Here is a 144,179-nt window from a genome sequence, read left to right as displayed (position 1 = left end):
CTTTCTGTCCGTCTGACAACACAATAACTCAAAAAAGAAAAGAGATATCAAGCTGATATTTTTATATAGTGCTGAGGATGTTTAAAGTGAGGTCGAGTTCGTAAATGAGCAACTTAGGTCAATTGGGTCTTGGATTCGTAAGAGCCATGTTTTGAATTGATGGAAATAGAAGGAAAGTTTGTATGTAAAAAATATAAAAAATATAAAAAAATAAACAATTTTTGTATTATAAGGGAATATCAGTTTTATGTGTGTGATATCTATGTATGTGTTGCTACCTTTATTTACTAACATGACGTACAAAAACAAACGATTGGGTAATTAACACTGTCTATACATGGTGTTTCAACAATTAACTCAGTCAATTGCTTGTTTACTTTTTTTGCGTTCTTGTGATAAATATCTTCCTTTTGTTTGTAATAAATTTTTCTCTTTTCGATCCATAAAATTCACTAAATTTTCGACACACAAAAATGAAATAGTGTGGTCTTATTTCAAGGCGTTTTAAACGCTTTATGAGTGTGAGATTTTAAATGTTTTAAAACACTTTGAGAAAATTAGAATGTACCTTGAAATCGTCTGTTGCCATCATGTAAAATGTGAATACAAAGCTAACATAACATTTTTTATTGCAATTTTTGAGAAGAATAAAATTACTTTCTACCAGAAAGTATTAAACAAAGAGATATATTACACATCAAACTAATTGAATGTAGTTTGTATACAGATTACAGATGCAAAACAATAGAAAAATAAATAAATAAAAATGTACTTACATTTTAAAATATTTTAATAAATAGAAATTACAATGAAATAAAATGTTATGGTAAATGTTATGTTAGGTTGTTAAATAATTAAAATTGTTTCTCAAATGAGCAGTTTGATAATAATTAAAAATTAACACATTGCTTTTTTTTACATCTGTTTGATGCGATAGATTGAATTAAAAATGAAATTAGATACTATTTTGTAATTAAATATGTAATTATTTTGTGTTTAAAATTTATTTTCTATCCGACAAACGGAGAGTAGGGTAAAGAGGAGAAATGTAACATTAGATCACTGTTTATTTTACTGAACGATATATTACTATGTATAAAATATATAGAAAGAAAATATTACTTTTTTAAATGTTGGTTTTAATGTTTTAGTCATTTTACAGTTCTTTGATTGTGTTTCCTAGAGTGAACTGTAAATATAAATATAACATGTAGAAGCTAACTCTCCCCGGTATAATCGGTTGAAGGGATTTAAGGTACACTACGGAAAAATTCTTGATAAATTATGTTCGTATAATATGAATTGGATGTTATCAAAAATAAATTTAGTTTTTACCGAAAGCTGTACTGGAGTGACAATTTCTATATCTCCAAGAAAATTATATCAGTTAAGGTTGTATAGGTTCAGAGATGTTCAAAAGGAACTTATTGATTACTAGCTTGATATACGCCTGCTTCACTGAGCTTAAAAGTAAAAACCATCGCTTTATAGCCCCCACCTCTATTGATCTCACTTATCTCCCTTCCATAACACTTGAAGAGATTGTTTTACGCAGCTAAAAGGTATGCACAGTTTTCATTTTTTTTAATTGTAAAATAGTCACAATTCATTGAGTATACATTTTTTATTTTAAATTTTTTCAGAAATATTTAATTCATGGTTCAAAATCATCATACATCTGTTCCATCTATAATCACCATTTTGAACCATAAATTAAAGATTTCTGTAAAAATTTAAAAAAGTAAATGTCAGATTAAAATTAATTTTTTAATTTTTTTTTAAATATAGCTTTATAAACTATAGCTCAAGTGTTATTCTGATGTATGAGCTATATTACAGTACAGTTTTATTAAAAAACATTCGCTAGTTTTAGTGTGAAAGCGTAACAAACAAACAAACAAACATGTTTACTTTCACATTTATAATATATAGAGATAGAGATAGGGATTTTATTAATGTCGATTTCTTCTTATTTTTTGTATGTTTTAATATAAGGTCGTTTGTTAATGATACAAAGATATATTAAATATTATAACTAATTCAGCTAATTAATATGTTTTCAATGCTTCAATAATATATTAACAATGACTTTATTAACGTGTATCTAATACACAATCTAATATGAAACGTGTTTTTAACCGACGACAAAATAGAAGGTTTTAACAAAAGAAATGTTGTTGAAGGATTGTTATGCGATGTCTTCGCTGATAATATATGAATTCATTTTTGATTATATTTCTATTGCATAGATGATTATATTTCTATTGCACATTAAACATAAACTTCTATTCCTAAGGAGGAGAGAGAGACGTTTCAATAATTTTGTGACGATAATTTTAAGACGTTAGTGCTTCTTGAATTCCCTTGTTTAAATTTGAAGCAAAAATTCAAGTGATAAATTAGTATGAAACACCACCATCAATATTTTGAAGCAGTTACATATTAAAATCGAAGACAAATATTTCCAAAATTTTAGTGCATTTTTTGAAGTCGATTCCTTTTTTTGTGAAAAGTTTTTTTTAAAATTTAAAATAGTACATAATATGATGCATGTGATGTTATGTATTATCTAGAGAAATTTTCATGTTTTTCCTTTAATTCCAGAACTTCGACAAAGCCCGAAATCAAAAACCAAAATCAATAAATAATGAGCGTTATACTTTTTAACGCAACGATCGCATTATTTGTTTATTTAATCCGATTTAAAGCGTGTTTGAAGAAAAATATAAATTTTTAAACTTTACTTCAATTTGTGGTTTATTTCAATAAAAAATGAGAAAAACGAATTGGTATTCGATGTGTGGATTTGAAAATAAACTTACCAACTTTTATTGTTATAATATATCTAGGGAAAGTCTAATATAGAATTCTAAAATCAACTAAAGAAAACGATACATAGGTGATCGGTTTTTTCGATTGTCAACCGCAAACGATATTCTTTCAAGGTCGAATTTGTACGCTTTTAATAAAATAGTTTTTCTTTTGTGTTTTTAGTACGTGTATAGTTTTGTATTATTGCTTGCGCTCGCAATAATAAAAATGTGATTGTATACGAGTGAATTGTCAAAGGGGTCCCAATTCGCTTATAGTGAAAACAGGAAGATTGTAGGATATTACATTTAAACGAAATATCATTCACATGATTAACTTAACGATTTAAAGTAATTGTGCTACTCTCGAAACTCGAAATAATAAAAACAAGTGAAAACAAACAATTGACTGAGTTAATTGTTGAAATACCATGTATAGACAGTTGTTGATGTCACACATATATAACTGATATTCCCATATAATAGATACTATAGAATTTGCGCATAATTTGCGCTTTCAACGGTGAACAGTGATGTTTACGAAAATATGTTTCAAACAATAGTTGTTTATTAATTTATAAGGAACATTTTTTATAATTAAACTTTTGTTCTATCTATAACGGTTTAAAAGATGGGACCAATGGACCGAAGAACCAATTGACCTATGTTGCTCATTTACGAACAAGGCACCTCTCACCCTTTTTTTATGATAAGCATGACCTAATTTTGCCAACTTTTTCAACATATTTCATATACATACGTTTTAAAGGCTAAAATTACCACATAAAATTACTATATTTGCAAAAACTTGTGATGCTCGGAAAAGCAAGCACGGTGGTTCGCAAGACCTCTATCTTACAAATTGCATGAGTGACTTAAGAGACCAAAAATATTTTCTAATATTTAGTACAATTAAAGCTTGGGGCCTAAAAGTATTTTTTATGAAATACTTGTTTATACATCTATAAAGCAATTGGTAAAGCTCCAAAGGTCTTACTTCCGTTTCGACAGGAAATTCAATGTATAAAAAATTAACAATAAAGGTATGTACAACGTACTTTCTCGATCTTAGCAGACAGCATTTGATAGCATGTTCATTTCTGTTTATTTTAAAATGAATAATAATAAAATAAAGTCGAATTTTCGGATGTATAATGTACGTATTATAGTTCATATGAGGATAAGTTCATACATACAAATTATATAATTAAAGACCAAAGCACAATTATTGTGTTACTGTGTTACATTGTGTTGTTAGACTCGAGGCAGTCCTTGGCATTGCATCTTTTCAAACTTTACCTTATCAATATTTTATGTTTAAAACTCAAATAGGATATGGATAAAAATGTTCACCAATAAGCAATACGCCTAGTATGCGTAATTTAGATAGAATGTGATTTCAAAAACAAAACACAATAGCCAACTTTTAAATGAACAATTAGAACATAATTTTTGATTTTGAATCCCTACAAAACTGTTTGCTATCATACTTGAAAACATAGCATCTTCTCATTCTCTCTCATATTTCTTGTCTCGTAGAAAGCTATTTCTGGTGAGAAACTATAAAGTGATTCATCCGGAATACTACTGCTTACTTTTTTAAGATCGTCAAGATCGTCACTCTTTTGACTTCGGTTTATAACTATCACCAGAAGTCAAGTTTTGATTCAAGCTCATTATTCCACAGACAATATAGTATTTTGCTAAGTATCGCAAATTTATTGGTTAAGGAAATGAAAGAGAGTTTTTAGGGACATGTTTTTGGAAATATACATATTTTGAAATATACAACAAGTAGGTCTTCCATTCTTGAATATCTTTTTCGATTTTTTCCAACACTCTAATATCAAATGAATTGTTTTTTATTTCCAAGTCTGTCAGTGGTCATCTATTATTAGATGAAAATATAAAATCTATAGTTTACCAACTGAATTTTCCTAGAATTGGTTAGTGTTTAATTCATTCATATATCTCATTATATTGAATTCGTTGAGATAATTCTCTGAAAGTATCGTGCCTTAAGCTGTTTCTCTTTTATTATACGCACGAGAATGTTTCACATTTCCTTTTAGTTGTTTCACTAGCAGTGGAAAGTCTTTTAGTCTGTTTAATATCGAAAGTAGGCACTTTAATTTAAGTTATTGACTGTATTACTCCGACTACACGGCCTATTGAACAATGTAGTCGGTTTTTTAAAAAGTTATTTATAATTTTTAACGAAGTCTTATAGTTTATAGTTTTTAATAGTTAAAAATAATAAAACTTATACTATCTAAGTTTCTTGCAGTTCATTGGTTTTAAGTAAAGTGAAATTAAAACTTATAGTTAGTAATACAAATTTATATTTCTCAGATGAACATTAAGTTAAGTAGGAGTATGAAAGGAATCATTTAAATTTGTTCACAGAAAATTTATTTTTATTTTTTGTTTTTTTATTTCATAGAATGTCTAACGAAAATTGCGTAATTTCATTTAGGAAAAAAGTATGACTGCGTGGGAATCAAAGCAAAAAAGTAAAAGCGTATTTTTGTGACCAAACTAATGACGTCAATTTTTTTTAACATTTCTCTATCTGTGTTGTATTATATTCATGGTCACCTGTAAGGAAGTTTCACTTCATAATTGGACTCCTTTTTGCTATGAAGACGCCCCCTTATTAAAAGAAATTGAATACTGTTATTCACCCTAAGAATGAACCAATTAGTGCTTTTTCGTTTTATGATTTTTATTTTGTTTCAGAAATATAATGCAATTTTTTGAAAATCATTCTGTATATTATAAAAAGCGAAACACTTAGCTATTCGTTTCGTAAAAATTAGTTCCATTGTTATTTACCAACTTATAATAAATATTATTTTGATTTGATAATTGTTATAATGGTTTGTGAATAATTTTCAATGAAATACTATCGGAGCTTGTAACATTATGAGCGAATTATATATGAATTATATGATGTGAAAATTGTTTCCACAACCATGCACATCTGTCTGTTAAATGTATAAAATATAAATACATAGAGAAAATTAAAGTTCCTTCGGAGCCATATTAGTTCATCAAGGGTTCTGTTATACAGGGTGTCTGTTTAAACTTGACATACAAAAAATCAGATACAAAAAATTGTTTCAAACAAAAGTTTGATCATTTGAAAGCCTCCATCAATTCCAAATGTATGTTAATTTTAGGTGAATAGAGTTAAATGATGGTTCATTTTTCCTAAAGGAATCCTATGTTTTTTGTAGGTGATTTATATTTTATAAGGGAAAAAGATAACTCTTATCTGAAAAAAAACCTTTTTTTAATTGGTATTTTTGTGATCTTTTTGAGTAAAAAATAACAGATATTTTCATTGGTTACTTATGAGAGAAGTGTTGTTTTTTATGAAAAGGGAAAGAGAATATGAAGAAGGGTTTTGAATTTTAACACGAAATCATTGAGAATTTTTTCAAATTTCTTGCATACATTTTTTGCGCCAAGTTAGTCAAAAATGTATATGACAAAAAAAAGAAAATTTTATTAAAAATAATTTTCTAGTAACAAGCTTTTACAGTGTTGTATTATAAAAGTGAAAAATAATTTTTCTAACGAGGCATATATATCTGGCTATTTGCAACAGCTGGAGGTGCTGAATTAAAAGTTCAAGGATTAGTTGTTAACAAGTGAAAACAAACAATTGACTGAGTTAATTGTTGAAATACCATGTTTAGACAGTGTTGATGCGCAATCGTTTGTTTTTTTGACCTCACGTAAATAACAAAAGATATTCACTTTTAAATAGACACACACACAACTGATATTCCTATATTAATACATACTATAAAATTTGCACCTCATTAATGCCCTCGTGGGTAAACAGTGATGTTTACAAAAAAATGTTTAAAACAAAAGTTTTTTATTTTTTTATAAAGAACATTTTTTATATTTAAACTTTTGTTCTATCTCTAACGGTTTACAAGATGGGTCCTACGGACCCAAGACCCAATTGACCTATGATGCTCATTTACGAACTCGACCTCACTTTTTACGTCCTGAGTACGCTGTAAAAATTTCAGCTCGATATCTTTTTTCGTTTTTGAGTTATCGTGTCCACAGACGGACGGACGGACGGACGGACAACCGGAAATGGATTAATTAGGTGATTCTATGAACAACTATACCAAAATTTTTTTCGTAGCATCAATATTTTTAAGCGTTACAAACTTGGGACGAAGCTTAATATACTATGTATATTTCATATATACATGGTATAAAAACAGTAAAGTATGATTGGCTCATAAGAAAAATTTTGTATCATACTCTTATTAAGTATAATACAAGCACATAATATTAGCTTACTTTTGTACAATAAAAGCTTGTTCCCTAAGAAGTATTTATTATTCAAATTGTCAATTTAAAACTAAATAAGTAAGAGTTTAAAGAAACCACGCTTTTGTAACTAACTGAACTAAAAGTAGAAAATAATTTCAATAAATTAAAAGAAAAAAATGGAGGGATACGGCTCTATTTTTTAACCTCCGAACTAAAAAACTAAAAGAAGAAAGTAATTTCAATAAATAAAAAGAAAAAAATGGAGGGATACGGCTCTATTTTTTAACCTCCGAACTAAAACAAAGGGTGTTGTAAGTTCGACAGCTATGTGTGCGTGTCGGTGTGTTTGTCTGTCTGTGTCATCGTAGCGCCTAAACGGATGAACCGATTTTAATTTTATGGTTTGATTTGAAAGGTAATTTAACAGAGAGTGTTCTTAGTGTTCAAGTGCGAGATTAGTACCCAAAAAACTAAAATATTGGCGATGATCTTCAACATCGATTCAGTTTTTAAAAGGCATGACATATAATTTTAACATATAAGTAATTACTAAGGAAATGAATGGTCAAGAAACCTGGCTCAATTTATTTCGAAAAGTGAAATGGTAAAATAATTAAGTAATTCAAAACAATAATTTAAAAGAAGAAATTCAACTAAAATATTTCAATTTCAATTAAAATATTTCCAAAAATTTGTTCCAAAAAAGATAGCTCTCTAAGAATCCTTTTCATCTCATCTGATGTCCTTCACCGTTACTTTGATATTGATTTAAGAAGGAATGTTATAAGTTTAAAGTGTTTATCTATGCGTCTGTGTTTCTCAGTGGCATCGTATCCTCTAAACGGTCAAACCGACTCGATCGAGAACATTTTATAACAAAGTTTCCAAAAATCGGTTTACAAGGAATAAATCGCAATTTGTGGGGATTTTTTAAATTTTGTAAATTTCACTTGTATTTATTCAAACTTCTTTTCACTCTTTAAGAGTATTTAAAAAACATTACAAAAGAAAATTCCATTTTCTTTTAAACATTATGTAATAATAATGATGGATACTTTGATTGATGTTATTTCTATTTTATGCATGTTTTGTTGTGGATATATTGATATTCTGATGTATGGAATACAAAGCTGTATTATTTCTTAGAATTTCTATACGATAAGTTTGATGTGTACCGTGATTGGTTTTCTAAATTGATAGGGAACATCTTTGTATATTAAATATGTTACAAATATATATTTTTTTTAATAGATACGAAATTATAAATTAATGGTTGTCAAAACAAATTTCCACAAAAAATAGAAAAAAGGTATGCTCTTTGTCGAATTATCGTACTTTTTCAAAAATAATATAAGGACTTTTAAAAGAGAGAATTTATATTTATCTCCTATTTTCCTCCCAAATCGAAATTTTCAACATATACTTACGTTTTATATTCTTGACAAGTCGTGACAATAATAAGTGTACGTTACTTCGTTGCCATTTTTCCGTTCACGATTTCTTATGAATGAAAAGTGATACCGATTTGAGGCAATCGTGGCGTAATAACTTTGGGAAGGAGAAAAATAAAACTAAAACTCTTGAAAAAAATCTTTTTACATGATTAGTTTTACATTCTAATTGATGATCATTTACAAATTGTTTTGATTTCGAATGAACAATTTTTATAAAATGGATGTTTATGCCAGATAGGAATGATGCTTTTCGTCCATCATTTCGGCGAGTTTCACTATTTTGATTCTACTTTAATTTGAATTTGTATTTCTCTTTTTCATGGTTTTTACCTTTACTTTCACCAATGCTACAAAATACGGATGCATTCACTGCGCTTAATAGTGTGTATTCCCGAAAAAAGCTACGAAAATTGCTAATTTTAAAATAATTTCTAGACAATATAAATTATGATCGTCAGACAGTTTTACCATTGCTAAAACCGTGTGAGATTAAAAATCCTTTTTAATTAACTTTATTTTGGCTGAAATTTTAATATGATTTATGATTTAGGTATAATTAAAGAATAAAATGTTAATTTTCTAGATCGAAATTTGATTTCTTTACTAGCGTACATAAAATCTTAGTTCAATTCAATCGATATTAGGGACGATACGTAGTTCATTCATATGTAAATTTAGTAAAAAGAAAGAATTATCAGAAATTCAGCCGTTTTGAAAAAAACTCTCGAAAATGTTGCCAGCTCTTTTATCATCAGTTTCGAACCACTGATTATATTGTCTATGCTTATATAATATATTTTTATACCCTGTATATATTAAATATATATCAATGTACACTAATTTTAGTCTCAAGTTTGTAACGCTTAGCAATATAGATAATACGAAAATGTTGATATAGATGTTATTAAAATCGCTTCAATGGTTCATTTTCGTTTATCTGTCCGCCTGTCTGCATGTCTGCCTGCCAATATATAACTCATATACTAAAAGAGATATCGAGCTGAAATTTATTTATGAATGTAAAAAGTGAGGTTGAGCTCGTAAATGAAGAATATAGCTAGTGGGTCTTGGGCCCGTAAGACCAATCTTGTAAACCGTAACAGATAAAACAAAAGTTTAAACATAAGAATTTTTTCTTATAAGAAATAAACTACTTTTGAATAAACAAAATTGACAAAAAAATTTTCTAGAAAATACTTCAAAACTAGAACAAATGGAGGCCGGATGGCTGCCATATATGTGTTTGTTTTACAAATTTCTCTAGTTTATTAAAAATAATTCAAGCACTGATATTCGACATGGCCCAAGCACTGACATTTAACATTTTTTATACAGGGTCTTTTAACAATTAACTCAGTTAATTGTTTATTTTCACATTTTATTGAATAACAAGCATGATAAAACCGGTATATTATCAATCAAATAATCGTTAACATATCAATGCACGGTATAATATAGGTAATATAACGTTCACTTGTATATTACATAATCTCAAATGCAAATTTATAATCACGATTTTCTGTTATTGATTTCGTTACGTATGTAAATTATAACGATTTTTCTATTTATCCAACCTGTTCAGTATAAATTTAAAAACATTCATTCATCTACGAACTTCAATTTGGATAAATCTCATATGCTCACAAACTCATGCATATTTGTACACGGACAAAAAGAAAAGATAGTGACATTTTTCTTTGGATAAATTTTGGATAACTAAAACAATCATTAAGGGTCTACAGCAAAAATTTTCCAGCATAACAAATAGTTAATAAGAAGGAGAAATATCTATAAAAAAAAAACTCTATCGACTCGACCGAATGTTATGAAATTATTTTCGAATTCAATATTGCCGTTAATACGCTTCGTTCGACATCTCAACGAAGACGATATCGAAAACGAAACGACTCCACTGAATGTTATGGAAATATTTTCGGATCATATTGCCGTTAATTCGCTTCGATTGACATCTCAACAAAGTCTATATCAATTTTTGTTCGCGCGATATTGACGACGTGACTGAAAAAGGAGGCGGGGATATTGAGTTTCAAACCTCTATTTTTGTTACTAACTCATTTCGTCGAGCCCATTATTGCTAGTGTATGTTCATCTTTATATTTATAGAGTTATCTACTGTAGTAGAATGTATTTATTAACTTCCAGAAATTAGAAATATAGACGATAAATATACTATATTATATATTCGTTCATCTTTACTGAATAATAGGGTAAAATGTACTTAATAAGGGTATTTTATCAGAATGCAAGTAGGCTGGTTGATAGTGTGCAAGTTCGGATAAACTAAAAAAATCTATTTACAACCTGATCATTTCATATTGTTTTATAAATAAAGGACCACACTTAACGTAAATCGTTATGGTTATTGGTGAGTAAACTGTTATGCCATCCATATTTCAGTTGTTAAACCGAGTGCTACTTTAAGTAAGTGAAGTGTAATTGGGGAAAATAAGTAGAATTCGACCGGAATTATTAAAATTGAGGAGGGGATGCCTGTAAGAGAAACATGTACGGGTTCCAACTGCCACTACTACATGTTGAAGAGGATCACGATTACATCTTCAGATATAATCCGTGGGGGTGATATTAGGTATATTGGAATGTAAGCCATGGTAGACAATGAAATTGTAACATGGTTGACACATTTTTATCGATAGTTGCTTGATGTTTAAATTTTCAAAAAATATATAGTTTTGACGGAAAAAATTGCTTTAAGCAGTGATATGATATTTTAATATATTGCTTTAAAGACCCGTGGGGGGTGATTTTAGGTACATTGGAGTGTGAACCATGGTAGACAATGAAATTGTACCATGGTTCACATATTTTATCGATTGTTTGATGTTAAAATTTTCAAAAAATATATAGTGTTGAGGGAAAAAATTGCTTTAAACAGAGGCAGGATATTTTAATATATTGCTTTAAAGATCTCCTAAATGTAAATTTTCATTAGAGGCACTACATCTTCCCCTACCATTAATAGTTTAAACTTTGTGAAATATCTTAATAATAACTTCAGTTATAGTTACTTTTAAGGTAAAGAACCATGGAATTTTGACATAATTACTTTCAAAACTAAATTAGTTCATTATTCATTGCCTTTCAACATATTACCTACATGAAATATTTTAATATTTTACATTTTCAATAAAGATATCATTTTCTGAAGCTCTATGCTAATATTTGAAGTAAGTATCTTAGAAATTAATTACATTTTAATAATTATGGTAATTATATAGAACCATTACTTTATCTATTTTCAAGTAGAAAATATAGAATAATTTCCAGAATATTATTTGTCTGAGCACTGGTAGCTTTCATTCTGCGAGTGTCTCAAAAGTCATAAGTTAGTAGAAAACGTACAAAAAGTAGCAGAAAGTCATATATCTTTAAAAATATGAGTATTTAAGAGTATAAATCTTAGAGAATATAATTATTTGGGAGTAGAAAAATATTAGAGCAGGGTTTTCGTTAAGAAGAATGCTTAGTCAATTTTTGTGAATGTTACAGACGAAATGTAATTCCCAAAGGTTCTTCATATTTGTCATTCCCCCGAAGGGAAAAAATAATACAACAGTTCATTGTTATTCAATTTAGCGTACTAAATTACGTATCACGAGAGAAAGCAATATCAAATATTTACTTGAATCGAAATATGCATATTACTCCAAGCAATAAGACAGTTGATTACTATTTAAACGAGTAATTTCTCTACATAAAGTTGTAGGTTTTTATGATTAACTGATGATTGTAATTAAACGAGTAATTTCTCTACATATAATTGTAGGTTATTTAATTTTAAAGGATTTTCGGAACCCGTATTTTTGTATAAAAAATTGATTCATTCGTGTAGAACATGTCTGTTATGATATTGACTGTTGTTTTGTGTTTAAAATATAATACTTAAATATTTCGATTCCAAAAAAATTGAAAATAATCCAAAAATTTGAAATTTTATTTATCAAATAATCATCCTTTTATACGTCTTTAAATTCATATCGATTCTCTGAACGATTTAGGAGAAGTTAACTATCAAAGTCAGTTTTTTCACCAAAAAAGGGCACATTTCTCATAAACCGTATAGAGAATCGATATGCATTTTTCACAAAAAACCTATATAAAGATTTTTAATTGACAAATGAAATTTAAAATTTTTGCTATCATTTATATTTCACCTCTTGAAGGTGTTTCGATAGCGTAAATTGAAAATGATACCAAAGATTTCGAGTATTATTTATCAACTAATCCTTTTATACGTCTTTTGTGAAAAATTCATATCGATTCTCTGTACGGTTTAAGAGAAATTAACGTATTGACTAAAAACCAAAATTTTTACGATTTCTTCTACGTAAAAGAGCAAAAGCCGTACAGAGAATCGACTTGAAATTTAAATAGCAGGAGTGTTAAATACTCAATAATTGACACACAAAATTTCATTTTTTTGATAACCCTTTCGTTTTGGTATCGAAACACCTTAAACAACATATTTGCATCATTTTCTTTCTATAATTTTATTTTCTTTCCATATTTCCATTTTTAAAATATATATTGCTTCTGCTAATTAATTTTATTTAAATTGTATTCCTGAAATGTATATGAATAGAAGGCTAAACAAGAAATTCGGAAAAACGAGAAACAAAATTGTTGCGATTGCTGTTATATTGAGTAATTTTAATCCTATCGATTTTGAAGGTAAAGCAAGGGACATTCTTAATAACCTTAGCTAGTAATCATAAAACTTAAAAACATTACTAATTAATTTATTCTTATTCTGAATATAGAGTGTCGACTGCCTGAAAAATTATTTATTATTAAAATACAATATCCAACTCTCTCGAAATTTCAAAATGCAGCCGTTGTTATGATACTTTTCTTAAGAAAAAAATTGTTGCTTTCCCATAACTTCTCAAATTAGATTAATAAATTAACTAGACGACGAATATTCTTTTGGCGGAACTGCTACAACTTTGCGTACAAATGTGAAAAATGAATTTGACAAGAAGTATTAAATATGAAGTATAAAAAAAAATTCATCTAACTTATTAAATTTGTAATCGCCTTACAATTATTACAATATATTTATAATAAACGAGAAATGCGAATATACACGACCTTTCATATGAGAGACCATGAGTTAATACACACACGCACACACACACACACACACACACACACACACAAACATATTTCGCTTCTGCTAATTAATTTATGTTTAAATTGTATTCATAAAATGTACATATATAAAATTTAATTCGAAAAAATTCGTGTGAATAGCTAACACATATCGTAATACACTGGTAATATAAAATTTTTAAAAAACTTTTTTATGTGTACCTTGGGTTTTCAAGGCAGTATAAAATTTAAAAAAAAAACATTTTTTATGAATACCTTGGGTTTTCAACTTTCGCATTTTCATAGCGAGGTAAACTTTTGGAGTCATGTAGAGTTTGATCCAGTTAAAAAGTTGTGTTTGTGTGCAAATAAAAACTTAATAATAAGAACATAGTTTAAAAAACTAAAAAACACGCTTGTTGCTTGTTCTAAGAATATATGTATAGTATGGTTATCGGTAATATAATAAATATATATAACTGATGATGTCATGCATGGGTATGATATTGCAGAGTTACATACAAACATACAAACATACATACATACATACATACATGCATACATACAGGTAAAGATAAGAGTGTTAAAAATCATGTTTAATTTTATCAGTAGCAATTAATATTTAGTTATTTGCAAATATTTAAAAATGCAAGTAATTACGTTTTAATCGAAGGGATATGTTTGGAATTAACTTCAAAAATTTATTTACTCACAAGGAAATAAGAATTTTTTTCAAATAAATTATATTTAATTTTATACCTTTTTAGTGATTTAAGAACTTTCCTACGCCTTAACGAGGCTCCAAAAATTTAAATCTTTAAACAAAAATTTCATATCATAATTTTTTTTATAGATGAAATTTGTTGTTTAAATTGATATGGGACAACCTCGAAAAAATACTTTATCCCATAGAAAAAGGAAAAAACCATTAAAATTGATTCATAATTAGCAAAGATATCGTACCTCCTTGTTGGTCGTCGGTTTATAACAGTATGATAAATAAGAATAGAACTCTGTTTTTGAATTTGCTTTATCATTATTATCAATTTTGTTATTCTATTTAATTTCATTTACTGTTAGCTGTCTTGTGTTCAAAAGATTTGATATAAAAAGTTCTTAAACAACATTCACTAACACACAAAAATTAATTTAGAAACGTGATACCACAATCTCATTACGAAACAATAATCCACAAAAGAAAGAAAAACAAAATACTAATAACAGGCGTAGGTACCAATTTAAATTTAATAAAAGGATTATTAACAATATGCGTTTGAGTCGTGTGCAAGATTTGAAAATGTTAAATTAGAACCGAAAGGGGTAAAATTTTATAAATGAAAGAACAGAAGCAGTCAAGAAAATACATAATTTTGTTATTCCTTAATAAATGAACTATTTTATAATCAGTATAGATACGCAACATCGTTACATGAATATTCATTCTTGTAACAACTAGAAAACAATACCCGTTAAATGCTCAAAGTTGTTGTTCAGTTAGGCCTTAAATCATGAGAAACACAATGAGGAAAATTAAGATTTGAACTCGAATCCAAATGTTTAGTAAATGAAAATTAAAATGGATATTACTTGTTTCAATTATAATATTTATCAACGAATTTATTTTGTCCATTCGTTGTGTGCGTAGTCATGGTAGGGACAATAAAAACGATGCCAGCATTTCCAGTGGAAAATTTTGGCAATTCTTTACATGTTAATGTTATAGGAAATGTCAAGTTAAAATTATTGAAAAACACTAATTAATTAAAATTAATGCATTAAAAATTGTGAAAATAAGAAATCAAATTGCACAAATATTATTTTAAAAAATATAAATTATCATAATTATTTATTTAAATTTGTGAGACAATAATATTAAATTTCCAATGTAAGTCATAAATGCAATCCATACAATTATATATGCATCCATACAATTCTATAATTAAAGTAGTGTATCGTTACCATGGAAACACCTCCAATAAAAAACGCACGGTGCGAATAGTGTTTAAAGGATTGATAAATAAGTGTTTAAAGGATTGAAAAATAAAATGTATCTACTTGCTATTTTAAATAAACAATGACGCAATTTTTTAATTTTCGACACTTAAAAAGAAACATTGAGACTCGATTTCTATAAACATTGCGTATGGCTCACAAAAAAGGAATTTATTTCCTTAATTACCAAAAAAACTTTTATCATTCCTACAGAAGGCTAGACTATATTTGGTATATTTAAGGTCATCGGATATTCATTAAATTATACGCGTTAGAAAAACAGTAAATTAATTAATACATTATACCTACCTGTAATTTAATTAATGTAAGAAAATTACATTAAATTATTAAATACATTTAGTGAGTTATAATGAAAATAACGTTGTGTGTACTGAGATTGAAATGTATACAATGTCTTATTTTTATTAAGCATCATCAGAATTTTGTCAAATATGACCTAAATGAAAGTTTTTCGGTTTTTTACACGTTAAAAACACCCCATATAGGAAATAACAATCGATTCAAGCTTAGCTGAAGATTGTTGAACATCGGACCAAGAGGGGAAACTCATGGTGACCTAATATTGAATGATTCTCTTTTAAACTTTGGGTGACATATAATATGTTGTATTATGTTCTCTCAAGCCAAAATTAATAATAATTTTGCACTTTTTATGGCATTATCAAGCCAGTAGTTTTGTTGGTTTGCAAAAAAAGCCTTGACTTATTTGCCTTGGTGGAGACTCGATCAAGATTTGGAAGACCAACGATAAATAAATAAGCCTTATTTATTTATCTTTGGCAAAGCAATTGGTTTACGAAACCGATGCAAGCTCAGCGTCGATCCCATCTTAAATTTTACTTTGATTTTTTAGGGCACTAAAGAGTTTATGCCATTTCATAGCTGATCAGATATAGAAGTACTCATTAAATTAGAAAGTTATATTGACATTTTTTCGAAAACTTAACAATCTGTTTTGCCCTATTTGAATATATCAGTCCCAATATTTCAAAAGGGAAGCCTTAATACTAAAAAGAGGAACATGTTTAAGTCACCTTGAATTTAATTTAGACCTCTTTCAAGTTATTTCCAAAGCCATTTGAAATTCACAACTGTAATAGTCTACAAGTACATGCTAAAATTTTTCGGGTGAAATGACCCACCAGGAATCATGTTGAAAAAGATGCTCCTATATTTAAAAGTAATTTTAAGTACCAGGCGTCAGTTTTGCGCGATACAAATGAGTACATTTAACAAGGTGTCTCAGTACTGCACCAGCAAATATGTAGGGTGTTGCCGGATACTAATAACTACATAAATGCCGTAAAAAAAGTCGCCTTTGCATCAATTGATTGGACTTGAGAACTATTCCTTGCATTTAAAATTACTAGCGCACTGTATTTTCCATCAGATCACTACACTACTATACGGAAATATGATCAGTTGTTTTTAAAGAATGAATGAACTGTCGCTTCATATGAATAGGTGACGAGACAGACAGAACATATATAATAAGTCAATGTCGACAAATAAAAAATTCGTTGAGTGGAAAAATTACACGTTATCCCTAGAGCACATATGCCCCAATTGGTTAAGGATATCGGCTACTGATATGTGTTTTCCATTTCTGTTTAATTGTGCAGTGTCAAGTTACTAATTATGTTATCTCATTCGCTGACTCTGTTCTGCTCTCACAGAATATTAAATATCTCTCAAAGAATATTAAAAGTCTATACTCGATAATCTTCGGGTATTTGCATTTTTGTTCGAACAATCAAAGCCAAAGGTATAAAAGCATCCTAACAATAAACATATGTATCTTGTTAAAACGATAAAAAAGTAATAAGATTTTTACAGTTCATAGTCCTATGAGAATGGAAAACCCATGTTGTTACGTTTATTATTTATTTATCTACATATAAAAAAAATCATTCGAAATATACCGTAAGTATAAAAAAATCCGAATAATACGTGATCAAATAAATTTCAAACATCAAAATGATCATTACATTGTTTATAAAAAAATAAATATCTCTAGAGATATTTTTTTCAATTTTTTTACTGTTGTTTTTGGTTTTATTTTTAAGGTAATTTGTAGTCGGTTAGCAATATCTCTTTGAGTATACTGGGTGCTTTTTAATCTGAAATATGCAAATAAATCATAAGTATTAAATTTAACTACCTTCAGGGTCATTTGACTTGACAACACATGCGTAAAAATAGCAAAAGACAGAGGGAAACTTGAATTAAGATATTTGTCGCTGATTAAAAATTTCAGTCAAATTATGCCGAAACTTCGGCATAATTTGACTAAAAGCCAATCATTTTTGAACTCAATTGTTTTTGTTTCCAATATTTTATCAAAATAATACTTATTTTGAACAATGAAAATAAAGCAAGAACAAAACAAGAGTGTAATAGAAATCTTACTACTCGATATTAAATGGGACACCCAGTAGGAACTATATTCCTTCCGTACCTTGGTACATTATAAATATAGCGCTTACTGTTTTTATTTATAAGATATTTTTCTGAAAATTTTAAGTATTAATTTTAGAAGTCAAATAATTTGATTGTTTGATTCTTTAAATAATTTAATTTTATAGCCACTTTAAGTTTTTACGGTATGAAATAATTGTAGTATTAGTTTATAAATGACATACTTCTGATTTGGTAGTCAACCAAATATGCCAATTCATAAAATACATAAAAGTTTTTAAATGATAAAACATAAAATTTTGACAAAAAATACAAATTGACAGCCATAAAAATATTTTTCATTTAATCAAAAATCCTGAATCGATTGATTTTGATAAATTTTTAGCTTCCTAGGTAACCTAGATGTCGGTTTTTGGTGTCTGTTGCAGTTTTTTGGCTTTAACTTCCAACCAGCAAATAAATATCGTGCGACAAGGATAGTTTCAAAAAACATTTTTCGGTTTGAAAATTTAAATTCTTCCTGAAGTTATGAGACTGAGCCTGAAGTTTGCTACTTTTTACTTATTTTCAAACTTTGTATTTATTTTAGAATATTTTGAAAATATTTTTTGTCTTTTGTCTCGAATTTTCTCGATTTTGGATTGCTTTCATACTTTTAAGGCTTTTTGTCAAAATAAAATAAAATTTAATTTGTTTCTGAAAATGAAAAATGTTTGAGTCCCTTATTAGATTGTTTTTTGTTTTATAAAATCATAATTCACTTTAAATTTAGTCAGGTGTAGGTATTGCTACAGTTTCGGTGATGTTATATAGCGGTGTATATTCAAATTATATTGCATTTGTATTTTTCTGTCGGTATAAAATAGCGGCACTCACGTAGGAAACCAAAGCTTTCACCAGCTTTTAGTAAGTTCAAACTGTGTATATGAACCCCAGGCGGTAAATATATGTAATTAAATTTTTTTTATTTTTGTTGCAAATGATATAAAGCAAGCCTATTTCTGTATAAATTGATAAAATCTTTTCCAAAATTTTCAATATAATTCTTTTAAGCAATCTACTGTTTTCAACAGCATTAAATTGTTTTATTTCGTGCTTTTGTGGTGAATGAAATAACAATGTTATCGACTCTCGTGGCTTAGTTGGTTACAGCGTAACCAACTCCGTTCGAGATATGCCTAGGGTAGCGGGCTCGATTCCCACCGTCACAATAAAAAATAATTTAATTCAAAGTAGTGATGGGCTGGTGTATTACATGGTGTATGCATGAAGGAGGTGTACTTAGCCTTTGAAAACAATTAAGGGACTGTTAAACGAAATTATAAGCAGAAATGTAATAAAACACATAATGGTATCACAATGGGCCCTATAGTCTATGTATGGCCTTCGTGGACACTCAATATAACCTAACCTAACAATTTTATGATGTGCAAGGGTATACATTTATTTTTCATCTAAAATTGTTACGATAAGTAAAATCGTCATTACATAGAGGGGACGTCTTTTCCGCCTTTGGAATACTGTTTAATCTTAGAGGTCTCCCGACTCATACTTTTAAGACAGCGATTCTTAAGCGGTTGAAGTTTTAGTTTTTGGACTTAAGTTTATTAATGATACAGATTCATATGGCATAAAACGTAGCAAAAATATAAAAAGCGCACTTTACGCAACAGCTTTGAATATGGGTAACAACAGCTCTAATTGTTCTTACCATATGTTCTTGCTTATTTCTGTTAAATTTCCATTCGGCTGATGCTCTGAGTAAATAAAAAGAAATAGAAAGGATTTATTGCTTCATTTTTTTCGGCTTTATTACATCTTTTCTCAAACATCTTATGTCAGTTTATTTGTTTTTAAATTAAATAAAATACACAAAAAATACTTGAAGAGCCATTTATTTTGGTGTAGAAAAAAAAAAAAAAAAAAACACATTCTAAAGAAAGTAAGTTTGCTCATCTCTAATTACATCACATTAATTGTATTTCGAAGAATTCTTACAAATCTTTAATAAAAAATAAGTCAGAAAAAATATTTTTATCTCACATTTCAAATATTTTGATTTGTATATTCTTAACAAAAACAATATGTGGTAATATAACATTTTAAATCCATACTCATCACTTTCTGATTAAGTAAATTATAACATTCATAATGGTAAAATATTGTGATGCCAAGAGGGACAAGACAAACGATACCATACGGGAATATTTCTACAAGGAATAAGACAATTAATAGAATCCTCTTTTCGATAAATATTCAAGGAAACTAGTCAACATTTTCTTCTGTCCTGTTTTGCCTTCAATCTTCATAGATTTTTAATTTGTAAAGGTGTATGTTTTAAAGAAAACTATTATGTAGGTTGCTTATCCTCTGGTGCGTATATAATGCATAGAGTTGCTGTCTTAGAGACTGGAATATTAAAAAAAAAAAGTTATTAAAACTTATTATTAATCAAGCAAATTACAAAGGACCCACCCTAAAATGTTCTTTGGATCATTCTGATCAACAGCTCTCACAGCCACAAAAACTTTTAGTACGAGTAGTTATCAAACTACTGCGGACGATTAAAGCTTCTGTGAAACTTTTTCAAACTGCACCCAAAAATGATTTTTCGATCGTTCAAAACCCTTACGGCCACAAAGCTACACATAAATTATAGTTCGAAAGCCATATGCTACAACTATATATTCTTAGCTATGAACGCCCCTAGTTCGAAAACTATTCGTTAAAAATTTTTGTGGGCCTAAGAGCTTTTGATCAGAATGATCCAAAGAACATTTTAGAGAGATCCTTTATGTTTTTTCGATACCTCCCAACTCTTCTTCGCTGCAACTTGACTGTGAATCGATATACAGTGTTGTCATACAAGCTCATCTGGCAATTCAAATTTCAAATTTACTGCAAAATTCATTTTGAATCTGTAACGCACGTGAAAAGTTTGAACAAAGACACAAATACATATAAAGGATATACAAAACGCAAGGCATAAATATATTGAACACAAATTTTTTTCGGGGTGAATGCAAATGGTTCTAAATCAGAAAATTTTTAATTACAATTTATCAAAAATATGGTGAAAAAAGCACAAAAAAACGTCTTTTCAATATCAGTAACAAAATAACAATTTTTTGTTTCTATTTTTTTTTTTTTTTATTAAATACACTCTTAATGGTTTTTATTTCCCTAAAGTTGTTCTTATATGTCAATTTCTTGTTTAATATTTTTGATATTATTTTTTTCTCTACTTTAGTGATTTGAACTTCTACTATACTTGGTCTGCGTAAACCAATATTTTTTCATCTTTACGGATTAACGAAATGAGTACAAGCCTTTACTTATGGACTGTTGTTGAATAAAATAAATACATATCTGGGTACTGTTTTAGAATTTTGTTTCGTTTACAAATTCAAGCTCTCTGAACAGAAACATTATTAAATCTCGATTTATTTCAAGTAACCGAGACGAGTTTACTTTTTTCGCCAGAAATTTAAAAAGGGCAGTTTATTGAATATGAAGATGATAAAAAAAAATTGTAAACCACGGGCTTCAATGTTAAAAATTATGAGATAATTTTCAATGTTTTTGATTATTTTTGGCTTTTAAAGGAAAACTGTGTGCCGTACGAAAAAAGTTAAGAGCCAAAAAAATTTAGATTTTAACAAAATACGTCGTTTAGAACCTTTTATCTTTCACCGTTCAAATTGTTATAAACAAAATTAAGGGAAAAAAATACTAAAATATTGAGCATAATGCTCTCAAAATGTCAAATTTAAGAATGAAAAATGGCATGTGTCGTCATATGTACAGTTTTTTGTTCAAATATCTGAAGTATTGGAATTCATTCATATTTATCAATATGAAAAGTAACGAATAAGGAGGTGGGTGAATTTAAATGTCAACAAGCTGTTGTATGTGGGAGGAAAGGGTAAAAGGGGCCTTACGGATGACCCTAAATAAAATGTATTAAAAAAATAAAAAAACACGGAGCTCTTCATGGATTATGATAAACCTCCCTTAATATAATATATTTTTTATCTTCGAAAACCATATCATTCTATTTATACCAATATATGTGTCTATTTATACCAATCGTTATTAACAAAAATGTTTTTATATCTAATATTTTTTGTTGATCATAATATTTGGTTTAAATAATGATATTATTAAAGTACGTCATTTTTCTATCTGACACAACGCACGTTAACGATGACGTTCCTTGTATATTTATCATAAATTTTTATTGCAAGGTTATTGGAAATAAATTTTGCTATAATTTGTTTCAGATCCATTTAATACTTACTGCGAAATATACGTTCGAAGTTTGCCAATATGACGTTTGAAATTTTTATCATAGATAGAAATCTATATTTTGCTCATAGCCAGAGCATAAAAACCAAGATTATTGGAATACTAATGAAGATTATCGGCCATCCATATTCTCGCGGAGTATCCTCACTGAATATACTCGGCTAAGTTAGCCGAAGTGAAGCACTCACTACCAATATTTATTTCATTGCTTCGGCTGACATCGAAGAGGCAACCTACGGTATGGTTAGTACAATTATTATTAAATTAAAAAAATTCGCAGCTAGAGCTGCGTTAACTAGGAGAATTTCCTCGAATATTGAATTTTTAATTTTTCAAGAATTTTTATTTCGAAAACTTAATGCCTAGAGAAAAAATCAGAGCATTTTTTTGCTTAAAACTGATCAAAAAATACAAAAATATTTTTTATTTTGAAAAAATTCAAAATTTTGTACTTTGCGCCCTCCCCTACCCTTGTTTATCTGTCGATTTTTATCATTAACACCTTTTCCACCCTCGTTAAAAAATGTTTTTTGTATCCGATTCATAGACTACACGAAGCAGGCAGTCGAGTTCTCTTGTGTTTCATATTCACTCTCGTGATTACTTGTATAGTTCAGTAGCTTATTATGAATTACCGAAGGTGGAAAATACGAGGCGAAGACAGGCGAGATACCACAGGTATATCTCATCCACACTTACGTGCCTTGCCCGACTTTGTGCTACATCGCGAGAGTGTGGAGTTGGTGTAATAATTACAAAATTTCCCTCTTAGTGGTGAAAACCTTCGTGTGAAAGTTTCTGAGGCTCAGGATGAAGCGAAAGTCAAGAACATGGCCTCAACTTTTATGATGTTTCCTATACGAAGGTTTGTCTACTTTATGAGTCAAGCTTGAGTTGGTGTTGATTTATTATTTTCAATCAGAGGAGAATTGGAGTAGCTGAAGTGGAAAAGTGAAGAAAACTAGTATAAAACTAGTAAAATAAATTTTTATTTCTTTTACAATCATTAACATGTTACACAAAGATAATAAATTACACTAATAAAACATTGGTAATTTTTAAATAATATGTCAATAACAAAGTGATTGATTAGTTAATGCCGTTCGTTATTATTATGTACCGAAATAATATAACAAATAAACAGAAATAAAAATAGATTGGTAAACACTATTAAGTCTGAGGTCAGGTGTAGTAATTGACAATCATTTCAGAACGACTAGAAATAAAAGATATTGTTGCCAAGGTGGAACCTAAGAATTTTTTCCTCTACTCTTTCTCAACCACGTCGTCGGAAAATTTTTAAATGCATGGCAAGCGGTTAAAATTAATATTTGATTAAGGTATTTCTATCGGAGTGAAAGAGAACGCAATATATCCAATTACTTGTAAACCGATTTTTGAAAACTTAGCTATAAAATGTTCTCAATCGAGTCTGTTCGACCATTTGGGGGCTACGATGCCACTGAGAAACACCCAGACGCACAGATAAACACTTCAAACTTATAACACTCCTTCTTAAATCAATATCAAAGTGATGGTCAAGGACACCAGATGAGATGAAAAGGATTCTTAGAGAGCTATCATTTTTTGGGACAAATTTTTGGAAATATTTTTAATTATTTTACCATTTCACTTTTCAAAATGAATGGAGTCAGGTTTATTAGACCATTCATTTTCATAGTAATTATTTATAAGTTAAAATTATATGTTATACCTTTTTCAAACTGAATCGATTTTGAAGATCATCGTCAATTTTTTAGTTTTTGAAACACTAATCTCACACATAGCTAAGAACACTCTCCGTTAAATTACCTTTCAAATGAAACCAACACAATTAAAATCGGTTCATCCGTTTTGACGCTACGATGCCACAGACAATCAAACACACAGACACACACACACACACACAAAGCGGTCAAACTAACAACACCTCTTTTTTTAGTTCGGAAGTTAAAAAAAAGCATTCCGGATGAGGAACAGGCACCAAAACCAGAAGACGAGGGACATTGTAAAATTAATTTCAAAAATTTACGAACATTATATTCAGTATTTCCAAACACGATCGCAAAAAAAAATTCTCCATTCAAATATTTGAACATCCTCATAATTGAGCCTACGGACAGGCTCTAGACATGGAAAAAAAACTTGTTTAAGTGATAAAAATAATTTTCACATTGTTACTAACGAAATAATCTTTCCCGTATGGGTAAAACAGCACTGGTGTTATTCTTTTCTGTATTATTAAATTGGTTACACTATGTGAGATAGACCTTCTGTCTAGATAAAATATTATGCTTAAATACTTCCATAGAAGTAAAAAACTTCATAAATTTTATAGCGTTGGAATTTACACAAATTATATGAATTAAACTATTTAGAATATTTGTTGTATTATAATACTTTCAATACTATCTATTTAATGTTGGCTATTTATGTTGTAAGTAAAATAATAATTAGGATATTTAAAATATTTGTCGATGGTTTTCATAGTCAAAATATACAGGGTGGTCCAAGTTAGATAACGTTAAAATAATGCCAATTTCTCTATATAGCTACTTATAGACGGGAAATTCGGTCGTTTTCCAGATAAAGAGGATTGAAATGTTGGAAGAAAAACAATATATTTGATTTTTTGATGACAAAAAGCTTAAAGAAAAATTGGCTAAGTATTGATTTAAGGCTTTTGGTGTATATGCATGAGTCTGCCATCACCCTGTTCAAAGTAAAGTCTCCAGCCCCACTGGCTTTTGGCTTTTTTGCAAGAGAATACGATGTTCACAATAATAATTTTACTTTTCTTAGAAAAAGACACTTTTCCTGTATATCGGATAATTGCCACAAATTTTTTTTAAATATTTTAGGAAGAATATTCATTTATTAAAAATTATATCGAAAATATTAAATAACTTATGAATCATATAAAAATTAATAAACACTCCGGAATATCTTTTAATTATTTTTTGTTTTTATAATTTTATACTAAAATATAATATAATTTAACTATTACAATATTATAATATTATAATATAATAATATAATTAATTATATTTACAAAAAAAGGAATTGGAATTGTTGTTTATTCTCATAATCTCATTCAAAAGATAATATCATTTTAGTATTGAGATTTTATGATTAAAAGAGACAGAAACAATAAGACAGAAAGAGGGAGTTTAATCTAGAAACTACAGTCGTATACACGACTGTGCTTGATACTTTTATTTTGTTTGGCCAAGTTTCAATTTTGTTTTCATTCTAGGATTCAAAATAATTTACAGAATAAGCAAATTATATTCCGTGTTTTTAAGACATTTATTTTTGGACTATATTATTTTTTTTACCATATTATGTACATTCACATAAACTAAGTCAAAAATGGTAAAAATTTTACCCCGGCCGAGTCGAGGCTAGTCAACAATCTACCTCGACCGAGGCCGAGGGAAGATGAGTTTGTTAACATTCTTCCTCGGCCGATGCCGAGGCGAGTCGAAAGTCATTATAAAAAAATCCAGGCGAGGTGAGGTGATACCAAAACCTCGCCTCGCCTCGTACCTCGTGAAACACTACTCAGATCTCGAACTCGAATTGGGTAATTTTTTTTAACCAATCAAATGATATTTTTTTCAGTGGGAAGGTCTCTGAAAATTGCAGTTTCTTCTTATTATATCCATTATCGAAATAAAATAAATTTTTCGTCAACCACAAAACCAACAAAAGACATTAAATTTAAATGTGTATAAAGAATCAAATGGTCTGTTTAATTCGATGGAGGCATAAGTTTACTTTTTATTGTGGAAGTAATAGTTTTGGATAAAAACACACACACAAAACTACACGCGTCTTCTTTAAGAATAAAATTTATTGCTAAACAGGATGATAAATCACCTAAATTTCATTTACTTGATTAAGAAAAACAATCTCTTTTGAAGGATAATAAGAGTATTTTACAGTAACAAAAGCGACATTTCACTCAAATAAAATTATCTATACTATGTCTCATGAATACAAATAGTCAAATATCGGGTGTGACAAAACGAAGCGGCTCAAAAAAACTTTCTCAGCAAGTATTTTTTTTATATTTCAAACAAAAGGATCAAGTTTCAAGGACCAAACTGTTTATTTAGGGAGCAAACTTTCATGACTCTGAATTAATCATACAAGGCCCTGTGAAGTTCAACTTCAAAAATTCAAATGGGCACATTTTTCTTGCTGATTCGAATAGAAAAAAATACCTTTTTTTGTTCAAAACTTTATTGTAAACAGAAATCGAAAGCAAAACTATTCCTGTAAAGCAATTTTGTTTGGTAAGGGATTTTTTTAGAACAAAGTTCATTTCTGAAGTAATCTTCATCGAGGTATCTTATAACCTATGACCTTAATTTTGACCTGGAAGTCAAAAATTGCTGTTTTTGAAACATAGCTCGCTTCTAAATTGAATGTATTTCCATTTCTTCTACAACACGAAAAAACAGGAGATTCCATTTAAAATTTTACAGTTGTCCTTCGTAAGGCTTTCTATTAATATTTGAAAGTCACGCAAGGATGTTTTCTAAATATATTTTTTTAACTTTTGAAACTTTTGTTTGAAAGTTTACAAAAAAACAACTTATCTTGCGTTTTTGAGCCATCCTGTTACGTATGTGACACCGTGTACATGCATTTGTACCATAATGCAAATTTAAAAGGTTTATAACGAAAAATGGTAATTTTATTATTTTTTATAGCATAAGATCTCTCTCATTTGGTGAAATAATTAGTATTTATTTTCAAATTTAGTTAGTTACACACGTTCGATGATGATAGATGAAAAATAGAACTCATTAGCCATTGCGTTTTTAAAGTAGACATTAATTCAAATTTTACTCACGCAGGCGTAGGTTGGATTAATTCAAGTTATTCAAAGACGTTTTGTCTAAAGAGAACGTCGATATCTATCACCTGCACATTACTCTTAAGGATGTTCATATACCACCAGGTTTTGCTATGCTTTTTCAACGGGACAGTATTTAAATTTTAAATAAGTAGAAAGTTGCAAAATCTGAAAATTAGGATAATAATTATTAACTTCTAAAAGTTTCAAGTATAATTGTTGAAGTTACTTTTGAGAAATATGAAATTATATTGTCCGCTTAGACCCAACTGTAGCTTTGCCTTTTGTCATTTTTTAAACTTAAAATTCAATGAAATTGATTCGTCAAGAGGATATGTTTTCTTTCTTAAATCATTCATAATTATCTAAACTTTTGTAATAAAACAATTTTTCAATTCTCTACTAATATTGTTGACGCCTGAACGTCCTTGAAGTAAAGAAGTGTAGTAAAATTTTTTGATAGCTAAACACCCTAAATTCCCTATTTATATGGATTTGTCATAAATAAAAAACAATTATTGTTCAATATTCCGAAAGGCGAAAAATAGGACAAAAAAATCAATTCAAGATTATAATCACAGACACGAAATTGTAACATCTACCAAAGAAAGTCACACGCATATGAATTAAACATGCCTGTCAACTGACTTATCGAAAGTACTAAATTAATTTTTAATGTATATTTTTTCGAGAAAAAAATAGAATTATTTTCTAATTATTCGAACAAAATTTTTTGTATATTTAAAAACCATTTCTGATCACATGTTAAACCTTCAAAAATTTAAATAGAAAAATTCATTAATTTTCTTTTTTTTTTATTTTAATTGCAGATTTTCCTTTTTTAATTATGAAGAAAAAGCATCAAGTAGAAAGTGTCAGAAACATAATGGAGAAATAAGAAAAAACAAAATTAAGGGCATGGTATAGTAGATAAAAAGAAAAAAATTAAATAAATAGTAAAAAAAATCGTATTTAAAACAAAAGATTTATTAATGTATAAAAAAGCTTAAAAATATAAAATTATGTTAACATAAAAAATATAAAATAATTATTTTTAATAAAAAATTAAACAAAATTTAGAAAGCTTTCAATCAAAAAGAAATAAGAAATTTAATTTGAAACATTCAAAGCAATTAAAGATAAAAAAAAGCATGTAAAAATTAAAACTAAAAATTAAAAAAAATGTTAAATATAATAAAAAAAAAGCTTAACAATAAATAAAGGGGCAAAAAATTTGTTTCTAAACTTAAGAAAATAAACAAATTCATCCATTTTAACTAATAAAGAAAACTATATATATTACAAAATGGAAGACTTAATTAATATGGATTATAATAGTAATTTTACATTATTGACATATAATGATAGTGATTTAATACAAAATGGTGATCCAACAATGCATTTTAATCTTACTCTAACTGAATATTTAATAGATCAAATTGGACCAAAACAATTACCATTCAATATAATTATACCATTTACAATTGTATATTTGTTAATATTTGTAACGGGTGTTGTGGGTAATTTTGTGGTGTGTGTTGTGATTGTTAGACATTCAACAATGCATAGCGCTACAAATTATTATCTATTTTCATTGGCTATATCTGATTTAACATTGTTGTTATTAGGTAAGTGCATGTTATTATATATTTTCATAATAGATTTAAAACAGTTATAATGAGGCAATGTATTGTGAGCTATTGGGAAAATCATTTTCTCAACTATGCGACAACCACTGGCCTTAAATAGAACTTCGATAACAGGCTTAAACTGGCGTTAAAATGAAACATGTATATTAAGAAACCATAATAATTTACTATAACACTTTCTATATGTACCTATGAATGAACTATCTAATAAAAAAGAAATTCGTAGCACAGGAGCTATGTTAGCTAAGCCAATTATCTCAGAGATTGAAAAAATAACACAGTATTTTCTTAAAATCGACTATTGCATTTTTAATTTTTCAAGAATTTTTATTTCGACTTGAGTACTTTTTTGCATAAAACTTATAAAAACATACAAAACTACTTTTATTATGCAAAACTTTAAAATTTTATTTTCGCCAATTTTTTTAGTTTTTTCGGGTACGGAAACCTAAACTCGCACTTGAATAGCTAAGAACACTTTCCTTTAAATTACCTTTCAAATGAAACCAAAAAAATTAAAATCGGTTCATCCGTTCAAGCGTTACGATGCCACAGACAAACATACACACATAGCGGTCAAATTTATAACACCCCTTTTTTTAGTTCGGGGTTAAAAAATAACCTTATTCTAGAATTTAAATCCAAATTCAACAGAAAAAATTTTGATAGCTCATAACGTTTTGCTTTTATTTCAAATTAAAAGTATCCAATCCAATTTGTTCACTCTACGGTAGAAAACTAACTGTATCCCATATTTGATAAAAACTGATAGTAGTGTTGTAATAATTTGATTGGTTTACGGAATTATAATTCAATAACGTTTACTCGATAATCATATTTAGTATATCAGGAACATTCCATAGATAAAGTTATGTATTTATAAATAGCCAAAGTTCATTAAATAAACCGATCAGATTATTAATATGCTATCATAGTTTTATGTTACTAACAATTTAGTTTATTACGTTTGTCGATAAATTGTCATTAATTTATCGTAGTAATAACTTACTTAACCCGTCAGCACTAGCGTTATGAGCGTTCTGCCCACGATCGATTTAAAATATAAATGACTTTTATTTTTCAAATGGTAAATGTAGATCAACTTTCTATCTTCGTATGATTTTATCTATCGAATTATAAATTTTTCACATTTATTGAACCTATCAATAGTTTTAAAAATATTTATGATATGAAAACTTCTTTTGGCACGTTAAGCACTTTTTGGGTGGACTAAAATCATGAAAATTGCGTCATTGTCGTTTATAATTGAACTTCTCCTAAACGGATGGACCGATTTTGATGAAATTTGTGTGTTTGTGTGTTGAAGTGTATTGGAGGATGGTTTATAATCACAATTTGGTCCATCACAATATGTTTTTGAGGGTTCGCATCAAAAAATTAAAACCCATGAAATAAAAGGTGGTAAGGCATATAAATAGTATTTTACATTACATCTTACTATTCAAGTGTATTTATTTGAGCTCTCACCATATTTATCTTGAATTGTGAACAGCTATTTTAATAGTATTGAGGTATTATTCAATATCACTTAGGTATTGTGAATAGGTATGTAATTATTAGGGCTCTATGCGAACGCAACGAGCTCCACTGCCGAAGGCCAGATTATTCTCAAGCATTAATTTTTCGCTTTCGTCGGCAGTTCCATGACTGACTATCTTTTTTCTTCGGTTTTCTTATCTTTTTTCTTCAATTTTTTTAGATATTTTATAAATACTTTACTTTAACCAATATCTGTCAATAAAATATTTACAATACTTAAAGTGTATCACCCCACTCTTTTTTACGATAAAATGATTTTTTTCTTAACCACTAAATTTTTTTTTCTGAAATTATAAAAATTGAATATTTGATGATATTTTTCTTTAACTCACTTTTACTGTAACGCATGCAAATGGCTACAATGAAAGCATTTTACAGTAGGATTAATTTTATTTCGTACTTAATTCGCCAACGATGGTAGGTACAACTTTCACAGGGAAAAATTATTTTGTGTATAAATTTGTTATCAAACGAGTATTTACCCTTTTATCTGACTTTTCAAGTTCATTGAGCAACAGTGTATTAAATATTCAATTTTTAAAGTAATATTCTATTAGAATATGTAACTTATTGAGTAGTAAGAATATTAAAGCTTTACTTCAAATACGAAGTTAATTAAGAAGTAAATTAAATGCAAATAGGTACACTTTGAAGTACATTAAGTAATTATTCATAACTTGTAAGGTAAATTGAAGTTTAATCATTTTACATTACTTGTGCAAATATTGATGTACCCATGATGTAATTTTGTATATTTTGAAAGTTTGTTGGTCAGTTCATCGAGGTATGGATACTTCAATGTTATAGTCTAGGCAAATTAGACATTTATTATACCCTGTATATAGGTAGGTAATATATATCAATGTATATGTGTATACTAAATTTAGTCCCAAGTTTGTAACGATTAAAAATATTGATGCTGCGGGCAAAATTTTGGTAAAGGTGTTCATAAAATCAGCAAGTTAGTCCATTTTTGATTGTCTGCCCGTCTGTCTGTGGACACGATAAGTCAAAAACGAAAAAAGATATTAAGTTGAAACTAAAGGAAATCAGGAGGTAAAAAGTGATCATTCTTCCCACCTTTAAAACCATTCCCATACTCCCGTCGTTTAAACCGTTAGAGATAGAACAAAAATTTAATGTTAATGTTCCTTATAAAAAATTAATCAACTTTTGTTTGAAACATTTTTTCGTAAACATCACAATTTACCTTTGAGGGCGCAAATTTGGCGCAAATTGTATAGCATGTATTATATGGGAATACCAGTTATGTATGTCTGACATGTATGTATGTGTAATGTGACAGTGTAATCAACAATGTCTTTACATGGTATTTCAACAATTAACTCAGTCAATCGTTTGTTTACACTTGTTTTTGTATATTACCAATATATTGAGCATAGTTTTTCATTTAGATTGTGTGATAAACTATTTTATTCATAGCAAGGCTATGCCAAGCGTTAAACATTCTCAGTACACAATTTTGTACATTATAAATTAAAACACTGTATAAAAGGGACAGTGCCGTACCTTGATTCACAATTTCAAACTGTACGTTTTTAAAGACATTTCTTCGAATACAATGGAGAGTCGATAATAATGGGGGCTTCGTACGTTTTCAAAAGCATTTCTTTGAATACAATGTAGCGTCGATAATCGGGACTCAAAAAACCAATAGTGTTTCGATTAATGGATCTGTTCCGAATACTGGGATTGTATAGAAACATTCATTATAAAAAAATCATTTCAAAAAAAGCATTGAAAGATATGTACTGAAGTGAGACTGTATACACAGATTGAAAAGGTGCTATTATGATTCTATTCTATTTTTAGAATCATAACAATGAATCATATTAGATATATATATATACAAACAAACAATATCATTTTTGAGTGATTGGTAGAAGGAGGTGTGGAACTGGAGGAATCAGAAAAGTATTCCGATTATGGGACGTTTTCAATCATCGAATGTTAACGATTATCGAGAATCTACCGTATATGTATCTATTGAGATAGTCCCTTCATCATCTAGGGTTTGCGAAAGGTAACAATGGAATCAAGAATGGGTCTGCATTGGTTTACCAAGCCTTTGTTTGCCAGCCTTGACAAATAGTTGGTTTTCCTGCTCTTGCCCAAGCCTTAGTTCAACCTCACTAAACCTTAGATGAAGCCTTTGGAAATATGATAGTTTAGACATATGTCGTATGAGCGAAGGCGCTTGACTTACAGCAAGCCCATACATTGAATCAAATCCCGTTTGTGACAAAACCTTTTTAATATACCTACATTGTTTGTGTAAATCTTAGAACACACGTAAAATCCAGTTAAAAAGCACCCAGGATACCGTTTTTATGGTATCATGATACCATAAAATTGGGACATAAAACTTTTTTGGAATTGTTTTCCTTATGTTACATTTGGCGGATGGTACTTGACAAAAAAAAAATGTCCGACACTTTTATAGTTTATTACTTTGAGATATTAATAGTTTTCTTAATGAGGCTGTGGTCTTGCAGAAACGGTGTTCATTCTGCATGCGGAAGGTTGTCAATCCATTCACGTCCATAGGTTTTGTAATTTTTGATTTAAAATATATTTTTATTTAAAAAAAATTAAAAAATACATTAATTATATATAAAAGAGCATAGTTCCTACCGGATCTCACACATTTTTTTATTTTTTCTCAGTTTTACAGTGGAATGTGGGCAATTGAATATCAAAAATTCCAAAGTAAATTGTCATTAAGGTACAAGTCTTTACCTAATATAGATTTTACTGTGAACTATAGATTATGTTTATTTTGGTATACAATTTATTTAAAGGACATGAGTATGTGTGACTGAAATGCACACTTTCATGCGTTTGAAAGAGTGAAGTCAAGCTATATAAATTCAACCAAAATCAGAGCAGACAAGAGTAGTTTGGTACATGAGACGGCACTCTGAGCGTAGACCATGAGCCAATAATGAACTGAAATTTTTATTATTATTTTTCTCTTACTTAGAAGCTCGAGTATCGATTAAATAAAAATTCAGTTTTTCGATTTATGTGTTTCTATTTTTTCATTTGAATGATTTGTCTTGTCTGCATTCTTTATATTAAAAAAAATACCATTTTAACATACGAAGTAAAACAAATCGAAAGAATTGCAAAATTCGAAGATAGCGCATTCTCCTTCACTTAATTAGGGCCTCACGATCTTTGTTACATGCTACACTTTTGTACATAAAAATCATGGGCCAGTCGCGCCTCTCTCTTCAGTTAATTATGGGCTCACGATCTTTGTAACATGATACACATTTGTGCATAACAAACATGGATTTTGGAAGTCAATGTTAATGGAATATTAATGATACATTTTATAAAAATAGACAGTGCTTTAAGAATGCGTGTTACAGGCTAGAATTAAGGTTATTCTAGCTATAAGCTTACTTTATATTATTGCGATTTTATTCGTTTTATGTATTATATTCGTATTTAAATATTGCCCTGAAAAGACAATTGAAAAAATAATAATTTTTCTTATTCTTTTAGCAATATAAATTATAATTTCCCGGTAGTTTTGCCGTTGCTAACACCGAACCAGATTTTATTCTAATAATTTAAAAAAATCTTTTCAAATGATGTTTGTGTTGCTGTATTTGCAATATGATTTTATTGTAGTATTTAATGTTATTTTAATTTACTAGTTAAAATTTCGGAATTACTATCCTGTAGCTTTTTGTTTGTAAATGGAACTATTTTCAAGTGTAAGATGAATTGCATGCCTAATTAGTTCAATACACAGAAATATACAATAAATACAGTTCTCGAACCATATCAACATATTTTCACTCAAAATATTAAACGTAAAATAACTTAATTTTAAAATAAAACAAAATTGTTTAGCAAAATCCACTTATACCATAAGTGGATTTTGCTAAACAATTTTGTTTTATTTTAAAATTAAAAATGTACTTCCACAAATTAACGCTCTCAACAATCAATTAGTAAAATAACTTATTTATAATTTAATAAATTATGATATTATATAAACAACTACTAGAAATAAGTTTACATTTTCTGCGTATATACTTCATTTTTAACCGGCGAAAAAAAGGAGGATCTCAAGTTAAATTTGTTTAGTACTTCCAAGATGGAACTATATTAATTTGAAATAATAGAGAATGAGCCCCCGAGGGTTTCGGAATTTTCAGCTGTGCACCGACTATTATGTATGTTCAACAAATTATCAGCCAATTGTGGCCCGATTTTATTGAAAGTGTTTACTCTCCATGTGGTTTCAAATCGATACAGTAGTTTTTCAGATGGGGACTAATATGTGTACCCGATTTTGTTTATAACGTACGAAGGCAGATTGGAACTCACTAAAAAGTACAAAATAAAAATTTTTGCTAAATCCGACGAAAAAAAGTAAAAATTTCATTACACATTACATTAAAATTTGGTTAGTCTTGACTTCAAAGCGTAACTATGCACAAAGAAATTATTGATTAGTGTGGATGCATCAAAATTATTTTTTACTTTTTTGTGCATTTTTTGTCGGTTTTATTTTTTACAAATAATTTTATATACATAGGTACTCTTGTATATTTATTATATTTTACTACATTTTATTTTTAATTAATTAAAATGAAGTAATTAGTAGAATAAGAAATGTAAGTTGCTACCTACAGTAGGTGCAATATACCTTAGTATAAATATTGTTAATTACCCGACTGTCAGAGAGTGGTTATATTCGCGCTTATATAGTATGCATGTATGTATATTTAATTGTAAATTTCTTTATTACCTCCTATATTAAAAACTAGATCAATAGGTTTCGACAATTATGGTATTGTAATCTCAAAAACCCAAGCGTTTGTAAGGGGTTTTCCCACCTGGCTTCTAAACTACTTATCATAATTTGACAAATGAGATATCGAAATAAGCGTCTTGATTCATCTCTTGAAAAAAGGTGGTTATAGGCTATGTGACGTCACATTAAATATAATAAGGCATCCACTAGGGGACATAAAGTTATTATCAAAAAATAAATTTCGATTTAATGTATGTTAGGTATCAAATAAAAAGTCGTAGCACGTTATTATTATACTTAACCAAGAAATTATAGCCCCAAAGTATTTCAAAAACTAAAACCCCGACGACTACGGAATCACGCTCTTAAATGTATGAAAACAAGAAAATATTTTCATTTTAAATTGCTATGATAAGTAGTTCCCCGACTGTAATGACAATTTTACTTATACAATTTAAAATGAAAATATTTTCATGTTTTCATACTTTTAAGAGCCTGATTCTGTAGTCGTCGGAGTTTTAGTTTTTCAACTTTATTTTATATATTCTTAATTAATATTTTCTCTATCAATTTAGCTTTAAAGTATATATACTTCATGTTACTCATTTTTTTTTACTACAATTATTACCTATATAAATCGTATCCTCTACCATAAGTGCATAACGATAAAAACAGACAATTGATTGACTCAAGATTCATCAATCAATTAAGCATGCATTTCTTCGCCGTCAGTATTATTATGTCAACACACCGAGAAGAACTAGTGAGCTACTATTACAAAACATTCAATGCAAATGTATTAAAATTCAATATATAAGAGAAAATTGTTTTATTTTTAACTCCGTTGACATACCATGTCAACTAGACATATCAATTACGCTGGTAAGAATAAAGTGAAATTAATTTATAAAGCGTGATTTGTCAAAAGTCTCCTTCTTAATACTTCAAAAACGAAAAACAGAAAAATAGGCATCAACACATTTTAAGGGGAAATGAAAATAAAGTATTTACGATTTTTATACGAGGAATATACGGTCAAACAGGCGCTATGTTGTACATATTATAACGTGAAACTCAAAATTTTTATATTTAAACTTTTTTTCTATCTATAACGGTTAACGAGACTCATTAGGCCTATGTTACTTATTTACGAACTTAAACTCACTTTTTACGTATTGAGCACTATGAAAGTTTCAGCTTGATATCTCTTTTCGTTTTTGAGCTATCATGAGCATAGATGGACGGACGGACAAACGTAAATGTTGCGGGGCTTTAGAATTAAAAAATCTGTAATTACTCTTCTGAACTTCATAAAGGATGTTCAAACATTATTTTAGAATTTTGATACGTTCAAAAATCAAATTTTAAGCCCCATTTTTGAGCTTTTAAAATGGCATTTTTGAAGTTTTCCAAACATTAAACTGTTGACATTTCGAAAACATAGAACTTTACGAAAAAAAACATAAAGAGCCTTTTTGACGTTAAATGACCCGAAGAACCTATAGTAACTTTTACTTGGTTAAAAAAATGTCATTTAACTGTTTCTGTGGAAGGGGAAGAGGAGAAGCAAAAATTGGACCAATAAGGTTTCTGGCAAGATCCAGAATATTAATCTGTAAGCTTTTATAAACAAGAATCAATTGACAAAATGCGGTACCCATATTTGCACAATCATCGTCATCCAGCGCCCGCACTAAATTGGGCGAGCCGTAGTTTGTATTTACGTAATAAACCATAGATTTTTGTAACATGTGATGCTCCACATTTTAATATACTTTAACCCATTCAACACGTTTGAAGAATATATTATAATAACTAGATTCTCCATAATAAATGTATGCATGACCGTCATGTTTTATAATAAATTTAAGTAATAAATATTAATTTTGGTATTTCAACTTGCTCTTTTGTTTAAATCATCGAATTTGTACTGAAGATGTGAAGCCATATAGATTAAAGTATTGCACCTCGGGGATAATGTGACTTGGATCACCCTGCATAAAAGATATGACTGTTTACAAAAGAAAGCAACTATATGAAGACATAATATTCTCACCGGAACGTATGTAAACTTTAGAATTGTTGTACATGTGCTATTTTTTCAAATAAAATATAAATTAAATGTTTTTCAGCGTAAAAAGTCAAGTATTCTTTACTATTCATTTATAAACAAGTTGACTATATTCTGTTTGAAATCAAATTCTAATAACTACTATGGGTGGGTATTCTGGTATATAGAATTTCGGTTCTACATGGCATAAAATGTGCATTATGAAAATACGTACCGTCATATACCACAAATCCAAATAAGGTATTGTATGATTGTTCAATTGTTTTAGGTAAGATCTTAATTTCTCCCTATTCCTATTTAATATAAGTTAATATAAATTTCGTTGAAGCTCAGAAAACAGAATACCTATAAGAGAAACTTAGAATATTCTTAGAAGTGGAAGGATTACATAAACAATCATTGATCCAAAGTACATCATTGTTAATCTAAATTTTACCGATATAGAATTAATATTAAAATTCTGAAAAAATACATAATTCCGGCTAAAAATTTTGTTGTGTATCCACATGGGACTTCTTTGAGTTGGGCTGGATTCCCAACAAGAAAATCCATATAGGTTCTCGATAAGTATAACACAATCAGCTCCTAAACAAAATTAAAACGAAATTTTATATTAAAAATTGTTTAATTACTTACTCAGGAATATCCCAAAATGTTTCCGACCAAATCCTAGGTGAGAACAACGGAAATCAGTTCTTTTTTTATGAAGTGCATACAAAAATCAATTTCCGACTAGATCTCTATAAAAACTATAATATCTATATATATATAGGAGACTTTCTATAGATCTATATAGATAGTCACTCATCACGATATCTCTGGAACTATAAGACCTAGAGACTTGAAATTTGGCAGGAATATTCCTTTTGCCAAGTAGAGGTCAGCTAAGAATGGATTTTACGAAATTCCACCCACAAGGGGGGTTGCGGGGGTGTTCATGAATAAAAAATTCATATTTTTAAATTATGGCTTTTAATAGTTCAAAACTTGGTCAGAATGTTTTAAATTACATTTAGAAATTTTTTTAACCTTCGGAGGGTAGAAAGGTGTAGCGAGAAAGTGGGAAGGAACATACATATATCATATCAAACATTTTTGCATTGTACCAATTTCTCAAGTTAATTCATCCTTAGAAAAACTAGTGACAGATTACAGTTTTTCCATTGAGACAGTCTCAAAAAGTTTCCAACCAGGTATCATATGAGAAATTTATCAGCTCCTCAATTTCAGAAGCTGAGTGCACCTCCTTCATGCATATACCATGCATTACACCAGCCCATCACAACTATTAATTAAATTAATTTTGTTTACCAACTGAGCTAATAGGACGAATGCAAATGTAAATTTTGATCAAAGGTACAACACTCTCCCATATAGTACTAATATTATAATACTATTTACAATTCAAGAAAACTGTAAAACCGCGAAACATGAAGGAAATAAACAAACCATTTACCACTATACATTATATGTTTTAATGCCATTCATAACAAAAAAAAAGGGCATTAATATTTTACACGCAACATTTTCTTACAATATTCAGCATTATTATCTTTCACTTTTAATTATTTTTTTTAACATTTAACCTCAAGCAAATATTTTTAAGTCTATACAAAAACGGAGTAATATAAAGGTAAAGGTTTCCAACGGAAAATTTTCTTTGATGCGGATTATAATGTTTTAAAGAATTCTAATTCTTGAAATATCCTTTTCGTCATTAGTCTGCATGAAAAGGTATGTGTTGAGTGCTTGTCGTCAAGTTATTCCGAAGGAAAAGGTTCTGATCCCAAAGTAAAGAATATACCTTTGTGTATATCTTTGAATATACCTTTGTGTATATATAGAGAATGCTAGGATCCTTTAATAAAATTGCAAAAATCGAAAAATTTTTTTTATCTCCAATTTCGATAAAACTTAGTATATAAGGAAATTTTCACCCAAAAAGTACCAAAATCAGGTGCATTTGATGACTGGTCAAATAGTTTTTGAGAAACGGACTAAAATCGAACCAAATATCTCCTAACCTGATTTTTATACTTTTTGGAACAAAATTACTCCACCCACCGAGTTTCATCAAATTCCAAAGCAAAATTCTTTTTGCGAAAAACCTGCAAATAGAAAATTTTGCAGTTTTTCACGAATTACACAAGTAGCACTACTGTGTTTTTCTTACTAAACGTAGTTTCACACTCCACTAGGGAGTCCAAATTACACCGCGTTCTATTTTTATGTAGGATTTGACTGGCGTATAAATGCATACGAACAAAGTATTCTAAATCGAATTTTTCCAATGCATAGATATGGCATTTAATATACAAATTTCGATGTATGTACAAACATTGAATTCCACACTTCATGGCGTTCTACACTTGAATAAAAATATTTCACTTTACAATGATATAAAAGAAAATAAAAATCTACTTAATCTTTTCTACATGAAAACCCTTTCAATTTCTTTTATCGTAACGCTTTGTCAGTTTTTTATTTTTACATTCTCATGATATAATAATAATGGTAAATTGATTTCTATGTTTAAAAAAAATTTAAGGTCAAAAAAATCGTTTTTATTGATATAATGCGTAGAATTATACTTTATCGTATGTAATTTATTAAATGGAACTTTAGAACTGCGTTGCACTAGAAAATTACATGACATTAAGCAGAATGTAGGTATGTTATACCTATATACCAACAAATATTATACTATATCGGGTTTTTTATGAAAATATCAACCATTAATAGCAGTCTTATCAATAATAGAAGTAGGCATAATAGAAAAGGGATGCTTCATCAAAACATGCTCATGTATACGTACATTATTTGTGACAACAGACGTGTAGTTTAGACAGTACTTTTACTAAGACATAGTATGTATACAGAGTGTTCTATTATTGGCTGCAGATCGTTGACCTACAGAATAAGCTCATAAAGTCGAAGAGAAAATTTATTTACCAATTTTCGATCTGAGGCCTACTTTGAGAGATAATTAACCAAGTAAATTAATTTTAATACAAAATAAATAGTTTTATCGAATCACAGTTCACTTAGATATTAAAGGCTGGTATTGTGTTATTACATAAACTAAGAGGGCTGTCTTATATTCTACAAGCACGATAAAGTAAATAATACAAATATTATTGTTTTTGTTATGTCAATCAGAAAACTGATTCAGACATGTTATTGTATGTATTGCTAATTACCCAATATTCATTCTCCCAGTTTCGTTCATTCATTATGATCTGACTAAAATTGTGGTCTTTTAGAAAAAAAAAACTAATGAATTTTTGACCAGGATACAATACTTCGAAATTTGAAAATTAATGTTTTTTGTGATCCCACGGTATAGTTTACTAAGTCTCAAATCCCATCTTCCAGTGAACACCATTTACTTAAATGGAATCCTATTCGTACTCGTATAAAGATACATGACCACGAAGAATTGACATAGATATTGCCTCTTTATTAAATTAATTTGTTTTGATATTTTATAAGAGAAACGATGTCATCGCTAAATCGATATATATTAAAATTCTATACAGAAAAATTCACGAGTATATGAGTTCGAATAAAAAAGTTTTGTATTAAAATGAAAAAACATTTTGAATGTATATAAGACTAGACTGATACCCGCCCGTTTCACTGGGCTTAAAGGTAAAAAAAACCGCTTTATTGGCTCCACCTCTCTTGATGTACACAGTTTTCAATTTTGTTAAATGTAAAATAGTCACAATTCATTAAGTATATTAGGTAAGTTGGCCATTAATAGTTTGACATATATATATATATATATATATATATATATATATATATATATAATTTATGGTTCAAAATTATGATTATAGATCTGCTCCTTCTATAAACATCAATTTTAACCATAAATTACAGATTTCTGTAAAAATTTAAAATAGTAAATGTCAGATTAAAATTTTTTGAATATATCTTTATAAATTATAGCTCATGTGTTATTCTGAAGTTTGAGCTATATTGCCGTACAGTTTCATCAAAAACCATTCGCTTGTTTTACCGTGAAAGCGTAATGAACAAACAAACAAACATCCTTACTTTCGCATTTATAATATATAGAGAATGAGTAGAGATGAAAAAATATTATCCACGTACTATGTTACCACCGTTGCGTCGTCACCGTTTACGAATAGGTAATATCTTTTTACTTCATTATTTAAAGACAGGGAAGTATTGTAATCTCGAAATAACTGTCAAAACAGAGCGATGTCAAAACAAAATTATCCATTAGAGCATTACTGAAAGTATTTATTTATTGTAAGAAGATTATGTACGTAAGTATTTGTATAGCAAATTGTGGCCCTAGCAATTTTACAATTGATTTTAAAATTTAAGAGGATGTTGTTAAAGTCGTACGAAAAAAGTTTTCCGTCTTGATAAATTCCAGAGCCATAAACTTCTTCTTTTAATTGTCCAGAAAATTTGATATTTGTATGCGTAGCGCAGTTCCTCTCTTGTACCTCTATATGTTATATGATATTCAACATTTTCGATGCACCGAGTGATCCAAGAACTTTATATGTGGAAATATAAGGTCAATGACTCTACTAGTTATTTGCCTCCTATTTTATGCTTTCTGTACATTTCTGTCATTTCGAAAATTTTCGTTTTACTGGTTTTAAAAGAATCCTGCAATTCATTAAGTGTGCCAGAATTTTCGTGGTGTTCACATCAGGCTATCCATACTAAAAATAAAATATGAGTATAGAAATTATTTTCTGCTTTTGTTTACTATTAGTAATTTTCAACTTTTGTTCAGCGCTTCCACCAACAAATATATTTTAGTTAATCGTTAATCCTGAAGACTCTGATCAAGATAATCAGACAAACTTATTAAATTAATATATGTCGTCGGTTTTTGATAAATATGCGAAGTTTCAATTCCATCCGACTTTTCGAAGTGGATGAAAATCCCGTTTAATAATTCCGTTACATAGAAATAAGGATACAATATATCAAAATATATAATATAATAAAAACGTGTTTAAAAGAGACAAGATATGGTCTATTCACTTAATAATCTGACTCGCCCTAAAATATATAAAAATCTGAACGTCATTTATTAGTGTAATATAATTAATGTAATATTCGAGTCCCAACTCATTTTTCGGACTAAATACCAGCCTGTTACGTTCGTGTGTACAAGACTCATCACTCTTATATAATATGTAGTCAACATTAATCAATCATTTTAACCGAAAACAAAATTAATATATGAGTAATTTTTTTTTTCATTTTACTATTTTGAAAACACCGATAATAAAAAATTAAAATTAAAAAAGTTAATATGTGCTTACAAAACATGTCAAATTAGAAACTTTTTACTTTACAGACATAACGAAAATTCAATTTTCAATATGAATTTATATTCTGTAGTTCTAAAGTCCTTATATATTGTTTATCCACTTTTTTCTGATCATACCTTATTTTCCTTATTCCATTATCAAATTCCATGATTTATCTCTCATTCTCAAGCTTATCATGTGGCTTCTGACGAAAAATAGACTCACGGTCAAAAAAATTTACCGTTTGGGAAAAAACAGACAAATAATAAAGTTTAAAGAATAAGGTTATTATTATTAAGGTTTTAACAGATATTCTCCTAGTACTGATGACATCAAACTATCTTGCTTAACCTACAGGGTAGCTACGGGTGTGTTGATTTTGCTAATAAAAAGCCACCAAAAATTTATTTCCGAAAAATACACATGCTTTCTTGCCAAAAACTTAAATTAAATTTTAAACCTTTTTAAACTGCCAAAAACGCGGACATCCAATTTGATGACGTAATATGGGTATCACTATACAAAATAACACAAATAAGTTTGACAGATATATCCATAGACATCTGATTATAATATATATAAATACTTACTACACTGAACTAACTGATGGTCTATGACTCATACCGCTATGACATCACTGCAGGGCTTACCCGCGTTTTAGGTCACGTGATACACAGTTTAAGAATTACGTTTTTCAATTTTAATATTTTAAAAGAAAAATGTGCATTTATAACTCGAAATCAGAATATTTCAGTATATTTTTACATAAATTTTAACTTTTTTCAAATTTCATGATTTATTTTTTATTAACGATAGTACCCTATTCCTCACGGGTCGAATTAGTAGGTATAATTTCAATTCAAAATTGTACCAACAAAAGAGAATAAAATTTGCAACAAAACTTTTAATTTTGATAGAATAATAGAAAAAACATCATTATTTTGTGATTATTAACCTATTAAAAGGTAAATCAATATTATATTTCTATTGGTGCTATGACAGATACGATTACATTTTCGTATGTCGTGTCAACAAATAAAAAAGTTCAGTTATATATTTAATCTTAAAGTTTATCAAAGTTTACCGTCGAAAAGAATTATTTGAAAAGTGGTAGTATGATTATTTTATTTAAATAAAAAGTTTATTACGATTCTCAAACGAAAAATATTATCTTTGGTATTCTAAAGAATTATATTTACACGTATAAATAGTTGCCTTTGGGCTTATTTTAATGTTTTTTCTTATTATCCATTTACAGTACTTACGCTGATTTAAAAATGGCACTTGTAAAAGTTTTAAATAACATAAAAGTTTCGAAATTTTATAGATTTTATTATTTCACAGAATACTTAGAAGAAACAATAAAAACTTAAATAAAAGAATTTGAACCATCGTTATTAGAAGAGCTTTAATTTTTTTGACACAAAATGCTCAAAATTAAGATAATTCAACAATAAGCCTGTTGAATTCAGTCTTTGAACTATCTCACATGTTCAAAGGTCTTTGTTGTGGGACATATATAAAAAGAGTAGTCCGATTTTGTACAGCAAATTGGCGCACTACCAAGAGGATACGAGATATTTGAGCAACATGGGTAGGGATGGAAGACATGTTATCGCCAATGGTTTTAAATGGAACAGCCGCAGGATGAATGATGAACGTGTGTGTTTTATGTGGCAGGCTGGAAAGTGACATTTTTTGGAGGATTGCGAAGGTTACAGCTGGATGTTTAAGAGATAAAGTCAACAAATTCAGCATTAAGGGTCATGAATGAGTATAATAAAAAAATTTTACCGTGTATTTTAACCAGATGGCAAGCTTGTCTATAAATTAATCACAGTCGTTATTATTTCTTGTTTGTTTGTTTTATTTTATTTTTTTTTTACTAAAGAATTATTTATTTATGTATTTTTAAGATGAATGGATTCATCAGAAGAATTATTTTTAATTAATTTTTATGTAATTATTTGGTCTTATATTGATAATTTGGCTTGGATAATGTCAACCAAGTATATAAAATTAATTATAATGTCAAATAAATGAAAATGAAATAAGTGAGATCTTTGTATTTTGTCCAATGGGTCTCAAGAAAATAAGAGATTTCATCTTTTTTTCGAGGAAAATTTAAATTTAAAAAATAACCACAATATCTAATATTAACAAATTATATACTTACTAGCCATACGCATACTACCGCAAAACCATAATAATTATAATATGTATTATGTCAAAAATATTTTCTTCTAATTTTTTTATAGAGCATCTTGACGAGTGAAGACATGGTTTCATGTCTTCAATATTCAACCCATTGCATACGCTTTTACTATTTACCTCAGAAACATTGTGTCCAATCTTCATGAGAACACGATTTCTATGTATGCCAATCCAAAATTAATCTAGGCAACGACTTATACCTACATCGGGGACAAAAACAATTTCCCGAATTCTTAAAATTTTCATGAGGTTCAAGGTTCTTTGAAAAATTTGATATGGGTTTGAATCAAACTTTGTACATAGAGATTTGATCCAAAAAAAAAAAAAAAAAAAAAAATATATATATATATATATATATATATATATATATATATATATAAATCGCGTTCATTTTCGTTTGGGTGAGTTTTCTAGATATCGCCCAAAATCCTCTACGTAAATCGTTATTTATATTTCTTGAAATCGACAAAAGAAACCGATTTTTGCATTAATTTGATAAAAATTTACTTTTTCTAATATAAAAAGTCGCCCTATTAGCTCAGTTGGTCGCAACAAAATTAATTTAATTAATAGTTGTGATGGGCTGGTGTAGCTAATGGTATATGCATGAAGGAGGTGTACTCAGTCTCTGAAATTAAGGAGCTGATAAATGAAATTATTAGCGGAAAGGTGGTAAAACACATATATGGTATCACAATTGGCTCTATCGCCTAAGTGTGTCCTTCGTGGACAGCCAATATAACCTAACCCATATAACCTTAAAATTTTTGAACATCAAAAATTTTTTAGATGTATGTATTATTACCTACTAGGGCATAATTAAAAAGCTGAAACGTTATGTAACTTTTGATATATTTTTCGCGGTTACAGAAACAAAATAAATAAAATAATGGATGTATACAGAAGTACCTACATAACTGAATATCTTCATGTATTTTGTTTTAGCTTTAAGAGGAGTCACGTATAGAACGTAACCAACCTGAATTTTGTTTATTATATCTATGTTGTAGGTACTTAACCAAAAACTTTTCTGACAGCATTCAACAGAAGTTAAAACCCTAAAAATATATACAAATCAATAAACATAGATCATGAAGACATAAAAATATATCAAAAACAACTTCGTTAGCTATGAGAATACATAATGATTTTTGGTATATGTACGTACTTTTCGCTGACTTCCATGTTCTAATAGCTAGTTTATCTTCGTCATGATTGTCGAAAAAGATGTAGCATTGTTTATACCAATAATCATTTGACGAACTGAAACCGCAACTGTATCTCTGAATTTGTACAAGCGGCATCTCAAATGAGCAAGCCTTTAAACTAGGTAAGAGATTCCAGTTCATTTCCTGTTGTAACGAATCAGAGATCACTTGAAAGTTAAACTTACGATTAATTCCTGCAAAAATGGTAACTGAAACCATACCTTAAAATTCATTTAAGAAAAATTAAGGAATAATTAAAAAATACATTACTTACGCCAACCGACTAAAAATTTGAAAACATAAAAAATATAAATAAAAGATATTCAGATGCTTGGGATGAATACAAAAGACCCGGGTTCGAGCCCTGGTGCGAGTTTACTTTTTCAGTTCTCTATTCATTCCCCAGAAGATTTGGTTACTGTTAGTTTCTGTGGTCAGTTTCTGAACTATATTAAGAAAATGACTATGGGAGTAATGTGAGTAAATTGAATACATTTTTGTTTTTAAATATTATAGGTACTACTTGAACGGAATCCATGTGGAATAAATACCACGTAGATTGCATGAAATTACGAATCATAAAACATAGACAATTCATTATTAATGAAAACTTTAAAATTCTGAAGGTGTTGTTTCTAACCAAAAAAATTTGATGTGTATCGCTAGCTACATAATAAATTAACACATCTGTGTGGCTACTCTCCTTTACTTTATTTAAACATGCTTTTATTAGCTTCACCTGTATGTATGTAGAGAGGACCGATGAAAATACAATCATTTTTATTTAATCTTATTCTTAAGTACTGGCAAGAATCAGCAGGATAAACGATCGATAATGTTACTTTAAGTATAATAATCTTGAAATATGATTAATAATCTCAATTATGGGATGCTTAAGATTTATTGCATTAAAAAGTGGATAAAATTCTTGATTTTATTGTAAAATTTTTAAGCCAGGAGTGCTTGATATCTGTCAAATCAGCTATTTTAAAGGTTGAATGTAGGAACACCCCAAACTTTGGATTTTATATTACCGGCAAAATTATTATCAATTTTTAGATGCAATAAAGCGTGTTTTTTTAAAACTATATTTTATTTTACAACAAACTGCATTAGATCAAACAAAGTAAAAATTATCGAAATAAAATTTATTTTAAATAATGATAATTTAAAAATAGAAATAATTTAAAAATATATATACTTGGAGATACTGATACTAAATTACAAGTGTTAATAAATCATTATTTAATTATTGAAATAAAAATGATGGTCACAGCGTTCATCGGGGAATAATCGGGGAATAACCATCATGCCCTACCTTTCTGACGGTTCCAAATAGTCACTTAAGTGAAAAACTTATCTTTGAGCTGGTATGTCAGTTATAATCCAAAAAATTGTCTGAATGATTCTTGTTATCGATATCGATTCTTGATATCGAAATTTGAATGATAAAGAACAACAAACTGTAGCAAGCTCATTAAATGTTCTTGCGATTACACACCTACCATCAATTGAAATTCAATAATCAAGTAATTCGATCAATTAAAGATCGCCCTACTTATAACAAATATGATTTGGAAATTTTGTGTCAGTATCTCCCGATCTAATAGTACTTATTTAAAAATTTCCAATAAATCATTCAATTATGAAAATTAACATGCAAATAAAACTATATTATTTGAAGAGTGATTAAATTAATATTGGAAATTAATTTTTGGTGGTTAATGGAAAAATGATGAATGAAAAAAAAATATCTATTAGAATTTATTCAATGTACCGTTATATTTTAGAATTCATTTTAAAAACACATGTCTATAATCTCTCACACCAATCTCACAATAAAAAAGGGAATATATCATTATTTTCACAACATTTGATTTATTCAATTGAACTATTTGACGAGCTTCCGTTTTGGTTGGTTGATTTCTAAAAAGAAAAAAAAAATTATTGTCATGAGGACTGTGAGCAGAAGTAAAAACTTAAAACTTTGGAATAACTGTTAAATTTCTTGAATTTTTAAATTAATTATTGTAAATTATTCACGTGGATATATACTTGTATAATTGAAATTATAAACGGGATCTTTCAAAAGCACGTGATATTTCAAAAGCAGCATAGCAGTGATACACCAGTCAGCTTGAATTCAATTTGAAATTTTATGGTTAAGCTTCAACCGTTTAGCGTGACGATTACGCAAGTTCAGTTCTTTTACCGCATCCCAAAAGTGACACTCCTTGACATTCCAAAAGTGTCACGGTCATGTGAATTTATTACTTTTTTCTTATCTCCAAAGTACCCAAGCTAAAGAATTTTTATTTCAGAAATTTATTTTTGTCTTTTTTAAATATTTTTTGTATTCAACATGTTTTGAAAATAACTTTTACATAATATATGCATTTGTATTTTGTATTTATTGAGATTAACTTTAAATATTATTGGTACAAAAAAGATCCGAAGGAAAAATCTAATAAAAGCTTAAGTCCATAACTGCGGTTTTTGAGGAATCATTTTATAATTTTGATAAAAGTAAGTCTTTTTTACGCTAATAATAATAGATTACGACTAAAGCGTCCGGCATATTCAAGTAACGTAATTTTTTTTAATTGAGGATAAATCTATAAAAATATTCATAAAATTTAGGTTTAAAATTTATTTTGTTAATTTCCAATTTTAAAATATGATTTTATGAAAAATATAAAATATATAATGAAGCCATTGTTACATCAAAATAAATTATCAATTGAAATATCACAATTTATTTTAATAAAACAAGCCTATAAATATCAAATCAAATAGTACCTACCCATAAATAATGGCGTTATTACAATTCTAGTTTAGTAGTTTGTATTTTAATTAAATGTTTTATAACTAGTATTAAAAAAATTCATTGTTTTCTGTGATTATTTATTTTACTTCATTTTTCTACTGACAATTTTCAGAAGTGTTTACCTCTTCGCCTTTAGTAAAATATGTTAGAATATTAAGTAATTTTTGAAATTATTAAAAAAATTTTTTAGAACCCGGAGATAAAGATCCTGTACAGCATACCCCAATTTTTTTAATATAGAAATTATAGTTATATATATACCTTTTATTCTATTTCCAGAACAAATATTTTTTTCTGATGTCGTAAATTTTGTGTAAGAAAAATTATTCACGATGAAACATGCCTTCAAAGTTAGGGGAAAAACAAGTTTTTCCCATATTATGGAGCAAATTTCTCGAAAACTTGACGCACAAAACAATTTTGCGCTAAGATTCGTATCCAACACGTCAAAAACATTTCAAAAAGGAAACTCATGCTTTGATGACAAAATTGGTGTTGACATGTGTTATTAATGTATTTCAACAGACAATGTCGTATATGTATACAGTGCAAAACCGAGCTAATTATTAAACGCAAATAATTCAATCTCACTAATTTCATATGAATTGTGTATACTGAATAGCTGGAGTAAAGAGCTAGAGGGTTTATCTAGTGTACTCCGTCCAATTTGGATCTTCGTCGACGCCAGTAGGAGCTTAAAATCATTTTAATAATCAATATTTATGATAGACAATATTGACCACCGTGTCATACTTTTTTTATTAACTAAAAAACGAAATGTGCCATTAATAATCACCTTTTGTAATCTCGACTTTTAAAAAGCATGAATAGGAATGTAAGAAATTAGTTTGGTTTCATATAAAAGTATAACTCTTTTATTCTTATTTTCAATTTTCATTTGTTGTTTCTAGTTTAAATAGCTGATGATAGAATTTATGTGGATGTATCTTTTTCTTACCTATATAAAATATTTACATACTATTTTATAGTAAAATTATTGTTTAACAAATTAAATTAAATTTTATATTATTTAGATTAAAATTATTATCATAAATATACAGTACAGTGAAAAATGTTACAAAAATCGGCTAATAAAGGAAAATGAAAGAAACCACTCGCATTTTGCTTAAACCTTATGGTATCAAATATCATTAGTAAGGCATGAGTTAGTGGTGTAAATGTTTCTATTTGTCAATAACAGTTACATATAGTTACAGTTACTTAAAAAATTAGTAAATAGGTAGCTTTGTATGATGTAAATGTTAAGTGTTTGTTAAATAATCGAAAACTATTATACATGTATAACGTATACGTAATTCAAGTCGCCTATTTATTAATTTTGTTAGTCAACCAACTTTAACATTGATCGTTTCATTGAATTAACAATATATTGCTTATGAACATAAATTAATAAACATTTGCACCACTAACTCATGCCTAACTAATGATATTTGACACCTAAGAAACACATTCCATGCTTGAGGCTTCAGCAAACTGCAGCAGTTTCCTTTATTTTCCTTTATTAGTAACATATTTCACTGTACTAATACTATTTTTGTTTACGATTTGAAACGGTATAATATAATATAATATTTACACCGACATATTGTACATATTACTTACTCGTAAATACAATATGTTTAAAAATATTATGATAATAATTTGGTAAAATATAGTCAGTAAACAAAAGATCCAAACTTAACCTATTAAAGCAATATAATATTAAGCAATATTACATATATTGGGTGTTTCAAGGCTCATGATTCGATCTATCGAGACATATTGATTCATTCATTTTGGTTCTTAGTTTTCATATACAAAAATTGGTTACGTTATACCAAATTCTTGCATATGCATGCCGAGCAAATAGAACGCTATTTTACTGCTAGCCTAGTTGACGTAAACGAAACATGCCATTTGCAGAGCTTCGTATTACTTACACTTCGTATATCAGATGATAAAGAATATTTTAAACGCTTTAATTTTATTAAATTAAATTTTTGAATACAAACAGTAAACTTATATAGAAATATGGAAACTCATATAGAAATGAGGCTGACAATGACACGAAAGTCTTCAGAATGATAGATGGCATATTTGAAGATAGTATTGATTTCAGGTATAAGTAATTTTATTATACCATGTATATTTAAAATAAATCAAGGTATACTAAGTTTAGTCCTAAGTTTGTAACTATTAAAAATATTGATGCTACGAACAAAATTTTGATATATATGTTAATTTTCCGTTGTCTGCCCGTCCGTCTGTGATCACGATAACCTAAAAACGAAAAGAGATATCAAGCTAAAATTTTTATAACGTGCTTAGGACGCGACGAGAAGTGAGATTGAATTTGTAAATGAACAATATAGGACAATTGAGTGTTGGGTACGTAGGACCGATCTTGTAAACTGTTATAGATAGGACAAAAGTTTGAATGTAAAAAATAAACAACTTTTATTTGAAACTTTTTTTCGTGAACATTACTGAATCAAGAATCTTTTTAAAGGTCCAGCGATCGAACCTTATTTCTGTGTCAAAAATCTTCTAAGTACATTAAACCACTGACTTTATGCTTAGCGAACGTATCGGGACTTAATTTCAACCCATACTTCAACGATTCGATTAATAAGTAAGAGAAGGTACGTTTTTTACCAATTATGCTGTTGACTGTCAGGTAGTTTTAAAGTTCTCGTCACCAATTTACTATACTTTCATTATTTTAATAATATTTTTAAGCGTACGGTTTTAAATACATGTGATCGTAAAAATAACATAATAATTTTATTTTGTACAATTTTACAAAGAGTAAAATATGATGGTATTTGTTTATTTAAAAAAAAAAAAAAAAAAAACTATTATATTTTAATAAAATGAAAAAAAAATCAATAGAACAAAGAATCGAAGTAACTACAAAATATCCAATATAGTAAATTTCAAATTTACGTATTATATTATTTTTTTTTTTTTAGATCAAAGTAAAAGGTGGTTTTATTAACTTCGCTTTTAATTTTAGCTGGCAGGTTTTCTTGCACAATATCAATAAATAAAAACAGTTTAGATAGATATTAAGCTCGAAAAAGGGTCGGTTAATTTATGTTTATAAAAAATTGATCCTTATTTTGTAAATGGCAATGAAATTCGAAAATTATTTTATATTGTGAAATTTTATCTAGATTTGGTTGCGTTCATAAAATTTAAAGATATGCATATACCAAGCCAAACCAAACAAAACACATTCAAATGGTATAAATGTAAAAAGATTGTATAAGATCGAACTTCACTCGTCTGATAGCCCGATGATACACTTTTATAATTTTTGATTGATTTATAAACAAGCCAACACGTCTATGAAAGCTTATCTATCGAAAATTGTGGCTATTTTAAAATAAATTAATTAATAAAGGTATAGAATTGCTTGCAAAAACCGTTCATAAAAAATTTGATTAAAATCTGAAGAAAAAAATTTAAATAAAAATAGTCATGAACACTTTTCGTCCGTCTCTTAGACTAAGAAATGTTAAAAACGTAATATAATTATTTGTCTTCTACAAAAACAATTAAAAAATCTTCGCGTTTTCATTAATTATACGTAGCCGCATGGGATAATAATTTGTAATAACATCTGAGTAAAAGATGTTATTTCCTAAAACTCATTCTTACTATCTTATTTTGGAATCAGTAAGAACGTAGTTAATGAATGTTTTAACAAAATAAATATAATAAATTTGAAAATTCATTCAGTTTTACAAAATTACTGTTTATTCCTTTAAAAGGAAATGAGAAGTTTTATCACAAATAGAAACATTTCTATTAAATATATAAGTTAGATTAGAATTTAGTAAATTCTTATATTTCATTTATACACAGTATATCCCTAGAAGTGATTAAACATGCTTTAATGAGATCGTTCTTTTAAAGTAAATCAAATGTAAAAAACGCATGTAGCTTAGTATTGGACCTTGATCTACAAATGTTGGATATAGTGTTTATTATCGTTTAGTACTCATCACTATATCTATACAGAAAAGCTATTTTATATATCAAGCCCCGCATTGCGAAGTTTTGATTGCGTGCTATATTTTCTTCGTTGTGTTTTGAAGATATGCGAATATAATTTTATGTGTTGAAAACATCCATTTTTAAGTTCATTCGACTAAAGCTTTTGAAATTATATATTCAAGCGCACACCATCGAAAAATTTGAAGGCAATGATTTAATATACTTTGAGAGCTCAAAAAAAGTCACTAAAGATTTTATTTCATTTTTAAAGACGATTTCAATTTCAAACTAATATCATCAAACCAATTTTAAACTTCGAATGGCGTTAAACTATCTCGGCTTTTTGAATCATAGCGTATTGTATTTTATCGTAGTATTATTTTATCAACAATCTAAAATATTAGACATTTTAAAAATATTACATTCTCAAAATATGCCATATATGTATTTAGATGCAAATTAGTTTAACCTTTCCATAGAAAGTTGTTTCGAGAGAAAAGTTAATATAATTTTATATAGATTATAACTTGAATAGGCCCTAAAATCTACTTTAATTACCATATAAATAATATTTTAAATATAAACATACATTTCCTATGTTAAAATATTAGGGGAGACTGTTTCACCACGGATCATTACTTTTTAAAACTCGTAAATAATTTTTTGCACAAAATACTTTTTTTTATTTTACTTTAAAACAAATTAAACTTTAGCATCATATAGTTTATGCCTCATAGATAGTAATATCTTTCAGGAAATCGAAGGGTGATGCAGTTACATTCTCACTTAGGTCCAACTATTTACCCCATGCCAAATTTGTAAAGGTTTAAGTATATATACTTTTATTTATTACCGTATTTTATCATTTTAAATAATTAAATATAAAGTTGTTCTACCAACAACAATATACTAAACAACTATAAACCAATAAAAGTTGTGATAATTACCTACCATAAAAATTTCTTTTTAAGTTTTATTCCTTGTCATTCATTTTAATAAGAATATAGTTTAAAATACTAAAAAACACGCTTGTTGCTTGTTCTTAGTATATTTGTATAGTATGGTTATCGGTATAGTATGGTTATAATAACTGTATATAACTAATGATGGGGATGATATTAGAGCAGGCATGGGCAAATGTGAATCAGAGAAGTCCCTAACACTTCTGTAACTAAATAACGAGCAAAACAGCGACAATCTAGCCAGTGTATGCCAATAATTCGAGTAAGACAGAGAGACAATTTTCATAAATAACAATGGTGACTTTGACTTAAAATAACTCGCCCATGCCTGTTATAGAGAGTTACATACATGCATACATACAGGTGAAGCTAATATAAGCGTGTCAAAAAGTATTAAACAGTCAAGAGAAGCGCAGCGTCCAAAAAATTCGTTTTTGCAATTAAATATAGAAACAAGTAATATAGAAACTAAAAAAAAATTTGAGCTTTATATGATATGCCGCGGCATGAAATACTAATGAACCGATAGTTTTTGTATACTTTTATAACTTTTGACAAAGATAAATTTAGAAACATTGATTCATATTTGACAAAGACAAATTTGACACAAAAGAGAATGCAATAGCTTACTTCGAACTTATGGAAACCGTGGCAATCGATCTTCGTATATCGATTATTTTTGTTTGACTACAAGTATATGTTTAACACAGCCATTTTAAGCCAACATAATACGTTAAAAAAATTACAGAAAAATTATCCATGTCTAAAGCACCGACTTTCCTAGTGTTTCAACCGATGCAAATTTCTTGCAGTTTTTGAAGCATTGCGTTTTGTCGACGACTTTTATTATAACTCTTTATTGACAAGTCGTTGAGATTGTAGAAGTAGGTATTATATTTCAAAAACGAAAAAATAGTTGATTTTCACGCTATGTTCTATGGCTAAAAGTAAACTTTGATCTAAATTAATAGGCCGAAAAAAATCGATTGTTTAAGTTGTAAGGGAAAAAAGACCGATGTTCATAGACCAAATGAAGGTAACCATGAAATTCACAGACCATGTTGTTTTAGTACGTATCATACGTACAGGATAAAACTAACTATACAATATCTAAGTATCTTAAATCCGTACGACAAACAGCTTTTAAAAACATCGCTACTCGTATAATGAAAGCCAGGAGGTTGTTGAATGTGGCAACACTCGAATGTTATATAATATTTTGTTTGTATGTCGATTTCATTAAAATTACCATAGTTATAATAATAATAATGGTAAAAAAAAGATTAAATCAAAAGTACTCATAAAAATAATAAAAGTATTTTAATTGTATCTTTTCTCATCTTGAACATTTAATTAAAAAGTATGAATAGTTTCTTCATGGATGCTTGCATATTATACAAAATATTCTAAAAATATAATAAATATAAATATTTTAACATTTTTTTTTTTTTTTAAATAATTCACTAGTTTTAACGAGGCTTATGTATCAGCGTAGCGTATGAGCGTTTCTTTGGGAGAGTGTCGTATCTTTAATGACAATAATGATATGAACTTAAAAATAGAATGCACGAATGTATAAACCTACAAGGAACCCTACTTTTTTTGAACCTGCAAGAAAGTGTTGAATGCAAAACTTTAAAACTCTTTTCGCCTAGCCAAGTCATACCGAATGGATTGGATATGTTTTTGGCACCGAGCGGAATCGGCTTTTTCTGATTTGATCTCAAAGTTGACAAATCCAATATGGAAAGATACTATCATAGCATTCAGAAGTATACATATTTATCGGTAAATGAAAACCTTGCATTTGAGATTACACCTTTCTTTGGAACACGTAAATCTATACAAGAGACGCGTGATATAACAAAAGTTACTAGTTTTTTATATATGTCTTAAAAGCGAATCCAACCTACTATATACGAAAAACTACGCTTAAAAAAATTGGCAACCAAAATCTTTGGCTGGCTCCCTCCCCCCTCCCTCCATTTCTCTAAATATTGTATTAAAATCGAAATAATTTTCAATGAAAGTGTTTATTGAGTACTACTTTCTATCGACAATTATTAGATTTCTGTAACGCGTCATAGTTCAATATTGTCTAGTTCTGCATTCTAAAAAAGAAATGTATTTTTAAGCTTTGCATTCTTCTCTAAAGAGCAAGAGCAAATAGCAAGTATCTAACAATGGTCACATGTCAAAAAAGTGAAATTATAATGATACCATTTTTTTTTCTTAGATTGTGTAATCCTAATAAAAAGAGAACTTTAATACTTCATTTTTTTTTAAATCAAGTTATTTAAAATATGATATTCTTCTTTATTGATATTCTATTCAATTTTTCTAATAGATTTTCTGTTACTGTGAATAAAAGTGTAATTTGAGTTAATGAAAATTTCAATTCAATACATCATTCATCCATATACTATTTCTCGGCTTTGAATAAACTATTATTAATAAATTACTTCATATAAAAATAGTAAATATAACTATGTTAGATTCGTTCATTGAAAAATATGAGCTTTTTTGAATATGTCATTAAAAATACCGGGTGTATTAAGACAAATGGTCAATAATCCATTTGTTGGCATCAAAACTAGTAGTGTCTATTTTTTAAATAGTTCTGCTTTAAAAGAATTGAAAAAAATTTTCTAACTATATTAATCGAAAAATGTTTTGGTAAAATTTAAGAAAAGTATCAAATATTCACCTAACCTTCTTTTTGGCAAGAATTTAAAATGCACAAAAACCTTGGTAGGATACTTTACATTTGATTTAAAAATTAAGTACGCTTGTATGTAAATATAACGCGGTGTATAGCAACTTTAATCGAAACAAACATTGTGGTATTGTGAACATAAGTTTTGAAAGGCTTGTCTAGGAATTAAAAGGCGTCAAAAACTGACACATTCTGATGTCTTGAACAAAAGTTTTCTAGTATTTAAAAAAGACACTACTTTAGTATTTTATTTATTTAAAGTTTTGCTCTGTTATAACTAATACACTGTCCAGATAGAGGATAAATTCGAAATCAAGAAATGCTTTTCATAAAAACAATCTACCACTTTAGTTCAAGATATGATTTCTTTCATATTTTTATTTATTTATTTATTTGATATGCCCTATTGGGCTAATCAATCCATACATAAATACATAAGCTCTGATAAAACAATTAAAAAGTATATTTACATCACAAAAAAGGAAACTTCAAATTCTTGAAACAATTAATTAATAAATACTACTAAAAATATCGAAACAATGGATTTCGGAATTATATTAAACTAAATGAAATGAAACGTTGGGGAAAGAGTGTCAAGTTATTTTCCCCGTTTTATTAATCATAAATTATTTTCCCCGTTAATCTTGCTGCTCTGTTGTTCAGTATTTCTTTCAAAAAGTTGCCCACTTTCAAGACAGTTTCTTCATCTCTAACATTTAAAACACTTTCTAAGCACGATAACCCACCTCTCATCAAATCAAGTCTTTTACCCTCATTGACTCCTGGACAGTCAAAGATTAGATGGTAGCCAGATTCACCTCCACCACATAGTGGACATATTCTTTGATTATTTAATTTATTTTTGTTTTCCCACATGTATCGTCCCAATCGGAAGTTAGCCAGAACTCTCCTCGTGCTCTTCTGCGCTACTGCTAGGTAAGGTGCCCCGTATACAAAGTGGCCAATTTTATTGAAAATGTCCAAAGACGGCATATCTTTTATATTTTCAAACATGTTTTTTCTGTGCCACACATGTAAGAGTTCTTTTATATAATTTTTTTTACTATTATATGATTTATTCGTATCTATTAATTCATCAATATCAAATCCGAACTCTTGAACAATTTCTAAGATTCTGTCTTTAAATCCATGATCGAAACAATCCTGTTGAAGCTTTCTTTCATTTTCTCCCATCTTAACTCTGCAAAAGTATGTCAAACAGTGCTGCACTATATACGCGTCTATGGGCACTTCTCCTAACTCTATCAGTGCTGCATCGCTAGAAGCTGCTTTAGCCACACCCAATACGTCTTTCCACATACTGCACACAAAAGACTTTACATTTTTATCTATTTTTTCCATTCCCCATATTTGTGCACCATATGTCAAGATTGGCATAACTAAAGCTTTGATCATTTTTTTAATAACTTCAACAGGAAAATTTGGATGCTTACATAGGCTTAGTCGAATGTTCGCCCAAACACCTTTCGCCTTTCGAATCATATTCTCTTGGTGCATTTTCCAGCTACCATTATGAGTAATGTAAACTCCCAGGTATTTGAAGTCTTTAACGCATTCAATCTCTTTTCCACCCATGCTCCATGTTTCATTTTTATGCTTTTTGCATCCATTACTCACGATAAGCATTTTTGTTTTCTCCACATTAACAGTTAGTTCCCATTTATTGCAGTAGTTTTCCATTCCTTTTAACGCATTTCGCATTCCCCCAATTGAGTTTGAGATCAACACTATGTCGTCCGCATACATTAAAATTCTAATTTCTTGACTTCCAACGCAAGGACTAATAGTGTTATACTCAGTCATATGTTCTGGTAGATCATTTATAAATAATATAAACAATAGTGCAGATAATTGACAGCCTTGCCTTAAACCTCGGTTTGTTTTAAATGTTTCTGACACTAATGTTGAGCTGTATCCAATGCAACATGTTGATCCAGCGTATATTGACTTCAAAATGTCAATCATATTCTTTGGCATTCTGCAAGTACTTAATTTATGCCAAAGTTTATTTCTGTCTACCAGGTCGAATGCTTTACAGAGGTCAATGAAACAGCAGTACATCTTATTGCGTTTCCTATATAAGTTTCTTTGTATCAGGTATTTTAAAATTAAAATATTGTCCACTACCTCATAGTTTGGCCGAAAACCGGATTGACAGCAAGTTATAATTTTGTTTTCAGTGGCCCATTCTTGTATTCTTACGGATAGGATTTTAGTATATACTTTACTTATGCTTGGTAGTAAAGTAATCCCTCTATAGCTTTCTATATTATTCACACTACCTTTGCCCTTGTATATATTACGCACTAACCCCACCGACCAAGCTGCAGGAAATTTCTTGCTTGATTGCAGTTTCTGATAAAGCTCCGTTATCGTTTTTACCCAGATTTCACTTTTACTCGCACACACAATAAAATCGTTCAATATTCCGTCAATACCAGGTGATTTTCTCAATTTTAAACCTTGTATTGCACTTAAAACTTCGTCCACCTGTATTTGAATGCTTATATTATCATCTGGTACATTCTCAATTTGTTCTTCAATAGATTCATCAATAGAATCTTCTCTGTCACTTTCGTAAAGTCTCTTGTAGTGATTAACCCAATCGTGTACATCTGTTTCTCTGGAAAACTCTTTAGCTTTTTCTTCTCGCATCAGAGACCACAACTTCTTGTTATCGCCTTGCTCCAAAGCAGATTTAATGTCATCAATATGCTTTTCTTCGCTAATGCACTTTTTAAACTTACACGTCTCCCTGTATTTTCCACGAGTATTGATATACGCATGTATAGTGTGATAATTTCTATTCCGCCGCATTTGTCTCAGACTATTTCTCATTTCTTTTTTGAGTTCTATGCACTCTTTATCAAACCATTTTGCTTTTTTAATTTTATTGTCATTACTAGATGATTTCACTTCCATATCACCAGCAACATGTGAAAACCATTTCTCAAGCAAGTCTACTGCTAAGTCTGTATTATTATTCTTTACACATTCATTAATGCCTATCATATACAGCTCTGTTTCGACTGACTCAAGAAGACTTTCCATCTTCTGCAGTCCTTGTTCTGTACACCTGAATCTTCTTCTCTCTTCACATCTTTCTTCTATGTCTTTTTGAGTATTCGAGGATATAGTTACTTCAAGTGGAAAGTGATCTGATTCTGTTGCCTCACTAACTCTCATGTCAATCCCATCCTGATACAATGCGTCAGAAACTATAACATAGTCAACGACACTACAACCATTTTTATTTACAAATGTCCATTCGCCTTTTTTATCGCTTTTAGTTCTTCCATTAATAATATACATATGAGTATTTACACACATACTTAATAGCATTCTTCCATAACTATTTATAACCTGATCCTTACTTAACCGTTCCAAATTTATGGTATTTATGTTGGTGTAATACGTTAGTTCGTCTGCTTCTTCAGTTAATATTTCTTGTGCATTACCTACTCTGGCATTAAAATCACCACCTAGAACCATTTCTGCGTGTGGATATTTGTCTTTTATTTGCCAAATTTCATCTTCTAATTGACTGAAAAACTTTTTATTTGTATAATTTGAGCTTTCAGGATGCTGATATATTGCCCCTATCAAGATGTGTTTACCATTGTTTTTTAATGAAATCCAAATTACTTCTTCCAATTCGTTATCTATTTGCTTTATAGAATTTGCGATCTCTGACCTATAATAAATACTTAAACCACCTGGATACCTGCCCCTATCAGTTGCTCTACACCTACTCTTACTCAAGCATTCAAAACCATATACCGCGTATGTTTTATTGTTTGGCACCCACGTTTCAACTAGTATAAAAATATCAAAGGATTGTAAATACTGAACCACTTCTAAGCTATTAGACTTGACACCCCATCCCCCAATGTTCCAGAAAACTAATTTCAGAGATTTATTCGCACTTATTGAGTTAAGTTTTTTTGTTTTCGAAGTTCAACCTCACTTTCTGCTTTATCGAATGCAAATTGTGATAAAAACTCCCTTGGTTTCTTCATTTCAGGTCGAATTTTTTTTTCATAATCACCTTCTTCTGATGATTCAAGCATCAGCCGTTTATTAGAATTCCTATCGCTTTTCCTTGATAAACGTTTCTCTTTTTCTTTAAGCCTTAACTCCAATGGCAAGTCATCATTAAGATAAATATTAGTGCCTCTTAGTTTGGTTTTGTTTTCCATCATTAACTTCTTCTTACTTACGTCTTTCAAACAAACTTTGATTGGTTTGTTTCTTGTAGTACTTCTACCAAGTGTAAATATTTCTTCTACGTCTGACTTCTCGATTTGGATTGATAATTTAGAATTAATACTGTCTATAACATATTGTGTTAGATCTGGATGTTCTTCAACTTTTTCCATTCCGTGAATAATAATATTTCTTTTATTCATTTCCTTTTGCAAATGTAAGATAGTATTATCTCTTTGTTTTAGCTTTTCTTCCAATTTTAAATTTTTCTCCTTTATCTCCTTCATTTCTGATTTCAGTTCACGCAACTCTTTAGTAATATTACATTCGGAGCGTTCAATTCTTTCTAAGATTGCGTTCAGTGTTTCTTGCATTCGTTCCATCTTATACACTAGTAAAATTACTGTTCAGATTTATTTTTCTAGTTTCTGTTACGGTTTTATTAACAAATAGTTTATACAACAATTACCGTTGTTACGGGTCTATCACTATTAACCACTTTTAAAATTGGAACAATGATCACAAATTATAACAAAGCTACTTAAGGTTTTTTTTTTTTTAATTTTTACTCGACAGTTCAAAATAATGTACTATTTGACGTATTATTTTTAAAATAAAATAAAAAGTATATAGTATCCTAGATGCCAGATACTGGAATCGAACGCTTGGAACTATATAACGCAAATTACAAAGCGAACGCGTTAACCACTGTGCTGCAGAGTACTTGTATTGAATAATCACATAAATAAAAGATGATGAGTGTTCTTCTCGTATTTGTTTATTGTTTATTGGATTCAATGTAATAAACTAAGCATAGTCAACAACAAGAAAAATTCACAAATTTCACTTAAAACTCAAAAACTAAAACTTTATAATTGCACTTTTCAATATTTCCTACAAATATATCACCACACTGTTCTTAAAAAATTATTTTATCAAATTTTTAACAAAAATTTTACATAAAAACCATTAATTTTGATTCATTTGATTTCTTTCATAATATTTCGTTGTACGCAGGTTTTAACACTCATAACTCCGATGAGTAACTTACACAGGTCACCCTTACCAAAATGATGAATTCGAAGCTCCCTACATCCTACTTAATAATTAAAAAAATTTATTTTTATACACCCGGCTCATGAAAAACATTTAGCATGTCATTAAATTTCAAATGCAAACAAATTCATCAGATAAACACACAAATACCTAAATATGTATCACAAATTAATGAAAACTTTTAAAATAATTACAATTCATAAAAATTCAAGTGACATATAAGCTTTAACATAGAGGTTCCGTAGCACTATGCTATTTTTTCCAACAAGCATAAGATATAATAAAAATTTAAAAAAAAAAAGAAGTTTTTAGTTACAAGTTCTGCTCCAGCTTGCACAAATAGTCATATATGAGTGACTTTTAGAAATAATTATTTTCTACTTTTTAGTATAATTACCAAAAAATAATTTGAGACAGAGATTATGTAAGCTTTTTAATTAAAAACTAAGAAAACTATGTGTATCGAATGTGGTGGAAGCGATGGGAAATGCATTGCCATCCGATTTGCATTTGTTATCCCATACTCTTCTAAACAAACCCTTTTATTTGATACTCATATAATGAGAGTTAAACCAGTTATCAGAAAAAGCACAAAATATCAGGTTACTGCGGTTTTCTTGGGATAATGCTTATTCGGCTATGTTCAGGATTCAATATCAAGATTGATGCAGAAATTCCTAACAAACAATTCTTTTTTATTCGTCTGAATCCGATCAATATAAGAAATATTCAAGAAAACGTCACCCAAGAAAACAATGTAGAAGTAATTTTTCCCAAAGCCACATGCAGAATCGTCCTGGTACCGGAAAACTGCTCTTCTCTTTTTTGAAGATTGAAGAAATTTATTAAAAAAATTAGCCTTTTCCCAAATATTTTTGAATTTATTATCAAAATCCTTAAATAAACTTAAATATATATAAAATTATTTATGTCAATTTTATTAAATTATTTTAATTTTAATATTGCTGTTCATTCCGCTACAGAATTCTGAAAGTGAAATATTGTTCAAAGTTGAGTTCCTATCATACACATAAGTATGAATTATTACATGTACATGACTATTACATCGTGAGCTCATAATGAAAATAACCTATGAGTTAAGTAATAAATAACATTGAGGTTTTGAATGTCGATTTATAGAAATCGAGTTTTTTTTGCCCAATGTTTAAAGAAAATCATTAACATTACAGAATATGTCGAAAATATGGCTGAAACAATTATCAAAATATAGATAAATGCTTTCGAAAAGTAATTTGTTTTAAGATAATATGTTTGAATAACTTTCTTTTAATATTTTCATCGACTTGAATAATAAATTCATCAAAATAGAAAAATTCAACCATAAAATTCGAAGCTTTACTTTACGAAATAACGATATTAGAACCATCAATAAGACCTCATTTTCTTTAAGATAAATCTTGCCTTCCACTTGCCAAACAAAAATAATCATAGAACTATCGTTGCGTTATTGGCTTACGGTCTATATGTTCTAATTATAAACATTTCACATCATACGAATGCATTATATCTGATATTATAAACCAGGTGATATAATAAACTTCTGTTGTTATGTTGTAGTTAGATCTACCAACACTTCTCATATACTATTTGAAAATTTTAGGAAATAAACTTTGCCAATTACTCTACTTCAAAATAATTAATTAATTAAATAACAATTGTTAGAAAAGAACTTTATACAAGCTGAGACTGTAATTTTTTATAATTTTATCTCTTTTTTATACCCTATACGTGAAATATATCAGAGTATATTAAGTTTAGTCCCAAGTTTGTAATGCTTAGAAGTATTAATGATAATAAGTCCATTTCCGCTTGTACGTCAACACGGTAACTCAAAAACGAACTGAAATTTGTATAGCGTACTCAAGATGTAAAAAAAGAGATTGAGTTTTTTAAAAGAGCAACATAGGTGGTTCTTTAGTCCGTAGGACTCATCTTGTAAACCGTAAGAGATAGAGCAATACTTTAAATTAAGAAAATGTTTCTATGAAAATGTTATTTATGAAAAAATAAATAAAAAAACTTTTATTTTAAAACTTTTAAAATAAGTTTACTTAAATTAAGTATCTTTATTTTCTCATACAGGTCCCAATTAGGACAAACTTAAGTTTCCATTTTCTCAAAATCTATTAAAGATAGCTACTTAAAAATTTGTTAGAAGCTCCAAATAGTGGTGTGTCTGTTGATTCTAATTCTGCTGACACCGTCTCGAAAATAACAATAATTGTAACTACATTATATTATCCTTATTTTTTTACTTTTTAGTGCATATTAATTTGTTTTTTTTTTTACATATTAATTTATCGTGCACATACTTAATGCAAATTTAAGACTTATATGGTTTTCTCATAGATGCAATTATCAGAAGTGGACCAAATTGAAATGGGAAGCAACAGCTTTCAAACAAACAAGAATCGTCAAAATCGGTTCACTCAGTGGAAAGTTCTGATGTAACAAACATAACAAAAAAATACAATCGAATTGAGAACCCCGTTCCTTTTTTTCTCCACAAGATACATTTTCATTATATGCTTATACAGGAGACAGAAACATGATTATAATATAAAATGTTATAAATTATCGAAGAACATGCAAAAAGTCAAATTCGATTTCACTCAAGCATAAATTTAAAAATCACCAATTATAACATTTGGTTGGGTAGTTAATCATGTGAACATAATACCAAGAACGTAACCGATACCATTGTATGAAAAAATTTACAATAAACAATCGTTTAAAGAAAAACTTTACGTCAATGTTAATATGTTGAAACGTTTATTTAAACATTTTTTACCACATAAACTTGTTGTCAAACTTCATCCAGAATTTTAGTATTGATTATTGTGGTTCAATACACATTTCATATAAAATTATTTTTTATCTCTATACCTCAGATTGCTACTTTAGTCCCAGCTTTTTAATTGATTAATTGAACTACCAGGGATATCCTATCTTATTATTTAAAAGGATGAATCATAGCTGTTGAACAACAAATATAAGTAAACCGTCCATAGTGTCGCATATTTATAATTGGTGTATCTGAAAAAAATCCAATTGTGAAAGGGTACACCAAAATAGGCTATGGGTACAAGCAACTTGTGCCCGGGAATGCCCACTTCAGAGCTACGGACAACTGAAATTCTGATCATCATATCAGATTGCTGTTGGTTTTCGACAAAATGCTTTGAACATATCTAAGTCGTATTTTTACGAGAAACATTTTTGATATTTAAATCTTTGCTTTGTCTCTTTGTGCTATATTAAGAGCAAGATTTGCACTATCTAACACTTTTCAAAAAATTTACTATATGCCTCTCTCAATTTTTTATTTGAGCTATTTTCACATTTAGCAAAGAATCCCAAATTAATTTTTTTTTCGACGAACGTACATGCTTATTTCGCATACCTGGAGGAAAACTTTCAGCCTGTCCCTTGCGGAGTATAAATGCCTAAGCTGATTTTAACAAATGCTTGGCTAGAATTTAGGTGACAGTTCGAGTAACAAAGGAAAAGTAATGTCAAAAAATATTCAATTTTTCAAAAACTTCATTCCACTTTGAACACCAACGCCGATCATCTCTTGAACTTATTATACAAATCGTTATTCGAAATGTAGGACATTTTGGGTAATATAAAATGGCATAATATTTTGGACATATTAACAAAAATTTGTGGTAATAATTTTGACCTAATAGCAAAAATTTGTCGTAATAATTTTCTTACGAACTACAACTAACTTACCATAATATTAAATGAAAAATTATATTCGAAGTTTAAATTAATTATTTATTGGCATAATGATTAAAGTTTGTTTGTAAGTGTAGAAAGTAGAAAAGTTTTGAATTTTATTAGGTAACTTGACAAGAAGGTAAACAACAAATGGAAATACAATAACACTTGAAAATTTTAAAACTTTATTGAACTCTATAAACACAATCATTCATTATTTGGTTTAAATATAGTCTATGAGCCGACGGGAATTTTTATGTACACTTGGCTAGTAACTCAGAAATGCTCTAGTTATTGAGTCTCGGGAGTCGTTAAATTGAAATTTTAAATTGAACTCTGTTACCTGGTTTTTACAGAGAATAATCACTACTTAACTCCCATTATTTTCACAAATTTTCGGTATTTATTTTGAAGCCAAATGAAGATTTTATTTTAAATTTTGTGCAGCCTTAGTAACAGGTTCATTGATTAGTCACACGGAAAAGTTGACAGAGAAACAGAAACCTTTATAACCTCTTCCTTCATCTCAAAGCCCAATATTTCGAAATAGACGCCCTTAAAAGTATTTTTGTTAAAATTTTAACAAAAATCACTTCTTGCACAATTTACATACGTTATGCGTATTATTCTCAGCAAACCCTTCCATTTGATAACCATATCATAGGAGTTCATAATAAATAACTAGCCCGTCATCTTGGGTGGTTGTCCATATTGTGTGTATATTATGTGTATACAAAATTTCACATCAATCTGTTGGGAATAACTGATTTAAAATTCAGTTGCATTAGTTGACCCGAACATACATATATTACATGCATACATAGTACATACATTGCATAAAAAATGCATACCGGCTCCTAGATTATTACTACTCAGATGACAAACACTGGAAATGGAAATATAAAGTAATTTATTCATACAGAATACCAATAAATTTTTTATGAACAGGAACATAATTTTAACAATATAAATCTTCCAATTGAAAATGTTGATACTATTTTCCATTTTACTGAATTTTTATTGTATATTGTGAGTCCAAAAAAAATAGGATTTAATGCTACTTTGAGTGATAAACAAATAAATAAATAAAGCTAGCCAAAAGGCAATCGTCGATTACCTGGGCAGATCTTCTATGTGAAAAAATAAATTATTCAATGGCTTGATCACATACATCGGGTTTGATATCATTTGATCGGATCCCACATTTCGATGAAGGTTTGGTTGTTTATTGAATCAGTTGATTTTGAAATCCCAATTTATATCAATAATAGGAGCCAATAAAAACCGCGTAGTACACATACTCATTTTCGTATAAAAATATGTCTCATCTGGTTAGTAGATAGGTGAAAATAGACCTTATACCGTCTCTTATACCGTTGTGCTATAATAAACAGAAATTAATGACTACGACGCACGTATCGATCAGAGCTAGCTTATCAGCTATCCCATTTGCTAGTTAATGGAAGTAGCGATCGATCCAACGGATAAATCTGGAGTTACCTTAAGATTTTGAGTCGAATTTGATTTTCGAATTGAATTTCCGAGTTCAGACTAGCAATAGACTTTTTCCCAATTATTCCAATTGAAACAAAGTAGACTTAAATAAATCAGACTATTGAATATTATGAAAATAGTTTTTAGTAGATGTTGCATCCCATGTATTTGGAAAAAATGTGTAATTTTTTTCGAAATAAATTCTATCCTTTAAATTTTGAAACACCCGATAAAAAAATAAGTGCTATTGATTGCAAATGTATTATCATAATAGCTACAAACGAAATATACGTAATAAAAAGTTTAAAAAAGTATTTTCCTGTTAATTTAAACTATTCATTTCATGAAAACTTTTTTATAATGAGATCGAATCCCCGTTGAAAATACGATGTTATTCATTTTTGATATAGGTATGATTTTATACTTTACTGTGGAAAGTTTTAAAGGGTGCGAGACAACTTTTATTTGGTATCTTTATCTCATTTTCGGTTTTGATATACAAAATTGAAGCGAGGATCGAAATTCATAATAAGTGCGTAAATCGAATGTAAAAATATGGCAAATATCTCGAACAAAAGTTGGTTAATCTATTATACTGTTTCTAACAAATTACGCGCATGAGGCATTTTAACTCACCCCACCTTCCATATTATCAAACGCGGCTGCTTCAAAATATTATACTAGGCCAACACAAGTTTTCTACTAAAATCGTCCTATCTATATTAATAGTGAGTAGCTAATATATCTTATCGAATATTGAATGTCATAAATAGTATCGATTTGCACAATGTCTGTAATAACATGGAATATGTGTGAAATATTATATTATAATTATATTGGTGTTTCGACTACAGTGCAAGTCTCTTTGATTAATCATAAAAGTAATTAATAGTACAGCCTTAAGACAACGGATAATTTGATTATAATAATCCATTACACAAATTCTTAGTGTTGGAGCAAGATGAAGTAAGACAAGAGGACAATGGTATGTCTCCTGTATTATATACACGGTGTCGCATTTAAGATGAAGACACCCTCATATTTTCGTTATATTTTCGTTATTTATAGCATTATGGATTTGAAATTTTACACAGCAAAAAACAGAGATTCTTTAATTAACAATTAATTTCGCGCATACAATGATGAAGTATTAATAATAATGAATAAAATTTTCTTTATATAAAATTATCCATATTCTAGTCGGACTTTTTAATTTTTTTTTTGGTCATATCGAAAAACCGCCGCGTATCTCACAGATAAATAAAAAGTATGGTTGTAATAAATTTAATTAAACTCCGACATTTTTCTAATAAAGTTAGTAAAAGCAAATAGACAATTACATTAAAAAAAATGAAAATATTAAAATTACATTAAAGTCGTTTTTCATTTTTTTAAATTAAACTTTTTTTTATGAAAATAACAAGGGGCTATAGTCAAATTCTTTTATCAAGCACCACCAACATTTTTCAATGGGTTGATTATATAGACCGTGGGGCAGAAAAGGTGCTTTGTGATATGATTAATATATACTTAAAACTTCGTGAATGGCTTCCTTTGGACGAGTCTACCAAACGTCTCTTTACAATTTTTTTCAAAAGTGTTGCATTTTCAAATAAGTATGGTAATGGCATGTTTAAGCCATCGATTTGAAAAAACGCGTTATGAAATTTGTCAGCCACCATTACTACTTGCTAACAAAAGTGAACCATGTAAGTATTCAAAAACAAAAATACTTAATAAAGGCAGGTTCGAAGGAAAACACAAGGTTGAGGACGGGCAAAATATTTTATTGTTTAAGAGTTATTAATGTTATGAAGTGGTCATATTGTCCGACAAATTTCATGCAGCGTTTTTTTCGAAAAAAATCGTCGAGAAAATTTTGGTAGACGCTCATGAAGTTTCAAGTATGTATTAACCAATTAACAAAACACCCTTTCTGCCCCACGGTCTATTATATTCCCGCCAAAAATCGTATTTTTAAAAGCTGCTTTGTTTGAGGACCCTTCATTATTTTATTTCGTATCGGAATTTAAAAATTTTTAATAATCATTTAATATTCCACTTCAGACATAGAAAAAAAGCCACAAACAAACAAAACAAAGATATTTAAATAATACAATCTTAAATTATTGAACGGAATACCTATTGCTTGCTTTGATTTATCATTTAAGCAGACATGATAGACCACCTTAAAAAAATTCATATAATCATTAAAAAAATTTTAATAATTAACTCTTATTTAGTATTCCACTTCAATCAATGAAATAACATTGTTTATTTATACCAATTGTAAATAGAAGAACTATATTTGAATTTGTACCGAACATTTTTTATAACAACATAATTAAAAGTTTACAAACATTGAAACGTTAAAACACAAAATAATTAACTTTTTTTAAATTATTGTAGGGCTTTGTTCCCCAATACAACACAACAAATTTATGAAATTAACATGCAAATATTATTTATAAGTTCATATAAAAGTTTAATTAAAAAAAAAAAAAACAATTTCATACATCAATAGGGGGAATAGGATAGTCAATTTTCCAAGTTGTATTGATTGAAATTGTTAGGTTGTATTGATTGAAATTTTTTCTGGTTAGAGATACAGGCAATTTTTTTAAATGTTCATACAAGAACGTTTCAAATAAAAGTTGTTTGTAACACCTACGACCTCATAAAATTTCTCATTCTGCTTTAGAAAGAAACTACAATCAGAGTCAGGTATAAGATCATTGAAGGACCAATAGTTATGGTCGTTATAAGAGATAGTCGTTATAAGCAAGGTATGTACATTTTTACATTATAATGAAAGTATGTGCATATTTATGTAAGTTGGCCGTTTTTGCCGACTTATTCCACTGACAATTGCTTACTGTAACTCGTATTTTACTTAATAGGGTTTTCAGTTTATAAGGTTTCAACTGATGGTGCTTTTTGAAGTTATACTTCTTTTGGCGCGTTAGGCAGAAATGATGAGGGTAAATTTTTAGGACGCGCGCACACCGTCACGAAAAACCGACATGATGAAGTTAGCTACAGTTATCATTTTAGTTTTTCAAATAAAGGTACCAACAAAGTAAAAGTAAGGACATCTACGTATGTTTGCGTGAGAACTGACAACTGTATTCACAATATTTCTTTATTTAAGTATTTCTGAACCTACCACACGTGTTTTGTATCAGTCCGAATAAAATATATAAAAATATACATAAATACATATTTTCTCAAATAATATCATAATATATTATAAAAAAATTAACTGTGATTATAAATGATAATAATTGTTTTTATATATTACTTTGAGTAATTATTTTAAGTGATAAGAACAGTTTTTACATATTACTTTGAATACGTTTATAGAATTTGGGGTTAGTTGACGGTATGTATTATTTATTTACATCATAAACTAAAATAAATTTTCACATTCTTATTTAATGTGTGATAAGTTTATAAATAAATTAATAAATTAATAATAGATACAAATAATAATAATATTTAATGCCGAAAAAATTAAATTGTTCTAAATATTGAAAGATAAACTTTTTAAAAAGATTTTTATCTTGTTACGCCGAAGAAGTATAACTTCTAACGCGTGTACATAAGTACACACACACTTTTTTTTTGAAATTATGTACATAATTGTTCAATGAATAAAAAATAGCGAGTTGAATATTTGCAGGTAGTTTCAAATAGTGGCCATGTGGCAATACTTGTTCGTTATTTAATACCTAGGCTTGGTCGAACCTAAGTCGATAAAATAAAATAAGTTATAAACAGCTCCTATTTGACTGTATATCTAAAGTCCACCGAGAAACATTCTTTAAAATTTCTCGTAACGCAGCTCCGGTACTATTACTATTTCATTTATAATTCTGTTTCAAGTTTTTCTTGGAATATAAAAGTATAGATAGAAAATAGCGTTAGGGAAAACTGATTCAACTTTCTGCGCTTTTATTTGATATTCGAATGTTTGCACATTTAATAAAAAGATTTTTAATTTACTAATTAAGTTCATTCTCTTGTTTTAATTGCATTATTAATAGAGCAACTGCTTCTTACTACACTTGTAAAAATTGGAAAATATAAGCACTCGTTGCACAAAAAATAAATTAGAAAAACCATAAAAAGAAAATACAAATCGTATTTTAATTATTTACGGGCGAAGTTTCAAAAACATTTCTGACATAATTTCTCATATTAGTGCACATTCATATTCGATAGATCATGAATGAATTTTACAAACAAACAAGAATATTAGTATTATAGAAAAATTTATTTTAATATTCTATACATCATTTCTAATATGTGTGTACATGTCATGTCATATTATATTTGCTGATATTCAAGTCATTTAGAAAACGTGACTAAAATATAATATAAAAAATATTAGCTATATTTTAATTATATTTTTTGTTATACGGTCTTTCAAAATAAAGTTTGATTTAAGGCACTTCAGCCAAAAGTATGTGTATAAACATATTTGAGTGTAGGATTTCAAGTATTGATTAAGAATTCTGCTAGAGCCCTATCTCTTAGCTTTTTTTTTAAAAGAAATCATTCATTTATAATTTAAGATTAAAGATACAAAGTACTCTGCTGTATCTTTAACCTAAGGTTGGTTAAGGACCTATGAGAAATATTGCAAATATCCCAACCCAACAGAAAAATCAAAAAAAAAAGATTTACCAGTTTAATAAAAATTGAAAATCTGTGCCAAGTTACCACGATCTACGAACGATATTTTTCAAAATTTTGTCAAGTGTTTAAAATTTTATTTTTATCTATTTATTTATTTATATTTTTTTCGTAAAAAACGGAAGACAAGTGTATGATATAAAAAGAGCAAATTCTAACTTTTTACAACAACAGCACTTATAGAAGGGAATACATCCTTTTCTGCATGAAAAATTTCCATTATTGTAACGATTTCGTTTAATGATATCCTGAGGCTCTTTTACCACTCTGTATAACTAACGCACGCGTGATTAATTCAGTAATCAAATCGAGTTCATTTTTTCAATGTTACTGAAAGAAATTTATACATTTTTTATGATAACTAATCCGGTAAATTTAGCATTCCTTGTTAAATACTTAGCCTTGGAAAAATAACAAAATTGCCTATAGTGGCACAATTTGAGGAGCTGCAGTACGTACTTTTGTTCAAAATTTCACCTCAAAAGTATCATAAACTCATCTATCAACCATAATTAAGAGTTGGATTTTTTAAAAAGATGACATATCAAAACTAACCTTAAGCGACACTGTTCATCCCCTACTAAAACAATAATAATTTTTAATTAAAACTTTCTTGTTATAATCAAATTTCTGCACTATTGCATTGTAAATAGACTGGGTGCCATCAGCACATACTTTGATTTATAAATACACCTTTAGAAATTTGTGTGTGACTTAATTATGCTAACACTAACAACTATTTTATCTACTAAAATTCTTGTCTGTGGAATGTTTTTTGTCACGCGATTGGGGACGTGTTCGATCGTCCACACAGGCTTCAATTTGTTAATCTATAATTAAGATAATGGAGTAACAAATGAAAAAACGGTTTTTTCCAATACTGAACTAAGGAAGTAGTCTGATAACGGCAGCATCTTTTATTCAGTGTCGTATACAAAACTATATTCATATTTGTTATTCTAGTCACTTTTTAGTAGATAAAAAAGTTTTCGGGCCAAACAAAACTAAGCCACACTCTAATACATACAGCCGTATTTATTAATGATAATGTATGCTGATAGGCACCAAGACTAAAACTTTTATCTGTAGTTGTATGATTGTAGTATAACTAGAAACAGTACCATCAGAAAACTTCATTATTAGTTTGATGAAAGGACATTTTACAAGTCAGGTAAATTAAATCGAGTGATGACAATGATCGACTAGCTCACATGGAACATTTAATACATTAAATCGCAATGAAAACTATCTCCCATGATAATAAGTAGGTACTAACTTTATTATATTATAAATATAATGAAGTATTCCAATCGATAAAAAATCGATATCGTGGTTTCAACGGAAATACACGTTTTGAGAGTCCCTGATTCCAAAAAAGTGGTTTTTGAAAAATGTTGCGTCCGTCGGTATGTCGGTATGTCGGTATGCCGGTATGTTTGTTACCAAGCTGGAGCCTTCAATTTTCAACCGATTTTTCTCAAACTCGGTACATAGGTTCAGTTTGGTCATAATTACAGGCGATTTTTTTCCCTAGGCCATTTTTCAAGGGTACTTCCTTCTAGGCCAAAACAGGATTTTTGGGGTTTTCTCAAAAACGGCTCTAACGATTTCGATTAAACTTGGCACAAGGCTAGACCTTAAGGTGTTCCTAGGATTGGTATAAGCCACATATCCGGAAAAATTCGAGAAGGTCCACGCCTTAGGTGCGAGGTTTGATATAACTCCCCTCTAGGGCTCCTCCCGCTGGAGCCGTGGAGCTGGAGGGGATGAAATCGTCAAAAGTAGTCAAATCAACCATACCAAAAATTGACCAAATATTATTTAAAATGTCTTTTTAAGTAACTTTTGTAACTTGGTAATCTTTGCTTAACCTCACCCTTAATAAACTGCATCCTTCTAAATATTATATTAAATCCAATAAATACCTATGCCAATCAATTGGTTGCTTTCAATAAAAATATAACAAGAATAATATATCAATTTTATAATATAATAAATTCTTGTCCGATGTTTCGGACCGTTCATATTTTGGACAACGTATAATTTAATGATATAAAATTTTCGATTTCATGATACGGGGTGAACATAATACTTTTATTTCAGAAATTTAATAATGGTCTGTTCAAGCTTTGCAACAAACAGGCTAACACAAAACATATAAAGTTGATTTGATTTGAAGTTTTTCATAACAAAAATGTGCAATTAATAGTTTGTAATCTTTTATTGTATTTACCTTTTGAAATAGATTTACTTCTTTTTTTATAAAATAAAAAACTTTCGTGGGAACGCCACACAACCTTTTGAAAGGATGAGGTGAAATACTGAGCGATTTTGGAAAAACTAAAACTCTAACAAACATCCACACAAATTTTTGACATGATGCCAGTAATTTCAAAAATTGCACGTTAGCTTTATACCTACCAATTTAGGTATATACTAATACTTTAATCAAATAATTTTAAGTTTAATTATCAATTGAAGCTTTCAATATCGATTTCAATCTATTTTTTTTAATCTCTATTTTATTATTTTTAATTAAATATTTCATTTCATGATGATTAATTATGAAAGCTTTTTGAATAACACAATAAAAATACATTTTGAGAAATTTAAAGTACCTTTTTCCCGTACAAAATAAAAGATTTCCAAAACTTGCTTTCATTTCATTCATAGCAAAAACTTATGTTTATTGTATTTCATACATCAAAGAAAAAAAGCAATTCAAGTGAATACGACCCTTACGGTCCACATCATCAATTTCTCAAATAATATATATCAATATTAATTATTATTTTATAACAAATATGTGTGGCTTAGAGGCTATTTTTTACAATAAAAATATATTTAGAAAAACATTCAAAACAAGTAGTTCGCAGAAAACTTAAAGCATCTTCTCGTATAAATGGTTTCCAAAAATTGTTTTCATTTCATTCTTGGCAAAGAATTTTTGTTTATTGAATTTTCTACATCAAAGGAAAATAAAACAAGCTTTTCTTGTGAATACCATCCTTATGGTTCACATCCTCAACTTCCCAGATTATATACATTGTATTAGTTATTGCTTTATAACAAAGATGTGTAGCTTACAGACTAAACACGCGCTTCCTAGTTCAAAAGTCCTGTGTAAAAATTTTTGGACTGTACAACCAATTTAATGAGACTCAAAACTTTAGGTATAAATTGCGTCATACGACGGAATACTAAACGAAGCAACATTTTGCAGTTACTTTTTGTACAAAAAAAAGACACAAATGTAACCCATTTTAAAGTTAAGTAAACAACAAAATTCAACTCTAAATATCTAAATTATAATTGATTATACAAAAATAAAATGGCAGAAGGTGATTCCGTCACAAACCAAGGTTAAGAGTTTTCATTGCTCAAACCACAATTTCTTTGTGCCGCTTTTGTAGAAGCGAGGTGAATTTTTGGTATCTCACCTCGCCAGGTCTTGACCTCGGTCGAAATAGAATGATCACTACCCTCGCCTTGCCTTGACCTCGAGGTAGATTGTTGACTACCTTCGACTCGGCTGAGGTAAAATTTTTACTATCTTTGACTGATTTTTCATGAATGTACATAATATGGCATAATGTGGTAAAAAAAATTTGTTAGAAAATAAATGTTAAAAAATTTGTTAGAAAATAAATGTTTTAAAACATGGAATATAAGTTGCTTATTCTCTGAATTTTTATGACTCGTGGAATGGAAAAAAGGAAATTCAAAAAAAATTTATCCTAATAAAAAAGAGGATCAAGCAAAGTCGTGTATACGACTTTGGTACCTATCTAGATTAAACTCTTTCTGTTTCATTGTTTCTCTTCAATGAGATTATGAGAATAAACAAAAATCATAATTACTATTTCTGTATACATTTATAATTATATTATTTTATTATGATATGATAATATTGTAATAATTAAATTATATTATATTTTATTATAAAATTATTTAAAAAAAATTAAAATTAATTTAAAAAAATTTCTGGAATATTTATCATTTATAATCTATTTAGGTAGTATTTTTTATATAATTTAATTTAATTTTTGGTAAATAAATAATTTTCCCAAATTATACCATAAAATTAAGGGGGAGTAGGTTTTTTTGGACAATTTGCTTTGCCTCGCCTCGGTTTTTGGAACAATACACCTCGCCTCGCCTCGGTTAGAAACGAAGCATAATATTTCGAACCCTGATCTCGTCCGTCCTATCACCTTATCGCGACTGCCTCGTAGCCTCGGTGGAACTCTAGTCAATAAACTCAACACATTTTGATGTTACTACGCAAAGATTGGCGTAAATACGAGATCGATATGATCTTTCGTTCCCAATTTTTCGTGAATGCGGAACGAATGCACAAACATTAATCTAAATCTGGTGTTAATGCATTGTTCTGATTATGAAATGTAATGATATGTGGAAAATCTCGATTCGGATTTTCGGATCTTTTACAAGAACTTTCCAACTTTCCTATGGGAGTTAATAAAAACGGACAGGCACTTCTTGTTTGATTATTTTGTGTGTTATAATATACTTTTAAATCATTGGATGATTGAATTTCTTTTATTTCATTCCTTTATAAATAAATCATCGAATATTTGTTTTTATTCGTTGCGTGTAATAAGCATCTTTCGTTTTGTTTATTTTATTTAAAATAAAAGTTTTTTTCTGTGAAGGATAAAACTTAAAAAATATAGGGTTTTTCAACAAGAATGGTACTGAAAAATTCAACGTTCCAAATTAATTTGCGCTTTATTTTAGAGCTTTGATATTGAAGTTTTGTTTTTTAATTTCTTTTCTTCACAACTATTTTCTTTGAATTTTCTTTTATACTGAGGAATTTATATGAAGAGCAAATATGATATGATTATTTTACAGAGAATTGAAGACCTTAAAATAATCATTCAACACATAATTCATAGAATGGATATAATACAAAACTTTTCATTCAATTTCAGGGTTATAAAGAAGCGAAGATGAACATTTGTACGATATTTTCGCGAAGTTCACTTTGATACGTTGAATTTGTTTTTTTTTTAAAGAATTCAAATTTTCGTTGTATCACTCTCATTGAAAGATAAGCATCTTTGAGTATCTATATATGAAGAATAAAGCAAACGAAATATTATCAAAAGACTTTTTTTTATTTAATTCAAATGTAAATGTACATTTTTTATTTCCCGAATAGGATAGTAGCGTAAAATCGTATAACTTAACATTGTATAGGCTAACGAATAAATTTCGTTACACGAATAAATACGTTTCTAATATATGTATTTATTATGAACCAGAATTTCTTTGCAAGGAAGTAAGTAAACTATTTTTGAATCGATTGACTTAAAATTTTGTAAAAACAGTCTATGAAATTAATCAAACACGTATTTCTGGTTTTAGAGATTGTACGGAATCCTTATTTTTATACAAAGTCGTGCATTAAGTATGTGTGATGTTTTCAATCAAGCTTACCCGTGCGAAGCCGGCACGGGCGTTAGTATAGTGATCTTTGTATGCGTTAGGTATAACGATAGTAATAATGGGATTTTCTTATGTCATGCCATACATGACATGAACATATCGTAAACGTTTTTACAACAAATTTTACGTACTCTACATAAGTTACCAGGGATTACCCGCCCGTTTTGTTGGACTTCCAAAAACAACTTCAAACACAGATAGCCCTTTAATCATATTAATTTCAAGTTTAATTCAAGTTTATGAATGTATATAGGTTGTTTCTAGGTAGATTTGATAGTTTAACAAAAACGTTTTTACCTCTTTCTACCCTAAAGCAACCTATATTAAAGTATCTAAAAAATCGCAAGGTTCAAAATAGCCCTGTCTAAAAATTTTTCAGCCTTTTAACCGTGTAAGCCATCCAGATACACAGACAGACCAGACAGAGATACTTTCGAATTGATAGTATTAGTAATGATAAGGATGAAAGAAGTACTTATAGTAAGGTAGTAAGTGCGTTATTTTCACAAAAACATAATATGTATGCAAAATATATCTTATCACATTTTTAAATACCCAAGAGCACGTAAACACTTTATACTGTAGAGTTTTCTGACACATATTAAATATCAAACATGAAACATGACCAACTATAAAGAAAATTTTACGGAACATCTGACTTTGAAAAATATCGAAAATACAGACTGTGTTCAATTTTTATCCAGAAAATTGAACAGTTGATAAAAATAAAAATAAAATGTTAAGTATTAAAGACAAATATTAAAGTATATTAAAAACGTGTTTTTATTTATAACGACAGGATAATGTAAAATGAAAAAAAAAAATTGCACATGAAAATCATTTTACTTCCTGTTAGGAAATAATTGTTTTAATTCCGAAGGATGTCATAGTCACATTTCAAAAATAGTAATACCTAGAAATATAAAATATATATCCCGAGTTAATGTAAAAAAGTCTTTTATTTTTTAAATAAATTCCAGGAATTTATCCAGCATGAAGGGTTTATATATAACTCGCATTATATGCATTTACCTACCTATTAGAAATGTTGCAGATATGTTACCTACTATTAGATATGTTGCAGATGGATTACCTTATCATTTGGTTTTTTTTCAAAACAGTTATTTTATGTAGAACAGTTGAACAACGTACATCAGAATTGCCCTTGTAATTCGTTTACCAAAACTGCTACTCAAGTTTAGACGTAATGCAGAATGACTTATCGGTAGTTACAATAAGCGGAGGGCGATCATGTTGAAATAAAAACGAGTTACTTAATTCTGTTACAAACAAATATATTAGAACTATCAGTTAAAATAATATTAGTATATTGACTTCTAAAAAATAAGTGGCTTATGACAATAGAAATAACTATTTTTCGGTTACAAATCCTAAATTAAATAAAAAAATTTAAAAATAAGTTTTCAATCTAAAATAATCTTCAATAATAATTTCTATCGTAAGTATCACTAAGATCTACTTATCGTAAGAATGGAGTTTTTTAATAATCACGATTATTTGTAAATTTACATGACTTTTGATTTAATTGTTGTATAATCTCCAAGACTTTCTTGGATCACAGTTTTTTTAAGCTGCCGTACTGACTATCATAAAGTTTCCATTACTAGTCTATCCTCATATCAATTTAAATTTTTTACATGACTTTTAATCGTTGATTGGCTGCATTCATAAATACAAAACGTTGATGAAATTTAATCTATTATAGTCCAGTAAATAAGAAAAAATAGTAAACGGCTTTCAGCTTCAAATAGCGGAACAGTTTTGTTATACAACTAACAGCTATGTAAAAGAGCTCATCTAGTAATCCATGTGCGACAGATATATCCATTTTAATGTAAATAAAATAACACTTTAATTTCAAGAATTATTTTTATTTGCTTTTTCTATTTAATTATTATTATTAAAACAATAATAATATGAATTATTAAAACAACAACAATAATGGATTTCCACAAATATGTATGCAAAATGTATGCAAAAAATATGTATGCTTTCTATAACAAATTGTTAAATCTATAACAAATTAAAGCTTTCTATTTATAAATTGTTTCAAAAATTGAAAAATTTGTTCTTCCCAACTGGTGTGTAAAGAAGTCGTCCAAAATCATGACTATTGAAAAACAGCCAGGCCAATAAATGAAGGACCATAGCATCTAAAACGACTAGAACAAAGGTGGTAAAGTGAAGAAAAGTGTAATCATGACCCAGAGTAAGCAAAATCACTCTCTGTTGAAAATATCCCTTCTGGCAAGTCAAACTAGCAAGTCAAGCAACGGACAAAGACAATGCAGCGCAGGTGATATTCACTCAGTGCTTTTACCGATTAACGCCTTTCGCTGCAGACGAAAATACACATAGAACGAACATTATAGCCAGTGAAATATGTAGATAAAACTCTTAGGAAGTTTTAAATTAATCCTAGAGGAATCGAGATTAACAATTACTGTAGAATCGCCGTAATCTGACACCCACTGCCAGTGCCTTTCACAACGTTTCCTACGCTTTGGATGAGAAATTCACTAAAAAATGATTGCTTTATTTTATTTATCATGAATTTTTCTACACAATTCCAGTAATCTGAATATCTCAATTGTCCGACATTCACTGCTTTTTAACAGTGCCGAATTAGTGAGACTACTATATTCACAAAAATGTTATATATATGTGAAATAGAAATTGGAAAAAGGGGAGTAGATTTGAGAGTTCCATTGTAATTAGCCTGATAATAATAAATTATATTGAAATACACATTACTTCAACAATACTAAATAGTCTTTGAATACATTAACTGCATTAAGAATATTTTATATTAGATCTCAAACGCTGGAGATTACAACATTCTGGTCGTGGGTTGTATACTATTTTTCTTTAACCCATAGCCGAAAGTGCGATCACACAATCGTTAAAATAATTAAATAAACTAAAATAAATTTTAAAACAAATTTTGTAAGCGAAGCTACTAAAAATTGATGTCGATTTGTCAAAAGTATAATTTTTCTTGATCCACGCTTAGCTGAATGAAGTACGGGGTTCCTCATTAATCGTAAATTAACGACGTTTTTTATTTATAAAAAATTTTGTGAGGTTAGGTTAGGCAGGATAGGACCATGCCAATAAAGAGGGCGCTTTAAAAATTAGTACCAAAATAACAAGCCACAAAAGTCGTTCTTTCTGGAGACAAAAGGGACCAGAAAGTACGTAATTTTGGCTAGAGGATACCGAAAAATATTTTAAACACTGACTTTTGTTGAAGCTACTATATTAAAAAATAATGCGTTTTAAAATTACCAAGACTGAATAAAATTAAATTTTCTAATTTTTAATAGTTTACACATTTCTTTCATCATTTATCGAATCTTTCGCGGTAGGAAAAGTCACCTTAAAAATGAAGGTGATATTCATCTACATTAAACGAGCAACTGAGCCATCGTCTGGTAGTATTTAGATAACATAGTTTCTGAAGACACAATTACGTTTGCAACAATTACGTTTGGATTTGATTTTTGAGAAGAAAAAGTCATGAAATATTTAAATCCAAACGGATAATAAGACTCATGTATGGGAAATTTTTAGGAACCTATCCTTTCAAAACTTAAATTCAGTCCCAAATTTAATCTAAGCATAGAAATAGAAGCCTGAAACATAAATTTGAGCTAAATAAAAAAATTTCCTTTTGTTAATTTATCATATGCTTTAGTATCGGGTAAGTATCAGTAAAGTTCAAACTCGTTTCATTTTCAATAATTAAAAATCTAACGTTGCTATTCGTTGGCTTATCGTACGTTGTTATTAAAAATTCCAGTTTAATTTGTTATCGTAGGATGCTGCTATTTAATAGCACCTGATATGTTTTTTTATAAAATTATATTCCAATTATTGTATATACAAAATTGTTGTTACAACGGAAATAAATCATTTGTGAATAATTAATCCATATGTAGTTAATTAAACATACCTTTGTTTAATAAAGGTAATATTTACAAAATTAATCATTGCGTTTTTGTTAATTACAATACCAATTTAATATCATAATTCCAATAAATAACCCATTAGTGAGTTGGATTAATGCAAAACTAATTTGGTTATATTCATTATCAATTTTACGTTTATAATTCGGAATAATACACACATTGTATACTCTTAGTTAAAATAAACGGAAAACTTAAATCATTCTAAGTGTTATTACTACAAAATTATGTCATATATTGTTATTGTTATAACACTTAGAATGGCAAAACACATGAATTTTTTCGTGACACAGAGTGAGACTGTTAAGTTACATGAAGAATACACGATTGTAAAGAAATTTAATTAAAAATACTTTTTCAGGGGCAAACTTTTATTGTACTAAAAAGAAGAATATAAAATTAAATCAAGAATGATACATTTTACAAATAATAATTTTTTACTTTTAAGTACAATACATGTTTGTTATTTAAAAGTGAAATTTTTAATTTAAATCTAAAAAAGGTATTAGTATGATTAACTTCCCAGAGGAAGTTAATGTAATGGGCCCGATTTTGAAAATCTCTAGTTTTACATATTTCCACGCTTTTAAGCCCGGAATATCCGAATCAAACCTTTTCAATTTGATGTCTGTGTGTGTGTGTGTGTACGTATGTTCGTTTGGGTTCTTTCGCCTCGATTAACTCGCGAATCAGTTATGACGTTAACACTTGGCTTATTCGACGCGTATCCGCGTATTTTAGAACTGAAAAAGTTTTCAGCAGAATTAGTGAAGCCGTTTTTTAATGGTTATAAAAAAACTGGAAAAAAACTGAATAAAAAGAATCTGAAAAGTGGATAAAACACATCATTTATCTATGGAGATAATGATCGATCCAGCATAAGTTGCAGTACATGCTCGAAGAATAAAATATGAAGACTAACAAGGCCTTTTTTTTAATTTTTTCCCCCTCTGGGAAGTTAGTCGTGTGGACTACAGGGGTCACACTCACACGATTTCAGTACCACCCCGACTATGTACTGCCCTTTTATGAAAAAATCCAGTAAAACCCGCAACAAGAATCACAAGTAGCTTTGTCTGTATAAAAATCCAGTTTTTCTATAATCTTTTTGTGGCTATTATTTATGATTGTTACAATTGTTGCAAACATCTTATTATTATTGGCTCCATTGTTATAAAATGTATTCCTTCAAAAGATTTTAATGAACCATTATTTTATTTTATTCAATGTTTCTGTTTATATTTTACATTTTTTATTCAATGTTATTTTCTCCCATCTGCTGAGCAACAACTACACTTTGAAGCAAAAAGTGAATAAATTTCCTTTTATATTGAGTAAATAGAAAAAGCGAGCTCATATTTTTACATTTTATATGATTGTGTCATGGATGTTTAACTCAAACACTAAGGCCGGAGAAAAATATCAATAGCATGTATTATTATAGGTACTACAAACTGGTACGCTTTTCTGAGTATACGTATCATTTTAACATAAGTAGATATACTTAATTTTAAACAAGCTGTGGTACGTTTGACTCTTGGAAATGAAACTAAAAAATTTTAGAAAGCTATTATTTAACTTGCAATGTTTGTATGTATGTATGTATACATGTACGTGTGTCAGTGTGTTTGAGGTAAATCGTGAAACTGAATTTTGTAGCAGTTATGCTCAACCGATTAAGCAGAAATTTTTCATAAACGTTTAGCTTAGATGACGCCACCCTAAATTCGAAAATGGCGAACTAGTTATTTTTTATACACTTAAATGACATGGATATTAAAAGATTTGATTAGATGTGATTACATCGTTTCATTTACTCCAAAAAATTTATATAAATACTTTTAAAGCTTTTATTGTACAAAAAAAGAAAAATTATTATTTGTTTGAGTCACTAATTTGTTTCATACATGACTATTTGTTAAATTTGAGGCACACAATTTAAAATATCGAGGAAAATTTGTTCAGCAAAGATTTATGGTGAAGTATAAGCTGATTTTTCGTTTCATAGAAAAAATATTAATTTTAATGCTTATGATTTATTATAAGAGAAATTTCAAAGTAAAATTTCTTTTTTTGTATTAGTTTTTGCCGGCTGGCTGTTTTTACTCTTGGCTTTTATTGACTTTTAATAATATTATAACACATAGGCGTATCATAAATTTTAAGATCAGTTTTTATGACAAAATTCAAATATATCATTTCGGGTAAAATGATCCCCTTTATATAGGCTAAAATGATCCTTCTTTTGTGTGTCTAATGATAATAGATAAAATGCTCCCCAATTATGTAACGGGTTCTGAATGTGTTTATTAAGATTAATTTACCATTGATTTTTGTTTTCATAGTAATCGTTGATGCAATGTAAAAGAACATTTAATATTTTATGTGAACTGTTTGATAAAAAATGCTTTGGGATCATTTTACAAGGTCGGTCAAACCGAACTTTCTTTTTTGAGAAATATTGAATAGTTCTAAAAATTTGAACAAATCAAAAGAAATTTACATACTAATATTGTAACATTTGAATAAAGAATTCGAAAATATTTCGACGTTGTACATATGTCGAACAGTTTGGCTATAACTAACATTTTTTCTTAGGGGGGTCATTATAGACCACCTTCCCCTAATTTTAAATATTTTAAATATAATTAAAAAATACACATATACCAGTAATCTAATCTTTTTATGGGCTCTATAAAAACCATTTAATAATCTGTGATGGTTTTAGGAAGCAAGTCAAATACCCTATTTTAAATTGATTCGAGAAAAATTCTACATGTTCTCTAGGTGGAAACAATAACTTTCTTCTAGAACATTGATATAAATATACCTAGAACATAAGGATATTTCGCAATACATCGTAATAACTCTTGTTTGTGGTATTACTCTTCCGCTGTTTCTTCTTATATGAACTTTCTTTTTACCCTTTTTCTTTGTTCCAAGAAAATCTCTCCAATTGTTAAAAGTTAAAACGCTTATATAATCTAACAATAGATACATGTATTGAGAGAGGCTTTTTTTAAAAACAGCCATCTTAAACATACAAGCGAATGAAGTAAACAATTTTCCGATGTAAAATAAATATCACGAAGCAATACGGCATTTTAATTTTTATTTGCGGAGTAGTCCAAGGTATAGCCTGCCATCATCAAATGGTAGATAAAGTGAAAATAATCTCATTTTCTCAACACACTTCTGAGAAAGCGTCCTTTTCGAAATACAGAGTGTTGGAATTTTTTAAGAAAAGTTATATTTTTGTAAATGTTGCCAAATCGTCTGCTTAGAAACAGAAATAAATTTGACACTATGAAAAAGCTATGAAAAAACTGTTAGATCCAAGATGTTGTGACGGTTGCTTCTCGAATTTATATTCTGAAATTACTGCCACGTGAGACGAGCTTTGTAATGCAAACAAACAAAGTTGTGCCTGAATAAAATACCATTCCTTAATTATAACTCTAAATCATATTAAAATTACAAATTAAAATAATTTGATCATGTCTTTTTTAAATTGTTAAAATTATATCTAAGGCGACGAAATGTCAAAAAATATTTGGCAATTGCAAAAGGGCATTAAAAATGATTCAGAAAAATTATCTTAGAAATCTTTTAAAACCAGCGATTTTTGTAGCATTTTCCTGGAATACGCACTAGTAAACGCAACTAGCACAACCGCTAGCAGGTGCCAGATGTACTCCATCGTAATATACTTTTAATAAGACAAGAAGTATGCTAAATTCAGCTGTCTTAAAAAAAATTGGATATACCATCAGCTGTGATTAAAATTAAATATTATTAAATTAATGAGTATCTTATCATTTTGTACTTTCTCATGTTATTCAAGTTTAAATTAATCATTTTATTTTTATTTCAAAAAAAAATATATATAAAAAATTTTTTTAAATTAATTATTTTTTTTAGTAAATAAATCAAATTATTTAAATAATTTGCTTCTTTTTTAGTCAAATGAAAAATGAAAAAAATCAAATTAATCTTACTTTATACATCGATTTCCTAAAGTAGCGAATTTAAAAATGTTCAATGAGTAGAATTCAATGAAAAATATTAAAATAGAAAACTAATGAAATGCGTGCGTATTGATCCTAGTATTTCTTGCAAAGGAAGCGTTTGTATATACCTATACAAGCTATAGCTTCGTATCTTTGTTACAATTTAATAATGAGTATTACTGTTTCTTATGTAGTTATGGCAAGTTATTTTCATCTTCTGCAAAAAAATATATATAATTTATTTTTTTATTTTCGTAGAGATAGTATGAAAAGTGGGTGTTGTGAACTCTAAGAACGACTAGATTAAACTGTCTCCATACTGCTACCTACTTAATCCCAAAGAAATCTGCAATAATCAGTGCTATATAAACTAACAGTGCATCTAGATACAAATATCTATTAATAGTATCTGGATATACTATTCGTATCTTGAATCTTTATCTAGATACTAATATTTTTTTAATATCTGTATTTTTTTAAGTATCTAGATATATTTTAATTGTATCTTGTATCTTTAAATGAACTTCAGATACAGATACAAAAAAAATTTTGAAATTAAATGTATTCATGTATTTTATTTTCAAATTAATAATAAATATAAATTTGACGATTTAACCAAACACATCAAAATTGGTGTACATACATTATGTGGATTACGGTGTAAGCTGTACGATATTTGTACAAAATTAAATACGGCATCAGCATGACCCAATCGTTCATATTAAATATTAATTTAATTTTTTCAAATACAATAATTTATTAAACATTGCTTTAAATTCATCTCTATATATTATAAATGCGAAAGTAAGCATGTTTGTTTGTTTGTTTGTTTGTTTGTTACGCTTCCACGCTAAAAATAGCATATGGTTTTTAATGAAACTGTACAGCAATATAGCTGATATAGCTAATATATCAGAATAACACATGAGCTATAATTTATAAAGATATATTAATAAAAAAATAAATTTAATTTGACATTACCATAAAGTACAGATTTCTGTAAAAATAGTCAATATAAAATTTTTCACGGCCATCTTCTCTGATATACTCAATGAATAATTACTATTATACATTTAAAAAAATAGAAAACCATACATATATTTTACCTGTGTAAAACAATCCTTACCATAATTTCGAGTGGTATATAAAGGGTATAAGCCAGAGCAACCTTTATCAATATTTACTTTTAAACCCAGCGAAGCAGGTTGGTATCACTCTAGTATTTATATAATTTACAAATTGAATTTGTGAAAGTGATTAATTTAGGACTTTAAAAAGCATTTTTTGCACACAAAAAAAAAAACCATAAACAAATTATAATTTTCCAAATTAAAATAGTATCTTTAAATGTATCTAAATTTTCATTATCTAGATACAGTGGTATCTAGATACATTTAAAAAAGTGAATCTGTATCTACATCTATATCTAGGTACATTTTAAAAGTATCTGTTACAGCACTGGCAATAAAATGCGCTCTTTCGATAGGTGAATGGTATACAATGATTTTATACAATGATTTTCTCCATGTTATAGTTTTGCAATTAATTATAAGGCTTCAAAATATGATGATAGTTTTATGGTAGCTCTGTATAATTATATACAAAGATTGTAATTAATCCATTTTTGTAATATTGATGTTCTTAAAGGAATTATATAAGCAAGCCATATTATATTTATTTATCTAAATATTCATATGTTTAATAACTTTTCCCTTGACATTGATACATAATATTTGTCATAAATTAATGTTTATATACGAAATAAATGAATATTCATTCCAACCATATAATACCATTAACACATTCCATTAGATACATTTTCTGGTGATCTTATTCCCTTAACATATTATAGGGTAAAGTATTGTACCTTGTAGATAAAAAATTCTACTTTGATGACCATTTTGATTCTTGAAATCGACCAAACAGAAAGCGATCGAGAGAATGCTGACCTTACTTGTTCAGTTGTCCTTTTTTTTCATGGCAATTTTCAAATGAATTTTTTTATAGCCAAAAAAAACAGTTTTACTTTTCTTTTTTATGAATTCACAATCAGTTGGCTATTTTGTTTTGTACGTTAATTCATATTCTTCCTTATTCATTGCTTATTACTAGCTTATTTGATATACAACATTTCAGTTTTAAGGAATGTCGAATATTTGTAAATACGTACTGTTAAAATAAATCAGGTCAACTTGTTTCCCAAGTCAATAAACAACCTCTCCGATGCTTTCTTGTCTTAATGCCAACCAATCATTGTTTTGTCATGGGTATAATCATCCACTTAAAAAACAAACAAAAAAAGTGAAAAATTAAATTGATTTTTTTAAATGGAAACCCTTTCATATGTCCGGGTCCTGATTTTGATTTTATGCATTATGCATTTATCGTTTTTCCGCATAAAAATCTTTCTAATTGAAAACAAAATTAGGTATATAAAAAAATTTCGTGGACATAACCTATATACCGGGTGACCTACTATAAATAATAAAGATGAAATTTTGATTCGAACTTAAATTGATCTATTAGGAAGGGGGCATCTTATATAGGTCAATAACTTAACTTGGGCTTTCAAGGTGTAGTTTTCATAAATTTTTACATTTCAAGTTAAATTTACGGTTTCTGTTGGATGTTTCCGTCCAAGTGGAACAATTTTTATTTTGGACAATTTTTCCACTCTTTTTGTTTAAGAGATTAAATTTATCATTTTGCTTTTTGTTTATGTGTTGGACTTTTTCGGGCAAAATTTTTTGAAACAAAGTCATGTTTAAGTATTCTATAATATGTTTATGAAAAATAATCTTGCAAGAACTTGCGCCTTTTCTTTTATGACTAAGAGAAGGATAGATTAAGATAGAATAAGGCAAAAGTGCAAAAAAAGATTATGCAGTTTTCCATCGAAACTGCTTTGCAACCAATAATTTCAGAACTAGGTTATGTGGAAACAAAAACAAGCGTATATAAAATAAAAAGTGGCTCAAAAGCAGAATAAATTAAAAAACATTGAAGAAGAAAGTGAATTAATTTGGTTTAAAGACGAATTTTACTAAAAAAATTTTTATTATTGCCAAATAAAAAGTTTTTTTTTCATCTAAATAGTCTTTTTAATCAATTTTGAGCATAAAAATTTCTTCATTATATTTTGACCGTAAATTAGATATAAATATGACTTCACTGTGCGTTGTCTAAAAAAAATATCTTCATAATAATCATAATTATTTCGAAGAATTTCTTCTAACAATAAGCAATTTATTTATACATTTGCTGGACACAAACCTGCATTCAATTTCACGCAATTATACGGGCTCATTTCTATGCTATTATTCGAGATATCTTACCTGCAGGATAGGGGAATGTCTCTTGATGCTCGCACACGTAAACGTTTTTCTTGAGGCTTGGGGCTCCACGTTATTTCATCTGTTTCATATTTCACCCATGTCATATTGATGAGGTATTATCTAAACTAGTTTATAAATCATCAAAACATTCATACATACGAAATTTATTTGACATTTTCCGGTTTTATAAATATTTCTTACAATACTAATTAATTAACCTTCATCACTATTTCATCCAAAAATATACAGAGTGCTCTGTCAAATTATTACAACAACAAGTGAAAACAAACAATTGACTGAGTTAATTGTTGAAATACCATGCATAGTCAGTGCTGATTTCTTTATCACATTACACACACAAACATGTGACACATACATAACTGATAATCAAGTAGTAGAAAATTTCCGCCTAATTGGCGCCCTCACGGGTAAACAGTGATGTTTACGAAAAAATGTTTCAAACAAAAGTTGTTTAATTTTTGATAAGGAATATTTTTTACATTTAAACTTTTGTTCTATCTCTAACGGTTAACAAGATGGGTCCTACGGACCCAAGACCCAATTGACCTATGATGCTCATTTACGAACTTGACCTCACTTTTTACGTCCGGGCGGACAACCGGAAATGGACTAATTAGGTGATTTTATGAACACCTATGACAAAATTTTTTTCCTAGCATCATTATTTTTAAGCGTTACAAACTTGGGACTAAACTTAATATACTATTAGTGGAGTCAATGAATACATAAAACAGGCAATCTTAGGAAGTCCTCAAGAACAGCTCCGATTTTGATGATTTTTTTTTCAGAACGATTCTTTTTGTATATTATTTAAAATCAGAAACATTTCAGATGGGGGAAATAATCTGGAGGGGGAATAGCCAATGTCGTGACTGATATATCGACTCCCAGCCTAAATCGCTAATGATAGTAAGTGTCACATAAGAAAGAATTTTTCGAAATTCATCCCCTAAAAGGGGGAAATAGGGGATGTAGGGAAAGTGTTCATACTTGATACAATACCATACATGTATAATATTCTAACCTTATTTGCTCCCTCACGGGTAAACAGTGATGTTTACAAACAAATGTTTCGATCAAAAGTTGTTTATTTTTTACAAAAAGAGCTTTTTTTACATTTAGCGGACCCAAGACCCAATTGACCTAAATTGCTCGTTTACGAACTTAGATTCTCTTTTTACGCTATAAAAATTTCGTCTTGGTATTTCTTTCCGTTATTGAGTTATCTTGTCCACAGACAGACGGAAAACGTTCGTAACATCAATATTTTTAAGCGTTACAAACTTGGGACTAAACTATGTATACCTGAATATATTTTATATATACAAGGTATAATAAAACCATATACAGCAAGGCATAATAAAACCATATCATTTTCATTCACGGAAACAAGATGATAATAGAAGGTGAATGAGAGAAAAGGATAAACCGGCTAAGTAACGTAAACATTGGTGGTTTTGATATATTTGATATATGCTTGTATGTAAACCATGCTGTTATTTTTACCACGGTGTAATACATTAAGTGTTAGTAGAAAAAGGGAATGAAATGATAGTGTCATAAGATTATCCTTTCCTACTTACTCTTAGTATAAATTATGTATACATTCTGGTACGAAAAGAACACATTGTATATACTACATATTCTTTTGTTTTATATGATTAATAAGATCTTTGTAGTTACATGGGAGTATTCGTTGTGTGCAAAGTAAATGGAGGAGCTCAGTTGCTTACTAGTGCTGTAAAATTAACGAGAAATTGAATACCCGTATGCATTCGTTATGAAAATAATCAGTACTCGTTACAATCATATTGTTACGTTACTCGATACTTTCACACATATTACCTAATAAAATTTCAATTGTTAAGATTTTCTGTCAGTTATAGTTCATGTGTATGAGGCAAAGTGTATATATTCTGAATGAACAATTTTATTAACGAAAAATATGAATAACCAGATAAATTCGTGTTTAAAGTCACTTGGCACTAGTTCGAGTACTAGTTATTTAGTATTCGGTACAAATGGCTTGTTACAGCGCTATTGCATACATTAAATTTGTTGCGTTAGAAATTATGAATAACAAGTGAAAACAAACAGTTTACGGAGGTAATTTTTGAAATACCATGCATAAACTGTGCTGATTACACTATCACATTGCAAATACATACATGTCACACATACGTAACTGATACCCCATATAATACATACTATACAATTTACACATAATTTGCGCCCTCACGGGTAAACAGTGATGTTTACGAAAAAATGTTTCAAACAAAAGTTGTTTATTTTTTTATAAGGAACATTTTTAGATTTAAACATTTGTTTTATCTCTAGCGGTTTACAATTGACCCATGTTTCTCATTTACAAACTCAATTTCACTTTTTATGTCCTGAGCACTATAAAAATTTCAGCTTGATATATCTCTTTTCGTTTTTGAGTTATCGTGTTTACAGACAGACAGACGGACAGGCAGACGAACAGACAACCGGAAATGGACTAATCAGATGATTTTATGATAACCTATACCAAAATTTTGTTCGTAGCATCAATATTTTTAAGCGTTACAAACTTGGGACTAAACTTAATATACTATGTATATTTCATATATACATGGTATAAAAACTTGGGACTAAACTTAATATACTATGTATATATTATATATATACATGGTATAAAAAAGACGAAATTAACATAAAAACTTATTTAAACTTAAATTTTCAATGTAAACCGTGTATATAAACCACAGGCTTATATGCCGATCCATAAAATGATATTAAACGAGTAGTGTATCTTTACCATGGAAACTTCGGAAATAATACTCATGCATGGTGCGAATAAAATTTATCGATGCTAGACTAGATTCATATATCATCTGTACATACCGAAAATAATAAATATAATATTTTATGACAGCTACCATGTTATCTAGATTTCATTACGAAAAGAATAATAATAATAACGATTTATTGTACATGACACTTGAATCGTGTGTGACTTTGTGCACAGAGTCGGATTCAATAACGAGAAAATTATTGATTACTGGAGAAATTGGAAATGATCTAGAGATGTTAATAGGTTTCAAACAAAAAATCACGTATAAATATTAATCATACAAAGAATTAAACTGAACTAATCATGCAAAGAATTAAGCTGTACAAACTAAATTTTCTTAAAAACATCATACAATTGGATTAACAACACAATTAATTTCCTACAGGAATTAATTTTCTTTGTTATCGGTAATTCGGGAAAATTTATAGGATTTAGTTTAGAGTGTTTTTAAAACCGCCCACCATTTTTATTTCATTTTATTATTATTTAATAAAACTACATTTACCAAACCTAGTACGATAACTTTATTATCTTTGTAAAATGAAAATATAAAGGATGTCCCCTTTTTGCCAGTATTTAAACATTAAATGCACACATGCAAACATTTTATAACAAAGCTTTTAAAAGAAAGTTTCGTTTGATCCCGGGGGTATTTATGATATTATTATAATGCAAATGAAGAGTTTGTGGCTTTACACTTCTTCGAAATATATGAGGACATGTAATTATATAAATTTCCATTTAACTTGTAAATTCTACGTATTCGCACCGTGCATGAGTTTTATTGGAGGCGTTTCCATGGTAACGATACACTAATTTTTTTAATATAATTGTATAGTTGCATATATAATTGTATGGATTGCATTTATGGCTTACATTGAAAAATTTATATTATTATCTAGCAAATTTTCAATTACTCTGTTTATATACTGGCAAAAAAGGGGCGTCTTTAGAGACTTTACATTTTTTTTTTCAAATGTTTAAAAATAGATTTAAAACTCAGCGAAACAGATTGAAAGTTGTTTGTGTGAGCTCACCCAATTCATCGAAATTGAGATTAAACATACAGAGTCCATACAACCAGTTTTCAATTATACGGTATGTTCATTTCAAAAATATTCACCCTTAGTAGCTTTTGACCTGATGCGTTTAGAGTATTGAGTGAAAACACGTCGATTTAGATATCGAGGAGAAAGTTTAAAAAATGGTCCTAGAGAATTTTAGGTTTCACCCCTGCACCCTAAGCACCCCAATGCATTCTCAGCCAAAAATTTTTGTTTACTATACCAGATTTCATTTTTTAAGCTTCATTTTCTGCCCATTCAAAATGAAATCTGCGCCTTTTTCTGTTATGAGCTGTTATACCAATATGACTTTTTTTTATCAGACAACTCATTGGGAAAAAATTAGATTGTATGTGTCTATATGCGTTGGGAAAATATCGGGAAAAGTAAATATAATTAAAAGAGATTAATTAGAGTATACACATTTTTTGTTCTGTATTTGTAATAAAATTATTTGTTTGTTTTCATTTAAAAACGAGCTATTTATGTGAATGCGATCCTTTTTCTTTCCATCATTAACTTCCCATATAATAAATATTAATATTTCGGAACTGAAATAATATAATTTAACTTCACAACGTCATAAATTCTTAAATTGAAATATTTTACAAAAATAAATTAAAATAATAACTTTTACACTGGCCACACAAATTTAATAAAATTGTCTTTTTTAAGTGGTTCTAGAACTGAAAAAAAAAAAAACTAAATTAAAAAGATGATCTGGACTATCTTAAAAATGCAGGTTCCCAAGGAGGACCCGTTACATTTTTATTAATACTGATGTCCATTTACATTTTTATTAAAAACTAACTGACCCGACAGACGTTGTCCTATCTTAACTATGAATATTGAATTCCATTTTGTTACCTCTAGATGACCCGTTGAAATTTATTTCATCCACAATTTATATAATTGTATCTATTGATAATCGATTATTAACCTTTATTATTCATTCTGCCTCAGACTTCGACAATGGAGCTCGCTCGCTGTGCTCGCATATACCTCTAAATACCTGAATAATAATAAATAGTACCTCAATACTACCTGTTCGCATTTCTAGATAAATATGGTGGAAGCGCAAATAAATATATAAATTTTCGTTTCCACCATTTGTTATTTATAATAAAAAACACTTCCCTTTCATTGAATGACAAACGTTATAATTGTGGCGTATTTGTGTATTATCCTGATCAAGAAATGTAAATATAAATTGAAAAATTTGATTTTGTTTTTCGAATTCACTACAATAACTTCCTCATGGGAAAATAATAATTTTAATTTAGTTTCAATTATACGATGTTAAAATTGTATATATCTTTTTTCGCAGCTTATAATAGTACGTAATCCATCACCATTAATAAATAACTTTAATCATTAATTAATTTTTTGAATAAAAATTAAAATGATATTTCAGTCATTTTAATAATTATTTGTTAATTTGTATAGTTTTTAAAATGTATTAGAACCTCATCCGAATGAAAAATTACTCAATAATTAAAGAATAGATACCAAGATAAAAGTTGTTTGGTTATCTATCGTTTTTGGCACGTTATTTCGCAACGATTCAATTATGTTATTTGTATTTTTTTCGACGAAAATGCGCCATTTTGGACGGTTTGCCTTATTAGATATAAAAAGACTTCACTCAACCAATCATCCAAGTTTGAATTGTCATCCAAACTAAACGTGTACGCAAAATTAAAGCTCAATTCGTTGAAGATTGCTGCTCCTAATTTCAGTTCCAAGATTTGACCCAGACTCACAAACATACATGCATTACACACAAACATGCAAGTTAAACAAAAGCTTGTTGTGAAAAGTATTAAAGTTTAAACTTCTTTTGTAAAATTGGGTCTACTGACAAGTAATTGCTGGAAAATAATAAAATAATATGATTTTCAAAAGATGTTGTAATACAAAATTTGAAACCATTTTATACAGTATAGCGACCCGATAATAGGTTGTATTACTTAACTATGGAAAGAAAAATCGTCCTCACAGTGCCCTTCTGGCAAAAAATTAAGATTATCGGAGCATAATCAAAAACCGAAAAAAAATTTGTTGCTGTCGCTGCTATTTATTATTTTCTTAGGGAACGGTGGTACAGAACCACCGGACAAGTCTGGTAGAATGATTTTCGTAAATATTATAAGTGACTGATTTGGATGAAGCCTTCTTTTTCTCGCCTTTTCTCGCAATAAAACTAATATTTTTCTCAGACTTTAATATGTTAGACAGACTACGCATTTACATATATGTGACAATACTGTAATTAATTATACTACTTTGTTTTTATTTATTTTTGTTATCTTGATAAACTTTTCACTTTATGTTCTCAGCTTAGATCTTTATCATTCAAATGAATGAATACACTGTTGTTTAATTTACAGTACATTACTTCTTCTTACTAGACACAATTCATATTTATTTATGTTATTATTTATGCACGATATACTTACTTGTTCAAATAAATTATAAATTATCTGGTACAAAAACACAAGGCTATTTGCAAAAAAAAAGCTTTTAAAAGTTCAATTAGTTTTTCATAAAACCATATTGATAATTTTGTTACAACATAGCACAGTGGAAAAGCACGATATACTTACTTGTTCAAATAAATTATAAATTATCTGGTACAAAAACACAAGGCTATTTGCAAAAAAAAAGCTTTTAAAAGTTCAATTAGTTTTTCATAAAACCATATTGATAATTTTGTTACAACATAGCACAGTGGAAAATTTTATTTAATTTCTGGGAAAATATAATGAATAGATTTTTATGCTCAAAATTGATTCAAAAAACTATTTAGATGCAACAGTATTTTTCATTTGTCAAACATTTTTTTAGTGATATTTTCATCATAATCGTTTTCAAACCTAACTATTTCATTTTATTTCAATCTTTTAAATTTTTTCTGTTTCTGACACATTTCCTGTTTTCTCTATGCTTGCTTTTGTTTTCACGTAACGTGATATTGGAATTATAAGTTATAAAATTCACTGGAAAAAATCTTGTTCCTTTTTTTTACTGTTGTCTCAAGTATCTTAATCTTATCCTTATCCCAAAATTTAAAAAAAAGACGCAAGTTCACGCAAGGTTGTTTTTCATAAACATATTAAAAAATACTTAAACTTTGTCTTGCTAGAAAAAATTTTGGACGGCAAAATCTGACACTTAAACAAACAGCTTTGAGTATGATAAATTTAAAGGAAACAAGTGAAAATAAAAACAATTGAATGAGTTAATTGTTGATATACCATTTATAGACAGTATTGATTACCTAATCGTTTGTTTTTTTACGTCATGTAAGTAAAAAAATATAACCAACCTTAGATAGCCACACATAACATACTCCTCACACACATATAACTGATATTCCCATATAACACGTACTAATTTGCGCCCTCGCGGGTAAACAGTGGATTTTACGAAAAAATGTTTCAAACAAAACTTTTTTAAGAAACGTTTATAACTTACTTTTGTTCTTTCTCTATCGGTTTACAAAATGGATCCAACGGACCCAAGACCCAATTGACCAATTTTACAGTAAACATAAATTGAATGACACGGTAAACCGAGAGCGGGGCTAGGCGAGGTTGAGGTAACTCAAGTGACCTGTTTGTGATGGAGTGGTTATCTTACTATACCAAAAAACAACTTTATATGGAAAACAAAAGAGTTGCGTTTTCTGACTTTTAGCCAGAAATTTGATATAAATACTCCATTGTGATCTGAGGGCTTTCTGATAACTGGGAACTATAATTCATGTAGATTTATAAACTTTCAAACTCTTATTTTTGTTGTGAGCTAAAGGTTTGTTGTGAGCATATGGATCATGTGGATCCTTGTAGTGTGACCCTTGTGGTTCATATCACCAACTACTCAGATGAAGAAAACGACTGTCTTAAATACTGCAATATAAATTATATTATTGTAACAAAGCAGTGATATTAATTATATCAATAAAAACAGATTTAACGTCAATATTTACGAATGTTATGACTAAAACCAGTTACATCGTTAGGTGAAAATCTCTATCTCTATATATTATAAATGCGAAAGTAAGCATGTTTGTTTGTTTGTTTGTTGGTTTGTTACGCTTTCACGCTTAAACTAGCGAATGGTTTTTAATGAAACTGTACATAGCTGATATATCTGAATAACACATAAAGTATATTTTTTAAAGATATATTAAAAAAAATAAAAAAAAAATAAAAAAGTTAATTAAATTTGACATTTGACATCCATAAATTACAGATTTCTGTAAAAGCAGTCATTTTACATTACCATAAATTACAGATTTCTGTAAAAATAGTCAATATAAAATATTTCACGGCCATCTTCTCTGATATACTCAATGAATAATTACTATTATACATTTAAAAAAATAGAAAACCATACATATATTTTACTTGTGTAAAACAATCCAACCATTATTTTTTACTGTTATAGAAGGAAGATAAGCGAAAGCAATCTTTATCAATCTTTACTTTTAAGCCCAGCGAAGCGGGTGAGTATCATTCTAGTGCTCTCTATTTTAGAAACAGTAGCATTGAATGGTATACATTATGTTAATATATTGTTCATTGTATTCGAAGAATATTGAATTAATTTTATTAGCATCGCTTTTGTCTTTTGTATATACGAAAAGATTTCTATTTGCCTGTAAGTTGGAAGTTCTTACATTTCAATTTTAAGTCTATATAGATACATTCAAAATAACTCCACTATTTTGAAAAGCATACCTACACCTGCGGAATCAATTTTGAAAGGATACAAATAACCTATTCATTATAAAACGTATTACGAAATCGTTGAAAAAGCTGATTGAAATACAAATTTACTTTTGAACATCTTCATTATTCATATGTTTTCATATAACCCAAAATTTCATTTATGTTTAATAGGTATATATTAATCTAATTTCTTATTTAAAATACATATAATCGAGTATTAAAACGAAACTAACTTGGTAAAGATATTGAATATAAAATAACTTTGCATATATTTAATGAATAGGAAGCGAATTATCTTATAGATTAAAGTTAAAGCACAATTATATACAAAACTAGATTGATACCCGCCCGCTTCACTGGGCTTTAAAGTAAAAACCACCACTTTATAGCCTTCACCCTCTCTTGATTTACAAAGTTTTCAAAGTTTTCAAAATGCTCCATCTATAATCATCATTTTGAACCAAAAATTAAAGATTATTGTAAAAATTTTAAAAATGGTAATTATGTCAAATTAAATTAAATTTTTTTTATTTTTTTATATATAACTTTATAAATTATAGTTCATGTCTTATTCTGATATATCAGCTATATGGCTGTGCAGTTTCATTAAAAATCATTAGTCGCTAGATTAAGCGTGAAAACGTAACAAACAAACAAACAAACAAGCTTACTTTCACATTTATAATATATAGGGATAATATTGATTGAATGTGATTAATTTTCTGATAGATATTGTATTCAGCCTGAAAAAAAGAAATAACAAATTATCGTTTTTATCTTACTCCACTTGGAGATCGACATTCGTATCTCCCAAATTAAGCCTTAAATTTCCCAAGCTACGTCTAAATTGGTACAGGTCTTCTAACAGAAATATCCGATGAATTTGAAACATTAACAAATGATTAGGCTTTCTGCTTACTACTGTTCAAACGAAATTTAAAATTAGGTAATTGGTCTGACTCATATAAGCCGTTTACCTATTAACTGTGTATTACACAGATTATTACTACAAAACTTTATTAATAATTATATAATTTGATAAAATATAATAATATATATATGAATATAATGCCAATGTAATAAGATTAAACATATACATATTTATACCCTGTATATATGAAACATCAAGGTATACTAATTTTAGACCCAAGTTTTTAAGGCTTCAAATATTGATTAGGTTATTTCCGTTTGTCCGCCTGCCTACGTGAACACGATAACTCGAAAAAGAAAAGAGTTGAAATTTTTATAGAGGGCTCAAGACGTAAAAAGTGAGTTTGGGTTTGTAAATGAGCAACATCTTCTTGGGTCTTGGGTACGTAGGACCCATCTTGTAAACTACTAAAGATAGATCAAAATTTTAAAATGTAAGAAATGATTCATATAAAAAAAGTAAACAATTTTCGGTCTGAGGGCGTAAATCAAGGCTAAAAAACTAAACTAAAAAACTGTAGAAAATACTTTCAAAAATTTTCGAAATTTTCGAAGCAAACATAATTGTGTTAGTATAAGCTATATAATTTTTAAAAAATAATGCAAGCTGACCTTTACCACTTTCTGTTCAGGGTATTTCAACAATGAACTCAATCAATTGTTTGTTTTTACTTGTTCATATTGAATTTAGAAACAACGTTATAAGAACTAAATTAGTACTCACGTAAAGTGTATAAAATTATTTTACATAAATTGAATAATTCCAGTATTTTGCATAATTTAGTGTTCTTATCTTACATAATCAATAAAATAATATTTATTCTTTTAGTAATAGTTCTTCGACTTTAGAATGGTTTTTACCCTTACCTATCCAAATTGGTTCATGGTTCTATCATACCATAAAAGAGTCTTTTAGCTTTTTGAACATTGTTTAAGAAAATAGATATATTCTCAATTCAATTTGGAGCTAAAATCCCGTAAACTTAATACAAGGTTATTTATGAAGTATTGCGCATATTTAGAACTGTCGGGATTCAAATTCAACCAAATTGTCTTTATTGATAATGCATTACTTCGATAAGTTTCATCAGTCTTAATGTTTTTACTAGAACTAAGTACCTACAACTTTACTTGATTAACAATAAAAAGCGTAAAATGTTATAAACGATTTTTTTGTTTTTGTTTCAGGTCTACCAAACGACTTGAGTATATTTTGGCATCAGTATCCATATTTGTTTGGCACGGGTATTTGTAAGCTTCGTGCTTTATTATCTGAAACGTAAGTACTATGTATATTTAATTCATTAAATATTAAAATAAAAAAATAAAAAAAGCGGTAACAAAAGTATAACGAGGAGTAAAATAGGCATTTGGTTCAACTAAAAATAGAAAATAATATTTTAATGGCAGTGAATTTTTTTATCGAAATATTTTAATTTAATGATATAAAATCCCAAGGTAAACGAAAGTTACTTTATACTGATTTCTAAAAATTTTGCACACCAATAGGGAATATTCATGAACTTTTTTTTCGATTTTAGTAATTAAATATGAAAATATTTTAAAAAAGATGACAAAAAGTGAAATTGATAATAAATATTATAATAACATACTGATGTGAATGTCACAACTACACGAGCAGGTAAAAAAAGGCGACAGATGGATTACTATTGATTTTAGTGTCTACAGCTTAACCAACTTAATTTAAAAAATATGTTAAAACTTATAAAAATGATCAATATGTTTATTTCAAACTCTCTGTTAACTAATAACAACAATCTTCATGAAGTTGCCTCAATCACATATGGACTAGACATGATAAATATCCGATCATAATAACCAAATACTCTATTTAAAGCAAACCCAGAAAAATTTTCTTTTAATTCATCGATTCGCTTTATTTACACGATTATATATTTCAACTTAATTAAATTTTATTTTCCATCAATAAAATGCATGATTTTAAACTCAAATCAATCTCTTACATAGAAGGAATGGTTTTGTTTATTTTCTTCAGTGATTTTGTATCAATGAATTAATCCCATTCATATTTTAAAATCAATCCCATTCTATTGTAAATACAAATATTAAGCTGTACTTGTTCCAATCCTTAGGCAATTGTTTGAAAGTATTTTTACTTTATTTCAATATGAAACGGCTTACTTCGAGATGAGGTTGACATTATTTTAATTTTTTTTTTAGTGTAATATGAATTTCATCACCCTGTATAAAAACAATAATAATTGATATATCTATAACCTTAATATGTACTTTTTTCCGTTTCAGCGCTTCAAATGTATCCGTATTAACAATTGTTGCATTTTCAATGGAACGATATTTAGCCATATGTCATCCATTACATTTATACACAATGTCTGGTTTACAACGTGCAATACGTATTATAGCAATATTATGGTTATTATCATTAATATGTGCAATACCATTTGCAATATTTACTGAAGTGAATTATTTAGAATATCCACCAAAGAGTGGAAATATCGCATTGGAATCAGCATTTTGTGCAATGTTATATCCACCAAAATGGTTAAGTGAATCGAGCAGTATTATATTCTTTGTATTACCAATGTTAGTTATATTAATATTATATGCACGTATGGGTTATCGTATACGAAATCGAACACGTGGTACACAATTACAGAATGGTTCGGTACATGGTGAAAATCGTCATTCACAAAATCGTAAAGCGATTATACGTATGTTGGGTAAGTTTATTATTTTGTCTATTTATACAATTGGATTTATACCAAGTACAAACACAGTACATAATTAATATTTTATGAAAAACATTGTAATACTGAGTGGTATCTGCATAGATTGTGCCATAATTTTCAAAAAGGATTATGCATTTATTAATTTTTTATCAATTGTCATATGATTGAAAACGGTTTGAATTAGCTTTCGTTATTAAATATTAAAGTTGCTCAATTTATCTTTAGTCGACACGGGAAAAAAACTCAACTACTCGAGTTTAATTTTCTTGTTTTCTATTGTTTATGTTTGATTTGGTAATTAATAAGGGCGGGCAACTTATGGTAACTAAAAATTTACCGTTTCATTTAATTTATCTCATCCATCAGCCAAATTTTTAATAAAGCAAAAATTGGAAACAAGTGTTTGCAAAATTTAAAAAACTTCCTGGTAAATTTTTTGGGTACGGAATCCTAAACCCACACTTGAAATATATCTAAGGACACTTTCCATTATCTTTTATCTTTTTCGTATAGCCTTCTCCAAACTGAATCGACTTTGAGGATCATAGCCTATTTTTAAGTTATTCCGGTTACAGAACCCTAAAGTCGCACTTGAAATATGACAGACAAACGCACACACACACGCAAAACGGTCAAACTTATAATACCCCTTTTTTTGGTTCGAGGGTTAATAACATCAGTTTTTATTATAAATTTCAAAATTTCTCAAGATACTCGCAAAATTCGAGAAATCCTAAAAGCGAAACCCGAGAAATCCCTTATAAACGTCTATTTGGATGCAAGAAAACTTTAAATTTTAAAATAGAATAATAAATTTTTGTGTTAGTTTTCGTATAATAGAAATATCATTACTAAGCTGCAGGAAATGAACTTTGAGACTCTGGTATGTTCTACAGTACAAAATTTGGAAAGTCTATATAAATATGCGCCAAATAAAAATATTCGTTTATCGTCAGTCAACTACTATAAATGTTACTATAATTTATCAATGAATACAACAATTTATATAATAAGCAAATTATGGGTCTCGATAATAAAGATTATATCTACTACGGCTTACAAAATAGTTATTTACATAATTCATAACAACATTTCAATGTGAAAATATTTCGTTTATTGACATAACATCCCTTATTGACATAATTATTCAAATATACAATGGTAAATTTTGTCAATTCCCTAAATCGTTCTGGTAAATAGGTAGTCATGCCGTTATCAAAATGTAAATAATGAGCTATGTCATCAAAGTACAATCATCACTTCAATAATCTGTAAATGCCACTCATTGACAGATATTATACAATTTTTCATCTAATCTGAATAACGCTAAATTACCATTGTTACCTCGTAATGGTAATGGAAACATATTACCATATTTCTGAAAAACGATAAATTACCAAATCCATTTCAATCACTTAATTTCAATACACTTACCAATTTAGGTGAAAAGGTGATAAATCGTTAGCCTGTCCTTCAACTACGGACCCCAGACTCGCTTGGCCACTTGACACTTGGTGCTCATTAATGAGTTCAAACTCATTTTTTACGTCGTGAGTACGCTGTAAAAATTTCAGCTCGATATCTCTCACGGGCAGACCGACATACAGACAGGTTTACAATTCGGTGATTAACTAATTTAGCGATTTTATAAACATCTATACCAAAATTTTGTTAGTACCATCAATGTTTCTAAAGTTTACAAACTTTTGATTAAAATTAATATACCTTGATATATTTCTTATACAGGGTGTGGCAAGGAATATTGATTTGAAATTTTGCACAATTATACTGAGTGATGGGTCACATCTAAAAAAATACTTAACGGAAATGAGAACTTTGACCTTTGAGAACTCAGCCAACAACAAATTGACAAATAGGGCGTCAGAGGTGGTTAAAGATATCGAGAAAAACTATTTTAAAAAGTATCTGAGAGTATTTTTGAAGTTATACTTCTTTTGGCGCGTTTGGATGAGAGTGAATTTGTGAGCTGCGCGCGCACGAACGACATGATGAAGTTAGCCACAGAATTGAAATAATAAAAAAATATATCAACACTGAATATAGTTACAGTACAGTGTATAGTTACAGTGTTTTCAAATATTAGAGGTTAATTTTGTAAAGTATAATATATAGATATATTTCTAAAGAACTTATTATTTTTCTAACAAATAATCAAATAATAATAAAATTTAATTATTTATTATTTATTATTTATTACTTTAGATAATAATATTTTATCATTTTGTGAATCGAATCGAATAATTTTAATCATCTCTTTTTAATTTATATTACAGATTACTTGACAAATCTTTAACAAAATCTTTTTGATTGATTTTAATATTTATTGTCGATTACTACTGCATTTGAGTTATTTTAAATTTTTTTCATACGCCAAAGAAGTATAACTTCTAACGCGTGTACATAAGTACACACACTCTTTTTTTGTACCTACTTATCGATTTTCATGACAAAATTCATTTTTAATTTTTTCATTATTTTGGTCTTTGGTCAAATTTAATAAAAATCTATTGAAATATTTTAATACATAACACTATTAAATTATGAATTTGTCCAGTTTTTACATTCCATAGCACAATAGTTTAAATTTTAATTTTGTTATTAGTGTGCTATTGAATGTAGAAACTGAACAAATTCACGTCTCTGACGCTATGCAATATATTAAGAATCGGCCCTATTTGCCAATTTGTATACGCTGATTTTAAAGATTTGATTTCGGTTAAGTATATTTTAAATTATATGTGACCCATCACTCTGTACAACTGCGCAAAATTTCAATTCGATATTCCTATAAATAACAAAAATATGCAGGTGTCTTCATCTTAAATGCGTCACACTGTATAAAGGATATAAGGATCGACGTCGAATAAAAGTATTTCATGAAATTAAATCCTTATTATAATAATGGTACACCATATCCTGTATATGATAATAAGCTTTATAAATCCTCCAGATTATATATTACTGTACAAATCAATATTGTTTTAAATCTGTTAAATCAGTATTCGTTGTGTGCGTAGTCATGGTAGGGATAATAAAATCGATGCCAGCGCTTTAAGTGAAAAATTTTGGAGATAAAGTGGGCTGTTATGACTAATTTGCAATTATTTACATGTTAATGATATAGAAACTGTCAAATTAAAATGATTGAAAAACACTAATTAATTAAACTTAATGCATTAAAAATTGTGAAAATAAGAAATCAAATTGTACAAATATTATTTTTCAAATGTTAATTATCGTAATTATTTATTTAAATTTGTGAAACAAGAATATTAAATTTTAAATGTAAGTTTTCAATGCAATCCACACAATTATATATGCATCCATTAATTCTATAATTAAAGTAGTGTATCGTTGTCATGGAAACGAAATTCACGCTCGGAGCGAATAGTAGTAGTTAGGTAGTATATTGTATGTAGTTATTATTATAATAATCCTCACCAGTGGTATTGTTGTTAGTAAGTAAATATTAGGCGTTAAGACGTGTTGTTTGTTGTTAATTATAAGTTTGGTTTCCTTTTTACATCTCCATAGACTATTAATAATTTACATAGCTTATAAATTATTATTAGATATAATTGTATATGCAGGATAATTTATTTAAAGTTTCCACAGCGCCTTTATACATTGATTATTTTTGGATTGAATGAAAATCTACCTCCTTCACAGTCAAACAAGTACAATAAATGAAAAAATTGTTACACCCATTGCCTTTTGGATTTTTGCATTGACTTCAGAAAATTATCCTAAAAAAATATATATGGTTTAAAGCAGGCCTTCTTAGTTTTAACCCCCTTGCCATTTTGGTGAAGGAAAATTATATGGTTAAGTAAAACAGATAACTTTTAAAAGATTTTAAAAAGATTCAAATGTTAAAGTAACCCGAAATTGAATAGATTTTTAATAAATTGAAAGTAGCTCCTATATGCACCTATCCCTGCCTTGCGGGTATCTGAAAGAGTCTCAAAACGAAAAAGAACATTTTTTTATTACCATTTTTACAGATTTTAGCCTTGAAAAACCGTAAAATCAAGTACCGATAATAGAGTTTCAGGGACAAATTTTCCTTTGTAAAAGATGTGGTTTTTGAAGGATGAAGACGATCCCTTCTTCATCAAATAGATAGATAGTCACCGTATTTCCCCTCAAACATAGTTGTTTTTCCCGTCTTATGATTTTCCTATCCCTTTTCGAAATACAAGGCTGGAAACTTTAAAAAAATCATCCTGTATTTATAAACTAATTTTAATATATAAACGACTTAACTAGAAAATAGTCCAATGACAGAAATCAACTTTTCAATATGTTTTGCTACTCTATCGTTAGTAAACCTACGCAAGAATAACGCTTCAAAAATGTGACAAATTTTACAATTTGTGTGAAGACACTTATGGTTTTGAGCGACTTCATATATCTGGGGATATATGAAGTCGATAAATTGCGTTGCTAAATCGTGCACACTAATGGGTATCCAAGATTTAAAGGCAATAAATATAAGTGATATAGGTCCCTAATAGCTTTACAATGAACCCATTACCATGTCACTTGATATTCTTTTTATGGGTTTAACTTCAATTTAAAGTTTCTTTCTCTTTAAAAAGGATTCTTTATATAGACCGTTACTTAACTCAAAAAAGGCTTCCAAACAATAATTCTATGCAAGTTCGATAACTTTCCATTACATTTAATCTTAATCTGTTTTTATAATATAATACTCAAAGTACTTAGGAGTTTTGTCTTGAATTTGAAAGAAGTATACTTTGTTTATTGCTTTGCATGCTTGGCGGGTTCTCACAGATTCCAAAAAATTTAATTTGGTATAATTTTTAATTTTTCTGTCCCCCAAAAAATGTAGGTCATACAATAAGTAGTTGAAATTTCCTAATAGGAAAAAAATAATTCAGATTTAAGGCTACAACCGTAGTACGAACACAGCCTCAAAGTTATCGTGTTTGTGATTATTGGGAATTAAGATGCTGTTTCTTGTATACCTAAAATAAATGTTTTTAATTAAATTTTGTTGTAAGAATCGAGTACCCATAAAAAATTTCAAAAATTTAAATAAACATAAATGAAAATTATCAGAATAAGGTCGACTTTTTATTGGAACAAATTACAATCAATTGGTAAATTTAGCTTAATTAGTATCATAATTGAAATTTTATCTTCCTCAAGAAACAATAATCTAAAAATTTTATGTATATTTGTATATTTGTACTAAATTGCACGGACTAAACGATAACAGTTAATTATACAATAACCAAATGATTCTAACACTGTGGGTGTTGCAAGTTAAACCATAAATATATATTATGTTCTATTTGACTTTTAGATTTATCTATCCTCAAACTTCCACTAGTACAGTAGGGTATCAGAAGCCAAAACATCAAAAATCTGAAGTACTCTTATAGTGGCGACAAGACGACAGACAAAGCGATCATTAGACACAGATATTCAAAAAATAGCATATTATTTTGTTTTCTTTTCAGAAATTAAATGCTGTTTGATATCCCTTTAATCATTCAATCATTTAGCTATCCTTTAATATCGATCTTAAGGTTTTGTCTTTATTTCATTAGCAAACAAAAATCAAAATAACATATGTACCTAATATGGAACATAAAACAAGTGAAATTTACAAAATTTAAAAAACCCCCGACAAATCCGATTTATTCCTTGTAAATTGATTTTTGGAAACTTAGCAATAAAATGTTCTCAATCAAGTCGGCATAACCGTTTAGGGGCTACGATGCCACTTTAAACTTATAACACTCCTTCTTAAACCAATATCAAAGTGATAGTCAAGGACATCAGATGAGATGAAAAGGATACTTAGAAAGCTATCATTTTTTGGGACAAATTTTAGAAAATATTTTAATTAAAATTGAAATATAGGTATCAATGGAAAAATATAACTTATTTATATTTTAAGTCAAGCGTGAGCAAAATGCTCATAACGCGAGTGCTGACGGATTAAAATAACGAATATCGAGCATTCTTTGTTTTTTTACACAATAAAAGTGAATAAAAGTTTCTTAGTTTGTTTTTCTCTTTTTTTTCAACCTTAACATTTTTCATTTCTACGCTTTTGAGAAAAATCAACTTTTATTACATTTTTTAATTAACAGGATGCGATAATAATTGTGAAACAGATATCATAAAATATTTCATTGAATAGGAACACTTATCTATAATAAGTATTTTTTATACGTGTTTTATTTTACTTCTGTGTATATAACATTATTGTGAACAGTAATGTTCTTGAAAACAACATCGATCAGAGGTTTTTAAAAGGAATAAAGTTTAATTCAAAATTAATAGTTACCATAACAAGTGAAATTAAGAAAATTTTAAAAACTCCCGACAATTATTTCAAGTTTTTTTTCGGATACGAAACCTTAAAGTCGCAATTGAAAAATACTTAGGATCACTCTCCGTTAAAATACCTTTCAAACGAATCCAAAAAAATAAAAATCGGTTCATCCGTTTAGGCGCTACGATGCCACAAACAGACACACACACACACACATAGCGGTCAAACTTATTACACCCCTTTTTTTTTAGTTCGGGAGTTAAAAATAATATCAATCTCCGTGATATTGTATTCATTCTACAGCTAATTTTACGCCGTAGGTGTCGTTTGGTCCAATGAAGTTTAAGGTGCAATCGGCAATATCACGTCAAATTTTATATTCCAATTAGTATTATGTATGTGGTTTATCGGCGCAATTTAATGACGTCACATATCTCCACAGAAAATAATTTATAAATGTGTCAAATTCACCCCCACAATTTTTGACATTTTACAAACCATTTCTATTTTTTATTTTTGAAAATATTTGCCTTTCATTACCCAAAAGAAGCTGTACGGATAGAGGTCATATGAAGTTTACAATGATTATAGTTTTTTGGCCATATTTCTTTCGAAAATATAGACACATGCGCTGTATAATATCTAACTGGCGGGAATGTGTTATAAATCGTTTCCTCCCAGAACATAATTTATGAGTTTTTAGTGATGTCTGATAGATTTTTACATTACCGGGATAAAAATGCTTTCCGAGTTACGGGTGTGTCAACGGGTGTTTTTGGGAGGTGTCAACTTTTCCAATCTCCTCTCCCCTTCTATGTCGTTAAACTTTAGTACAGCCTCTACAAAATTGAGCTAGGGTTGAAAATCGTTTTGAAAATTTTGTTAGTGGAAAAGTGTGTCTTAAAGATATTAACTTTCCAGCTCCCCTTATCTCTCTTTTGTATAGCTATTGCATGTTTTAAAAAACTGGAAAATAAATGAGTAATCCCATTTTACTAACAAGTATCTTGTAATGAGAAATATATAATGCGGAAGAAATTTGTCTTTAGGGATGGAGATATTTTGCTGACTAGTTCTTTTTTTTTTATGTACGTGTCACAGAAAAAATATCGCATTCATAAATGTAAGTGTAATATACATCATATTATTTTGTATATACCTATCTACGTACATATACCTTCCTACGCGTATGTAGATTAGGATTTAACTTTGCAAATATTTATATCTTCCTCTATCTAGTGTGAAGCATTACAGACAAATGATATATGTCTATCTGGAAATATTCCATCCAATGTAGATAACCAAACCCCACATTATTTAGCTCTAACATATTTTACTTTCACTTAAATGTAATTCTATATTAATAACAGCTTACTCTATTTTCTTCAAGGATATGTATTTATCTGTATTAAAAGCTTTCTATCGCTTTAATGTGAATATGTGTGAAAGTCAACTGTATAAAACTTTCAGTCAGACACCATTTTCTACAAATTAATCATATTGAAAATAAAATATAATTTGAATGAGGTAGAATCATACTGATCCACGTATCATTTTGCTTAAAATAAAGATTTTGGGATGAGGACAGGAAAAAAACATAAATCGTCATGATTCCATGCAACACTACCTAATTCAAGTGTCATTGGTCATCATTTTTCCTGAGAAATGCCAACCTCTTACTTCATGAACAATTGGATTTTTAATGTTTTAAAACTAACAAAATGTGCTTTAAATGAAAATAATTGTATAGATTGATTTTTCATAATTCCAATATTTATTTTTATTAATATTACCATGTAAAAATAATTAACACTCTTACAACTTAAAAACCGATTTTCTTCTAAAAATTATAATGTCACTTGGATCATTATAGTTCTACGATATCCTATGTAATGGTTTAAATGATAAATTATACCTACAACATATTTTAAGTTTTCGTCTCCTCGATAGAAGAACTAGATGTTGAAATCTAAGTCAATTGCAAAGTTATTATGGATTACTCAATTCCTATACGTATAACTTAATGTGTTATTTACAGATTAGGATTTTATCTGAAAAACAAATTCGAACTCTTCAAAGAATAATTCTAACAAACATTTTTATCGTCGATAAAAGTAATAATCAGATCAAATCAAAACTTAAAAGTAGGCTAGGATTGTATGTTTTAAGTTCCAACATCAAAACAATCATATTCGAGCGAACTGGTGCTCTATTGAGTTACGCCCATAGGTTAGGACAGAAGAACCATACTACCGGAATCACAAAAAAAATTATTGAATTTTATTTGTCGACAATTCGAAATGGGAATGGAAATAACGAAATGATATAAACGCTAATTATATCAAGAATGGTCTAATTCACTTCGAAATATAAAAAAATTAGCCCGGTTAATTTTGATTCAGTGTTATTTACGTTGGTAAAATCGGCGTTTCAAAGAGTCCCAACAATTCACTATGAATGATGTCAAGAATCCATAAAAATTCAATCGCCGAATTTACCAAAATGCCAAACAACTACAATAAAATAAAAAGGTTATTGAGATGACCTTCATGATACTATTGTTGAGAAAGCCTTCATGATACTCACTATATTCATTATGCAAAAAATATAGATATTCACTATGCAAAAATTCATTTACTTAGTGGACTAATGGTCAACTAACTGGCCATAATATATTGAGTATCACAAAAAAAAATTCAAAAACACAAAGTAGTAGACAGTATGTCAGTAATGTATACAAAATTATCAATTTCAAATTTTCAATTGTAAAGAGAATATCTTATTTCTAGTTTACTGTCTTCATTATACCTTAATTATTTATAATATTGGATAAACCCCTACGACTTTTAACCTTTTAATTGACATTAAATGAGATGAAGAAGGTTATGTGTTTCACTCTTATATTTATATACAAAACTAGCTAACAGTCGATTTTTTTTAAAATACTTTTCAGATTTCTTACCTGTAAAGGGAAAAAGTATACGGGTTATAGTAGTTATTATTAACAAACATACAACTACAAACACTATTACAAACCTTAAATCTTGCATGAAATTTTCCCGAACTACCTTTTTTGCTCCTAATGAAGTCATTTGACAGCAGTCGTTGTATTGTTTTGCTTTCCCGGAACCCCTCTTACTAACACTTAAACTTTATGGTATGGTATTAAAGTTCAAATTGATTTTTAATTATTAAAACGAATCTTATGTATGGGAATATAGAAAAGTGTTGTTTTTAGACTTTTTCAGGCAATTTTTTAAATTTTTCTCTCGATAAGAACCAGCCTCGTTTTTCAAGGAATATTATAAAAGAATTAGTGAAATCGGTTCAGCTGCTCTCGAGACTTACCCTTTAGCAACATATTTAGCGATTCATTTTTATATGATAGATTAAGGCTACGTTTAAAAAAATGTATTTGACTTCGTCGCTACAATTTTCATTTATAAACCAATTTCAAAAAATGTACAAAAAGTAAACAAATAATTTTAAAATAAGTTTTATCAACATTTTTCTTAGAATTGACTTTTAAAAATTGTGGTACATGAATTGAATTCTACCTTAGAATACGATTTATGTTAACACCAAAATATAATTACTCCCATAGAAAGTAATGATTTCTATTCCATCTATCATAAACTTTTTTACTTACAACAAAACTTTTACAATAACGTATAAAAATATATATTGTTAATATCATTTCTTTTGTGACATCAAACTTTCTAAGTTATTAACATTTGCAATTTGATTGATATATCATTACTTTTACATTTTTTTTACAAATACGTTTGGTTTTCTTCGTAAAAAATTTCCTTGTTTTAACATTATGTAAGAGCATTTTTTTTTTTAAGCGGGTAAAAAAAATTTAAATAATGGATGTCTACACAACCATCATTTATAACATACTTGAGAAAAGTTTTTGTCATAAAGTCATTAACAACAAAAAAACTATGCAAACATAGCATTATTACGTAGTACTGTAGAGAAAAAAAAATATTTAAAAGGCCTTTTATCGTTATTTATGGTCTTTTCTTTCAAATGCCAAGTTATAAAAAAAGTTGTTCTCTTAATAATCATATTTGTTACCAGATTTAAAAAGGTTAAAAGTGGAAAATATAATAAATATTCTTTCTTTATGAGGCCCATAAAAAGAAAACTGTTGAAACCATGTTATATTAGAGCGAGAATTTCGGTTATCTATAAATATAGTTTCCATGTCGATGAGAACATGATTTGCCCTAGCAAGAATTGAATCAAAGTAGATTTTTAACTTATTTGAATCGGTCACATGAAGTCAAGATCGGAAACTATTCTAGCCTTGAACGATTGAATCCTCGAACAATTTAACTGAAAGATTTAACTACTGTAAAGCTCCTGAAGTTTAACCTCAGAACGAGTAGGCACTGTAGTTTAGTTCGGGAGTTAAACAAGAGGAGTAAAGAAAAGATTCTATTCGTTTTAACCAACCTAGATATTCATTACATTTTCTTTAAATTAGTATGTATTACTGAAAGATTTTGATAACATTGCATGGTAAAAATACGGAACAGCATTGCATTATTTACCAGAATTTTATAGAAACAAGTGAAAATAAACAATTGGCTGAGTTAATTGTTGAAATACCATGTATCGACAGTGTTGATTACATTACACATAAATGTCGACCCGTTCAGGAGCTACGATGGCACAAACCAATCGATCTGACCTGATTTTTAACCCCCGAACTAAAAAAGGGGTGTTATAAGTTTGACCGCTATGTGTGTGTGTCTGTCTGCCTGTGGCTTCGAAGCCCTTAAACGGATGAACCGATTTGGATTTTTTGTATTTTGTTTGAAAGGAAATTTAATGAAGAGTGTTGTTAGCTATGTTTCAAACGCGAGTTTAGGATTCTATACTCGAAAAAACTAAAAATTAAAAATCGGGTCAGTTTTAAAAATGCTCTAAGGAAAGAGGCAATTTAATGGAGAGTGTTGTAAGATATGTTTCAAATGCTAGTTTAAGGTTCCGAAGCCGAAGAGTTTGTCGGTGGTTTTTAAATTTTATAAATTTTACTTGTAATTTGTGGGTTTCTTTAAATTTTTAATTCAATAATATTGAACATGATAATTTCTAAATATTCTAACACGAGCTATTAAAGTCGTATTATCAAATATTTTAAATGTTTGAAGAGGCGTTTCTAACTTTACATACATAATATCATTACATTTTTTTAAATATTTTCAGAATATTCTACAAACGTATTACGTTAGGAGCACAGGATATATTTTTATATATGATATTCAGTTGCCACTATATCTTGTTGGATACGTGAAGCGAATAATTTGATTTGCAGAAATGTTTATAACATAATTAAACCAGTCAATGTTTGCAAATTTTTCAAACTTAAAAAAAAAATAAATAAAATAAAATAAATTTTAAAATTAGTTGCCTTCCAAATTTCAGCTAGGATTTTTTCATATGTCATGGCAAGGCCAGCTAGGCTGCTAAAAAAGATTTAGCAAATATCAACGTCTCTATTAAATATTGGTCCTTTATAACCAACTTCAAAAAAGGAGAAGGTTCTCAAATCGACTGTTTTTTTTATGTTTGTTACCTCAGCACTTTCGCCTGGGTGAACCGATTTTGATGATTTCTTTTTATTTGAAAGCTGGTACTTTCCGTGTGGTTCTATTTCAATTTGGGTCATGAGAAAATCATATAAGTCTTAAATTTTCATTATGTATGTACTTGAAAAATGGACGAATAACTCAATATCACGCCAAACGATTTGGATGATTTTTTAGTGACAAATTCGTAAATGTACTTCACATTCACTAAAAATCACAAAATAAAAAAACTTTTAAAAAAAAACAACCGACTTCAAAAAAATAAATATTCCAAAGTCGTTACAATTATGGTTATTTTTGGAGACCAAGTGTCAGCCAAGTTAATGTAACAAACGGGTCTGTTACAGTTGTTTTCTTGGTTGACATCGACTCCAAAAATAAGAATAATTGTCACTGTATTATATTTTCGTTATTTTTTTACATTGTTGTGCATATTAATTTGTTTCGGAATATTCCTTTTTTGAAGTCGTTCTTTTTTTGTTTTTTTTTTTTATTCAAATGGTTTTAAACTTCAGTAAAAAAAACAAATATATAAGCGGTTTATCAAGCACTTTCAGTTTGGTATTGAGACCATATTGCTTCCAGATTTAAAGGGTTTGGAATAGCATTCATTATTTACTAATTTAAACTTAAAGTATTACTCAATAAGCGTTTCTTATTATTCTTCGATTATTCCTAATTGTTATTAACCCCCGAACTAAAGTGTGTGTGTCTGCCTGTTTGTCTGTCTGTCTGTGGCATCGTAGCGCCTAAACGGATGAACCGATTTTGATTTCTTTGGTTTCCTTTGAAAGGTAATTTGAATGGAGAGTGTTTTTAGCTATGTTTGAAGTGCCAATTTAGGGTTCCGTACCCGAAAAAATTGACGATGACCTTCCCAATCGGATCAGTTTGGAAAAGACTTTAAGGGAAAAGGCAATTTAATTGAGAGTGTTCATGGATTTGTTTCAAATGCGAGTTTAGGGTTCCGTTTGTAAATTTCACTTGCTTATCAGTATATGAATAATATATTGTTAAAAATATGTTATAATATTATAAATAAAGTATAATTATATAAAATATTTAAGTAGAAACTAAATAACAATCTATACCAAAATGATTTTACTTGGTGTGAAATCCAACTTTTTTTGAGGATTACATAAAAATAAATGGCTAATAATTTATTTTATTGTTTCAGCTGCTGTAGTGATAGCATTCTTTCTCTGTTGGGCACCATTTCACGCACAACGTTTACTCTTCATATACTTTCAAGATATCCCGCATTTCAATACAATAAACGCATGGATGTTTTACATAACTGGTATTTTATATTATGTATCATCGACAGTAAATCCAATCTTATATAATGTAATGTCAAATCGTTATCGTGTCGCATTCAAAGAGACATTATGTGGTAAACGACGTCATCATCGTAATGGCGGTTACTTTCGTGAACAATCAAGTTTTCGTGAGACAACAATGTGTAACTCAACATACGAGGCAACACAACTGGTACGTGTTAAATCAATAGGTGGTAGCAGTACTCATGCTGTTGATAATCACGTAAATCATCATCAACATCGTTGTTTAAATAACGTATCAACACGTAGACATAATATTCGAAAAGATAATGGTCATACTGGTGGGGGGAATAATGTTAAATGGGATGATGAAAAACAGTTAACAATTGATAATAATACAATCAATAATGATAATGTTGATACAAAAATGATTGTTGATACAACAATAACACTACCGCCATCCTCGTCACCAACGAATATGGTAGTGATACTATCATCACCAAATATTAATAATGGTAAAACGAAATGTTTTACTACATCTGACTTAAATATTAACGACATTGATTTATTAACACCAGATGCTGATTGTTGTAACACAAAGGATGAAGATGTTAAATCTAATTTACATTTAGTTGAATCTTGTATTTAAACCATTTGATTGTTGAGTTTATTATAACAAATTTTCGTTTGTTAAAATTGCACATATCATTACAATAATATTATTATTGTCAGAAAATGTTTTAATTGTACCATGAGTGGTTTGAGAATGAAAGTAAACGGAGGAATTAATTTAGCAAAATATATAGGGTAAGCAGAGAAGTGTGCGATTTTGAAATAAGCACCTCAATTTGAACTGCATAAAAAAAAAAAAAAAAAAAAAAAAACATTTCAAAAAATTAAGTACGGGCGGTGTCTTTTTAACCGACTTCAAACAAAAAAGGAGGAAGTCCTCCATTTGACTGTGTTTTTTTATGTTTGTTACCTCAGAACTTTTGACTGGGAGAATCGATTTTGATGATTTTTTTCTATTTAAAAACTGGTGATTCCCGGTTGTCCCATTTCAATTTAATCTAGTTTCGAAGATGGCATCCATGATAAAAATATATAAGTCTTAATTTTTCATTAAGTATGCGAGCGACTAATGGACGAATAACACAATATAACGTCAACCGATGTCGATGATTCTTTTTTTAGTGACTAATTAGTTATAGTGTACTTCAGATTTACTAAAACAAACAAAATAAAAAAACTTTTAACTAAAAAAAACCAACTTCAAAAGAAAAACTATTCCAAAACAAATTAATAGGCTCTAAAAATTTAAAAAACTCATCGATTTGGGCAAAATCAACGACTAGTTAAAATCCGACCTCAATTATAGTTTTTAAGATACCAACCCCATAATAGTAGAATTCAAAATCGAAAGATTTTAGGGCCCAACTGTCTTGAAATACAAACAACGGATGTTCATAGACATGATTTTTGTACTTTATAGACCAAAATTATCCAAAAAAATGATTTTCAGATTAAAAATATTTTAAAAGTTAGCTTGGTTTAAACGCTATCATGGTTTAAAAATCAGGAAATAGTTCTTTATGAGAAAAACGTTACAAAATTTATACTAGCATATACTTTATAACAGAGAAATAAATATTGCTGATATTCCATTATTATAAAAAATGAATATCTGAAATAATTGTGATATAAATATTCTTTTTGTATAAAATTGAAATACTCCATCCAGTATTCTGTGTAAAAAAAAAAACAAAAAAAAAAAACAAAATTATGTAAGGTCTAATAAACTTCTACAAACGAATAAAAATATACGAAACGTGTATTTTATCATCCTCAACCTAAACATCCTAAAAAATATGGTGTGTACCCGGATAGAGGTAACTACTATTAAATTTCTTATTTTGCATTTTAAGAAAAAAAGTCATTCTTTTTTAAAAATTTTTCTTTATAAAAGTATGTAGGCATATTTAAAACTTCTAAATAATCTACAGGGTAGTCAAAAATTTGGTATCACTATTTTTTCTTTTTGTAAACTATCCATCCTTTTTATTAGTTGTTACTAGGAAAAGTTGCTGGAAATTAACAATTATGATTCAAGATTCAAAGTCGCGACTGAATTTCAAGAAGATCTTTCCAACTTTGACAAATCCGTTCTTAGTGAATGTTTATCCGAGAAAATAAATTTTCTTCTTAATTTTGTAACCTAGTCCACAAAATAAAATACACTCTCGAATATTTTCTTTGTTACGTTTTTTTGTAATTACAACTTTTGTTTAAATAAAAAATGATGCTATAATTAAAGTACACGGATCTTCTTGATATTTTGTATAGAGTCATAGTTGTTAATTGCGAGCAACTTTTTTGAATAATATTTTGTCAACTTATAAAAAAGAAGGGTAGTTTACCAAAATAGTGATTTTAATTTTTTGGCTACCCTGTACATTCTTTAAAAGTTTTAAATATGCCTACATAATTTTCAGAATAAGCAAACTTTTTTATAAAGACTGACTTTTTTCCTTACAATGAAAATTTACAAGTATAGTTACCTCTATCCGGGGGCACACTGTATATATAATACAGATAGATTAATACTAATGTTAATCGTGGATGTTGAACGTATATTTCCATTTAAATCGATATTAATTCATCGTCCCATATTATGATGAAAAGGCTAGTATTTTGTAGGTAGTCATACCTAAATTGTATAATACGGGCAATTTATTAGTTTCTTTTGATATTCATATTATCAATTGCAAACTTTTTTTAAATATATTTATTTGCTGCGTACTATAAAATTGAGCAATAAAATTAATAATACAGTAGGGTCACAAATAGTTACCAAGAGGACAAAAGACAAGTTTTAAAAAGTGATATTATTAAAAAAATCCTCTGCTTGTCAAGTAATTAAGATTGTTCTACACCAAAATTCGGCCAATTTACAGAGCGCTGAGTAATTTACAAAAAACGGGAATGTCAATCCATACAATCTCAATTTGCTGAAGTTTTTGTAGAAAAAATAACGCTACCACAAGAAAAAAACTAGGAGTTGATTAGGAATAAGGAATATTACAAGAAAATTTTGATAAATAAATCTACTTAAAGTAATCTTTCTAAGTGAAAGTTACAAAATTTAAGAAGTCTCCATTAAATCACCACTCTCACTCTCTATTAAATTACCTTTTGAAGCTACGATGCCACAGACAGACACACACACACACATGGCGGTCAAACATATAACACCCATTTTTTTGGTTCGAGGGCTTCAAATAAACTTTAAATATACCCTTATTATAAAATAACCAAGGCAAAGTTTCGTTTTTAACCCCCGAACCAAAAACAGGGTTTTATAAGTTTGACCACTATGTGTGTCTGCGTGTCTGCCTGTGGCATCGTAGCGCCTACACGGATGAACCGATTTGAATTTTTTTGTTTAATTTGAAAGGTAATTTTATGGTGAGTGTTCTTAGCTATGTTTAAGTGTGAGTTTATGGTTTCGTACCTGGAACAACTGAAAAATAGGTGATAATTTTCAAAATCGGTTCGGTTTGGAGAAGGCTCTAAGGAAAAAGGTAATTTTATGGAGAGTGTTGTAAGATACGTTGCAAGTGCAAGTTTAGGGTTCCGTACCGATAAAATTTTTCAAGAGTTTTTTCAAGTTTTAGAATTATACTTGTTTTATGTTACGTTGTACAGATTTTTGACAATATAAAATTTATTCAAAAAGTTTTAATCAGGGTTAAATTTAAGTTTTTTAACAAAAAACTATTGCTGATATAGTTTTGTCTGTACTTATCTGGTTACCCTGTATATTTTATAGGTGTAATTTTTCAAAATCCAAAACCAAATTAATGTTCATTGTTTGTAATGTCTAATTTGAATATGATACAGTTTTTGTAAACGTCTGATAAATTTCATGTAAATCTTGGTCGTTATAAAATATATTTTAAAGAAAATAAGCTCATTTATCAAAAAAAAAGACCAATAGATAGTTTTTATTATTTTAAGTTAGAATATTATATTTTTTAAGAAACTAAAAAGTTTAAGAAATCGATTTGGGGATACTGAAATAAAATTTAAAATTATTTTTACAACTATAGAAATCGTTAATAGGATAAATTAACTAAGTAAATGTAAGAAAAATAAGGGCCATAGCCCTGGTCCTCGGAAAGAAATCCCAAGTTAATTTTTGTGTATGACTATCAAAGAAAATGATTTGTACGAACCGATGGTCAGAGCTATGAGCAACCTTTACCCTTTAATAACATACGTAATTAAGGGTCCATACTTAAACAAATGATGTGAAAATTTTGTGTCAGTAATTTCCAGCTTAAAGATATAATAAATTCCAAAAAAAGAATTCTACTCTTTATTTTACTATTTTAAAATTTTCCCATTTAAGAATAACTTTTTTTAAATAATTTTGCGTTAAAATATTTCTATTCCGATATATTTCTCCTTTTTAAGCATGATAAGTTAATTCAATTATACTTCTAGATAAGTCAATAATACTTCTAGATAATTACTCAACAAAAACCTACTCGAATGCCTTTCTGTTCCAAGATAACTCTACTCTTTTCTGAATTTAACGATTTATACTTAAATAAGTCTGTTTTCAAATACAATAATAGATACATCTCCTGAAAATTTCTTTCCATGGATACATGTTAAGATGTCACAAAAAAAATCAAAGGTGTTAAAACATTCTGGCCAGGAACACTTAATTACTTTAGAAAATCAAGCCTAAAACTTGTGTATTCGCTCCGTGCGTGAGTTTCGTTTCCATGGTAACGATACACTACTTTAATTATAGAATTGTATGGATGCATATATAATTGTATGGTTTGCATTTAAGACTTACATTTAAAATTTAATATTCTTGTCTCACAAATTTAAATAAATAATTATGATAATTTACATTTGAAAAATAATATTTGTTCAATTTGATTTCTTATTTTCACAATTTTTAATGCATTAAGTTTAATTAATTAGTGTTTTTCAATAATTTTAATTTGACATTTCTATTACATTAACATGTAAAGAATTGCAAATTAGTCATAACAGCCCCCCTTTAACTCCAAAATTTTTCACTTAAAGCGCTGATTTTATTCGATTTTATTGTCCCTACCATGACTACGCACACAACGAATACAATTACATTTGAAAAAAGTTTTGAAAGTACAACTATTTGAAAGCATAAATCTTTGAAAGCAGAAATGTTGCAAATTATCCATCTTTGAGAGTATAATTTTTTAAGTAATGTTAAAACAGGTTTTTTGTGAAATAGTAGGTATTATTTAGAAGTATATTTTAATTAAGTTGTAACTTCTTTAAAGTGTAGATATAATAAAGTTAAAATGTATAAAACTAGTTTTATTAAAGCTAGAAAAAAACTGTTACAAATATTTTGAGAAATAAAAAGTAGAATACTTTTTCTGTTTGAGAAATACTTTTGTAATTTATAAATTTTAAATACTTCTGTGATATTTAAACTAAAATAATTTTTATTTTTATTGTCACAAAGAAACATTCCTTATTATATAATTGATAATGTCTCATTCAAATTTGAAAGATAAATGGAAAATAAAAATTTTAAAATGTAAATCAATTACTAATTATTTTTTTCTTTTTATCATACCTTCCTTTTCATTTCAAACACTCAGACATAAGACAAGTGGAATAATTTTTATTTTAAAAGGTAAGTGGTTTTCAATTATAATAATTTCATAATTTTATTAGCGATACCTATTGCAATTTATTACAGGTAATTGTCAATGAATTATGAGTAATTTGCGATAAAAAATTTTAATTTTATCATCTTTCGGACATTTCATAAAATTATAAATTATAAATTTTGTAAATGAATTTTAAAAAGTTTAAAAAATTAAACGCCTATACGAGATGGAAATTAAAAATAATTTATTTTCATTTCCACATATTTAATACATGGTAGAATTGAATTCGACAGGAGTGGTGTTGTTTGTAAGTAAAGTTATTTAAACGCAGACCAATTGATAAAACTGTAAACTGTAAATGTATAAACCTTTGAAAATAGAATTATTTTAGAATAGAAAAATACCGTAGCAAGTTTTCTGTAGTATTATGTATTATTAATAAGCATATTCTAATTAAGGTATAGTTCTCAAAAAGTTGAAATATATTTTAAAGTAGAACTATTTAAAAATAGTTTGATTTAAGTAGGAAAATTGAGTAGTAGAAAAATTTTAGCGCAGGAAAAGAAAAAGTATAATTATATTTCTACTTTCTTACTTCGCCATTTCATGCAAGAATAAATAAAAATTGAACATTACTTTTTTTATATTTTGTTTGGTATTTCATCAAATATATTAAAATGAAGAAATGTATTAAATTATATTTATTTTTTCATAAATAATTTGAATGTTCTTGCATTTACGAAATATATTTTGAAAAAACAAAAATATAATATAAAATGTTATTACAAACTTGAAACCTATACAGAAATGAAAAAAATCATTTTTTTAAATTTATTTCTTTTTAATGAGCACGTTCCATAACACCAAAATATATAAAAAATTTCATACTATTTCATTACTGAAATATAATAAATAATAGCTCCATTCAAAATAAATTGTATTACTTTTCAAACTGTAGATAGTACTTTTTATGAACCAATTATAAAGGCCCATTTACATCCACCGAAATCATATACGATAGCGTGGTGAAATTATAATGAGAAAATCTAGAATGAGAAAATCTAGAAAATCGTTTCGTTGTTGGGACTATCGCGGCAATACTGATAACGTCTTGTTTCATTATATTATAAATTTGTTTGTACACAATAATTTCAACAGTTATGTAATAATATTGCCTATATCAATGAATAGATGATAATGCGATTAGTTAAAATCACAAGTAATTTTAACTAAAAAAATTATTGGTTATATTCAAAATCAATCCAGATCAATTTAAGTAGACATTTCGAACTTTGTTATTAAAAGGCAAAATAAACGGTACTAAAAGTTAAAAGTAAGAGCATGAAAAGTATAAAGGTATTAGTTACTCAAATAATCTACGAAATATTTTGTGGATCCGTGTTTGGTCTCCTACATCAGATTTATTAGAAATGTTCATCGTTACATTTATTGCTTGTTTTACTGCCGCTGTAGCTATAGGAATGAAAAAGATGGTGTATTTGAAGCGAATACATGATTATGGGAAGGTTGCCAAGGTCGACTGTACTTTTTACCACGATTGAATGAAATTAAAAACTTACGTTTTATTTCTTTAGCAGAATTATTCATTTATTCGAAATTACAATTCGTGAGATTCAAATCCCTCACCATCATACGTAAAAAAGTTCCTTTCATCGGTCTTAATTGCTAAAACTATATCCACGAAATTTACGGCGGTGTGATTCGATGAATTCTGTCGATTGTTCTAAAATACATTTTTACCATTTATTTTCTTTCAAATTTTATATTTATTTCGTTTTGTCGCATCGCAAAAATAAAAATGTTGCTACCTTGATCACAATTTAGATTATCACAACTGGAAAAACCAAAGATTTTATTAGCCTTACCTAGATGGAGGATCTACCTAAACTATCTTCTCCTACTTACTTTCCAGGTAAATTTTACGAACGTGTAGAGATAAAAAAATACATGTATTTTATACTTTAACCACCAAAATGTTATTTAAAATAAAATACAGACATTATTTAATGTATTTATTTTTGCGTGACAAAACACGAATATACGAAAAAGCTTTGAACGAAAATTTATAAGAGACTCGAAAATAAATAAATAAATAATTGTTGAAACATAATAATTCGCAATACAAGAGCTGCATAAGCTTGGCAAATTTTCTGCAACAAAAAAAAAACCACAACAACACTCTAGTTTATAACAGTACAACCCTCTTATGATTCCAAATATTTTGGATAGCGAAAATCGGACTTCGGACCAAGAAAATTGTTTGCGTTTGAGTTAGAAGCATAAATTTGTTGGAAACGACAGTAAATTTACATAACACAAGTCTTATAAGTCAAGTTTTATTCAGAACTTTGAATCAAGCATCTCATTAAATTTGAACAAATAGAGCGACACGAAAAAAATACACAGAAGCCGGAGCTCATACGCGGATCCTCTAAATATCTGATCTAGATCGTAACCAACTGCGACAGTTACGTTCTGCACAAGTGACTCAAATTATAACCTCTTCGTGTTTTCATTTGATTTGTATGTTTTTCTGTATACTGCACTAACCCATAAGACACTTTAACTTATATAAATGCGATTCAAATATTAAATTTTGGTTTCATAATAAAAATATCTCATTAGAAATTAAACTTCGGAAAAAGATGAATTTAAGACCATAATTTACACAAAAAACGTCTTATTTGTCTCTCAATATACTTTTCAGGATTAAATTATTAAGTAAACTGTAAATTGTATATTCTCCAAGCTCTTGACGTGATCTTTTTCTAGTATCGTCTCGTGTCTCTCGATACAAAACTAATGGCACACGCACACACGCATTGGCACATTCAAACGCAAACAGATCAATGATTAAAATGTGATAAATTGACTAAATATATTTTATTATTATTTTTTATTTGTAGAAGATAATAAAAATAAATTACCGTTGTCTCTTTATTATTAGACTTTTTCTTCGAGAATTGTTCAATGAGTAGTATCATTTATTACACATCATTCAAAATTTCATTAAGTGATAAGTTGGTTGGCATTTTCTTATCTCTGTTATCATTTTTCTCTTGTAAAATTAGTTTTATGTACAAGAGATTATAATATCTGAACATTTATTTTCCAAAAAGATTATAGAATACATCTAGATACTTATTTTTATATGTGCAAAATTTATTTATACAGAAAAAAAGTGAAATAAACCTAATTACGTATAATTTGTTTTTATTATTTTTTCACGAACAAAATTAATTTTCATTTGCCTGCAAATTATATTAAACTAATCAAGCTCTGTTCAGCTCTAATATAAAATAACTATATGCCATACAAAACTGTTTTTATTTTATAACAAGTGAAAACAAATAATTGACTGAGTTAATTGTTGAAATACCATGTAGGCAGTGTTGATTACTCTGTCACATTACACATACATACATTTCACGCATATATAACTCATATTCCCATATAATACATACTATACAATTTGCGCATAATTTGTGCCTTCACGGGTATACTGCGATGTTTACGAAAAAATGTTTCAAACACAAATCGTTTATTTTTTTATATTTAAATTGGAACATTTTTTATATTTAAACTTTTGTTCTATCTCTAACGGTTTACAATATGGGTCCCAAGTCTACGGACCCAAGACCCAATTGAACCATATTGTTCATTTACGAACTCGACCTAACTTTTCACGTCCTGAGTACACTATAAAAATTTCATCTTGATTCTCTTTTCGTTTTTTAGTTATCGTGTTGACAGACAGTCTGATAGACGGACAGATGGACAGACAACCGGAAATGGACTAATTAGGTGATTTTATGAACATCTGTACCAAAATTTTGTTCATAGTATCAATATTTTTAAGCGTTAAAAACTTGGGACTACACATAGTATAAAAATAGTATGAATCATGGTATAAGCAATAGGTAAGGTGTACTCAATTCAGTAATATATATTACACTTCAGTAGATATGAGCCATCACAGCCTGCCGTGTTGAATAGATAGATCTAACGGGTAATGTAATTAGGTTAACAGGTAATGTAATCAAGATAGTATGTAATTTGAGAAAGTTTAAGAGGTTAGAAAAAAATTTCTGCTTTTTGTTCAAAAGCGGCTTTAGCGGTAAATTATGGAAGTCCTTAGCCAATAAAAGTTGTCGGATTGATAGAAAGACCTTAAAATAAATTAAAGTTTTAAAAACTAAAAAAAAAAAAACACAGTTTATTGCACTAAAAAGTGTATAACCATTTTAATTGTAATTTAAAATTAAAAACGTAGGATGATTTCTAAATTCAATCTTTAAATTAGCTGATTTGGCAAATATCGATTACCCTAAAATCTTGAACTTTACATTACAATTAAAACATACACTTTTAAGTACAGTTAAGCGTTTTTTTCTTAGTTTTTTAAACTACAAGCTGTACCCTGCCAGATTCCCTGTCGCATATTATGGTTGCATGAAAATAGATGAAAAGTTTAACAGCTAGAAAATATTATTATATTTTGACAAACCCCAGATAAAAAAGCTCACAACTTTCAAATGACGGAACTGATTTTCATGTAACTCACTGCAGTTTTGTAAAAACAACGTCATGCCCATTTACACTCCTTTTGGGTACCTATAATTCAAAATATTCGATTGTTCATCCCCATTTCCACGCCAACACTTACACCCCCCGGAGTTTAAAAAAGATAAAAACAATCACTGAAGCAGGTTATATATCGTGTAAAAATTTGAGCCAATCGATGCAGAAGTTCTTGAGTTTTTACACAATCAAAAAAGTTTTGTATTTTTAATCAAAATAGAAGTTAAAAGTTAGAAGTTTCTGACGAACTTCCTCATTAGAATCAAGTTTCATATACACTCAAAAAATTTGTAAAGTAACAGAGATTAGATCGTTTATTTTTTTTAAAAGAACTGTTTACTCTATATAATTATCATTGTATAGCAACTAACTACTTCGGGAACATACTGTTAGTAAATATTATCATTAAAAGTTTAGCCGAAAAGAAAATTTGCAGCAATAAATATTTTATAAAACCTACACTAAAGATATCATTTTAAGAAATCTTTAACCATAAGCAACACATTTGCTCATAATAAACTCGTCTAAAAATAAAATATGAAATCTGTTTGATAAATAAGATAAAACATTCGTAGAAAGTATTATTGTTATATTTTATTGTTATAGATATACTACTCTCATATATATAATTTGCAATATAATAACCCTTATCTACCCACCAGATGAAGTAACTACTACCACTGCGTTCACTTGTTTATCAGGTTATACTAAGTTTCCACGAAGCTTTCACCACAAGAGGTATAACTACATACAGGATGGGGCAAAAAAGTTTTCGATTTTGAAAACGTTGCTAAACAAAAATCAATTTATTTTTTCAAATTATTTTTTATTATCTAGCCAAAGAGCATTTATTGTTATTGTTAACTAAAACAATATTTTTAAGTCAATTAAAAATTAATCTAGTTTTGAAAATACAATTTATTTAATGCTTTTTCCATGTATTTACAGAAAAAAAATGTTTTTAATTGATAGGTTTTAATTTTAGAGCGTTTAAAAATCGCACATTTGTCTGCCATATCCAGCGTTCTAAAGAATTCTGCGAAAAAGGTAGTACTTTTATTTGATTTAAGTTGGTTTTATTCACCCTTTTGATTTGTAAACATCCTGAGAAATGTTATTTTTATACCATGTATATATGAAATTACAAGGTATACTAAGTTTAGTCCCAAGTTTGTAACGTTTAAAAATATCGTCAAATCACACAAAGAGTCCGTTTCTGGTTGTCTGTCTATCCGTCTACGATCACGATAGCTCGAAAACGAAAATAGATATCAAGCTGAAATTGTTATAGCGAGCTAAGCACGTAAAAAGTGAGATCGAGTTCGTAAATGAGCAATAGAGGTCAATTGGGCCTTGTTAACCAATAGAGATACATGATTTTTCAACAATTTACTCAGTCAATTATTTGTTTTCATTACTCCTTAATAGCTCTTAAGGAGGATACCATCTATATATATATATATATATATACAAATTATGTAGAATAATTTGTTTGGGTTATCGTAATTGGAGTACCGAAAATTCACTCCCATTGGGAATTAAAAGTGCGTAACTATTCAGTAATAAGTAATAACAGGCACTTCCTAAAAATACTAAAAAATTTATTTCCAAAGAACGATATCCACTCAATTTTTTCGAAAAATATTTTACACAAACGTTTCATATTTTTCATTATAAAATCTAAACAAACGAAATCTAAGCGAAATTCCTCTTTAGAATAATTAAATATAAAATTATCTTTTGTGAAAATTATGCTACAAGTGAAATACCAGACATAATTAACGAAGGTCTATCACGTTAAGAGTATATATCAAAACGAGAAATAATTAAATTTGGCTTATAATAAAATTTTTTTTATTGGTAAGATGTTATTTTGCTTTCCTAACTGTCTCTTTTGAATAAATGTAATATTTTATTACGAAATTCGAAATTATCGGCATAAAGCCGCAGGAAACAGACTTGGGTGGGTATATTCGAAGATCATTCATCCTCCTCACTTTCACCCCTCCACCCATATCATCTTGCGACCGGATAACAGTTTTGTGATAACACACACGTCATGCTCTTTTACTTGATACCACACACCACTTGGGTATATTTAAAAATATTCGATTCTTCATGAATAGGAAGAACATGCGTGTCCATGACAGGAAAGAAAAAAGTTTCTATATATTTTGTTGAACCGTACCTATTAGTAGTTCTGTATCAAATATTTCATCATTTTTGATGTTGTAAGAAAATCTTTTATACTAGGTATGTTTGCTTAAGCAATCTATTAAAAAATTCAAGTTTCTATCTTCAATGGTTTACCAATTTCTGACGGTTCACGATATAACACAGTTTCAGAATTTCGAATAATAAGGAGACATTTCTCACATACCGCTTGTGAGAATAATAAATAAAATTATCTTTTGTACATATTCCCTGGAGGTTAAATATAGATAAAAACTATGCTCGAAACAGGTTGTATATCGCGTAAAAATTTGAGCTCCATCGATGCAGAACTTTTTGATTCCATTAGCAAAACACAAAGGATTATAACATTTTTATATATAGATAGATAGATTAATATTATTAATTTGTGTATATATTAAAGCTATTTGAATTCCATAGCATAATTAGTTTAGTACAGTTATTGAAATTTAATATGACAGGGTGATTAACATGGGAATGTGTCATATTAGATGCTGAATTATTGTCTAGTTAAGAAATTTATAGTATGTAATCAATTATGTATGTAATCAATTATGTACTTCCACGAGTACAGTAGGATATCAGAAGCCAAAACATCAAAAATCTGAAGTACTCTTATAGTGGTGACAACAAGACAGACAAAGCGATTATTAGACACAGATATTCAAAAAATAGCATATTATTTTGTTTTCTTGTCAGAAATTAAATGCTGTTTGATATCTCTTTAATCATTCAAGCATTTAGCTATCGTTGAATATCAATATTAGACAATCAAAAATCAAAATAACATATACAGAATATGTACATAAAATGGAACATAAAACAAGTGATATTTACAAAATTTAAAAAACCCACAAAAAATTTTTCGGGTACGGCACCCTAAACTCACATTTGAAATTAATCAAATAACACTTCTAATAAATTGCCTTTTTCCTTGAAGCTTTTTCCAAACTGAGATCATCGACCATTTTTATTTTTTTAGGATAAGGAATCCTAAATTCGCACATTGCAAAAAACACTCTTCATTTAATGACAAATTCAAACAAAGCCAAAAAAAAATCCAAATCGGTTCATCCGTTTAGGTGCTACGATGCCACAGAGAGACAGACCCACACACAAACGGTCAAACTTATAACAGCTCTTTTTTTTAGTTCGGAGGTTAACAAAAATAGCATGGTTTGTGATCAAATTGTCAGATTTAAGAATAATTATTTTAAGATATCAAATTTTTGGAATAGTTTATCATTCAATACCAACCACTATATAGAGGCACCTCTCATTTCATTTCCAGTTTTATTTGCGATATTTTCGTGGTTCTCTCAATTTTGTACCAGGATTTATCAAAATTAGTTCAGTGATTTAGACATGAAAACATAGCAGACAGGCATTTGCATTTATAATATTAGCTAGGACAATCTATAAGCAGAATACACGTAAGCATTCTATTGTTATAAATGCTTATAATTGTTGTATTTAACCCATTATTAAGCTTATAAATATAATGTGAAGACAATTATATATTTGATTTATAATATATGAAAAATCCATTATTATGAAATGAAATATTTGAATAGCTTTCAGCAACACTAAAATTCTAAGCAGATTTACATGCTATGAGTTTTGGTACGTTCATAGTAATTCAATCAACTTGATTATTACTTAAATAAGGTCAGATACTCTCACCAAAAATTACGCAAATTTTAAAATCACGACATTTGTTGACCATTTCAAAACATTTAATATATTTTTACATCAATATTCTAAATAGTTTTCATTGATCATAAAAAGTAATAACAAAAAATAAGCAAATAAATCCTACATAACCTAATAGTACAGTAAAAGATGTTACAAATAAAAGAAAATGACAGAAATCGCTCGCATTTTGCTAAAACCTCATTGAATATGTTTCTTAGATGTCAAATATCATTAGTAAGACATGAATTAGCGGTGCAAATGTTTTTATTTGTTAATAAATAATAAATTGCTAATTCAATAAAACGATGAATGTTAAAGTTGACTTACAAAATTAATAAATAGGCAACTTGAATTACGTATACGTTATACATGTCTTATAGTTTTTGATTATTTGACATCACTTAACTTTTACGTCATACAAGCCTACTGACTAATTTTTTAAGTAAACTTTTACATTGTTCGTATCATTGAATTTACAATTTATTGTTTATTGACAAATAGAAATATTTCATGCCTTACTTATGATATTTGACACCTAAGAAATTCAATGAGGTTTTGCAAAATACGTTTCTTTCATTTTCCTCTAGTAGCCAATTTTTGTAACATCTTTTACTGTACTTTAAACCAATTTCTTTTTTTTTTTTTAAAGTAATAAATCAAATGTGAAAAACTAAATCCATACCACCCCTGTGTTCAGTAAATAAACATATCAAGATTTCAAAAACAAGTCCTATATGAGAGTGTATTCCTTACAAAAGGTTTTTATATTTTTTTTCCGGTTTTTCAAAACATATACTATTAGGATTCCGTTATCACACAAAACAAGCCAGTTTTAAAGGTTTAAGCTTTAGATTACATGAAAAGAAAAATTTATCTCCAATATTATTAAATTTATATACACTTTTTTGAACGGGTCATGAGTACGAAATTGTCAATGTTATTTATTGAGATACTAAGAGATTTTTAAAGAATGCTATAATATCTATCATTCTATCTTTTCTATGTCAGCTTTACAGGTAATCTTTGTAAGTAAGAAGTTTCCAAAATAATTTTAGAGCAATTGAGTCGTGAACTTATCTTGTAATTTCTAAGCAATACAACGATTGGAATCCAATAAAATATGGTAGAATGTGTTGACATGTTAAAATCGAAAAAAAAAATTGTATATATTGATAGAATAGCCAATTAAAAAAATGTTCATAAAATGATTAGAATCGCACTAATACTACTTACTTTAAAAAAAATGGTTTATTACTATCATATTCTCAATTTAATTACAAGATTACTAGAACTTGCAGAAAATTTAAAAGTTAAGGTAAAATATGTTAAATTAGAATTCCAAGCTTGAAGCAAAGCTATACAATATTACATTTTTTTCCACTTTTTCTAACGTCTGGAATATTAAAATGAAAAAAAAATATACAAAAATCGATTCATGAGCTGAATTCTTAGATAATAGTTGGGATTCTTATAATTTGCTCGTCAAAAATACATAATAACAAACTAAACCATAGTAGAATTTTAAAATTGAAAATGTAAAAAAAAAATTCGAGACTGTAGGGCCTCGTAATAGTTCTGGCTTGTCCGAATTGAATTTTATTTATTTTTCTGTGTGTATATTTTATTCTACTGTGAATCCATTCGCTATATAAGAAACGCATTTAATTGAAAATATACAAACACTACGGGATTACTATCCATGTACAAAATTTTTAAATTGTCTATTTTAGCAAAACTAAAATTTACGAAACAACCTACCTTTTCAAAAATTATTCTGGTTTAATTTTAGATGGTAAAAAATTTCCAAGTGAAACATATTATTTTACCAGACGAAAATCCGGAGAGACTGAGGAGAAAATCTAATTTTCCAACAAGAAACTTTTTTTTTTATATATAATTATTATACTGCGGGTTTAACTACTATGGTCATATACGCAGTGTCAACAGGTAGCAATTTTTTTGATATGTATTTGAAATTATTTTTGTTTGTTCAACTCTATTTTACGTTTGATGTAAAACCGTAAGAAGCTGGTAACCAGTGAAATTGTCTAAATTTAATTCGCCTCTCTGGAACAAAATTCTTGTCAAGTCAAAAGGGACCCCCTCTTTTACAACCATTGGTACATTGGCTCACTTTTCCAGCCTTGGACTATCTTGTGTGTCTTTATGTAATTTTGACTAAACTGCAGAAACGGAAAGTTGGTTTTTACAGGTTTTCAAAATATTTTATACTATATTTTTCTACGGTCGCAAAGTTCAATCGTAGGAAAAATACGCTACAGTAGAAATTCATTGAAATACGGAAAGTCAATGAAATAAAATAAAGTTTATTCTTTCTTTCAATATTTATCCAGCGAGACCTCATAAACGCACGGTAGGTAGAAACTAATTTGATCTCACATTACTAAATAAGTGATGGAAAATGATGTGAAATTAATAACACAATAGTCTTTGTATTTAAAATTGCAGTTTCCCCGCGAAACTGTTTGGGTTAACCGCTAGTAATATACAAGAAAACTAGAATTATGAGGTATTTATGTTCATTGAGACTTTTATTCTAAATCTAATATTTTCTACATATGTTTACCCAATGCTGTGTATACTATATATAATGCTTAAATACGTAAATTATTGGTGGTTTTACAATGCTTTATTTTATTTTAAGCAATTTTCCATACAATCCCAGTTATCAGAGTACCTCTGATTTTTATTTAGCCTCGATTGTCCAGATTCTACCTTATATGTTTCTAAGCAAATAGGTATCTGGCGATGATAAGTGGTTTGTTTCATTATTTAATGACGTTCCCTTTGTTTTGCACTTTAACGGAGAAACGTTCACAATATCGAAAATCTCTTTCAGTATCTATAAACAATTTAGTAGGTGCAATTTTCACAGTAAACACCCGATTAATAATACGTACACACATAATATCTGTAAACAGAAGGCACTCATTGAAATAAACTCTTTGAATCAGATTAACAACCAACTAAATCCAATTAGAAATTAGCTTTATGTGGAACACTATATTATGTTGATAGGAGTCTGCTTTTAGACATATTATAGTGATGTGTTGATGATATTATGCCAGTCAATTTTCAAAAGCATTAGGTTGCTACTCAGAAGGGTATTTAAAAGCCACATTGTAATGTTCAAAGATGAAAGTGCATCAAAAACTAATTGTGGTCAATGATGGAATGTTTTTATAGACATATATGCTTTGAAAGGTTAAAAATTTATAAGAGCTTACTGAGTTTATAAAATCACCACAAAGAAACAGAGATTTAACCTTTTCTAAATAAATTTTTTCCGACTCTGATTTTTCAAAGATTTATAAGCATAAAAGCTATTTTGGAGTTTAATGTATTGAGAGGGCAGAACTTTGACCAGAAAAAAACTTGGATTTGTTTTTTTCCAAATAAGGATGATTGTGTTTTGCATCCAGTTTTTTTGTGAAAGAAACGGTATGCTTAAAAAATACAATAACATTAAATGAAAAATTGAAAGAAACGCCCGTTGTAAAATCAAGTTTGATCAAAGCGTAGCATTTTAGCTGCTGAATGAATGTGCTAATTATGATTTTGTTGTTATTTTTGTTTGAAACGTAATTTGATCGATAATGTTCCTAGCTATGATTCTAGAAATTCTACTAACACTTGAAACATATCTAAGAACATTATAGATCAAATTTGCAATGAAAAAGAATAGGTAGACAAATACACAGAGATGTTAAACTTCGTCCCTCATTTCAGCCGGGGTTAAAAATACAAATTAAAATTTGTTTTCAGTTTTTTTAATCTTCTAAAGTAATTACATCTTAATAATATAAATATTTAATATGTAGATTAGTTTCTTGAATTCAAAGACGAGAAATTTACAGCATTTTATGTTGCTATTGTGAAAAGATCAAATTTTGCATGGTTCGTCACAAGATCGACATTTATCATTTAATGAAACGAAATAATAAAATTAACTTCATTTTAATTATAAAGTCGTCTTTATTATGGAATAGTTAAAATCCTATAAAATAAAAATATAAAATATTTTTAAAACTTTTTTATGTGACGATTCTGGCATAATTGATTATTATATACATCCAGACATACAGGCAGGCATAAAAAGAAGGATTTGACCCTGTTTTAAAAAACAAAGCTCACAAAACAAAAAATATCAATTAAAAAGCATTTTCTAGGTATAACCAAGCAAAATTGTTAAATAAACACTAACTAATTAAGGTAAAATTTAATGAGTTTATACATTTTTTCAGAGTACTTAAAATTTAGAATATGTGTCCCTTTATGTGTCGCATTCCACACATGTGTTCATGTTATGTTTGAGTTAGGTCCACCACATCCCTTTACAATCATTTGTTTGAGTAACATAAATAAAAAATCAACATAAAAATATTTTGTATAAATTTGTTTTGTAGTTTTTAGAATTCAGTACCATGCAATTATTATATATGTATGTTGTTTATATCAGTTGTTAATTAGCAATGTAGTGCGTAGAACGATTGCCACAGGATTTGAGGTATTCAACTTCGAATAACTTGAAATGGAAAAAAAACGACAAACCACTATCTCTTTCTATACATCATGCGCATTATTAAAACACAATTTCAGGCATGATAAATACAATTTTTGTATTTGGCAAGTACTCAGTACTTTGAACCTGGCCGGAGACTTTCAAATTTCCCTATATAACCAAAAAAAGTCTTTTAGCCTCCCAGATGAGAAGTGGGCACCGTATCCACAAACCATGGTCTCATTGAGTATACTATTAATATTTAAAGAAAATAAACTATAAGAAAGTATCGATCGGTGCCGGATACTTTTGTTTTGTCAGGTCCTCATCAAAGCTTAAGCGTGAAAGCTAAAGACGTGGACGCTTCTCCCGTAGCTCCATATCTGTTATTAGGTAAAATAATGATATTAATGATGAGGAATAAATACTACATAAAAGTATAAACTTAAATTATTGTAGAACTAGGCATCTTTTTAGGCTTTTGCACTACTTTAAATATAAAACCGTGTGCATCTTGAAGTAAAAACCATCAAATAAAATAAAAATTAACGTTTATTGTTATCATGGTGGGCTTACGAACGATAAATAAGCTCTTCAATTGTTAATAAGATTTAATACTATGCAAATTCGGCTATTCCTTGCGTACATAATATTTACAATCCTTCTCGTTGAAGTACTTATTATTAATATTAGTTTTCACATAATGATTTCATCATGTATTTAAAAATAGAGGCTATATTATTACACTAGCAGTTATCCAAATGCTTCGATGGGTATCTTCAGTTTTAAAAATAATTAATTACTAAAAATGACGGAGTTTCATGAAAAAGTTGTACAGTAATCTTTTGTATCAAATCATGAGCACATACCATTTTTTACATTAACTAACTTCAAAAATAGTAGTTTCATATAAACTTTCACCCCTTATTTTATTTCCTTGAAGAATTAATTTTGTGAAAATAAACAAACTTTTGTTTGGAACTTTTTTATCATTTCTAACTTCGAAATTGGCCAAGTTTCATCCAAAGAGTTGGCCAAGTTTGAGCAAAATTTCATGCTCCTAGACCGAGCGGTTTCAGCTGTGTTTTGATCGATCAGTTAGTCAGCCAAATAGTTTTTTCTTTTATATATAAAGATAAAGGGAATAATAATATATTTTAACAATATAAAAGTAATAAATATTTCCACTAGCTGCGCTATATTCGATTCTGAACGCCAGTAATGCCGCTTTTTGTTAACCATATTTTTAAAGTTCTTCTCAAACAGCTTACTCCTGTTTTACCAATTTTTTGTTTCGTTGTGTGATGTATACTTTTGTAGTGATGAGTTGAATTTGTAACATATATGTTCATTCCCAACAGAGAAAAGGTACAAATCTAAGTAACAAAAATTCTATACAGTTCTAGAAAAGGGTAAAAAAATTGTCTCATACACAACTACAACAGTAGCGATGTGCATTGAAATAAAATAAAAAATAGATATATTCTATAGAGAATTCTTCCGCCTTCGTTAATAGAGTGTATCCTCGACATAGAATCTTTTATAAAAATAAAACGAACTGGTATCATTGTATTTAAATATTTGTTACAATTGCTAGAGTACATCCTGTTGGGAAAAATAGATTTTGTAAATTGAAATTCTATGTTTTGAAATAGTGGCCGCCCACTTACATAACTGCATATCATCAACTATAATTAAATGTGAATTTTTTGGAGATCAAAAGGCTTATTTGGAAATTAAGTTGACAATTTTATTAAATTTAAAAACTTGATGTGAATATTCTGTGGCATATGGTCAATGAGACCTGAAAAGCTGCTATCATAGCTACAAACGTCCAAAAATCTCAATAAATACATAAAAATGAGTCGCTTTGAGAAAAATTGTAAATAATTGTCGACTTGCAAAATATTGAAAGGGTTACTACAACATCTAAATGACAGTATTTAAAAAATAATCGAGTCACACTTTCAAAAAATTAGCTTTTAAGCCATTCAGAGGCCATGCCGGTATAAACATGTCAAATTAAATGTGAATTATCCTAACACAGTCACAAGTTTGCGTGAGAATAGCATATATTACTTTTTTTGGTCAACTTGGTCAAGACTGGCAGGTTTTATGCGATTTTTATCTGCCTCTTCACAAATTAAAATTACTTATTTAGGTCCTATAAACAAGTGCAACAGCGAACAATATTAATTTAAAGAAAAATCAAATCTCAAACTTTTGCAAGGTTTGTCTAGGTGAGTGTATTCAAATACCGTAAACATCATATTATAATTTTATCCTTCTGAAACTAAATTGTGCCTGGCAGCCAATAGTAGTTCGTGGTTACTTTACATTATTAATAGATTTTCAAATTCTCCATATCATATAAACAAGCATGTGCGCAACAATGGGATCGGGGATGATTCAAGGGAATTGCCTCCTTCCTGGATGTGAACTTTCTTAGACTTTATAAATATCCGCTCTGCAAAAAATATGGTTAAACTTCTCTTGTTGAAAAAAATCTGAATACGCCTATGTGAAGATGAATCGAATGTTACTCTTTTATTTTGTTATGAATTCAAATAAGAAAGAATCAGAGACCATTGAGAATAAAATATTTATAATAAATTGATATAAAACTTCCGAACAAAATATTGTCTTAGAAATATAATAACTTTAAAAAAAAAAGTCTAGAGTTTCTATTTTTTGCATTTCTTTGCGCAAAAGTTTGCTATCTAGTATATCTTTATACTCTGTACATATGTAATATATATCAAGGTAAACTAAGGTTAGTCCTAAGTTTGTAACGCCTAAAAATATTGATGATACGAACAAAATTTTCGTTTAGGAGTTCACAAAATGACCTAATTAGTGAAATTCCGGCTGTCTCCCTGTCCGTCTGTGGACACGATAGCTCAAAAACGAAAAAAGATATCAAGCTGAAATTTTTATAGCTTCAGGACGTAAAATGTGAGGCTAACTTCGTAAATGGGCAATATAGGTCGATTGGGTCTTGGATTCGTAGGAAACATCTTGTAAACCGTTAGAGATAGAACAAAAGCTTAAATGTAAAAAATGTTTCTTATAAAAATGTTTTTCGTATACGTCACCGTTTACCCGTGACAAATTAGGACAAAATTTTGCAAGAACCACCTGCAAATTTTCAACTTTCAACTAGTGGTCTTATGAAACTTTCTCGAAAAACGAAAGAAAATTCCAGAAAATATTATCGAAAATTTTAGAAATTTTTCGAAAACCAAATAAATGGCGGGAGAAAGGCCGCCAGAGTTATGTTGGTTTTTTGAACACTAATAATTTATAAAAAAATAATACAAGCACTGATATACAACACTTTCTATACAGAGTATTTCAGCAATCAACTCAGTCAATTGTTTCTTTTCATTTTATCTATATTTCTACCTATATTACAGACTATCCTTTTCTACTCACACCAAGTGTAAAAAGTGCAAAAATGTATGCAAAGATCGTTATTAGAGCCACTTTTTATTTAAGTAGAACGAAGAAAAGATCCATATTTGAAACATACGGGTTATATTCAACCAAATATATTCTTCCTTTTTACAAACCAAATTTTAAATTTAAAAATTTTCTCATCATCACCTATTATAAGAATAATAATGCAAAAAATTATTTCAGTTCAAGAATGGATAAAATTTCTTATTGGAGAGTTTTTTTTGGAAAGCTTACTATGAATTATTAAGAAAAATGTTTTTTAAAATTGATTTTTCATGGATTTACAATTGAGGTTGTTTTTTCATGCAAAAAACTCAAACGCCAATGGCGTCAACATACCCCTTTAGAGTAACAAAATTATAAAGTAACATGTAGAATGATTTGAGAGTTTGTCTCTCAGCTTGTTTTCACTATATTATATCTCAGTTTTCCATAGAAACATGCCAAAATTATGAATTAAACGTGATTCCGATTTGATTTGAGATATAAGTTCGTCAAAGTAAAACACAATCAGTTTTTTTATTCAAAAACTACTATTTTTATTAATAATTAATAAAAAAATTTTAATTTAAAAATGTTTAATTATTTAAGTATACTTTAGATGAATTATTATTCTTTCATTTATGTATAAATAATAAATTTGTATCAAAAAAAAAATTAATGCAAACTTCTCTATTAAGCTTCTATCTAGAGAATTAACTAGAAGTACCTATCTTGAAAAATCAAAGTTTTCCTCAACGTCAGAACTTATACTACTTTCTTGTTCTATAACTTTTGTTTGAAAGTTTTTTCCAAAAAAAAATTTTCTGAATTTGAATACCATTACGGGACTTTTCTAGCACCCTATAAAGACATTATTCTTGGAAACCTTCTTCAATCTATCAAATGATTCTTCAATAGATAAAATGTGAAGAATACTTAGGAAATATTGAAAGAATTCAAATCACTAAACGTAACTTAACTTTATAAAGTTTCTCCATTATGTAGGTTAAAGTATTTATACATTCTATTAAAAAGTTTGAAGTATATATGTAATTAATACAAGACACTTGTGTCAAAAACATGATTGCCTTTTACCTATACTTAAAGTTCAAATCGGTTATAACGACAGTGAAGAGACAAACAATTTTGATCGTTATAACCGATGGTCGCTCTAAGCGGTATGCACATTTAAAATTTAAAATAAAGTTGTTACTGTTCAACATAAGTACGTATAGTTTCTAAGTTTCGAAATCGTATAATGATTTAGTTTTGTTTAACTGAAAAAATATGTCCGCATGTAACATAAGTGTGTTTGTCACTATCTGAGAATATTGATGGTATATTTGTTTATTTTGTAGAAATTTTGTATATTTGTGTTTAGGGCATGCTTTTGACATCTGATTCTATTCGTTATTTACTTTATAGTGTTATCTTTTTCTTATAAAATGGGTTTTAACCGACTTTCATTCTTAATATGAGCATTGCAGTCGAAATTCCCAGTTTAGCCATTCAAATTTCCCTTCGGTTCATTTATTTTCCATTTCTTTGTACATCTTTGTACATTCTACTGAATTACATTCAGCTACACAGCAATACATTTATAATTATGGTGAAGCCGCACATCTGTATACAATTTTATGTCTATAAAGGGACCTGCTATATGATTCCATCAAATTAAAATCGGTAGTTAGAGTCTTTCTTTGTAGGATTGTCAAATACTTTCATATAAATGATTATATAGGAGTTCAGCTACCTTTTACTTACGTCGTTATATTCAATGTCGTTATAAACGGTTTCTACTATAAAATGTAAAATTTAAAATCGTTTAACAATTTTATTCCCATATATAAAATATTTTTATTTCATTGATGTGACCTTATTTGTTTTTTACTTCCATATGCGTAGTATTATTGAGGTATCAACCAACAATCATGGAGTGCTTTAGAGTTCAGCGTTTTACTGCTTGGAACTGATTTGTCTGACTCCTTAAAAGTTCAAGATATTATAATTCAATTTTCTTCTTATTTGAATATCCTCAATGAATATTCAACCGTTTTAAGCTTGCCAAAAAATGAAAAACTTCGTACGGGAAAAAGTTGACATAACCGACATAACAATCGCTCAAATTTGCCGCCGTTCTGAAATACTTGATCCTAGAAGTAGAACCTTATGTGTTTTAGGATAAGTACATTATCTGTTACAAGACACGTAAATCATGAGTCTTTTTTTAAATTTTTATTTCAAATTCAATTCAAAACAAAGTTAGTAGCTTTTATCGAGAGCTAAATTTGATGCAAACCATAAATCATGATTATATTTTATTTTATTTAGGATGTGGCATTGGAAAAACAATTTCTTGATGCAAGCAGATCTTTTCTTGAAATAAGAATTTAAAAGGAAGAAAAACATATTCTTACAGCGAAAAGAAATTTACTTGTGAAAAACATTTTCATTTTTCGTTCAATATTTTTAAGCCAAAAAAGCAATTTTTTCTTTGCATGTTTTACGAATATACAGAGGTCATGGGGCTTTTGTTTCAAATTTTTAGCGTTATTTTTCAACCTATAATATAATAAAAAAGAAAACTTTGTAAATTTTAGAATAAACCGTATATAAAAGATATAAAAGCAGAAAGTATCTTATAAAGACATGGTCTAAGAGGCGATATAAGGTCGATCTTCACCCATTTAAAATATAACTAGTTGAGACATATTTTTTATGAAATATTATTGATTTTTAAACATGTCTATCATATTTTTCTATCGAAAAGTGTTCATGGCTATTTTTAACTTAATTAATTTTAATTAATTTTTTCCATGAACGGTTTTTTTCAGGCAAGCAATTAAATTATCTGATACTAATTTCGATTAGTATCAGATAACAGACTGGTGAAGTTACCTCATCAAGTATGAACAGACAAGTCAATATAAGTAACTACAAGTAACTACACCGATCTGTTAGCCAATCGGAATTGGTATCAGAAGAAAGATCATTTTATAATAAAAATAATGGGATAGCCTGAAAAAAAACGTTCATGAAAAAAATTAATAATAATTAATTAAATTAAAAATAGCCATGAACACTTTTCGATAGAAAAAATATGATACACATGTTTAAAAATCAATAGAATTTCATAAATAAATCTCTCAACCTGTTATCAAATCGGTGAAGATCGACCTTATACCGTCTCTTGTACTAACAACAAGAAAAGCTATCAGGCATTAAAAATTAAAATGCACTAACTTACATTTATGAATAATAATTTAGTTTATTGCATGTATATATTTTAATTCTTCACCTTCCGTGTTTTAATTTATAACGATTGTAATAAATTTGTATGTTTTGAAAGGTAAATAAACAAAAGTAATTATGTAAAATTGTTTTTTATAAACATAATTAGTGCTTAAATTATATAGATAGAGCTATTTCAACAAAATAATAAATGGGATTAATTATTCATTGATACCTTGATGATTAATACCTTGGGAGAAAACCTTTCTTTTTATTCAGAGTTCCGTACCCGAAGGGTAATCACCTCAACGTTATTACTAACACTTCGTTGCCAGTCTGTCTATCAGGGAGAGCTGTATTTCAGAAACCTCAATAGTTAGACAACTGAAATTTTGACAGAGCGTGTATTAGGCATGTATATCCAAATATCCGATACATTTTTTCATAAAATAAAAATACGTTATAGATGATAGACAGGAATCGATAGGTACGGAATAGTCCTGATTACAAATGTGGAAACCACGATACTGCATTTAGGAAATTTATTGAAGGTACGTTCAATTTCACAAAATATTTGAAAAGTATGGACCAAAATTAGTGGAATTACATACATGATTGTAAAATCAATTTCTTTGGATTTTTACGTAACTCTTTGATCCTATTCGGCCGTTGTGAACTGCATGCCATCAATTATTATAGCTAGACTTTGTTTGCATTACATTGTGTTACAAAGGCAGGCAATATAATATCACGTAAAACGTATTTTAGGGTTAATTATTAATCCTTAAAAAGACATGCAGTGGAAAATGGGAGAACGTTTTCTACTTGATATTATAGGTTAAAACGAGCAAAACTGTAGTGCCAACAACTGATACGTTATATACAAATTATTAAGATATATGAATGCTTTTATGCCTAAAAGCATACAATTCCATATCATATCATATATTTCCCAATTAAATGCACATGCCTAAGCATTTAAATGGGAAATATATGGTGTATCTTTTTGAATTCTCATTCTTTTCCAAGGAAAAAACTAAAAATTTCGAATAGTGAATAAATAGGAGAAAATATTATAACATAAATAAAATATACTACAATGCAATAAAATATGAAATATGGAGTGTACTCCTCAATCAGGGATTCATTACTTCATTGTAAAATTAATTAATAATTGTCACAGAAATTTCTATTTTTGAAACACTGCCTTCAGATATTCGTATAGCTTGGGTAAAATGTAATAATAACTTATTACGAGCTCTTCTTACTTAAAATGATCAGGTTAATTCACCGTCAGAAAGAAGCTTTCGGAGAAAACATACACATAGGCTAAACTGCTCATTGTAGTATCTGAGGATGCTGACCTAACACCCCGTTGTGCTTCGCTCCTGATCAAACACATTCTTGGTCTGGCAAGTGTGAAATAGCTAGACATTCGTGTAATAAAAAGACGCTAAACTATCGGTAAATATGAACCATTCAGATTTATATTCTAGAACAACACAAGGTTTTCGATAACCCAGATGTGTGAGTCCTTCGATTCTGGCAATAGTTGGGCAACTTCAGTGGAATCATCAATTCTTTTTCCTCTTATTTGTGGTAATTTCCACAATAACCGTAGACCACTTATAGACTGAAACATTCAAGATATTTATTATCGATGAACTGGATACTTCAACCCGATGAACTGGAATGGCTACAACTTTATCGACTTTAGAGGCTTTTCATAGAGAGATGAATCATCAATATAATTAGAACGCCTCAAGCTATCTGTTCACCATATTTTGCATGTACCATAAGTATATTTTACTATCCATTGTATAATCCTTGTTAATATACATTCAGAAGTAGTTACGGCTTTTGGAAAGAGTGGTTGTTCAATACTTTGATTTGATTTGAATTAATTTGATAAGAATTCATTTTTGAACTGAATTCCGGGAGAAAATGATCAAAAAAAAGTATCTCCAAAGTAAAGAGAAGTTAAATTTCATTTTAACCAAATAAAATGTCATCATATTGACATGAAATTTATTAATATTTGTAAATAGTGTGGGAGATTCAGGTTCCCCGGAAACGCTATTCGATTGAAACTATAACTATGCCATTGTATATAAATAACTTAACTTTTATGTAGAACCGAACCCTTTGTTTATCAGTCCTTCTGTCACTTATCGAATTTTACATTTAAATAAAACTTGTATATCCAATTTGTTATTTGAGTGACATTTGTTGATATTATTTTTACATAAATGCAATAAAGTCATATTTGTTTGTACAATACGTCGAATATTTTTGCACTTTAATGGAAAAAATGTTGGCATGATGCCTATAAATTGCTCATACAAATAAAAATTGAATAGAAATTGACTTTACGTCTCGTGCATATTGTACACAAACTATTCGAACGAAGAACACTCTTGCACTTCGGTATATGCACGTGTTACACACTGCTTTGTTATGAAATGTACAGTTTTTAGCTTTCCATTCTCATTTTTGTAAAAATTTTGTAATAGAAAGCTATGTTTTTCAAAGAACGAAGAATTCGAACATACTTAAAATTTAGTCAAATTAAACATAAATTTTATCTTTTTAAAATTAAACATAAATTTTACGTCAAACTTTTAGGTTCTAGTTGTTGTTTTCCAGTAAAAGTACACCGAACGTGAAAAAATGTCTCGAAACTAAATGGCTTGAGACGTGATTTAATCTATTAATTCGAGAGGATTTGGGATGAGATGGAACAGCCTGATTTTTCAATAACTTCAAGGTTTTCCAAGCTTTTCCAGGAGCTATCTGTTTAAATATTTTTTTAAACTTTGATAGTTGTGCCTGAACTCATTCCAACCAGAAAATTCCGAGATTAAAACGGAGTTAAAAAATAGATTCTCAGAGAAGAAGGTTCTCGGAGTCCACAAAATAGGTAATTTTTCATGATTTTTAAATAATCAATAAAATTTCTAAGATATATAAAATTTTTGGTTTCAAATCAAAATTAGATTGACAAATTTATGACTAAAAAATTTGTCCGAATGAAATATTTTGTTTTTTAAATGCAAAATCAGGAAGGAAAGACTTTATGGAATCATTTGAAGGGTTTTTATTTTCCTGTTACACATAAGTTTACATCGTTCTACATCTATAAACTTTTGTATACAAATAAAACTTTTACATGAAACTTTTTAACACACTTCTCTATGAAGCTTTCTTCTACTTCATTCTTTCGGTACTACTTTAAATTTACTATTATGCAATGGTTATTTTATGTATGAACTTCTTCTAATATTTCATGAAAGACTTATTATTTATCTCATTGTTTCAATTAGCTCATTGAACAGTATAGTTGTTAAATTACTATGGTTTTTATATTCGTTTCTTATTCAATGCCTTACTGAAATCCAGTTTAAGCCTATTATAGTCGTCCTTTTACCCAGACTTGTCCAATAGGAATTCATTCATAAAACAATTAACTGAAATTGAAGAGTAGTTTCTTTATTAGATACATTATCGATTAGTTATGTAATTCATATCTATGTTAACTTTTATTAGAAGTACTTTAATTAAAATCTTACTCTATAAATAAACAGATGCAAATAATTTATTGCATTTATTAATAACTCAGATTTATAAATAACATAGATTATAATTAAATTTCCAATACTTTTATTTATATAGAATCAATCATGTATCTCATTAATATATTTTACAGAATGGTACAATGGTATTTTAGTAGAGGCAGATGGAAAGCTTTGAAACAATTTAGATATATGAATAGATTATTTGATTGGCTTCTGAAACCGTCCTTGATTGTTAGATAATTATAGTCTATCATTACAGAGCCCTTGAAAATTATTACTTCTATTATTACTAATTTAATTACTTCGCCGCAAAGTTTGCTAAAAAGAATGCAAAACCATATTTATATCGGTTGACAACACGCTTTTATGCAAAGCATGATTTGATTTTCCGATCGTTTCCATCATATTTGATATGTATAGCTTTCTTAGTTTTAAATTAAAAATTAAAATAAAAAATACTTTTTAGAGGACAAGCTTTTATTGTCTTAAATGTAGCAAATAATTATTCTATAAGCTACTTATACATAACTATTTTTAAAAGACACGGCAAGAGGACGACAGTTTTTAGTGACAAATGACTTAGTGTACTTCAGTTTCACTAAAAATAAAAAAGTAAAAAATAAACTTTTAACAAAAAGGAAACCGATTTCAAAAAAAAACTTTTCCACAACAAATTAATATGGACTAAAAAGTAAAAAAAAATAACGATAGTATTATGTAGTTAAAATTATTTATATTTTTAGAGCCGGTTTCAGCCAAGCAAATGTAGTTATTGTATGTACATTTACTACATTATATTATAGTTATTTTTTTACTTTTTAGTGCATATTAATTTGTTTTGGAAAAGTTTTTCTTGTGAAGTCGGTTTTCTTTTTGTTAAAAGTTTTTTTTGTTATTTATGTACTTAATGCACGTGTAATTATTATTATTCAAAATTCATTGTTATTATGAATTATGGAATTCTCCACACCGTCCATTGCGTAAAATACGATTGGTTACACTCTTTATTCACTACAATACAATGTCAGTGGTTTATTGAATATTAATA

At 28.5% G+C, this 144,179-nt stretch overlaps 1 protein-coding gene across 1 annotated transcript; it reads left to right on the top strand.

Annotated features, from left to right (window-relative positions):
* Positions 1 to 28,654: 28,654 nt before the first annotated feature.
* Positions 28,655 to 114,946, top strand: LOC123297291 (neuropeptides capa receptor-like). The gene is made up of 4 exons (XM_044878895.1): positions 28,655 to 28,933; positions 99,428 to 99,518; positions 100,526 to 100,962; positions 114,086 to 114,946. Exons 1-4 carry the CDS (start codon positions 28,702 to 28,704, stop codon positions 114,835 to 114,837), a joined length of 1,512 nt encoding a protein of 503 aa, XP_044734830.1. The 5' UTR covers positions 28,655 to 28,701; the 3' UTR covers positions 114,838 to 114,946.
* Positions 114,947 to 144,179: the final 29,233 nt, after the last annotated feature.

Source organism: Chrysoperla carnea, chromosome 4 (genome assembly GCF_905475395.1).
Source record: "Chrysoperla carnea chromosome 4, inChrCarn1.1, whole genome shotgun sequence".
Taxonomy (NCBI): domain Eukaryota; kingdom Metazoa; phylum Arthropoda; class Insecta; order Neuroptera; family Chrysopidae; genus Chrysoperla; species Chrysoperla carnea.
The sequence above is the reverse complement of the archived record's forward strand: the minus strand, read 5'-3'. Positions and strand labels throughout refer to the sequence as shown.

Excerpts from the sequence above, each read along its gene's own strand:
- LOC123297291 (XM_044878895.1), top strand. The coding sequence starts at position 28,702 with ATGCATTTTAATCTTACTCTAACTGAATATTTAATAGATCAAATTGGA. Across the intron at positions 28,934-99,427 it reads TTTAACATTGTTGTTATTAG|GTCTACCAAACGACTTGAGT; the intron begins GTAAGTGCATGT and ends TTTTTGTTTCAG. Across the intron at positions 100,963-114,085 it reads AGCGATTATACGTATGTTGG|CTGCTGTAGTGATAGCATTC; the intron begins GTAAGTTTATTA and ends TTATTGTTTCAG.